Below are 125,763 nucleotides of genomic sequence, written 5' to 3'. Positions count from 1 at the left end.
ACACACACTCCTCCCACCCACACACACACTCTCCCACACACACACCACACACACTCTCCCACACACACACACACACACTCACACACACACACACTCACACACACACACACTCACACACACACCCTCCCACACACACACCCTCCCACACACACACACCCTCCCACACCACACCCTCCCACACACACACCCTCCCACACCACACCCTCCCACACACACCCTCCCACACACACACCCTCCCACACACACACCCTCCCACACACACACCCTCCCACACACACACCCTCCCACACACACACCCTCCCACACACACACCCTCCCACACACACCCTCCCACACACACACCCTCCCACACACACACCCTCCCACACACACACCCTCCCACACACACACCCTCCCACACACACACCCTCCCACACACACCCTCCCACACACACACCCTCCCACACACACACCCTCCCACACACACACCCTCCCACACACACACCCTCCCACACACACACCCTCCCACACACACACCCTCCCACACACACACCCTCCCACACACACACCCTCCCACACACACACCCTCCCACACACACACCCTCCCACACACACACCCTCCCACACACACCCTCCCACACACACACCCTCCCACACACACACCCTCCCACACACACACCCTCCCACACACACACCCTCCCACACACACACCCTCCCACACACACACCCTCCCACACACACACCCTCCATCACACACACCCTCCATCACACACACCCTCCATCACACACACCCTCCCACACACACACCCTCCCACACACACACCCTCCCACACACACACCCTCCCACACACACACCCTCCCACACACACACCCTCCCACACACACACCCTCCCACACACACACCCTCCCACACACACACCCTCCATCACACACACCCTCCATCACACACACACACTCCCACACACACCCCACACACACACACCCACACACACACACTCCATCACACACACACTCCCACACACACACACACTCCACACACACACACACTCCCACACACACACACTCCCACACACACACACTCCCACACACACACACACTCCCACACACACACACACTCCCACACACACACACTCCCACACACACACACTCCCACACACACACACCACACACTCCCACACACTCCCACACACACACACTCTCCCACACACACACACTCTCCCACACACACACACTCTCCCACACACACACACTCTCCCACACACACACACTCTCCCACACACACACACACTCTCCACACACACACACACTCTCCCACACACACACACACTCTCCCACACACACACACACTCTCCACACACACACACACTCTCCCACACACACACACACTCTCCCACACACACACACACTCTCCCACACACACACACACTCTCCCACACACACACACTCTCCCACACACACACACTCTCCCACACACACACACTCTCCCACACACACACACTCTCCCACACACACTCACTCTCCCACACTCACTCTCCCACACTCACTCTCCCACACACACACACACTCTCCCACACACACACACACACACTCTCTCACACACACACACACACACACACACACACACACACACACACCACTCCCACACACACACACACACACACTCCCACACACACCCTCCCGCACTCCCCTCATAACCCCGTGCCAACTTGTGCCCCCGCGTCCCATGGCCCATTATAGCTCTTAGTACCAATTCATGCCAACTCGTGCCCATTAGTCTTTGCCCTTACTTCACCCATGCCAGCTCACTTAGTATCTACCATGGCCAGACCTCAGGACCCATGCTGAGATTAAATATAGCTCTTAAGTGTCTATTGATGAATTAATTCGAAAACCACACACTCATTGATTTAAAAAAAATAAGTACATTTAACTTCCCTTAACCCCCTTTTGAAAATGAGCATCTGTGTTCCAGAGATTTGGCTGAGCGCCAAGTTCTCCATCCTCGTTTACAGCAGCAGCAGGACGTGAGCGATATATCAATTGCCAAAATCAGATCTGACTGTGGCAGCTGCAGTTTAATATGTGCAGTAGTTTCTATGCAACATGCATATAGAACCTGCCCCCACCCTTCACACCTTGAACATGGCAGAGGCTGGGTTTGGGGTCAGGACTTCTGGATCTGGGCCTCCATCACCATTTTTGTTAAGATGGAGAGGCTCTCACCTGCACAAAAATTTGGATCTATGACAGTGAAGTGAAGATGTCAGCCATGGCTCAGTTGGTAGCACTTTTGCCTCTTGAGTCACAAGATTCCTTGTGCAAGTCCCATTCCCAGGGCTTGAGCATACAATTCTAAGCTGAAAGTCCAGTGCAGTCCTGAAGGAGTGCTGCAACGCCAGAGGTACTGTATTTGCATGAGGTTTTAAACCAAGGCCCATTCTGCCTACTGAAGTGGATGTAAACAATCCCATGGCACTATTTCAATTATGCAGCTGGGGAGTTTTTCCATTGTCCTGGCCAATATTTAACCCCCAGTCAATACCACAGAAACAGATTATCTGGTCATTATCACATGTCGGTTGGTGGGACTTTGCTTTGTGTAAATTGTTTGCTGCATATCCTACTTTACAATCATAGCTACGCTTCCAAATTACCTCGTTGGCTGGAAGCACTTTGAGAGATCCAGTGGTCATGAAAAGTGCTAAATAAATGCAAGTCTTTCCTCATTTTTTTGTGAACATAAACAGAACATTAAAATGTAATGGGCATAAAACAACTGTTTTTTTTTCAATGTTAATTTTTTCACAAAATAGTGCAATTGAAATCACTATTTTGTGGAAGTAAGCCTGTGACAGAATGAGAGAATCAGTCATAGTCATTATTGCAGAGAAGGAGGCCATCTGGTTCATTGAATCTCTCCTGACATTCTGTAGAGCAATCCAATCACTCCAATTTTCCTGTTGTATTCCAGTAGTGCTGGAAGTTTATTTCCATCAAGTGCCAATCCAATTTCCTTTTGAAATCGTCCATCATATCTGCTGGTACCCCCAACCTCGTGAGCAGCGGGTCCCAGGTCATCATGTGATTCAAACAGAAATGGGATTGGCCTGGATTCAGTGGCCAACAGCAAAAGACCAGCAGCAACCATTTGATACGCATACATTTGTCCACAAACCTTTCATAGGCTTTTGCACTGGAACTTGCAATGATTAGAAATCTATTTCAGTGCACTGCCCATCTCAGAGAATCGAGAACCCATGTGAACAGGACCAGCAACTGCATATCTATACAGATTAAAGAACCCTTGCGGTGGCATGCCGAGTCTGAACCGGAAACTTAAGTTAAAATATTTAACGTTGAATCAAGTAGAGAAAGCAAAATATCAAGGGAAAGAAACACAAGATTGAGAGAAAGAGAGGGATAAAGGAGCCAAGAAGAAAATGTTTTAAAAATTGATTAATTAAAATCTGAAGGAATAAGACTTCACATTTAGAAAAGTAAAATTTAAATTCTAGAGAGATTTTTGGCAGCAGTTAAAACCTAACACACCATTTAAATTGGACAAACCCAGAACTTTTTCTGGTGAGTCTACCACAACCTCACATCCTAATTTAATGTGAATATTGAGATTCTGGTATAGCAACGTTTCCAGAGGAATCGGTTAACTTGGGCAGCAGCCTCCTGATTTTTGTGTTTGCGTGCGGTCATCAGAATTTGCAGTCCGTTCACTCTTTAGCCATAATTTTTACAGCAAAATCTGAGCCGTTATGTTTAATAGCTTCAAGCATTTTTTTTTGTTTCCCTTCCTGATTGCAGCATCAGAAATAAAAACAGGAAATGGTGAAATCACATCAATTATCTGCAGTTTCCACTGGAGCTGAAGAGACTACTGTGATTTAGTAAAAGTTTATAAGATTTTGTGAGAATGGACATAGAAAGACTATTTTATCAAGAAAGGCTATTTATCAAGAGTCAGTGAGTAGGAATCATCGTTGTCAAATTACACTGTATTTCCTGTCACCACACTGGAACAGGAAGTAAGTGCTACCAATGTTTCACTATCCCCTTGCTGCACAACTCACTGTCCCCTCGCTGCCCAGCTCACTGCACACCCCACCGCTGCTGCTACTTGCTGCCTCTTGTCGGCTCTCTGGCTGCCACTTTGCATCCACACCACCTGCTCACTGCCATGCTCCAAGAGCTAAACAGCCAGCAAAAGTGGAAACTGTGCGGCAAGCATGTCTGTGAGGTTAGGGGAGAGGCAGCAGGTGAGGTGGCAAGGAGGCGGACATTGATCAGGAGGCATCCCTAACTGTTCTTTAATGCCGGTGTCACTGGCCGTGACGTCACGGGCACTGCAACTATGGCCGGAATTCTCCAGTCTTGCATGACCCACTACTGCTGCCAGTGAGAACGGAGTATATGGCGCTCAGCCAAATTTCCGTTCACAGCAGCGGGATCGGAGAATCCCAGTCGTGGGCAAGATTGGAGAATTCCGGCTTGAATGTGTGATGAGTGCACCCTCTGTTATTGCAGTGACAGCAAGTGCAACCATTAAGTTACCGCATAAGAAAGTTGGAGAGATGTTTAGGTGAAATTTCTTCATAGGAAGGGTTGTTTAAGCATGGAATTCTTCACCACAGGCATGATTGAAACTGAGAACTTTGAATATATCCAAGGGAAATTGCATAAGTATGTAAATAGAAGAAAATACAAGATATTGGGAAGGGAGGAAGGCTTGAGCATTCATTTAAGATTGCAAAGAGCCAGCACAGACACAATAGGCCAAATGTCCTATCCTGTGTGAACTTCTATGTTTTGATGGAACATTGAATAGCAATCAAATTCATTTAAAACTTATAAGCGAAACCCCAGATTAGATAAATATTCAGCTTAAGATAGCCACAGGGACACAGAAGACACAAGAGATTAGATAAACGCAGACTTGAGGAATCATGAAATGCAGTAAATCTACAATAAACTATATATTCATGAATATTGAAAATATCAGAAATGATATACTGGAAGTTATTGTAGCAAATTGTAAGATGGGAAGGAATGTAACATTTGAATGTATAGAGCATTTAAAAACACCACGATTAACAGAAAGAAAATGGAAATAAATTACTCTAGTTCGTTACATCTGATTTTTAAAAAATCCAAACTATCATTAGGATACATTAAAGATCAACAAGTCAACCAGAAAAGATCTAACAGAAAACAAGAATGTTGTGTAACATTGGGAAAGTAATTGGAATAGTAGCCCTCAACCAAATAAATATAAAGCACTTTAAAGCCCAAATTGATAAGTGCAATTGGCCTCATAACCCAAGTGCATCAGGATCATTGAGAGGTAATGCTCACCTAATATCTATCAATGACTGAGATAATATCGAGGAAGTAGAAGTCATCGTAGCCCGAAGATCAGCAGCCACAGGGTGATTATTTTTAGAATGATCTGTGATTCAGATGTAACCAAGGTAGGAGCAAGGCATATAACTTGAAAACACTAAATTAAGGGATCTAAAGCAATTGGATTGAAGGGGAATGTTAAACAACACTTAAGAATACTAAAGATACTGAACAAATATACATCTAATAGTCTCAGATTAAGAAAATATGAACCAAAAATAATTAACAAATTAAAAGTGAGATTAAAAGAAAACATTCTTGTACTAATCATGAAAGGAGAGCAAAAGAGGCTTACTGGGATCATTACAGGTAAGGTAGGAATTCAGCAAGATAGCTTCAGCATAACTGCGGAGACAAATTTTCCACGTTGCCAGTGTTGTAGCTTTGCTGGAACAGCTTGGCTAGGGATGAAGCTAGTTCTGAGCAGTAATATTGCCAGAATATTGTCTGGGCCCATAGCTTTTGCAGTATCTAGTGTCTTCAGCTGTTTTTTGATATCACATGGAATTAGTTAAATTGTCTGAAGGCTGCCATCTGTGATGCTGAGGACCTCAAGAGGGGGCCGGGATGGATCATCCATTTTGTGCTTCTGGCTGAAGATGGTTGCAAATGCTTCAGCCTTATCTTTCACGCTTGGGTGCTGGGCTTTCCATCATTGAGGATGGTGATTTTTGTGGAGGCATCTGCTCCTGTTCATTGTTTGATTGTCCACCACCATTCACGACTGGATGTGGCAGGTCTGCAGAGCTCAGATCTGATGATCTGTTGGTTGCGGGATCACCTAGCTATCCTGCGCCAATAAGTCATACAGGGTTCAAAATGTTAACTGTGTTTCTCTCTCCAACGACACTACCTGACCATCTGAATTTTTCTAACATTTTCTGTTTTTATTTCTGATCTCCAACATCTGCAGTGTTTTGTTTAAATATCTACCACGTGCTGCTACAACTGTTTGGCACCTAAGTATTTCTGGGTTGTAGCCTCAACAGGTTGGCACCTCATTTTTTTGGTATGTCTGGTGCTTCAGTTAAAATCAAAGATGCTCAAGAGGGTAGAATTGGAAGAGCACAGCTATCTTAGGGGGTTGTAGTTTTGGAGAAGATTACAGAGTCAGGGTGGAGCATTCAGCTCTGCCACTGCCCATCACACCAGATTCCTCCTAAGGTATCCCCTGGGCAGAACTCGCATTGTTCTCTCATTTCTCTTCTATTTCCTGTCATGTTCTTCAAGCTCATCTTGTTTATGAGATCCATCCCCATCTCCCTGGATCCTATTTCCCACCAATCTGCTAACCACCCAACTTTCTTTCCTGGTCTCCGTGTATGTTGATATTGTTAATGGTTTCCTTTCCTCAGATCTTTTCCACTCTCCTTCAAATCTCCAGTCATTAACCATCCTCATAAAACCACCCTTGACCACCCTCGCCGCTAGTGACTTTGCAAAATACCACTCCATTTCCAACCTCCTCCTTCTCTCCAAAGTAATTGAATGGTTCAATTGAGCACTCTTGTCTCTGAATCATTAAGTTGTTGGTTCAGGTCCCACTACTGGACTTGAGGACAAAAATCACTTAAGGTCACTCCAATGCAGTATTAACGTAGTATAGCATTTTAGTGGTGCCATCTAAGTGGAGGAATCATCCGCATTTTTTTTTTCTGACCTGGCACTCTTACCTGTGGTATCCCCCAAGGATCTATCCTTGCCTCTCTTTTTTGTTTCTTATCTACTTCATCCCCCTTAGCAAAATTACCCAAGCAATCTTTGTCAGTTTTCCCACACCTGTGGACAACACCCACTCTACTTCACCACCACCTTTCTTGACTCCTCCACTGTTTCTCAATTGGCACATTGCTTGTTTGACCAGCGTCCAGAAACAAAATGTTTTTCAGCACTATGGAACTGCAAGTTATTCTTGAATTATGTCAGCGTGGGAAGAAGTGGAATAGAGCATTTCGGGGCTTGATCTTGGGATCATGACTGTTTGTAAATTGCCTTGATTTCAAATCTCAGTACAAAACTGTTGGATTTGTAGATGATACAAAACTAGGAGAGCAATGAGGAAGGCTGAAAAAGAGAAATGTCCATTGTTGCCCAGATTTTGTGGACGAGGACTTCCTGCACATGGTCATCAACCGGTGAGGGTTCTCACTCAGTTTGACCTCCATTTCACAGAAATGTTGCAGTAAATATCCCTCGGCCTTCTGTCTCCAACGTTCTTTTTTATCCTTAGCTGAGTCAATTTAAATGCTGCTCAAGTGTCTAATTGGCCTCTGTGCTCCATTTGCAAGCCTGCTATAATAACACAGCATCCATGTGCTGCTGAAATAAAGAATTAAAAGGATTAATGAGAAGGCAGGAATTTTCCCAGAAACCTTCCGTAATCCACAATTAACTCCAAATGTGTGTCAGAAGTAATTTCTAGCTCGTGGTTTCATAATCATCAGTGAAAATGTCCCATTGTTCCTCAATTCCACAGCAAGCACAAAGCACTCCACATTCTTGCATCACTCATGTATTGCACATCAACTTGATTATATTTGCATGGCTTACAAATGGATTTCATTACACTGCTTAGTATTTGTCAAAGAATGTCATTAAGAAGCCAAAAATATTTTATTAAGTTTAGGCCATAACGAGCAGCATTTAAAATAAAGAGTCTGTCAGCTCCACATTTTGCTGCACTAAAGGGGACGGAATAATTATTTGACAAGGAAAAATGTAAAAGTACACAGAAAAGATCAGAAAAATCTAAAATATTCGTAAAATAGGCAGCTTCAGACAAAGAGCTAGAATTGGGTGCAATGGGCACAATCCTTTCTTCCTGTGATGTCATTTATTATTTTAAATATTTAGCAAAATATTGCATTAAAAACTCTTGCAATTAAAAACAAGATAATCCAAAAAACATAAATTATATTTGAAAAATGCACAGTGGAGACTTATTGTCGCAAAAAAAGGCCTTAGCGGTGCAGAAGTTCACTGATTTGATTATATTGTACAGGATTATATTGTACATTGATTAACCTAAATTTAAATAACATTATTATTCCACAACAGTGGTTAAAATGGTTACGTGGTTTTCAGAAGTTTTATAGATAACACAACAATTTTGGATTAAAATTGGTGTGCTTTAATTTATGTGAAGTAAACAATAATGAGGACAGAAAATTTGCCCATGACGTTGAGCAGAATCTTCCATGGAGTGGTCGCATTGCCATTCCACTCATTTTTACTTAACCAAGTCTGAAGTTGCACAAAACTCTCTGGACTTCTGATCCGGGCCTACTGAGGAATGTCCAGCATAGCTACTTCTGGAGTCCTTTCTGTGTAGTGCAGCAGAGTTAGAGAAATGAAGCTATGCCCCTTTACTACCCTTTTAACAACACCAGCTACCATAAACCAGTAAGTGGGGCTATCGGGTGTTTAGTGTGAGTAGGATGTAGGCAGTGGGATGAAGAGGGTAGTGGGGGGTGGGAGTGGAGAGGGTACTTGGGGGGGGGGGGGGGGGGGGGGGTAGGGGATATGCTGCTATAAATCAGTAAACGGTGGTATTGTGTGGTTAGTGGGGGGGTAAGTGGGTTAGTTTGGGGGGGTGAAGGAAGTTTAGTCAGAGAATGGGGGTTTATTCGGGGTGGAGGGTAGTCGGGGCTGGGAGAGTTGGATGGGGAATCATGGGGTGGGGGTGGTGGAAGTTAGCTGCAGGTATGGGGGATCAGGAGAGATCACGGAGGATGTGGGTAGTTAGTGGCTGAGGTAGTGGGGGTAGTCGGCGTAAGGGATGGTGGGGTTTAGTCAAGAGTTCAGGAGGGTAGTCGAGTGTTGTGGGATTAGGGGCTTGGGAGAGTAGTCAGGAAGTCGGAGGGTGATCGAGTTGGGTGTTGAGAGGTTTTGGTGAAAAGGGGGTGGGGGTAGTTTGGAGGTGGAAGATGGGGTTAATCAGGGATGTAGGGGCATGAATCGTCAGGAAGGGATGAGGAAGAGTCAGGGGTTGGAATGTTGGGTAGTCAGAGTTTGAAGTGTGGATGCTAGTCAGGGTTTGAGGTGTGAGGGGTAGCCGGGTTTTGAAAAAGTTGGGAATAGTCGGGTGTATGGTGGGGGGGATTGTGTGGAAATGGGTGGCCCAGAGGGGGCTGGGGGAGTGGGTGGGATGAACAGTAGTACAGTTATCCAGTAATTGGAAGTGGTTTTAGCCTTTCTAACGTTTTCTGGGTTACTATTCTGATGAGAATGTAGGAACCATCCAAAGTCTCCGATTTAAAAAGTACTTTTGAAATGTTCCAGATGTAGGCTAATTGCCCAACAGAAACTAAAACTTCCCGGGCGATTTCCATGTCGTCCTTGCGTAGAGATTACCAGTGGGTTCCCCCAGTGTATTTTATGGGGTACAACCTCCTGGGGAACCGGAGATATCGGCTATTGTTTTGATGCATTATGAATGATCGATACAAGACAAAAATGGCAAAATTATGTTTTTGTATTACTTTTTATAATGATAAAGGATTATAATCTCTCATTAAATGCCCAGGGCAAGATCTCATCCATTGCTGTCCCATTGCCAACGACAATGGAGAATTTGGTGCTCAGCCAAGACTCCATTCGCTGCACTGGTACCGGAGAATCCCAGCCTCGGACGAGTTCGGAGGTTTCGGCACTAATGTTTACAAGTGTTGAACAGCTGCCCTTTACAGATGAGGGAACCAGTGATGCATGCAGCTGTTTCTTAGCATCTTTTTTGTGTTCTCTGTACATTCTGTATATTATTTTAAAAAATATTTTATCTATCAAGGTTTCAGAGCAACTGACTTCTTGGGTTCCATGTATATGAACAACACAACAGATGTGGAAGTGGCTGCCATTGACTGTGATAAGGCAATCACCGTAGAATTCAAGCATGATGATAAACTCAATGAAGAGAATGGAGCCTTAATCCAGGTATAGTGCATCAATACAACTGAACTCTCCACAAAATACAAAAAGAGTTTCCAAAACACAACACTTGTCGGATTGTTTTACAAAATGGCAGTCAACTCTGCGAAGTTACATTTAGGTTAAAAGTTGATAGCGGCCAGGAATGCAGTGGTAAAAGAGGCAGTGGCATGGAATGGTAGGACACAATGAGCAAAAGAATACCCCCTGAGTCCTTCAACCAGCATTGCCAATAACAGTTTAATTAGTCATGCATCTTGCTGTCATATGCAGCACCTTACTGTATAAATTGATTGTGCATAACAACTACACTTCAAAAATAATAATTTGATAAAGGTCAAGAGAGACACTACAAAATAGTCAGTTTTCCGGCCATTCCCGCCAGCGGACTCTCCTGGTTTTGCTGATGGCAACCTCCTACCACGGGTTCCCCAACACGGAGCATCAGAACAATGGAAAAACCGATTGACAGCAACAGGGTCAGAAGATCCCATCGCTAGTCAATGGCAGACTGCTAAGGCCACTATAAAACACGCCTGGGGATGGGGAATGGATACATGCTAGTTCTTTCTTTCCTCTTTCTTTCTATTTGTCTTTCTTTCGCTCCTTTTTCCCCTTGGTTCAGGATGGTAGGCTTTCAATATTAACCATTCTGTCATTGAGTGTGATCAAGATGCTGCTCAAATGAAGAATGCAATAAGCTACAGAAAAATGCCATCTTTAACCCTCTAATATGTCAACTCACCTCCTGTCTCACTAAAGCTGTTCACAAGCCACAAGTCAGGAGTGTGATGGAATACTCTCCACTTGCTTAGATGTGGTCAGCTCCAACAACATTGAAAAAGCTCAATAGCTTCTAGGGCAAAGCAGCCTGCTTGCTTGGCATCCCATCCACTACCAGTGTAGATCAGCAGTCTGTACCATCTACAAGATGCACTGCAACAAATTGCCAAGGCTCCTTTGACAGCACTTTCCAAACCCATGGTCTCAGCCCTCTAGAAGGACAAGAGCAGCAGACACATGGGAATACATCCATTTCTAAGTCATGCACCACCCTGACTTGGAAGTATATTGTTATTTTTTCAATGTCACTGGGTCAAAATCTTGGAAAGTCCTCACTAACACCACTGTGGGTCTACCCACATCAGATGAACTGCAGCGGTTCAAGAAGTGGCTTATGATCAGTGCTCAAGGGTAATTAAGAATTAGCAATAAATACTAAAATAGCATTAATGGTAGAAACTTCAGAGCAAATAGCTTTCTCATAATCTTATTTGGTTGGCTTGGAGCCAAAGGAATGGAGGAGAAGAAAATAATGAGTTTTTTAAAAGGTACTTGCACTTATTTGGCATTTATCATGACTTCAGGACTTCATAAAGTACGTAAACAGCCAATTAAGTACCTTTTGAAGTGCAGTCACCATTGAAGTGTCAGCCTAGATTATGCTTTGAACCTCTGGTGTGGGACTTGAATCCACAATGTTCTGACTCGGAGGTGACAGTGTTAACACTGAGGCAAGGCTGACACCTTAATAATAATAAATAATATTTTAAATGTTAAGGCAAAGTACTTAATCATATTCCACTGGAGTATTACAGATAAAGTTACACAATACCAAAAGTGTGCAAACAAGCTACCCAATGGTGCTGCAGTTTCTGTATAAGTGAACACATCACTTCTGTATAAACTGAAACATTTCAATCTTATAATATTACACTCAGATTCCACCTTAACTTTTAAACTAATAGAAGTGTGGAAAGTTTGAAGACTTCAGGACAAACGATGCAATGGAAAACGGAAAGTAAAATTCTCTTTTGGACTAAATTTAGCACTTATTAAACAAAAGCAGAACAAGATTTAGAGCATGTTTGTATTACATTTTTCTTTCAGATTTATAGTTATTTCTTTCTTAACATAACTGAAACCATCCAATTTACCTAAGAATCAATTAACCAGCTCACGATGAAACTGATAATTTTGTAAGCAACTCCTAAACAAAACAAGTTGCAGTAAAGTAGTGTTGAGATCAGCCATGATCTTATTGAATGGTGGGGCAGGCTCGAGGGGCTAGATGGCCTACTCCTGCTCCTATTTCTTATGTTCTTAACAGGGAACAACGTCAAAAGAACATCACAGTGAATGATGCTGCACTACTTAGAGTTACAGGAATACTTTGACAGTAGGTGACCATATATGGATTGTCATGTTGCTGCGATGGATTGTTTGATGCTGATAGGGAGTGCAATCCATAGTGTTGCAGTGAAAAATTTTACCCCAGCTTTATTGGAAAGAAGGCAATTCAAGATGCAGGTGTAGCTCCTAAAGTCTAAGTGGTTCAAGTTTGTACTCCTCGTACTTGGCTGCACATGGCAGGAATTGAAGATGCCGTGGGAAGCAGGAATTTCTAACTGTATCCATAACAGGTGAAAATTTTGCAGGGCAAAATTCTTTAAGTTCCCAATTTGCATGGTCTGCACATGAAACTCCATATTAGGCATGCAAGTTCATAATCTTTATCCTAAAGACGTCACCAGGTCACTCTATTCACAAGTATTACCGTGCCAAAATTTTCTAATCATTGTTCGTCTTTCTTGATTGTTATTCGTTTCTTGCATTAATGCAGTATATTTTTCATATTTAACTAAGTAGGTGGTTGAAATGGATTAAAAGCTATAGCTTATGAACTAGAAGCACAAGGAATACATATCATGTGCTTTGTTTTTTTTTCCCCCAGTGTGCCTTGCTGTATACTAATGTTGCTGGTCACAGGCGTCTGCGCATCCACAATCTGGCTCTGAACTGCAGTTCCCAGCATGCTGATTTGTACAAGAGCTGTGAGACAGATGCACTTATCAATTTCTTTGCCAAGTCAGGTAAGTAATTTGTCATTTAAAATGGTTTTAATTCCCCTCAGTTCTTCCCTTGGTTTTTCCCTCCCTCCATCCCACTTAGAGTCATAGAGGTTTACAGCATGGAAACAGGCCCTTCGGCCCAACTTGTCCATGCCGCGTTTTTTTTTAAACCCCTAAACTAATCTCAGTTGCCCGCATTTGGCCCATATCCCTCTATACCCATCGTACCCATGTAACTATCTAAATGCTTTTTAAAAGATAAAATTGTACCCGCCTCTACTGCTACCTCTGGCAGCTTGTTCCAGACACTCACCACCCTCTGTGTGAAAAAATTGCCCCTCTGGACACTTTTGTATCTCTCCCCTCTCACCTTAAACCTATGCCCTCTAGTTTTAGACTCCCCTACCTTTGGGAAAAGATATTGACTATCTAGCTGATCTGTGCCCCTCATTATTTTATAGACCTCTATAAGATCACCCCTCAGTCTCCTACGCTCCAGAGAAAAAAGTCCCAGTCTATTCAGCCTCTCCTTATAACTCAATCCATCAGGTCCCGGTAGCATCCTAGTGAATCACTTCTGCACTCTTTCAAGTTTAATGATATCTTTTCTATAATAGGGTGACCAGAATTGCACACAGTATTCCAAGTGTGGCCTTACCAATGTCTTGTACAACTTCAACAAGACATCCCAACTCCTGTATTCAATGTTCTGACCGATGAAACCAAGCATGCCGAATGCCTTCTTCACCACTCTGTTCACCTGTGACTCCACTTTCAAGGAGCTATGAACTTGTACCTCCAGATCTCTTTGTTCTGTAACTCTCCCCAGTGCCCTACCATTAACTGAGTAAGTCCTGCCCTGGTTCAATCTATCAAAATGCATTACCTCACATTTGTCTAAATTAAACTCCATCTGCCATTCGTCAGCCCACTGGTCCAATTGATCAAGATCCCGCTGCAATTGGAGATAACCTTCCTCACTGTCCACCATGCCACCAATCTTGGTGTCATCTGCAAACTTACTAACCATGCCCCCTATATTCTCATCCAAATCATTAATATAAATGACAAATAACAGTGGGCCCAGCACTGATCCCTGAGGCACACCGCTGGTCACAGGCCTCCAGTTTGAAAAACCCTCTGGCTTCTGTCAAGAAGCCAATTTTGTATCCATTTAGATACCTCAACCTGGATCCTGAGAGATTTAACTTTATGCAGCAACCTACCATGCGGTACCTTGTCAAAGACCTTGCTAAAATCCATGTAGACAACATCAACTGCACTGCCCTCCTCTACTTTCTTGGTTACCCCTTCAAAAAACTCAATCAAATTTGTGAGACATGATTTTCCACACACAAAGCCATGCTGACTGTCCCTAATCAGTCCTTGCATCACTAAATGCCTGTAGATCCTGTCTCTCAAAATACCTTCCAACAATTTACCCATCACAGATGTGAGGCTAACTGGCCTGTAGTTCCCAGGCTTTTCCCTGCAGCCCTTTTTAAACAAAGGCACAACATTTGCCACTCTCCAATCTTCAGGCACCTCACCCGTGACTATCGATGATTCAAATATCTCGGCTCGGGGACCCGCAATTTCCTCCCTAGCCTCCCACAACGTCCTGGGATATACCTCATCAGGTCCCGCAGATTTATCTACCTTGATGCGCTTTAAGACTTCCAGCACCTCCTTCTCTGTAATATGTACACTCCTCAAGACATCAATATTTAATTCCCCAAGTTCCCTAACATCCATGCTTTTCTCAACAGTAAATACTGATGAGAAATATTCATTTGGGATCTCACCCATCTCTTGTGGATCCGCACATAGATTACCTTGCGCTATCTTGCCTCAGTTGACCATCTAGGGATAGACTGCGAGAATATGCAACGGGACCGTCCAGACAAATGTTCCTCCTTCCACATAATTAATCTGTTTGTAATAAGAGAACTTGGCTTTGGCTTCAGCCTGACATGGAATAGTATATATAGCAAATGCTGACTGAATTGCTGCCTGTTTTGGGCACTAGTTGAATTTACCCACCTTGTGCTCTAACATGCAGCCCACAGCAGCATTTATAATTTCTCTGACAGTCCAGTGTGTCCTATTCATTTGGTACACATGACGTCCTCCCTCTACTGAGTTAGTGTTTGGATATACAGGTATTAACACTGCTCCTGACTTGCCACATATGTCCAATGAATTTCTATCATCGCCAATATTTTATTTGAAAAATCAACAACATTCTATATCACGAATAAATTGGATACCCCATTTGATAAAGACAGCAATATAAAACTTTAACGTTGAATAATTAACAGTTCTTATTTTAACGTGTTTTGATTTTTTAGATCAACAAACTTTAAACTGCTTTATAGCAGTGAATTTATACAGTATAGCAAAGCTCTCCCAAACTTGGAGCAAGGTCTGCACTCATTCAATAGCATTGGAATGTGCCTGCTTGACTGAGCTTTGTTCTGCTGCTATAAATACGCAAAGTACATTATCAGCTTGGGAACACTTTTTTAAGTGCCACAGCTGACATTATGAAGGATTATTACAGTTCGAATGTTTGTGTTTGTGAATATACAGAGAAGCCTTTGCACTGTAGGTGAACTGCAACTCCGTTAAGTTAGTCTTGTATTAGCTGGCCTGATTTTTATCTACCTACAAAAAGAAACCCTTTTTCGTTCAGTGTAAAATGTGTGCCTTAATAAATATAAGTGACTCATTTCCCAATGATTAATCCAAATAGAATTCTAGTCATATTGATATCACATGTCATCAGGCAGTCAAAGCAGTTGTTTTCTTTGCAAACGGCTGTAATTATGGCACTATATCACCATAATCTCAAAATGGTACATTACATCAGCATGTTCCTTTGTGAATACTATATTTGTTCATTTAAGATTATATTTCTAACTGTTGTATTAGGGCAGCAATAATAGAATCTCAATCCATGATTTTAGTATTGGTATAAAGGTGAAACAAGTTTGCTCCAGTGCTAACTTGGAACATGCCAACAGTCAGCCCCCTCCCCCCCACCACACGCACACAAACACACACACCACCTTCCCCCCCCGCCCCCCCCCCACCCCAAACCCCAGTATTATCTTTACTCTCTCACCTAGTTGCAATTGGACATTTTCCATCTCAAACCAGATGATTCTCTGTACGTGAAGGCATCATTCCTGTGCATCACAACAGAGTCTAGCATTAATGGCCTCTGGCAGTGGCTATCCTATGGAGGCATGTGGGTATTTTGGCTAAGATTGACTCAGAGGGATTGAAGGCCCTGCTTAGCAAGCCAGGACGATGATCCCTGGGGCTGAAGGCCATCCCCCAGTAAAAGCACAATGGAACAGTTGAAGTCACCAACCAGTCAATGTAGTCAGAAAATTCCCTTGTATCTGAATCCAGTTGAAGAAGTGCTTTGCTGGTATTAGGAGAAAGCTGAAGATGGGTGCTAAATACCACTTATTTTTCAATTTCTGATGAGACATGTGTTATGGTTCAGGTTAGAAACTCCAAAGTGTTTTATAAAGCCTGCCTGAATCATAAGATTTGCATTTTGAATTTGGCTAGGATAAGCATGAAATGTTTCACTTCAGGAATGATTCAAAACATCCACTATGGAGCTTTTATCAAACAAAGTTTATTTAAGAATAAAGTTAACAGGTATGGAAAGAAAATTAGCAAGAACTTTTATCAATACAAACAAGAAACAAAACAACCACTATAATTTATAGCCCTTAATGAATATACATAAGTTGTCCCAATCAAAACCAAAACCTCCCATAGACAATAGACCCTTTTCACAGGTTTAATGCTCAGACTAATGCTCCAATGACTAATGGAATTTGAGTCTGTTGGTTGAAGTCTGCAGTTCTCTGGATTCTCTCAATGGTTTGAAGACAAGACAGCTTCCCAAAGCACCAGAGAGGCTCCGGTCCAGCCCCCAACAACAACAGATTTTCACCCTTCAGCCAACAGAATTTTCAAAACAACAGGGAGGGAGGGAGCTTGCTGTCCCTTCTAAAACTCAACTCCAACCTGCAGCTCCAAACTGAAACTGAAAATGAAATCCCTGTCACCTGAACACAGGCTTTTTTCTTTCCCAACAATGACATCACTTAACACTGTGAGCATGAATTTTTAAAAAACTCTTAAAGGTACACTAACATCACACATGGCATAAATCTCAGTTGGGAATTACCTCAGTATCTGGGAACTGCCATCTGAAGTATTGTGCACACATTCTTTCATCATTCTAAGCTTTATATGGCACAGCAGAAGATGAAATTGGGAGGTCAGGAACATTAAAACAATCCAAGGTGAAATTACCTATGTTGATGGGGGATTTTTAGTGGAAGCAGCAACTACAGATGCTCATTCCTAATAACATTTTCTAACAACAATCCAGTTATCATAGATGGCATAATGACTACTTCATTCCACTATTTTTCATATTCTTAATATTGATTATTGAAATCTGGCAAAATTAATTGCATTGGTCAGTGTAAATTTGGTTCTGCTGGTAGCATTTTTGTCTGAGTCAGAAGCTTATGGGTACAAAACATGTTCAATTGCCAAACAGTTTTTTTAGAAATTAACTTCTTTATTTCCCTGCATGGGTCAAAACATGCTCTTATCAAGATGCAGGGACTGCTGGGGCTGGAAACATTTCTTCACTTCTGATGTTACACCTCATAAAAAATACAAAATGGAAGGACAGTGTGCACCAAATTATTGTGACATATTAAATTCTCTGTTAAAGTGAAAGAGTTCTGTACTTGGCATCAAGTATTCCTTAAGCATCACACTTCATTTGCAATTATCCATAACCTTATGACAATAAGTACATTCCTTACTTGAGGAGTGCAAACATTTTGATTAACAAGTGCTCGTCAGAGGATCCAAGAATTAAGAAGATAAGAACTAGGAGCAGGAGTAGGCCATCTGGTCCCTTGAGCCTGCTCCTCCATTCAATAAGATCATGGCTGATCTTTTTGTGGACTCAGCGCCACTTACCTGTCCACTCACCATAACCCTTAATTCTTTACTGTTCAAAAATGTATCTATCCCTGCCTCAAAAACACTCAATGAGGTAACCTCAACTGCTTCACTGGAATTCCACGGATTCACAGCCTTTGTGTGAAGAAGTTCCTCCTCAACTCAGTCCTAAATCTGCTCCCCCTAGTTCATAAAAACATAAGAACATAAGAAATAGGAGCAGGAGTAGGCCATCTAGCCCCTCAAGCCTACTCCGCCATTCAATAAGATCATGGCTGATCTGACAGTGGGTTCAGTTCCACTTACCCGCCCGCTCGCCATAACCCTTAATTCCCTTAATGGTTAAAAATCTATCTATCTGTGACTTAAACACATTTAACGAGGTAGCCTCTACTGCTTCATTGGGCAGAGAATTCCAAAGATTCACTACCCTCTGGGAGAAGAAGTTCCTCCTCAACTCTGGTTTCACCTGCCAGTGGAAACAACTTCCCTGCTTTGATCTTATCTATTCCCTTCATAATCTTTTATGTTTCTATCAGATCTCCCCTCATTCTTCTGAATTCCAATGAGTATAGCTCCAGCCTACTCAGTCTCTCCACATAAGCCAACCCTCTCAACTCCGGAATCACCTAGTGAATCTTCTCTGCACCCCCTCCAGTGCCAGTATATCCTTTCTCAAGTAAGGAGACCAAAACTGTACACAATACTCCAGGTGTGGCTTCACCAGCACATTATACAGCTGCAACATAACCTCGCTGTTTTTAAATTCCATCCCTCTATCAACAAAGGACAACATTCCATTTGCCTTCTTAATTACCTGCTGCACCTGAAAACCAACTCCTTGTGATTCTTGCACAAGGACACCCAGGTTCCTCTGTACGGCAGCATGCTGCAATTTTTTACCATTTAAATAATGGTCCATTTTGCTGTTATTCCTACCAAAATGGATGACCTCACATTTACCAACATTGTACTCCATCTGCCAGACCCTTGCCCACTTACTTAGACTATCTATATCCCTTTGCAGACTTTCAGCATCCTCTGCACACTTTGCTATGCCACTCTTCTTAGTGTCATGTGTACACTTGGTCCCCAACTCCAAATCATCTATGTAAATCGTAAACAATTGTGGTCCCAACACTGATCTCTGAGGCACATCACTAGTCACTGATCGCCAACCAGAAAAACACCCACTTACCCCCACTCTTTGCTTTCTGTTAGTTAACAAATCCTCTATCCATGCTAATACATTTCTGTAACATCGTGCACCTTTATCTTATGTAGCAGTGTTTGGTGCGGCACCTTGTCAAATGCCTTCTGAAAATCCAGATACACCACATCCACAGGTTCCCCATTGTCCACTGCGCATGTAATGTTCTCAAAGAATTCCACCAAATTCGTCAAACCTGACCTGCTCTTCATGAACCTATGCTGCGTCTTACCAATGGGACAATTTATATCCAGGTGTCTCGCTATTTCTTCCTTGATGATAGATTCAAGCATTTTCCCTACTACAGAAGTTAAGCTAACCAGCCTATAGTTACCCGCCTTTTTGTCTACCTCCTTTTTGAAACAGTGGCGTCACATTTGCTATTTTCCAATCTTCGGGAACCACCCCAGAGTCCAGTGAATTTTCGTAAATTACCACTAGTGCGTTTGCTATTTCCCCCGCCAACTCTTTTAGTACCCTGGGATACATTTCATCAGGGCCAGGAGACTTGTCTACCTTTAGTCCCATTAGCTTGCCCAACATTACTTCTTCCGTGATAATGATAGTTTCTAGGTCCTCACCTGCCATAGCCTTCCTGTCAATTTTTGGCATGTTATTTGTGTCTTCCACTGTGAAGACCGACACAAAATACCTGTTCAATGCTTCAGCTATTTTCTCATTTCCAGTTATTACATCCCCTTCTCATCCTCTAAAGGACCAATGTTTACTTTAGCCAATCTTTTTCATTTTATATATTTGAAGAAACTTTTGCTATCTGTTTTTATATTCTGAGTTAGTTTACTCTCATAATCCATCTTTCTTTTATTTATAGCTTTTCTCGTGGCTTTCTGTTAACCTTTAAAGATTTCCCAATTTTCTAGATTCCTACTAATCTTTGCCACTTTGTATGCATTTTCTTTCAATTTGGTACCCTTCTTTAGTTCCTTAGATATCCATGGTTATCCCTTTTTCTACAGTCCTTCCTTATCACTGGTATATACTTTTGCTGAGCACTGTGAACAATCACTTTAAAAGTCCTCTGCTGTTTCCCAATTGCAGCACTTCATAGGCAGATTGAAAAATACAATTTTTCTGAACTTCCCTTCAGCAATCTTTTAAAATTTACTTAAGTTATTCTCAATCTATTTAAATATAATTAATGTTTTCCATAATGATGCTGGTTATTTTACTTGGCCACATTAGGCCAGGATTTCCTTGCATAGGGAGCAGGTCTTAAATTTTTTATTTTGCTTATTCTATACAGCATACAGAGCCATTCTAAACCAGCCACTGAAGACTGTTAGAGAGATACTGGTTAACCAAACTGCCCACATATTGGCTTGTTACAGGAAGAATTGTGCCAGCCCCTCATCAGCTGGCCAGGTGAGTACATTAACCATCCTCAAACCAAATCAGAAGTGTATAATACAATACATTTATCTATTATCTAAGAAATGATGGATAGTTTTATTTTTAATTTTTTGCCAATTATAGTGGTACCTTTCCTAAATTTAAATTAAACAATGCCATTATTACTTTTTTCTCTGGTTTACTTTGGTTGCAGTGTAAATTATGATTGCAATTTGTCACAAAAACATTAACAAACAGTGTGAATATAAATATTGCAACCCAATGTGGCCATCAGATTAGCTTTGTCTGAAACCTGAGTATTTTTTTCAAGGGAAGATTTGATTTCATCCTAGAAATTCAAACCATGTTTTGTTCAGTTTAATTACTTGGAAAACCTAAATATCATGGACCTGAACCTCCACGGATAACAACTCCACTTCATCACTTCCGGAATGGTTATAGAGAGTCTGGGACCTTCCTTTTGATAACCTTACATCTTGCAACAGTTAAAGCCAATGTCAACAAAGTGAATGCAACCTCCTTTTATTTAGGTTTCTGGAAGTCTGCTGGAAATGATGCCCAAGAAGTGGGTGAGCGTCCGGTTCTTGACATGATCAGGGAGCAGAGAGGAAAGAAGCTAGTCAAATTTAAATCTAGTCTGGGAGTTAAAATATACCAGTCGTGAAATCTGGAGTAACACGTGTGACTTGCAATTTTGCCTGCTGGCTTTAAATCAACATCCACATGTCTCTTTGATTTTTGAGGAAGCACAAACTTTGCTGTCAGAATGAAGCTTGCTTATCTCCATCTGATCTGAAATCTAAAATATTCCATTCTTACACAAGTAGATCAACGGGCTTCTGACTGATGTTGAACGCCAAACTTAATTTTTGTTGAAGCTTAGAGCCAGATCTTCCTCTTTGAGCTGGGAATCACACGTTGGGAGGTTTTCCAATGTTGCAATCATACCTCCTGTAGAGTTGTCAAGCCCACACTATTTTCATCACAGGATATTGGAGACAGCCCAAACTCCAGACTATCACCACCCAAAGCAGCCCTGATGTCAGTAGGAGTTGGACAGATGCTAAGGTAGGCAGGTTAAAAGACCCACCTCCATTTACTGGAGCAATGGCCCAGTGCCATACATAAATGTTAGAGACCTTAGCCCATTTCCCTTGCACACCACTGCCCCCCTCCCCCAAAAATCCAGCCACCCCCATCAACCTGCATGCCTCATCAAGACCCCCATGCTTTCCTCCATAATCTCCTTGGCCCTTCAAAGCCCCCCATCCATTCACTTGAGTATACACTGTGTACAAAACTTATGAGCCCTATAATAACACTAGAAAACCTTTTAGATGCGCATGAAACTGTCAAAATAAATGAACGACCATTCAACAATTACTTCAAAAAACCTTTATTCATGAACAATTAATGAAACACACAGCATTTCAAACTCCACTTTAAAAAGCATTAATTTTTTTATAAGACTATCAAAATAAATAAATGGGCACTCAAAAACGTCTTCAGAAAAATATAATCCTCTTAGAAGCTCATAACTGTCAACCAAAACAAAGCCCACAGTCCCCTTGGTAGTTATATCTACAAATACTGCTGACCTCAGTCCATTATTTGTGTTTGGAGCTCAACAAGCATTCCTAATGAGCACGATTATTCCACCCTGCTGTGCTGGTCAATTAGAGTAGCGGGGCGGGAAATTTAAACGGGAGGCCAAAAACTCTCATTGTGCCCAGTGTTGGGCCATTTGCAATCCTCCCAGCCAACATTTGACGACATAATCAACTTTTTGCCTGGGAAGAGCACGAGGCTGATTTAAATATGCATTAGTTAATTTTAATATCATTGGTGAGCCTGGGACGTAATAGTCTGGGCTCACTTACCTTTCCGACCTCGCCGGTGGAGGTCCTCACCAGTGAGGATCACAGTTGGTCCCCACCAACGCGGACTGGATGTAATGGCCTTGCCAGTGGGACCGGAGGCCATTGAAACCCCCCGGGTGGGCAGTGATAACCTGGCACTGCCAGCCTGGCATCCTGGTACTGCCAGCCTTGCACTCTGGCAGTGCCCAGCAGGCACCCTTGTACTGCCCACCAGGTAGTGCCTGAGGGGGCAGGGCCTCACGTTGGAGGGATCTGATGGGGGCAGAGCCAGATGGAGGTGGAGCCAGACAAGGAGGAGGGGGGAGGTCAGTAGGAGGGAAGGCTAGGAGGGAACCCTGCATTGGGGGTGGGGGCTGGTGGTGGGGCCGTCGATCGGGGGTTGAGGCCGCTGGTTGGGAGAGGGTTTTGTGGGGAACGTGGCGACTGAGGGGGGGCCTGTGGGGCGGGTGGCGATTGGGGAAGGGGAGTCCATAGGGTGGAGTTGATGGGGGCAATGTCCGGGGGACAGGGATGGAATTGACCGATCTCCCATATACTTTGTACGTGGTATATAGGAGATCAGGACATGTGCCTAACCATCTGCAGCTGGCTTCCCCAGCAAGCTTAGGCTCAGCCCCCCCACCCCTTTACTGGTGTGAAACTCTTGACTGCCAAAAGATTTGACTGAGTGTGGGAAAATTGCCTGTGGTAACTCACTGGAAAAACCAAAGTGAAACACTCCGGTTTTCAGACTTTTGTGACACTTAGAATTTTTGGGGGAAAATTCCGCCAAATGTGTTTGCATTGCATAACCATGTCAACAAAACCCCAGAGCTGAATACATATAAGCCTTTAAAAGAATGGAACAGACTGCCATCTTTTCCCCTTTTTCAAAAGCTGAAAACGTGGCTGACCTGTCAATCAAAGATAAAAATCCAGGCACAAGGTTGAATTGACCCATAAAATTGAATCTCAATGCTATTCAATGCAGAAAAGCATTTTGTCCATGAGATAAATTACTCTAATGCATTTGAATACTTTCACAATGCTGATCAAGTTAATCGTTACCTATGATTTAATATCAAAGCCAGATCATCAATCTCTGCATTTCTGATTTATGTAGTCTATCAAAGTGCAAATGTCATACCTTAAGCAGTGTGTGCGTAAGGATGCCCAATAACCAAAAACAAAATACTGCAGATGCTGAAAATCATAGAATCCCTACAGTGCAGAAGGAGGCCGTTTGGTCAATCAGGTTTGCACTGACTCTTACCCAGGTCCTATCCCCATAACCCCACACATTTACCATGGCTAATCCCCCTAACATACACATATTGGGACACTAAGAGGCAATTTAGCATGGCCAACCTACCTAACCTGCACATCTTTGGACTGTGGGAGGAAACCGGAGCACCCAGAGGAAACCCACACAGACATAGGGAGGACGTGCAAACTCCACACACACAGTGACCCAAGGCCAGAATTAACCTGGATCCCTGGCACTGTGAGGCAGTAATGCTAACCACTGTGCCACCCATAAAATCTGAAATAAAAGCATAACTGGTCAAACAGCATGTAATTATCACATGAGAAATTGTCAACAATTTTTAAAACTTGCCCTGGATGATGTCCACCTTTTGGTCGGGATGGTAATTGGAACTTCCTCTAGCAGCTATTCCAACTGCTTAAAACACTTAACCACTTGCATTTAGCACAGAAGTTTTCATGTAACTTATTTGACGGGGGAAACATTATGAATTCAACTTCCTTATTAAGCATAAAAGCAGACAATGCTGAAAATATTCAGCAGGTCTGGCAGTCACTGCAGACATAAAACGTTGGGCTGGATTTTACATACCCCTGTAAGGTATGTTTTTGGTGTTGGAGATGGGGTGGGTGAAGCATTGCAGTAAAATAGATTGGGTTCCTACACCACCAAGTTGGCATTCAACCAAATGCTCACCTCCATATCGTGATATGTGGGCAGGTGCCCAAATTAGCAGCCTGCCCGCCATGTTTACAAAAAATAATAAAGGTCAATTGAGCTTGCCCATTGACCCCAATAATAGGTTGCCCACACCATAATACAGTCTGCATGGGCAAGTGGGTGGGAGTAAGCAGATCTTTTTTTTTCAGAGATTTTTAAAATGGCAGGAAGGAAATGGGGACTACCTTTGGGAGGTGCTCTTTTTGCATCGGGGCAATGCCCAAAGATATACATTCCTTCCTTCCTACCTGCTTGCTCTCCAAACTTAAACCCCCCTCACCTCCATCATCTAAAATGCAGCCTGTTAACTCTGTTTCTCTCTCACTCTCTCTCGATACTGCCCAACTTGCCCAACTCTCGATACTGCCCAACTTTAATATTTGCAACATCTTCTGTTTTTTATTTCAGATTTTGCTTTTGGTTATCCTTATGCACACAATGCTCATGGGACTTTGATAGCGTACATAAAACAGAAGAGTTGTCAATGACAGGCAGGTCTTTCCCTATGCAACTCAATCCTGTTCCGAAGAAGAATCATATTGAACTCAAAACTTTAACTCTGTTCCTCCCTCCACAGATGCTGCCAGGCCTGCTGAGGTTTTCTAAGAATTTCTACCTGTATTATTTTAGCACTTAAATAGACGGAGGTTACAGAATTTTTAAGGAATGATCCACATACCAAATGTTTTTATCTTGGATCTTGGAATAAGATTTTCTTTGGTTGTACTCACCCTGTTGCATCAACTTGCAAACAAATGTGGTTCATGCAAAATTATGGTAATGGCAAATGTGAAGATGAGAAACAGCTGAGAAACTGTAACTGCAGCAAATGGATTTAATTATTTTTGTTTGTAAAATAATCTTGTAGTCTACCAAAGTAAACTTAACTCATTTGTCTTGTTTTTCATCTGCAAAAAAAATGCTGTGATGATTTTAGGTGAACCCTTGCAAAGCTCTATCCTTATAAGGGCACATAATTGGTAACTTATGCAGGGTGTTGGAACTGCAGTTGTCCTGTTCCATATACAGAATGATTAGTTTAACATTGGAAGGAAGATGAATATGGACCGTAGAAATATGATCTTAAAACTAACATGCTTACGTCAGCTGAAATAATCAAAAGGGACAACCTTGCGCATTCCACTATTGATGAGCTTTGATTGAAATGTTATATTACATTGGATTAATCTTTACTGATTGCTTAAGGAGTTTATAAGAACAAAGCTTTACAAAATAATGTTTTAAATCCTATTGAACAAGGCAGAATAAATGTCATCTTGGGAGTTGGCTTGCTGCCAACATATTTACTTGCTAAAGTAATGTGTAATATAACTGATTTTAATCAGCAGATAAGATAATCCATAGGATATTATAAATAAACCCAGGGCTGTATTTTCATTCAGAACCCCGGCACCTGGGTGAATTTCAGATCTTGACCCCGTGCTGCATCTTTAAATGCAGATGGCCTAATTGTCCAGGAAGCAAGCAGGAGGCGGGACTTGTCTGCCTGGTGCCAGTGGAAAAGGCAGGTGGGAGACATTCTGGGGGCTTCCGCTGCCTTTCTGATTTGACCAGGCATCTGCTCAGAGGTGAAGAATGAGGTGAACAGTGGTCCTGCACGACAACATAAGAGCCAGTGCTTTTCTGGCACTTGTAGGATCCATGGATTCCTCTCAAAACCATCTCCAAAGCACGACAGCTGTGCAGTGATGTGCACAAGCCAGTTTGGGCTCACCAGGAAAAATTGTCAAAATTTAATTCCATTTTGGGCAGATTCCTTAACCAGCTCCTCTTGGAGCTTAAAGGGTTGTTAATTGGAAGCAAGGGGCTTCCATGCTCTTTCCTCACTGGTTGCCTATTGAAAATTTAGAACTGTCCTAGAGGCCAAGCAAGACCTCAGGGAGCACAATTTTCAAAGCCCGCCTGCACCTTGACCATGTGCCCGTTGAAAATCCAAGCCCAGTTTTTAGCATTTATATACACTTAACAAATCAACAGATTCTACATAGGCTATCAAAAGCAATGGCTGGGATTTTGTCAAGGACAGCAGTGGTCCCAATGACAGACCAAAAAACTGGGAGTAACCCCACTTCAGCCATTTAAGGCATCCATGACTAGATGTTAAGTCCTTCTTGAGCTGCTTTGGGGCTCCCATCCCTGTAAGTGATATTGAGGTCCTCCTCCAAGAACTGCCAGCCTATCAGAGGACTGGCAGCTCTTCAAAGAACAAAGAACAATACAGCACAGGAACAGGCCCTTCGGCCCTCCAAGCCCGCGCCGCTCCCCGGTCCAGGATTGAATCCTGAATCCAGGATCCCCGCCCAATTTTCCAGCCTATCTACATCCTAATATCCTATCCACCGAGCTGTCCCTCACAGCTACGATGCTTTGTTCATCACAACCTATTAACTCACCCCCACCCCCCCATTCCAGACCATGTGATCTCCAGGGAGAGGCGAAAACCCAGAGTGAAAACCCCAGGGCCAATATGGGGAAAAAGAAAATCTGGGAAATTCCTCTCCGACCCCCTGAGGCGATCGAAACGAGTCCAGGAGATCACACTGGCCCTGATCAGAAAATGCTTCCCAACCCTAGTCATTTCCACTTCTGCTTTACGAACACCATCTGAATTCCCTGCCCCCGAGACAGGTTCCCAACTATCCGCAGTCTCGCTCTGTACTGGCACCAGCAAGATGATCATAGAATGAAGCCTTGAAACGAGAAACAAAGAACAATTAGCCCGCGCCGCTCCCTGGTCCAAACTAGACCACTCTTTTGTATCCCTCCATTCCCACTCCGTTCATATAGCTGTCTAGATAAGTCTTAAACGTTCCCAGTGTGTCCGCCTCCACCACCTTGCCCGGCAACACATTCCAGGCCCCCACCACCCTCTGTGTAAAATATGTCCTTCTGATATCTGTGTTAAACCTCCCCCCCCTTCACCTTGAACCTATGACCCCTCGTGAACGTCACCACCGACCCGGGGAAAAGCTTCCCACCGTTCACCCTATCTATGCCTTTCATAATTTTATACACCTCTATTAAGTCTCCCCTCATCCTCCATCTTTCCAAGGAGAACAACCCCAGTTTCCCCAATCTCTCCTCATAACCAAGCCCCTCCATACCAGGCAACATCCTGGTAAACCTCTTCTGTACTCTCTCCAAAGCCTCCACGTCCTTCTGGTAGTGTGGCGACCAGAACTGGACGCAGTATTCCAAATGCGGCCGAACCAACGTTCTATACATCTGCAACATCAGACCCCAACTTTTATACTCTATGCCCCGTCCTATAAAGGCAAGCATGCCATATGCCTTCTTCACCACCTTCTCCACCTGTGACGTCACCTTCAAAGATCTGTGGACTTGCACACCCAGGTCCCTCTGCGTCTCTACACCCTTTATGGTTCTTCCATTTATCGTGTAGCTCCTCCCTACATTATTCCCACCAAAATGCATCACTTCGCATTTATCAGGATTGAACTCCATCTGCCATTTCTTTGCCCAAATTTCCAGCCTATCTATATCCTTCTGTAGCCTCTGACAATGTTCCTCACTATCTGCAAGTCCTGCCAGTTTTGTGTCGTCCGCAAACTTACTGATCACCCCAGTTACTCCTTCTTCCAGATCATTTATATAAATCACTAAATCAGTCCCAGCAATGCCACTGGGGGCACTGGGGGGTGGGGGTGGGGGGGTAGCTGGGGAACCCTCTGTGGCCTACAGAGAGCCCGATCAGGGGCAACCCCACTCCTCCCCACCAAGTCCGAGCCTGCAGAAAGACCGAAAGGCCCACAAGCCACTGTGGGGAGAGGCTTTTACTTAGCTGCTTAAGTGAATCAATTGACCTTTGGGCTGGAGTGCCGATTATGGCCACCTTCACTGTTGGTAAAACGCCATGGCAGCAAGAAGGTGACAGACCTGTCCTACCTCCCTATTTTTCACACTCCCACCACCCCCTGACACACCCCACCATCTTCGATCCCATTCTTGCAAACCACATAAATCCAGTCAGTGTTTCACAATTACACTGAAGTACTCATTAAAATCTTGCAACAAGAAATTACATTTTCTACTTAAGACTCTTTTAACACAAAAGCACTACTAACCAATAATTACTGTATGCAATTTAATTGTTTTTTGTCAATTACCTGTAAACTTCCAAGTATGTTATTGAGCTGAGTTACTTCTCCAATTTTTCTAGAGAATTCAATTCATTTGGAATTTATAGTAGTTTCAGTTAACTAATTTAAAGCTGAAACATGCTAATCACCATGTGAACGCACCCTTGACATTTCAAAATGATGTATTTTTGCATAAAGTAAAATGATAGAGTAGCAGGCACTGCAAACATTTGCCAAGTTAATCTACTGCAGCTTTAATCTCAGGGCAAAAATGCCAAAACCAGAAAAAGTTAAGCTTGGACATCTAATAAGTTTCTTGGTACCACTCTGTAATGTGGCTGTCCATAGATAAGGATATTTTGTAATTGGTAGTGATGACTCAAATTGCAACACCAGTCACAACAATGTTCTTAAATGTGTAGCTCAAAAATGCAAGTACACACACGCACATCATTCAGTACGCTTAGTGAAAATCAGCTTTAGAGGAATTTGCATGTACTATATTCTAGAATCTGTTTTTATCAATTTGAAGAAGTTCCCACCTTAACTGAGAGATGATTTTTAGAGCTAGCAGGTAGAGAGGACCAAAGAACCAATTCCACTTAGCTTACTGTTTTTAAGAAGGGAATGACGCGCTGGGTGTTTTGCCAGCTGTACTGTTACAAAAGTGTTTCAGGGAATCAGTCGCCATTTTTTAGGTGTGTAAGAGGGATAGTTGAAATCACAAACAAAAGTAGCCACCAGGAATCCAAATTCATCTGAACTGCAGTCTTCAGCTTGAACTGGATCTGGGCCAATTAAATGTTCTGGGAATGGTTGAGTTCAGAATGTTCCAAGCTCGTGCCTGATTCAACAGAGCCAGCAGCCAAAATCCAAAGCTCATTTTTCACTTGAAACAGAGTATAACTGAATCCTCATAATGAACCTGCTAATTTTTCTGTAGCTCAAGCAGAGCAGAATGAATTAGTAATTAGCATCTACCCATAGATGGCTTGTTAGCTTAAACAACAGGCTGATTAGCAAATATTAATGCACCTCAACAAGAGTAACAGAATTTTTTGCCAATTGCAAACATGCTAATTAATACTTCATCTACTTTGCAGAGTGTCTCCAGCAACTCAGAACACCATTGCAGATAGTTTTAGTAAATTTATTAAAATGAGACCAGTATTTCTTTTTGGACAGCAGTGGCAATTGTTATAACTCTTGTTTTTTATCAGCTGACTTTGCTGGTGAATTTGGCTTTGTTGACCTCCAGAAATCATCTTCTAATATCCGAGAAGATCCTAGCCAAATAGGCAAAGTCATGAATGCAGCTGTACACTAACTGAATTCGTCAATCTGACACATATGTAGTTATCCATTGTTACTGAAATCAACATTGGAGTTTTAAGAACAGAAATATGGTATTCAGCACTTCAAGCCAGCTCCATCATCCAGTTAGATCATGGCTGATCTGCTCAGTATCCTTTGATACCCTTATCTAACAAAGAACCTCGCTTTCACAGTCTTAAAAGCTGCAGTTGTCCTAACGTCCAAGCTTTATATGGGGGAGAGCATTCTACACACTGCCTTTTTTGTGAAGGAGTGCTTCCTGAGTTTACTTCTGTGAACTAGCTCTGATATCGCTCTTGATGTCCCCACCAAAGGAAATAGTTTCTCCGTCTACCACAGAAGGTTTAGAACAGTAAGGACAAGGAACAGTCACACATAAAAATACCTAAATAGAGGAGGGCTAACTCCAGTATGTTGAAAAGGGATCTGGCCTAAAAACAGAAAATGCTGGATAAACTCAGCAGGTCTGGCAGCATCAGTGGAGAGAAACAGAATTAACATTTGGATCCAAGTGATCCTTGATTGAAGAAAAGCAGAAATTCCAAAATTATATATTTGGAAAGGGAACAGAGAAGATGGGACAAAATATAAGACCAGAGTCTATTCATTCATTAGAATAGATGAAGACAGCACTATTATGGAGTTTAAATGAATTTCTTTCATTGAACAGAACATAAAATGCAATCATTATGAAAGCGAAAAGCTAGAGCGAGAGATCACTTCTGCCAGTCCTGTACTGATCAAAACAGAACTCAAAAACAATGTTGAACTGAAAACATAGAGCTGAAACTACAATATATGTGATTTGTTATCTTGTTATCGAAATTGTTTGGCACATGCTGTCTCTGACTTGGAGAAACCAGCCTCGCAGATGTAGTTTATGAAAAACTTTGTTTGGCTTATGAAAAGCCTGTTTTGCTTGCATTGTACTTTTCAAAAATGCAGTCAATTTCTAGCTAACCCAGCACGCCTTCTGAGTTTTAAAATGTAGTCAAGTAGAGTTGGTTAACCCCTACAATATAGCATATAAATGTAATCACATAGGCAGAAATATCTTGAAATGAAGTCTTTGCGCAAATGAAGCAAACCACACACAGACTCAACAGATAGCTTGGGGAAAAAGGAGATATTGACAGATTTGTCACGGACATGAGACAAAGGAGAGTGTTAATAGTGCCATTGAGGGATGAAGCATGCTAATAGTGGTAAACAGTACGATAGCAGAATGTTTTAATGGGAGCAACTGAACAGCCAGGGCAGGTGACCAAGTAAGAGGGAGGGGAGTGGGACTGTTTTGGGGCAGGCCAGGGAGCTGAATAACAACTGACAGCAAGCTACAAAAAGCGTGGTGGGGTCGGGTTAAGATGGAAGGGAATATTTACTATCTAGAATTGTTGAACTCTATGTTGAAACCAGAAGGTTGTAACATACCTAATCGGAATATGAGATATTGTTCTTCCAGTTTGCGTTGGGTATCACTGGAGCATTGCAGCAGGCCTAGGACAAACATGTGGGCATGTGAACTAGGCAGATTGGAATCAGAAATTGGTAGGCAAAAAATTAAATCAATGGTCTTTAAAGAAGGGGTGGTTCAGCTATAGAGTATATACTACAGGGTGACATAGTGGCACTGTGGTTAGCACTGCTGCCTCACAGCGCCAGGGACCCAGATTCGATACCCAGCTTGGGTCACTGTCTGTGCGGAGTCAGTAAGTTCTCCCCGTATCTGTGTGGGTTTCCTCCGGGTGCTCCAGTTTCCTCCCACAGTCCGAAAGATGTGTTGGTTAGGTGCATTGGCCATGCTAAATTCTCTCAGTATACCCGAACAGGCGCTGAAGTGTGGCGACTAGGGCATTTTTACAGTAACTTCATTGCAGTGTTAATGTAAGCCTACTTGTGACTAATAAATAAACTTCATATACTTTTCCACCTGGAGGAAAGGAAGGTCTTGCAAAGCTACAGTTCCCTGAATATCAAATAATTCAGAAATCAAAATGAGACAGGAAAAGGAGGTTAATGTCAATGTAAGGTACCTAATGGAGGAAAGAACCAAGCTGAATAGAGAAAGTAGAGAGTAGGTTGAAGGAAGGACAAAAAGAGAGAATGAGAATAGATTAGCACCAACAGTTAGCATGCAGGTACAGCAATTGATCCGGAATGTGGTTGTTTACTGAAAGGGGAATGGAATATAAAAGTTGGGATATTTTGCTACAGTTATATATGGAATTGGTGAGACCACATGTAGAATACGGTGTAGAAGTTGGTCTCCTTAAAAGGACAAAATTGAAATTGAAGCAGTTCAGAGAAGGTTGACTTGACTGATTCCTGGGAGGAGGGAGTTATCTTATGAGGAAAGGTTGGATTTGTATCTATTGGAGTTCAGAAGAACGAGTGTTATCTTATTGAAACATATAAAATCCCGAACTCAACAGGGTGGATGCTGAGGAGATATTTCCTCTTGTAGTAGAGTCTTGAACAAGGGGACATAGTTTAGAAATAAGGGATCTCCCATGTATAACAGAGATGAGGAAATTTTTTTTTGTCTGAGGAAGATCGTGAGTTTATAAAATTATTTTCGCTGGAGAGTGGTGGAGGCAGGGTCATTGAATATTTTTTAAGGCGAGGGTAGATAAGTTCTTAATTGACAAAAGAGTCGAATGGTATAGAGGTAGGAAGGAAAGTGGAGTTGAGGCCACAATCAGATCAGCTATGATCTTATTAAATGAATTGTGGTTATGGATTTGCATGAAGGCTATGAGGAGCTATTGGGGGTGGGTGCGGGACATGCATTGGGATATTTGGGCTTGGGAATTGGGTTGGAGGTGTGAGGGCCAGAAGGGTCCATGTTTAAGAAAACAACTAGAATGAAGTCCCAGGCAATTGAGGCAGGCCTTTTAAATTGCCTGCCTCAGCATTCGACAGCCACTGTGGGTGCCTCCAATCTGTTTCCAGCTCCACCACTCCGCACTCACCCCCAGGAATGATGATCCTGTCATTCGGGGTACTTTTTCCTGAGGTGAGTACACAAGCCAGGTAATTTTCCGGCATCTGCTACCCAACTTGGGAGCAAAAAAAGTCCAGGCTGACAATTCTGCTGAGGCCAAAACAATGTTCATAAATGTTTAGTTTAACTTCCTCACTCATGTACTTTATGCATCCATTATTAAAGCAAGGGATTGCATATCACCTCATAACAGCCTTCCCAATCTGTGCTACCACTTTGAAAGATTTGTGTATTTGTACCCCCAAGTCTCTCTCTTCCTGAACCCACCTTAAAATTGTATCATTTAGTTTATCAGTGGTACTGCTGACATTGAAGAGCTGGCAGTTCTTGGGGCTAGGACACCTGCCATGCAGGATCCTGACACTGACTAGCTAGGTGCCTAGCTAAAAACCTGAAGCAGAGAGAAAAAATAATAAAGGTGATCGGCAAAGAGCAGGGAAGGTGGAACTAGTCTAATACTTAGTCTCCCAAAGAATGAGCACAGGTATAATGGGCCAAGAGACAGCCTGTGTTGTATTATTCTCTAGTTCTCTGATGGCAGTGCAAGCCATGTTTATGAAACCTGTTCCCATAATTTAACCCTCTAAACCCAGGGAATCATTCCAGTGAATCTGCACTGCACCCCTTGGAAGGCTAATACATTTTTCCTGAGGTGCAGCACCCAAAACTGAATGCAGTACTCCACATGGGGTCTGATAAAGGCTTTTACAAATGAGGCATCGCTTCATTCCCTTTGTATTTCAGCCCTAATAAGATAAAGACCAGCGGAGCCTTTTTGCTTTATTTTGCAGTGTAGAACAGTCAGAACCAAAGTATGGAAACAGGATTATTTATTCTATTAGAAGTGGTTCTGTAACTTAAACATTACAGCAGACCAACATTGAGGCATTTGAAAATGAGTAACAAAATACTGTATCCAACAAGTGTGTAGCCCCGCAGCACTCTTAAATCTAAAACTTCTCTACAGCCAACAATTCACTCCAACTGAATTATTGATGACCAGTGGGGGGGGAAAGGATCATACAGCAAAATGTTCTGCAGCTGGGAGGAGGAATCTGTGAACTCAACATTCCCGTTACCAGCAGCAGTGCCAATTTTGTCTAATACATAGGATGTGTGGCTCATGGACAAATTGAACAGTATCAAATGCCAGGGAAAGTTTCCTATCTACTGAACTGGCTGTAAAATGTCAAAACTCACTCAAATTTCAGTTGTGATGAGGAAGGTTTTTAATGAATGTTTACTGAATTATTAGCACATCAGCTACTAAAATTAGTGGTAGTTTTAAAAAAAAATGTTTCATAGGCTCCTCCTGCGGCCTACTGGGCTAGGCCACTGAGCGGGTAAGCCACAAGCCTACAGTAATGCTCTAGGATCTCCAGCTCGAATCCCACCATGGTAGATGGTAAAACAACCATGAAGAGTTTTAAGACTATAATCCAGTCAAGTGGTTTCATTTAATGTCCTAAATCGTGAAAGAAACTCAAGTGGCTTAGAAACATTTTTCAAACATCTCGTTTGGATTCCAACTTTGCAAACTCAGCCAAGAAGCTCAGAAAGTTTGGAAATGTTTTTGGAACACCCAGCTCGGATTCAATTCCTTTTGACATGCATTATTATTTGCAATAAAGTGTACACTGTTTATGATGGTTCGCTGAGTCTATTTGAAGTGCACCATTTCAAATGGAGCAGAATTGCTGCCAGTTAATTACATTCTATTGAGCTGAGCACAGCCGATACATCTTAGTGTCACATCACAAGTTAAAGTCTTCACAAGTGCTGACAGATTATGCTGCTGCTTAACTGATTGACCAGGTTGCATTTCACCAGATATTTTGTACCACCAAATGGCACGGTGGCACAGTGGTTAGCACTGTCGCCTTACAGTGCCAGGGACCCGGGTTCTATTCTCGGTTTGGGTCACTGTCAGTGTGGAATTTGCACCTTCTCCCTGTGTCTGCGTGGTTTCCTCTGGGTGCTCCGGTTCCCTCCCACAGTCCAAAGATGTGTGGGTTAGGTGGATTGTCCATGCTAAATTACCCCTTAGTGTCAGGGGTACTAGCTAAGGTAACCGCATGGGGTTATGGGGGTAGGGCGTGGGCAGGATTGTGGTCAGTGGAGACTTGATGGGCTGAATGGCCTCCTTCTGCAGTGTCAGATTCCATGATTCCATAAGAAGTGCATTTACAACTGTAATTCATTAGCATTAGTGTAGCGATTGACTTTATTTCAGAATTTCCTTCATCTATTTCATAATGTAATTTCAATCATTCACAGAATGTGAGTGTTGTTGGCATTGCCAACATTCATTGCCCTTTCCTAACTGCCCTTGAGAAGCTGGTGATGAGCTGCCTTCCAGAGTCACTGTAGTCTGTGTGCTGTAGGTGCTCTCGCAACACTGTTAGCTAGGGAGCCTTGGGATATGGACCCAGTTACCAGTTGATGGTAATACTATTGAATGTCGAGATTAGGTGGTTAGATTGGTGGAGATGCTAATTACCTTGTACTTCAGTGGCACTAAGGTTACTTGCCACCTATCAGTCCTAGCCTAATGGTTGTCCAGGCCTTGCTACATACAGGCACAGACTGCTTCATTATCTGAGGAGTTGCAAATGATACTGAATACTGTGCAATCATCAAACATCCCTGCATCTTATCTTATGCTGGAAGGAAAGTCAAAGTTTAAAGTTAAAGTTTTAAAGTTAGACTTTATTTATTAGTGTCACAAGTAAGGCTTACATTAACACTTCAATGACGTTGCTGTGAAATTCCCCTGACAAAGCAAATGAAAATGATTGGGCCTAGGGCATTTTAAAAGAATTCCAGTAGTGATGTCCTAGAGCTGAGATGATTGGCCTCCAACAACCACAGCTTTCTTCTTTTGTGCTAGACATGACTCTATGTGATGAATTTTACTCCTGCTTACCACTGCCTTCAATTGTACCATGGCTGCTTGATGTCACGCTCAGTCAAATTGTACCTTGCCAGTAAGGGCAGTCACTCTCACTTCACCCCTGAAATCCAGCTGCAATTCCTATCTTTGAACAAAAGCTGTTAGAAATGGTTCTGGCTGAAACAAAACTGGACATCAGTGACCAAATTATTGATAAATGCTGTTTGAAAGCACTACCAATGACCCCCTTCCATCAGTTTCCTGATGGGAGTATGACCGGGCAACTGGCTTGACTCGATTTGTTCTTTGTGATCAGGGCATATCTGGATCATTTTCTATTTTCAGGCTACATGCCAGTGTTGTCACTGTATTTAAATGGCTTGGACAGAGCAACAGCAAGTTCTGGAGCACAAGTCTTCAGAGTTACATTCAGGATGTTGTCTGGGCCCATAGCCTTTGCTGTATCAAGTGCACTCTGGAGTTTCTTGATATGATGTGGAGTGAATTGAGTCAGCTATATTGGCATTTGTGATGGTGAGGACCTCGGAAGGAGATTTAAGTAGATCATCCACTTGGCACATCTGGTCGGAGGTGATTGAAAACGCTTCAGTCTTGCATTTTGCGTTCACATGCTGCACTTGGCTGTCATTGAGGATGGAAATGTTCATGGAGCTTCCTCCTCATCCTTTAAGTTAGTAAATTGCCCACTATCATACATGACTGGATGTGAAGAGACAACAATGATTGATTGTGATATGTTTATTGTGGAATTGCTTAGTTGTGACGATTTAATTGCTGCTTTTGCTGTTCAGCATGCATGTTTTAGTTTCTGCAGCCTGCCAGCTCATTTTTTTAGATATGCCTCACACCCCTATTCCTAGTATTATGCCCTTAGGCACTCCTCATTGAGCCAGAGTTTGTCTCTGGCTTGATGGTAATGGTAGGGTGAGTGAAGTGCCAGACCATGACATTACATAGTGTGGTAGAATACAATTCTGCTGCTGCTTTGACCCAAAGTGCCTCATGAATGCCCAGTTTTGAGCTGTCAGATCTGTTCTGAATTTATTCCATTTTAAGTGTTTACATAGTATTCTGGCTGCCCCCTGATAACTGAGAAAATAAATCTATATTTTGATGGTTGCTGGCAATGGTTTTTGTCCAGTTTCATTGAAATAACTTATCATCTCCATTATTGGACAGATAGATTGAAACCTGTCTCCTCAATTTGAAGATTGTCTCCACCAGGACTGTCTCATAACTGCCATGGACAGATCCATTTGTGACAGGTAGATTGGTGAGGGCGAGGTCAAGTCGAGTTTTCCTTCTTGTTGGTTCTCTCACTACCCACCCCAGTCTGGCAGATCCTCCAGGATTTAGCCAGATCTGTCCGTAGTGGTGCTACTGAACCACACCTAATAATGGACACCCAAAGTAATTCTGTGTCCTTACTACCTTCAATGTTTCTCTCAAGTAGTATTTAACGTGATAGTGTACCAAAACATCAGTTGAGGGAAGGCCGTGGGTGATAATCAGTAGCAGGTTCCTTGCCCATGGTTGGCCTGATACCATGAGTTTCATGGACTCTGAAGTCAGAGCTGTGGACTCTCGGGCCTCTCCCTTTGTTTATACCCCACCATGCCGGCACCTCTAATGGTTCTGACCTACTGGTAAAACAGGACATTTCCAAGGATGGTTGTGACAGAGTTTGGGACATTGGCTGTAACATGTAGTTCTGAGAGTGCGACTGAGTCAGACTGTTGCTTGATTTGTCTGAGGGACGACTCCCCCAATTTTGGCACAAATCCCCACATGTTAGTGAGGAGGACTTTGCAGATTTGACTAGGAGTGTGTGTTCCTTTGACATAGAATCAGATAATCCCTACAGTGCAGAAGGAGGCCATTTGGCCCATTGAGTCTGCACCGACCACAATCCCACGTAGCCCTACATATTTATCCTGCTAGTCCCCCTAACACCAAGGGGCAATTTACCATGGTCAATCAACATCTTTGGACTGTGGGAGGAAACCGGAGTACCTGGAGGAAACCCATGCAGGCACGGTGAGAATGTGCAAACTCCACACAGACAGTCACTCGAGGCTGGAATTGAACCCGTGTCCCTGGCGCTGTGAGGCAGTAGTGCTAACCACTGTGTCGCCGTGCCATGTCTGCGGTGTCTCATGTCCACTGGTTTTATTCTTCTTGTGGTTTGACACAACTTAGTGGTTTACTCGGCAATTTCAGAGAGCAGCTAACGGTCAACTACATTGTTGTGCATCTGATGTCACCTGTAGGGATAAGATCAGCAAGTTTCCTTCTAAGAGGCATTAGTGAACAGGATGGGTTTTTCCAATTGGTGGGTAGTTTCATAATCACTATTACTGATACCAGCTTTTATTCCAGATTGATTCCAGCTGCCCAGGTGAAATTTGAATTCATGGGCAAGATTTTAATTCTGTCAAAACCCACCCAGTTGCAGAGAGTTAAAATCAGACCGATGTCTCTGGCCTCCGGAGCACTAGTTCAGTCACATGACCACTCGGCTACTGTAGTTAATTTTCTTAGGCCCAGTGTTATACAAATGTAATACGTTTGTTTATGCCTATGTTTTATTGCATGCAACACATGTAGGGTCTTAACCTTTGTGCATTTTATTGTTAGAAGCGCTGTTTGTCTAGTTATACAACACAACAGAATGTTGAAATTTTATATTGAAAAACGGCATCCGTAAACAGTATGGTATTGTTGAGCGTTTATGTTGTATTCTGGCTGACACCTCTGCATTTGAGAAAATATATCTATACTTTGGTAGCCCAAAATGAACATTGGATTTTGTTCAGCTTCATTAAAACAATCTATCATCTCCCCTAATGGACAGATAGATTGAAACCTTAAATGGGGATAGCCAGACATGAAGGCGCTTTTCAGATTTCCTGCCCTTGATCCACAGTATGTCAGCTGACTGCTTTGAAATCATGTACTGGATTGTGTTGGACAGACTTCAAAACACTATCATTACTAATGCAGAACATTTAAAAACACAATTGGCAAGCAGAGATCATGTTATTTCTCATATAGAATGTACAGATACATTAATCTCACACTGTGAGGCAATTTTCACTTGATTAAGCAGAAATAAAAGCCTGTCCTGTTGTGTGTATAGGATGCTTGTTATTAGTGAAGCATGTTTTTGCTTTGTCCGCCAGCTCATCCTGCCGGAGGCCATGAAGTTGCTGCCAGTCTACATGAACTGTCTCTTGAAGAGTTACGTTTTACTGGGGAGCCCTGACCTTCCTACGGATGAGAGAGCTTTCCAACGGCTCCTGGTCACATTTATGGATGTGGTTGGCACACAATCCTTCTTCTACCCACGGCTTTTACCCATCGTAAGTGAAAGAGGTGCCTTTCGGTCTTCCATTTGGGGGTTTTCCGGGAAGTTTCTGAACAACATAGAGGCTGTGTTAAATTTCTAGATCTTTTTTCTCTGCCTTCCACTGAGAGCTGAGAGTTCCCTAGATGTAAATCTGTGGAACATTGCCCATCAAGAGAGCTTTAAAATAGCAATTATGATATTGGTGTCCATGGAGGCCAGAGAAATCTTCCATCATTTTTGTGATGTTAGGCACTTTTAATTAGATCGACAGGGATAAAATAAGACTATTTCCTTACTATATCAAATTATTTCAGCTGCTAAAGAAATGCTCTTTCTTATTAAATTATGTCTCCGTTTCCTCAGCTTTTGTTTTCTGACTGCACATAACAAGGTTGAAACCGGTTAAACTGCAGTTGTCATTTTTTAATTCTTGAAGGATTTGAAGTAAGGCAGAAGCCCTGTCAAAATACACTAGTTCTCACATTAAGTCATCCAATAATAGCGCTAGGAGGATCTTACTAAAAAGAATGGCAGGGTGCTGTTTCTGACGGGAAAACTAGTGTTTTGCTCCAGAGAAACATGGCGGTTTTCCTCTCCAGATCTTACAACGCACTGCCTAGAAAAAAATCAAGGGGGCACATTTCATGCTGTCGTGAAATATGGGTGCGGGGCCTCAAAAAACTGGCAAATCCCAGCTACACACCCGCATGGGCATGTCCCTCTCCCCTGGGGGCTATACTAACCTTATTGCCTCCCCGGGGAGATCCCCATGACCGGTTCATGTCAAGGTGAATCTGTTATAAATGGCGCTGGCGAGACGTCACGCTGGTGCTCGCTGAATATCCAATGAGTGGAGAAGTCCTGGAGAGAGTGCTTGCTAATGTAATCAAATTAGTTTTCTGTGGTCCCATGGTGTGTTTCACGCCACTCTGCTGGGGAGGACCGGGAAGATCGGAACTCAGAAACTTGCCAGCGCGAATCTCGCTTTCTGGATTTCGACTGTGCGCTGCCATTCCCGCAGACAGAGAGTGTGGGCTCAAAATCCTCCCCATTATTTCTGTTTCAATTCTATTACATCCAAGTTCCTGCATTATGGTTGATTCATTAATGTGTCCAAAGATTAAATCTGTGCGACTCCTAGAGGAATCACATGCTGTTGGCGATGTTGTTAATCATCAGTTAATATTTGAATATACGAATTGCATCAATGTTGCTAGGTCAAGTAAAAATTTCAAAGATGAGATTGATAGATTTTGTTTGTTAGACGATAGCATTATGGAATATCGAAACAACATGGGTATAGGTACAGATCAACTATTATCTAATTGAACCGTGGAACAGCCTCGAGAGGGTAAAACACCTGTTCCTGTTCCCACATTTCTTGGATAATACGTACCCTTCAACTACTGACACAGCTGAACACTTATCTGTTTTACAACAGCACAAGATGGATGTAAACAGCGAGGAACTTCCTGCTGCTGTCCGTTGCTCAGAGGAACGTTTAGCTGACGGAGGAATATTTTTGTTGGAGAATGGAATAAATATGTTCCTGTGGCTTGGACTGAACTCTCAGCCTGAGCTAATTCAAGGCATCTTTAATGTCCCCTCCTTTGCACATATCAACACAGACCTGGTGAGTCAAGTGTGAAAACTTTTTAATCATTCAAATTTGAAATTGCTATAAGTAATCTTGCTCCCCTCCCCCATAAACTAACTTAAATTATATTCTTGGGGCAAGGGGGGTTACAAGAGTATTGATATGCAAAGTGCAATAAATTATTTGTAGCAATTGACCAAAATGTTTGTATTCACTACCTAATTTATAATTTTATTCACATCGAACAAGATAGCTCAGAATTTCCTCAGAGCTGCTTTTTCCCCACTGCCAAATCCTCATCAAGAAATGTATGGAAACTCCATTTACCTGCGTAAACATGATTTTCTGATGCATTTCCAGTAGCCTTATGGTGAGAGAGTAGGAGCAGTTCTGAGAAAATTGCGTTCTAAAGAACAAGTTCCTTTGCTGATTTTATTGTTCATCTGACCCGCAGTTTGATATTGTGTGGGAATCTCCAGAGATCATTGCTGAGAAGTAGAGCTCCCGCTAATCACTGTGTGTGAAACCTCTCCCCTCAACTATTCCTGCAGTGGAATGCAGCATTGCTGATGATTCACAACTTGAATATAGTGATTTTAACATGCAGAATGTTCCAAAGTACTTGACAGAATATGAACGATGAGGAATGGAAACACAGAGTTAGGGAAAGTGATTGAAAGCTTGGGAGGAAAGCTGAGTTTTAAGAATATTTTTTTGAAGGGGTAGGGGTAAGAGAGGTGGATTATTGCATTATGGATTATTGCTAAAATATTGAGAGATGAATGCATTCTGAAATGGGTAGAGAGAGGCTTTAATTTCAAGTTGGCCAATTCTGATTGGCCTCTGACAATCGGCCTTATTAGGCCTTTAACTGTCCTTAATTCAGTGGATAGTCCTGCCACCCAACCCTCATATCTCTGGAAAAATGGCCTAGGCCAAGATGGTGCCAACAAACTAACAGGTCTGCAAGTAGTGTAACATTCCGCACCAGCCCATCTGCGCACACATCCCCATTGGGGCCTAAAATTCCGGCCCCAGTATTCAGATATTTAGCACTTAAAGCAATGCCAGTGTGCTAGGAAATCTGTGCAAGTGACAAATTTATACCATTTTTCTGTCACAGAGACACAGTGGGGAACCCATCCTAATACTGAAACTTGAGGACAGTTCTTTGAAAAAATACAAACGTTCAAAGTACTGTCCGTATCTGAAAACAGAAGTCCAGGTATTTGAGATTCTGGAGAGGTGTAAGAAGAAGCTACGAGTTGCCCTTAACATTGCTTTTTTTTTCAAATTGGAAAATTGGAATCAGATTATGATTATTGCCAGTCCTCTCATTATTTATGTAAAACGTACATAAATTACATTAGCACTTTTGAGAGGTGACAGGTGCACCTGATAAAATTATACACTGGACTTAAGCCTAATATGACAAACAAGTGGGAGGTAATCACTAGAGAATACGACTCAACACTTTGACCTTTGAATAAGGCACTGTTATTTCACACTGTTACAGACATCATTACCTGAACTGGACAACCCGTATTCAAAGAAGATTCGGTCCATCATTGCCAACGTAAGAAACCAGAGCCCTTATTCCATGAAGGTAAGCAGAAGTGTTAACAATTATCAGGTTTCATTTTGAGAGGTCTTGTCCTATTACGTTCTTTATTTAATTGCGGATTTAGTTGCCGTGTCGTAACAACAGATGTCATTTGAGATTTATTAATTGGCTGTATTAAACATGAGCCTACTTGATGATCTCTTAGTTTATGTCTGCACTCTGTCCTAGAAACATAAGATAGTAAGATATAGGATCACAATTACAGTTTGCAATACCAGGTGGTGAAACTTCCCCTCCAAAACCAGCGGAGTCCTACTTTAACCAAGGAACTTGGATCCGACTGGGCCCCAATTGCAATTTTAAATCATCCCTGAGTAGGGAAGCTGCTGTGTCTTTCCCACCAGGTTAACATCTGTTATTAGAGGATTGGATGCAGGAGAGGCTGCTCAAGATATGTTTTTTGCGTTCTTTTTTGGGGCCTTGAGAAACAGGAATATAGTTTAGATCGTCTCTGCACTAGCCCACTTAATTGTCCGCAGGCAACAAAGGGCTGCCTGATTTTCCACAAACCAGCAGCAACCCTCCCCTGCCCCCCAATAACCTCTGCAATTCAATCAGGAGCATTCTAATAAGGTGAGTAAATTGCTGGGGTTGCAGGGGTGGGAAATTAACTGTTTTCCCTTGGTTTCCCTTGCTGGAAACCTGCTGAGAGTTAAAATCAGGCCCACAAAAGTTATGGGCAGGATTTTCCGCCACTCCCTCACGGCATGTTTTGTGGCAGTGGAGGCGGTTTGCCATTGGGAGATCCTGCCACCATCGACGGGTTTTCCCAATAGCAACAAATTTTCAGCCTACTTTCCATGAGTGAAACATGCCCAGAAATGCGGAGCATTATTTGCCTCCACTGAATGGCTGTCTCTTTCTGCAATGTCCCCATATTAACCTCTTCCTTTGAACAGTTATACCCACAGGACAGCATCCTGTTTTAAATATGCAGATCAGATTCTGTTTACCTTAGGCCTTAACAGAGATCAGTGTTTGCTTCTCTGGTAAAATCTGAGGGGAGCTGATTCCTGGGCCAAAAGAGACCCAAAAGTGTTAAATTAACTTTTCAGATTGCCTTGTGAGCTGGGAGGAGCAGGCATGCTCCTCCTGACCATACAAGGAAGAGTTGTACCTCCCTTGCACGGGCTAATTGTGGTCAGACATCCCCCCACTCAATCACAGTCCTTATCTCGCAACCTGTTACGCCACTCACCTTCCATGTGTGGCATTGAGCCTTCCTTCCCACTAACTACCATGAGTCCCCTGCTGCATATTTGTATTCCCACCCACAAGCTAAGCTGTCAGTCTGACTGGTTATCGGGCAGGAAGACTACAGTAGGATATTTAATGCTTCCCCAATATCCCTAGCTTTCATAGGTTTTCCCTGCATTATACCATGCTCCCCAGGTCCCTATTAATTTCTGGGCTCAGATATTTCTTGCCCCCCATTCAGCTTTATATTTATTCTCTAATGGTGAGTATGTGCCTTTGGTAATATACCCTTGTGCCCTTTTATTTTGCTATCTGGACTATTGGTGGAAAGTGACTTTATATAACTGTAGAATTTGAGGGGTAATTTCCACATAACTCTTCCTAACAGATAACATAAATCACATTAGGAGCACGTCAGCCATATGTAAATGTAAGGATCTCAGAAAGTGTGGCCGCCTCTGCACTGAAAACATGAAAGTCACTGGCAATGGCCTTGTGGTATCATCACTAGACTATTAATCCAGAAACTCAGCTAATGTTCTGGGGACCCAGGTTCAAATTCTACCAGATGTTGGAATTTGATTTTAATAAAAAATATCTGGAATTAAGAATCTACTGATGACCATGAAACCATTAGTGATTGTCAGAAAAATCCATCTGGTTCACTAATGTCCTTTAGGGAAGGAAATCTGCCGTCCTTTCCTGGTCTGGCCCACATGTGACTCCAGAGCCACAGCAATGTGGTTGACTCTCAACTACCTTCCAAGTGCAACTAGGAATGAGCAATAAATGCTGGCCAGCCAGCACTGCCTATGTCCCACAAATGAATTTTTTAAAAGTGCTTCAGTAAGTCAAGAGGCTCATATTCCACCTAATGTGTTAAATTGTGATCATCACTGTTTCACTGATTAATTCAAAACCTGGTGCTAAGCTTGGTAAGTAAAGGACATCATGGAAATGTTGAAAGAAAACTCCAGTTACATTCACCCAGTTTATAAACTCATTTTACAATGTGCAGAAAATGTCCCCAAGGCTGGAAGATGGTATCACAGCATATGAATTGAGCAGAGAACAGCGCATGTCCCGTTGAATCATTTGTACGATAATAGAAGAGAAATGGCGTGAGAAAGGAGTTCCAATAAAGTGAAGGATATTTTCGTACTCAAAGTAAAGCATGAATGCTGTAACTGAATATTTACAGCTGCTGGGTTGTGGACATTCTTTCTACTTGTGACCCCTATCCCCCCCCCTCAGCCCCCACCCCCACGCCTTGCCTCCACTGCTGGGTTATTGATTTCAGCTGCACACTGTTGGAGAGACGCTGAGACAACACTTGGCACTTTCCCATAGCAGAGGAGGAAAAATTGGCAGGAATGTCATATGGACTTTTTATACAGTTCCGAGCAGCCTGCTTGAGCATCTTTGATGGGAGCCTGTGGTCACAATTAAGTTGAATTTGAATTGGTCAGCATTCAAAATTGTCCATATCTGGCTCAAATGTTGCATATTTCAAAATCTTGCTGAAATGCTGACCTGAATTTTTACAGATTCAGGATGATTTGCGAGCCCTTTAAAAATGGTGGGCAGGTCCCGATTTCGGATTCCCTAATCCCATTACCAGGGTTTCTGATATTGAGGAATGCCTTTTAAGGGTGAGGGCTGGTTTGGGTCAAAAGCCCGTAGACTGCACTCCCAATTCGGTTCCATCGCGGGGATAGACATGTCTTAGTCCTCCACAATTTTCATGCAGTCTAGCCAGCATTTCTAGGAGTCATGTTTCATGGCACTTCAGAGGTTCTATGAACTATAGTCTGCATGAGGGACCTTTTTTGAAAGACATGTTTGGAAGGTAAGGTCCTCCTCATGTACCCAATGCCAAGCCATGCCCCCAAAATAACTCGTATGGCTCCCCCATACCAAGCTGTTACTCTCCAAAACAACACCTAAGCCCCCCCCCCCCGCCTCCACTCATGCCAAGCTATGGTACTTCCATCCCTATTCAGCCACGATAAACTATATAGAACCAATGAAGAGTATAGTGACTGCAGAGCAGTAAGAAAAGCTTTAAAGAAATAGGTCATTATTCTAAAATAGCTTTTACTGCTGCCCCATAAAACAGGCTAATGGATTTCTGGGCTCTCTGCCATGCTTCATTATGTATTCTTATTTGAGAGCCCAGAAATCCATTAGAGTACTAAAACACCTGAGTCCTAGTGTCATAGAAATTTACATCACATAAAAGAGGCCCTTTGGCCCATCGTGTCTGTGTCAGTTATCAAGCACCAATCTCTCTATTCTAATCCCATTTCCAGTACTTTGTCTGAAGCCTTGTATGCTATGGATTTCAAGTGCGCATCTAAATGTCTCTTAAATGTTGTGAGGGTTCCTGCTTCTATCACACTTTCAAGCAGTGAATTCCAGATTCCCACCATCCTTTGAGTGAAAAAGCTTTTCCTCAAATCCCCTCTAAATTTCCTGCCCCTTAAATCTATGCCCCCTGGTTATTGATCCCTGTACTAAAAATAAATGTTCCTTCCTATATACCGTATCTATGTCACTCGTAATTTTGGACACTTTGATCAGGGCCCCCCTCAGCCTTCTCTGCTCTAAACTAAACAACCCCAACCTAACCTACCTGTCTTCATTTTGATATGATTTGATTTATTATTGTCACATGTATTAACATACAGTGAAAAGTATTGTTTCTTGCACGCTATACAGACAAAACATACCGTTCATAGAGAAGGAAACGAGACAGTGCAGAATGTAGTGTTACAGTCATAGCTAGGGTGTAGAGAAAGATCAACTTAATTCAAGGTAAGTCCATTCAAAGGTCTGACAACAGCAGGGAAGAAGCTGTTCTTGAGTCGATTGGTACGTGACCTCAGACTTTTCCATCTTTTTCCCGAAGAAAGAAGATGGAAGAGAGAATGTCCAGGGTGCGTGGGGTCCTTAATTATGCTGGCTGCTTTGCCGTGGCAGCGGGAAGTGTAGACAGAGTCAATGGATGGGAGGCTGGTTTGTGTGATGGATTGGGCTACATTCACGACCTTTTGTAGTTCCTTGCAGTCTTGGGCAGAGCAGGAGCCATACCAAGCTGTGATACAACCAGAAAGAATGCTTTCTATGGTGCATCTGTAAAGGTTGGTGAGAGTCGTAGCTGACATGCCAAATTTCCTTAGTCTCCTGAGAAAGTAGAGGCGTTGGTGGGCTTTCTTAACTATAGTGTCAGCATGGAGGGACCAGGACAGGTTGTTGGTGATTTGGACGCCTAAAATCTTGAAGCTCTCGACCCTTTCTACTTCGTCCCCATTGATGTAGACAGAGGCATGTTCTCCTTTCGACTTCCTGAAGTCGATGACAATCTCCTTCGTTTTGTTGACATTGAGGGAGAGATTATTGTTGCCGCACCAGTTTACCGGATTCTCTATCTCATTCCTGTACTCTGTCTCGTCATTGTTTGAGATCCAACCCACTATGGTGGTGTCATCAGCAAACCTGAAAATTGAATTGAAGGGGAATTTGGCCACGCAGTCATAAATGTATAAGGAGTATAGTAGGGGGCTGAGAACACAGCCTTGTGGGGCACTGGTGTTGAGGATGATCGTGGAGGAGGTGTTTTTGCCTATCCTTACTGATTGTGATCTGTGAGTTAGGAAGTTCAGGATCCAGTCACAGAGGGAGGTGCCGAGGCCCAGGCCACGGAGTTTGGAGATGAGTTTCGTGAGAATAATAGTGTTGAAGGCTGAACTGTAGTCAATAAATAGGAGTCTGACATAAGGTGTCCTTGTTATCTAGGTGTTCCAGGGTTGAGTGCAGGGCCAGGGAAATGGCGTCTACTGTGGACTTGTTGCGACGGTAGGCAAACTGTAGTGGATTCAGATAGCCCGGGAGGCTGGAATTGATTCGTGCCATGACTAACGTTTCGAAGCACTTCGTAATGATGGATGTCAGAGCCACCGGCCGATAATCATTAAGGCACGCTGCTTGGTTTTTCTTTGGTATTGGGATGATGGTCATCTTCTTGAAGCAGATAGGGACCTCAGATAGTTGTAAAGAGAGGTTGAAGATGTCTGTGAATACCTCCGCCAGCTGATCCGCGCAGGATCTGAGTGCACGTCCGAGTACCCCATCCAGGCCAGTTGCTTTCTGTGGGTTGACCTTCAAGAAAGCTGCTCTGACATCTGGAATGGTGACCCCAGATACAGGTTTTTCCAAGGTGGAGGGCATGCTCTCGCTGACCTCTTGCTCAAAACGGACGTAGAATGCATTGAGCTCATCAGCGAGGGGTGCGTTGGAGCCGGCGATTTTACATTCCTTCATCTTGTAACCTGTTATGTCTTGCGGACCTTGCCATAGTCGGTGGGGGTCAGTGTGGCTAGCTTGATCCGGTATTGTCTTTTGGCATCTTTGATGGACCTCCTTAGATTGTATCTTAAATCATAGCTGAAATGCTCCAGCCCAGGCAACAGAGAAACATTGCTTGATTGACATCTTTGTCTCTCTGATCACTTTGTGAATTTCGCGTATTTATTTACACAAGATAAAGTGGTTTCAAGTGCTTGCAGTTTGTGCTATTAAAACTTTAAAGGGTCTGGATGATTGACACATATATTGGCCTGTAGTAATAGCTATTTTAATGAATAACATAATTTAAAGCTTTGTTTCTTACAGATCCCAATGTCACTGTAGGGTTCATAGGGTTCGTACAGTGGGCGAATAGGCATGGGACTATATCTTGGCATGGGGATTGTGGAGATTGGGGGAGGCATGAGCAGCCATATGGGTTGTTTGAGAGGCGACATAGCTTCAATGAGGGACCATAGAGGGTGGGTGGGGGGGGTATGAGTGGATGAGGGCTGGAAGTCCTTTCCAGTTCTGGTTTAATTGCGTGCAGGTCCCACAGCACCAAGGTGCGCTTTTTAAACAGCTTGCCTTGACACCTGCAATCCCTAGGGCTGCCTCCAATTTTTTTCCTGTGTCAGCTGGTCCAACTGCAGCTCAGACTCATCCCCGCGTTCCCCACCGCAACACCCCATGTTGAAGTTCACACGCTTAAGAGCATTTTCCTAACTCCTGCTGCCCACTTTGAGGATCAACATCTATTGAAATTTCTTTTCCGTTTCTGGCGATTCTGAGTTATATGTTGAAAATTAAATTTATTTTGAGTTTGTAAACCCAACGACACATAATCCTTCATTGTAAGGGGAAAAATGTGCTGTTTAAACCAGGAAAATGCTGTTAGAATGAAGTATTCAAGCACGATCACCAGGAATTCTTTCAAACTGAAGGAGTGTTTGCAACAAATTGTGTGACCTGGAGTTTAACCCTGACTATCTTTTCTTTCTATCTGCAGCTGATAATATTAAAGCAAAAAGATAAATCAGAGGGAATCTTCAGGCAGTTCCTGGTGGAAGACAAAGGCTTGCATGGAGGAGCTTCTTATGTGGATTTCCTCTGCCATGTACACAAAGAGATCCGCCAACTCCTCACCTAAAGCCCTCAATCCGTTACAAGAACATCTTTTTATTCAGCCTCGCAGGAAAAAGGGACAGTGCAAACTACACCCGTTTAAAATTTACACCATTGTATTTTTTTCATGACTTTTGTTGTCAGGTCTTGACTTTTCTTAAGGAGAAACCTGTTTTGAACTTGCCAGCAACCTAGTATTTACTATTTTATAACAAATCAATTGTCAGAATCAAAATTCACTATAAAAACATAGTTGATGTTAATACATATATATGAGATATATATGCACACGTGTACAATTGACGGTATCAGTACTCTCATCTGTGTATGTAGTTATGCCTTGGTTGATTTAAAACTGTGACTCCTTCATTGCGTTGTCAGAACAATTGGCAGTAACAAGTTTGCCACATGGTGATCAATCTGTCAGGTAATTTTTATTTTAAACAGTCCACCCTGTAGCTGAGTGTTTGGTTCTGATCAGCTGGATGTTCGGGGAAGAGAAAGAGGAGCAGTTTGGTCATTTGCACACCAAAGCAAAACTACAGTGAAATAGGACAAAGTTTTTATATGATGCCAGTTGCCAGCAGTTGTTGCAGATGTTCTTCATGATGTATGAAACCTGCAATTGCAAGGTGGTGAAGTTAAGGGCAACTAAAGGAAACTAACCTAGAACTGAGCATTAGCTGCAAGTCTTAATTTCAGGTGGGTTATTTTTGAAAATAATGGGTCAAATCCATCACCTCTCTAGCCATTCCTACAAGCGATTAAGAAATAATTAAGTTGCATTCTTCTAGTCGTTGATCCCTAATATCAAATCCCCTGAGGTTGTTGCTGCAATAGAACATTAATAGGATAGAGTACTGAAAAACCTTGTCATGTCAGGGTACACACACTTTTTCTATTATGTATCATTCGCTAAAATGATTTTCTGTATTTTTTTTAATAATATGTTTATCCGAGTAGAGTTAGAACAATGTGCAAAGCTATAACCTATTCCTTTCTTTCATATTATTGAGTAATTCAACTAAAATGATCTTGTATTTTTTGTGCAAAGGCCAAAAGTCTTAGTCCTCTTCTCCTTGTGCATTTTTCTCTTTACAGGATCCTTATGCTGCATTTCTTAAGCATCGATAATGCAGAGTGTACTGAGTTTACTTCACAGCATTGTGTGCTGTTGTTATTCGCAGTCACACTCGTTTTATACATTGTGTTTCCATTCCTAATTGTCATTGCTGCTTTTCTTACGGGACAACACTATCTTGTCATGTGGCACAGTGTTTGACCTTTCCTAAGCACAGTATTAAGTGATAAGGAACAACATTCCAAATAATCTCTCATCAAAGTATAAAATTAGCATTTGTTATGACAACATCATCTGCTTGCAGGGATGATAGTACTGCACAGATGACTTTCAAAATCTACAATCATTGCAACTTTCAAAGTATAATCAAAGGGGCGGTCAACTGTGTTGGGGGGGGGGTCAATGTTGATGGTGGGGTTTGTGGTGAAAAGCGATTAGCTTAGAACTAATCATTAGCAAGAAGTGTGTCATGAGGGCTCAATTACAATACAGTTGAAAGAAAGGGTGAAAGGAGTGGTCATGATCCTAACACTTGCTTTAGGTTTGTGTTCTCTGGAGTATGTGGGGTCAGCAGGAAGGAACCTAATCTATGTGGGACTGGCAGGTACCTCTGCTAATAAAGGCACACCTCTATCCCAGTGCAGAAAAAAGGTCTAGTACCTGCCTACTTGGCTGTTTGCTTAAAATCTGATTGCATGCCACATTTGTTTGGATGCATGTTGTGGCCAGTCTTGATCTAATTTTGGGACGGTGCTTGAAACGGGTCTGATTGTTTAGGCAGTAGATTCAACGCCCATTTCAAGTTGGCACCCTGAATCACTCCATTGCACCTTAGCAAATGTGATGTGCTGTGCATGGTAATATGAAATGAAAGCAAATAGCATGCACATATTGGATGCTTCAGCTCGCATTTGTCACCCAAAACCAATACTGCCTGATCCAATTTCAAGGCTTTTGTCTCAGTACACCCCACCCTCCCCCACCCCTTCTAAAATTTGCTCTGTCCAAGGAGCAAACAGAAAAGTCAGAGAATCGGCTCCAGCAGTCTCCATCATTTATGTGGGAGTTCCACCAGTCTCTCACTGGAGTTACAACAGGAGATCAATGGAATCCCCAAGGAATTTCATCGCCAACTAACATAATACATGAAAATAGCTACTCACAGATTTAAACAAATTGTTAAAAATGTTTTGTAAAAACAAGTAGGACAGAGGAACCTCGCAAGTGCAGAGTTCAGCATTGACACTCTTGTGCAGCCTTATCTCCCGCCCATGCTTGGTTTTAATGAACAGAGAACCTTCTCATTTTTGCCGTAAGAATTTTGCACACTTAAACCTGTACATTTCTCTCAATACATCGGGAAACATTAACTTAGTTAAATATATGTAACAAATGCAAACTACAATGAAAGGTTGAAACATGAAAGTCACCAAAGTCCCAGAGCCTGCTCTCTCCCTTTTTTGCAAGAGAGAGAGCTGGCTGGTGATGATTTAAAATGTGGATCACCACACCTCGGGCGAGGAACAAGGTCGAGAAGGCAGGGCCTTCATGAATAACCTCAGCCGGTATGGGAATTGAACCCACGTTATTGGTGTCACGCTGTATCACAAGCCAACTGCCCAGCCAACAAAGCTAACCAAGCCTCAAGACACGCCTGGACAGGAACGTTGAATAGCTAAATTAAGGATGCTCTATTTTTCATGTTTAGTACGTAAAAAGCAATGTAATAATTACATTTATTTTGGGGAGTGTTGGATTAGAGCAAGCAAGTACAAAAATGGATGCCAAGCCTGCAACTTTGAAAATCTGTCACCAGGTTAAACAACCTTTGATGGTGTGTAGTTGGCAGAGAGGGAAATGAAGGCAAATGGTTCATCTAATTCACTGACCAATACTTTTATTTATCTGAGTGATTGTTTCAATCAGGTTTATGCTGTTAAAGGCAATTTGCCCTATGATGGTACACAGCACAGAAAACATGTGGATTAATATGGACGCTTAGTCATTTTTCATGTAATTTGTGAAAAGGTTAGGCACTCAAATGAAATATCATGCTTCTAATTCTTAGCGACCAGCACATATTCATTTCACAACCACCATTAAAGTGGCCAATGATTTAAAATATTGTTATATAAAATGACAGTGGAAGCCTTTAATACATTTAATATATTCAACTTGTGTCATTTTGAGTTATCATATGCATATACATTCAGTTATGAAATCCTTAGATAGGGAGATGTCAGCTTTTATTTTGCTGATTTAGTTGCAGTCATCTAGAATCATAAGGGTTACATTTCCCATTTACACACACAAGACAAATTATACAATCTAAATAAAATCAATTTTTAGCTTTGTTAATCTATTTAATAAATAGTGTTTACTCTTCAGTGTCCTGCAAATGTCCATCATTAAAGAAGCCCTGAAGATAACGGTATTTTTACAACCAGGAGCAAAATGAGGTATGCGTGAAACAATAAAGTACTTGTAATTCAAACAATAACGTGACTTTTCTGTCATGTTTTTTATTATGCAATTTTTTACCCTGTTCTTAATTGTTAATAGAAAAATTGCAAATAAAAGTGAGTGCCTTGTACTGAAACAGTGTTCACCTGGTTTTGTCATAAACGCAATAACAAAATATTTTGTATTAATGCAATGCCTTCCTCAGATGACCCAAAGCAGTTTATGGATAGTGGGTTGAATTTTATTGGGACAGAATTCTCACTGCTAGGCCATAAGTGGGAAACAACTCCAGTTCAACTGGCAGTGGGACCCCCTGGAGAATGACTTTTTTATTCATTCGTGGGACATGGGCATCGCTGGCTGACCAGCATTTGTTGCCCATCCCTAGTTGCCAAGGGCAGTTGAGAGTCAACCACATTGCTGTGGCTCTGGAGTCACATGTAGGCCAGACCAGGTAAGGACTTCAGATTTCCTCCACTAAAGGATATCAGTGAACCAGATGGGTTTTTCCAACAATCGACAATTGCTTCATGGTCAACAGTAGACTTAATTCCAGATATTTTCACTGAATTCAAATTCCACCGTTTGCCATGGCAGGATTTGAACCCGGGTCCCTAGAGCATTAACTGATTTTCTAGATTAATAGTCTAGCGATAATACCACTAGGCCATTGCCTCCCCTACCTACCACATATACCTGACATACCTGGCAGGGGCCTATTAAGTGATCTGGGATGCTGTCCAACAAAGGATGGCAATTCCCCCTCAGGAGCTGTTGACCCAATGTGAGGGCCGGCAGTCTCAGCAGTGCTATGGAGTGCCCAAAAAGGATGGCCACCACCCTACACAACTACCACCTCTCTCCCATCACTAACACCAGCACCAGAACACTTCGGGAATCTGCTAGTTTTCACCAAGCGGTCTCCCCACATGGCAGTGGGCTACCCTGACTTGGACAGAATGCCCATAAAGGTGGATTGTGACCATGTTTCTATTAATTAGCCATTTAAGTGGCTCAGTTGTGCTCCCAGCAGTGGCAAATCTTGTCAACTTACCTGCCGCTGGTAAAGTGGCTTGGCGACAGGAAGGTGGCAGGTGGCCCTCCTATGACACTTTCCCACTTCCCCAAAGGGTTGTTAAAATTAGGACTAATGAATTACCTTGGCGTATGATCATAGTTGAAGTTTAGATAACCATAAGTCAATTTTCACACAGAAAGATCCCAGAAGCAACAATGTGATGAATTAAAGGTTCATCTGTTAGGGGAGTGCTAAATATCAGGAAGAATAACAGGAGAACGCCCATGTTTCCCTGACTAGTAGCAGGGGTCTTTTCTGTGTACCCAAGTGGGTGCATAGGCCTTTAGTTTAACATCTCATCTGAAAAAAGCACCTGCAATGGTTTAGCCTATGGGGAGGCAGGGGGCTGTACACTCTACATCAGGGATTGGCCAGGGTACAATCGGTTGGGGCAGGGGGGTATCGGGTGGCAATTGGCTGGGGAGGTCAGCAATCGGGGGGGTAATAACTGGGGGGGGGGGGGGTGATATCCAGGGGGGTGGGGGACTGACAGATCTTCAGTGTTCTATGTGTGCTTTATATAGAATACTGAGAGATTGGCGCATGTGCAGAGCAGCCAGCTTTTCAGCTTGATACACTCTGTCCAATCCCCTACTGGCATGAATCACACTTTGCCTCTCTTTTTGCGCTCAGTGGCATCGTATCTGAAAGCTTGCCAAAAAAATGGGTATAATTCTCTTCCGTTTTCACGCTTGTTCGCCACTTGGAACTTTTTGGTAAGATTGCTCCCAAAATCTCTCGAGGCTTCAAGACTATCTGCACCCCTTAGAGCAAGTATATTAATGGTTGCCAACTGTATTTAAAATGAAATTTTAAGTATGTCAGAGAATGTTGCCGATGTGGAACTGAAACAGTGATAAGTTAGAAATTATAGTTGTTTCCTTTCATTTATTTTAACTATTGTTCAACTGTTAAGAGTTAAGCCGTTTCATTTTGTTAGAGTTCTACTTAAAATGTGTTATTAAATAAAGTTTGGCTGACTATAAGAGATCCCTAATTTGTCAGCAGAATTACTCCTGGAGTGAACCATCATACCCTCACCTTTATGTCAAAATAGAAAAATTGTTAGGGTCTAGTCTGGCTTCATAATATTATTTGGGATTCTGGTCCAGGACCATAACAGTATTGCAGTTGACCACTTTTCTGGAAGGTTCTGATTTGGCATACAATTCAGGAGGTGGGTCACAGCAGGTCCTTCTCTGGTATTTCACACCTCAGAATGTCATGAACTACTTCAAAAGGATTTACTGAAAAATGTTCTGGATTTACGTTTGTATTCCTGTAAGGCTACCTCTGGCAGATACAGAGGGCAGTATTTTATCATTTTTTTGTCTAAGTGCTGGGCGGACTTGAAACTGGGAGAGTTTCGGATCTGTCTTTTGGGCGTGTTTTCAGGCCCCCGCCCGTACACACTCTGGCTGCAAAATTCTGCCTGTTGGTCGCTGCAGAAGTCTGTGGGCGGGGCTTAACATGCCTGAAAGCCTGCAGAAGGAGGTAGTGCGCATATGCAGGCCTCTGATGCTGCATATGTCTTTAACAGTAGCAAGAGCCTGACAGACAAAGAGAGAGCTGTCAGGCCTCTGCTAGGGCGGGCAGCCTGAAGCAGCTCCCCCTCCACTGCAACTGTGGGGGCCTGCGGCCATAAATGCAGCCATCGCTGATCGATTGCAGATGCCCTCCCTCCCCCATTGATCATGGCCCTACTGCCCTCCCTCCACTGATCACTGCAGAGTGGCAGCGGGCCTCCTCTCCCTCCTTCCCCCCTCCAATTGCTGCAGAGGGGCAGTGGGCCCCCTCCTCCTACTGGCCCCTCCCAATTAGCCCCACCCCCTGGCACTGCCCAGTGGGCATTGCCCAGGTGCCAGTGTGGCTCAGAGTCTGGCACTGCCCAAGGGGCACCCCCCCCCCCTTGCCCTAGGCCTCCTTGAGGGGCCTCAATGGCCTCCGGTTCCACTGGTGAAGCCAAGTCGACTGCTCCCCATTCATGAGGAGAATGTCTATTCCTTGCCAGCGAGAACATTTCCCGGCGAGGTCATAAAGGCAGGCGAGCCCGGGACGATTGAGTGCTGGATTCGCTAATGACATGTAAATGCTTACTTAAATACATTTCAATAAATTAACCTGCTTCTCACCCATTTCCAGCAAGAGGCTGACCGCGCCGGAAATAAAATGCCGCCAATCGCTTTATTCCCCAGTTTATGACTGCATCGAATGGGTGCAACGCGATGGTAAAATCCTGGCTAGAATGTCTACAAGGGCAGTGCTTGCATGGAAATATATCTTCCTAACTCATCAAGGTCTATAATGACCATTCAGGGATTAACGACTGAGAAATTGCATAATCTAATAATCTCTGACCCTGAAACAAACCGTTGGTTTGGGCATCTGATAAACAAACCCCTTCTGAAAACATAATGGGGGGAGAGAGAGGTCATGTAACTGGAGTAACCATTTTGGGATTGCTTGAACACAGCAGGAAAGCTGTTAAGTGAAGTTGTGTGGAAAAGCTGCCAATGGAGCAGTAAAGAGCTCCGTTCTCTTTTGAAAAAAATTGATTACATTTTCAAAATGAAATTATCTCTGGTAATTGTAAGTGTTTTACTTGAACTTCAACACAACACCGAAGTTCAAGCTCTGATTTTTTTTTATTGGTGTCACAAGTAGGCTTACATTAACACTGCAATGAAGTTACTGTGAAAACCCCCTAGTCGCCACACTCCAGCGCCTGTTCGGGTACACTGAGGGAGAATTTAACATAGCCAATGCACCTAACCAGCACCTCTTTCGGACTGTGGGAGGAACCCGGAGGAAACCCACACAGACATGTGGAGAACATGCAAACTCCACATAGACCGTTACCCAAGCTAGGAATCGAACCCTGGTGCTGTGAGGCAGCAGTGCTAACCACTGTGTTAACCATATTGGAATCTAAAGAAGAACCTGGAAAACTTACTGCTGCCACCAGACTCATAAACAAAACAAAAACAAAGAACAAAACAAAGAACAGTACAGCACAGGAACAGGCCCTTCGGCCTTCCAAGCCCGTGCCGCTCCCTGGTCCAAACTAGACCATTCTTTTGTATCCCTCCATTCTCACTCCGTTCATATGGCTGTCTAGATAAGTCTTAAACGTTCCCAGTGTGTCCGCCTCCACCACCTTGCCTGGCAGCGCATTCCAGGCCCCCACCACCCTCTGTGTAAAATATGTCCTTCTGATATCTGTGTTAAACCTCCCCCCCACTTCACCTTGAACCTATGACCCCTCGTGAACGTCACCACCGACCTGGGGAAAAGCTTCCCACCGTTCACCCTATCTATGCCTTTCATAATTTTATACTCCTCTATTAAGTCTCCCCTCATCCTCCGTCTTTCCAGGGAGAACAACCCCAGTTTACCCAATCTCTCCTCATAACTAAGCCCCTCCATACCAGGCAACATCCTGGTAAACCTCCTCTGTACTCTCTCCAAAGCCTCCACGTCATTCTGGTAGTGTGGCGACCAGAACTGGACGCAGTATTCCAAATGCGGCCGAACCAACGTTCTATACATCTGCAACATCAGACCCCAACTTTTATACTCTATGCCCCGTCCTATAAAGACAAGCATGCCATATGCCTTCTTCACCACCTTCTCCACCTGTGACATCACCTTCAAGGATCTGTGGACTTGCACACCCAGGTCCTTCTGCGTATCTGCACCCTTTATGGTTCTGCCATTTATCGTATAGCTCCTCCCTACATTATTTCTACCAAAATGCATCACTTCGCATTTATCAGGATTGAACTCCATCTGCCATTTCTTTGCCCAAATTTCCAGCCTATCTATATCCTTCTGTAGCCTCTGACAATGCTCCTCACTATCTGCAAGTCCTGCCAATTTTGTGTCGTCCGCAAACTTACTGATCACCCCAGTTACACCTTCTTTCAGATCGTTTATATAAATCACAAACAGCAGAGGTCCCAATACAGAGCCCTGCGGAACACCACTAGTCACAGGCATCCAGCCGGAAAAAGACCCTTCCACTACCACCCTCTGTCTTCTGTGACCAAGCCAGTTCTCCACCCATCTAGCCACCTCCCCCTTTATCCCATGAGATCCAACCTTTTTCACATTTTTTTACTTTCCAGCATTGAACTCGAATTTGGCTAATGTAGAAACTACCAGCAGTGTAAGGTGTAAATTTTGCATGCTTATGTGTGTTAATGTGATTGCAAAAATTTGAGAAATGCAGGTTTACCCATTTAATTTAAAAAAAATCTTTATCTGGGAGTTTTTTTTTAACTCAATAAAAAATGAACTCCTTTTTGCTCTAAAACTCAAGAAAGTTTGTCAGACTTGTTTCTTTGCAACCTCTGCAATAAAAGGTCGAGCCCAAATTTTGAGCTAAATTTTTTCACCCGTCCAAATCCTTCAACAAAACCTGTTATTGTCAGACTTTTTTTTGAAAGTGTGAATGCAGACCCCCACTACCACAAATTCTGCAGTCCAGTATCCCGCATCTGGGGACATTGCCAGTGTCAGCACATCTGGAGTGCAATGGGATACCAATCCACCTGACCATTGACTCTTCCCTACCAAGAGGTACAATAGGAGAATCAATGTTTCCCCTCTTCACATGGCTGTAAAACAGCCTATTGCCTTTTTCTACAATAGCGCTCTCAGCAGTGGAACACTTGCAATGACACTTCATCTTGCAATATGCAAGACTGCTGAATCTCAGTGCCCATAAATAGAACTGGGATAATTTTTTTTTGTAAAAAAGAATCTTGCCATAGAAATAGAACATAGAACATAAGAACATAAGAACATAAGAAATAGGAGCAGGAGTAGGCCATCTAGCCCCTCGAGCCTGCCCCGCCATTCAATAAGATCATGGCTGATCTGACGTGGATCAGTACCACTTACCCGCCTGATCCCCATAACCCTTAATTCCCTTACCGATCAGGAATCCATCCATCCGCGCTTTAAACATATTCAGCGAGGTAGCCTCCACCACCTCAGTGGGCAGAGAATTCCAGAGATTCACCACCCTCTGGGAGAAGAAGTTCCTCCTCAACTCTGTCTTAAACCGACCCCCCTTTATTTTGAGGCTGTGCCCTCTAGTTTTAACTTCCTTACTAAGTGGAAAGAATCTCTCCGCCTCCACCCTATCCAGCCCCCGCATTATCTTATAAGTCTCCATAAGATCCCCCCTCATCCTTCTAAACTCCAACGAGTACAAACCCAATCTCCTCAGCCTCTCCTCATAATCCAAACCCCTCATCTCCGGTATCAACCTGGTGAACCTTCTCTGCACTCCCTCCAATGCCAATATATCCTTCCTCATATAAGGGGACCAATACTGCACACAGTATTCCAGCTGCGGCCTCACCAATGCCCTGTACAGGTGCATCAAGACATCCCTGCTTTTATATTCTATCCCCTTCGCAATATAGGCCAACATCCCATTTGCCTTCTTGATCACCTGTTGTACCTGCAGACTGGGCTTTTGCGTCTCATGCACAAGGACCCCCAGGTCCCTTTGCACGGTAGCATGTTTTAATTTGTTTCCATTGAGATAGTAATCCCATTTGTTATTATTTCCTCCAAAGTGTATAACCTCGCATTTCTCAACGTTATACTCCATTTGCCATATCCTCGCCCACTCACTCAGCCTGTCCAAATCTCTCTGCAGATCTTCTCCGTCCTCCACACGATTCACTTTTCCACTTATCTTTGTGTCGTCTGCAAACTTCGTTACCCTACACTCCGTCCCCTCCTCCAGATCATCTATATAAATGGTAAATAGTTGCGGCCCAAGTACCGATCCCTGCGGCACGCCACTAGTTACCTTCCTCCAACCGGAAAAACACCCATTTATTCCGACTCTTTGCTTCCTGTCGGATAGCCAGTCCCCAATCCACTTTAACACACTACCCCCAACTCCGTGTGCCCTAATCTTCTTCAGTAGCCTTTTATGGGGCACCTTATCAAACGCCTTTTGGAAATCCAAAAACACCGCATCCACCGGTTCTCCTCCATGGAGTTTAAGAGCCGTGGGGTTATGCTGCAACTGTACAGGACCTTGGTGAGACCACATTTGGAATATTGTGTGCAGTTCTGGTCACCTCACTATAAGAAGGATGTGAAAGCGCTGGAAGGTGACTAGAACATAGAACAGTACAGCACAGAACAGGCCCTTCGGCCCACGATGTTGTGCCGAGCTTTATCTGAAACCAAGATCAAGCTATCCCACTCCCTATCATCCTGGTGTGCTCCATGTGCCTATCCAATAACCGCTTAAATGTTTCTAAAGTGTCTGACTCCACTATCACTGCAGGCAGTCCATTCCACACCCCAACCACTCTCTGCGTAAAGAACCTACCTCTGATATCCGTCCTGTATCTCCCACCACGAACCCTATAGTTATGCCCCCTTGTAATAGCTCCATCCACCCGAGGAAATAGTCTTTGAACGTTCACTCTATCTATCCCCTTCATCATTTTATACACCTCTATTAAGTCTCCCCTCAGCCTCCTCCGCTCCAGAGAGAACAGCCCTAGCTCCCTCAACCTTTCCTCATATGACCTACCCTCCAAACCAGGCAGCATCCTGGTAAATCTCCTCTGCACTCTTTCCAGCGCTTCCACATCCTTCTTATAGTGAGGTGACCAGAACTGCACACAATATTCCAAATGCGGTCTCACCAAGGTCCTGTACAGTTGCAGCATAACCCCACGGCTCTTAAACTCCAACCCCCTGTTAATAAAAGCTAACACACTATAGGCCTTCTTCACAGCTCTATCCACTTGACTGGCAACCTTTAGAGATCTGTGGATATGGACCCCAAGATCTCTCTGTTCCTCCACAGTCTTCAGAACCCTACCTTTGACCCTGTAATCCACATTTAAATTTGTCCTACCAAAATGAATCACCTCACATTTATCAGGGTTAAACTCCATTTGCCATTTTTCAGCCCAGCTTTGCATCCTATCTATGTCTCTTTGCAGCCTACAACAGCCCTCCACCTCATCCACTACTCCACCAATCTTGGTGTCATCAGCAAATTTACTGATCCACCCTTCAGCCCCCTCCTCTAAGTCATTAATAAAAATCACAAAGAGCAGAGGACCAAGCACCGATCCCTGCGGCACACCGCTAGCAACCTGCCTCCAATCCGAAAATTTTCCATCGACCACCACCCTCTGTCTTCGGTCAGACAGCCAGTTACCTATCCAATCGGCCAACTTTCCCTCTATCCCACACCTCCTCACTTTCATCATAAGCCGACCATGGGGGACCTTATCAAACGCCTTACTAAAATCCATGTATATGACATCAACTGCCCTACCTTCATCAACACACTTAGTTACCTCCTCAAAAAATTCTATCAAATTTGTGAGGCACGACTTGCCCTTCACGAATCCGTGCTGACTATCTCGGATTAATCCGCATCTTTCTAAATGGTCGTAAATCCCATCCCTAAGGACCCTTTCCATCAATTTACCAACCACCGAAGTAAGACTAACCGGTCTATAATTACCAGGGTCATTTCTATTCCCTTTCTTAAACAGAGGAACAACATTCGCCATTCTCCAGTCCTCTGGCACCATCCCCGTGGACAGCGAGGACCCAAAGATCAACGCCAAATAATGAATATTTAAAGAGAAAAATGTATATAATTAAACTCAGAAAATTATTTCAAAATCCATTCAATCCACATAAGACAAACTTTTTTGTTTAAAATGATTTGTTAGTAAATTTTTGTGCACATTATTAAGTCCAATCATTCATTGTTACAAAATGTACCAGTTGTATTATTGCTGCAACCAGAAATGATAAACAATGATTTGCTCTGATTAGATTGAAGAGTAAAAGCTCCCTTCAGATCAGCCTACCACTGTGAGCCAGGAGATTCATATCAAGCCAGTACAGCTAGCTCATATGGTTCCTTCTGCAAACTTCCAGCTGTAAATCACAAGTCATCTTAAACATAATTGAGTTTCATCTGTTATGTGCATTCTCAAGGCACCCCTCAGTGCAAATTCTGTGGTGACTTCATTCAACTTAGGCCACAATGACCCACGTTGAATGGAAATTGGCTTAAGTTGTGATTTATCACAGGAACCATATCCAAAAATCACAAAGCAGTTGCTGATGATATCATTAAAGGACAGCACTACACCAAGTGAAAGTTAAATTATTATTTACTTAGCAAAAGAAAACAGAAAAGTTGTTTGAAACATTCGCTATATCCAAAGGAAAGGTATGCGTTGACTCTCAATAGCATTCACTACTGAAAGGATTCCTATTATAGAAAGGGTAGTATTAAACTAGAAAGAGTGCAGAAGAGATTTACTAGGATGCTACCGGGACTTGATGCTTTGAGTTATAAGGAGAGCTGGATAGACTGGGATTCTTTTCTCTGGAGCGTAGAAGGCTGAGGGGGTGATCTAATAGAGGTCTATAAAATAATGAGGGGCATAGATCAGCTGGATAGTCGATATCTTTTCCCAAAGGTAGGGGAGTCTAAAACTAGAGGGCATAGGTTTAAGGGGAGAGATACAAAAGTGTCCAGAAAGGCAATTTTTTCACACAGAGGGTGGTTGAGTGTCTGGAACAAGCTGCTAGAGGTAGTAGTAGAGGCGGGTTCAATTTTGTCTTTTAAAAAGACTTTAGACAATTACATGGGTACGATGGGTATAGAAGGATATGGACTAAATGCGGGCAATTGGGATTAGCTTAGGGATTTTAAAAAAAGGGCGGCATAGACAAGTTTGGCCAAAGGGCCTGTTTCCATGCTGTAAATCTCTATGACTCCATGACTCTAAGTGCCATGGCTAGACAAGTGAGCACAAAAAGTGCCTTTCTCTCTCATTGCCGCTTGTTGCTGCAGAATATAAAGGCCAGTTGACTGCATTGGAAGCATTCATGACTCTGGAGGGTTTTGATACAGGAGCTATAATGATGATATGGTCCAAAACTGGATAAGGCTAGAATCAGCATATTCCTGGTTATGACATTTCCAGAAGAGAAAGTAAGTGGAAAGAAGGACGGATTGCATTGTCAGTGAAGGATATGATAACAGCACTAGAATTTATGGATGTCCTTGGGAATGGAGTTAGACAGAGTCCTTATGGATTGTAGAATATAAGTAGAAAGCAAAATTGTACAATTCTCAGTGCACATTGAGGATGGAGATGAACATAGAACATAGAACATTACAGCGCAGAACAGGCCCTTCGGCCCACGATGTTGCACCGACCAGTTAAAAAAAAAAACTGTGACCCTCCAACCTAAACCAATTTCTTTTCGTCCATGAACCTATCTACGGATCTCTTAAACGCCCCCAAACTAGGCGCATTTACTACTGATGCTGGCAGGGCATTCCAATCCCTCACCACCCTCTGGGTAAAGAACCTACCCCTGACATCGGTTCTATAACTACCCCCCCTCAATTTAAAGCCATGCCCCCTCGTGCTGGATTTCTCCATCAGAGGAAAAAGGCTATCACTATCCACCCTATCTAAACCTCTAATCATCTTATATGTTTCAATAAGATCCCCTCTTAGCCGCCGCCTTTCCAGCGAAAACAATCCCAAATCCCTCAGCCTCTCCTCATAGGATCTCCCCTCCATACCAGGCAACATCCTGGTAAACCTCCTCTGCACCCTCTCCAAAGCCTCCACATCCTTCCTGTAATGTGGGGACCAGAACTGCACACAGTACTCCAAGTGCGGCCGCACCAGAGTTGTGTACAGTTGCAACATAACGCTACGACTCCTAAATTCAATCCCCCTACCAATAAACGCCAAGACACCATATGCCTTCTTAACAACCTTATCTACTTGATTCCCAACTTTCAGGGATCTATGCACACATACACCTAGATCCCTCTGCTCCTCCACACTATTCAAAGTCCTCCCGTTAGCCCTATACTCAACACATCTGTTATTCCTACCAAAGTGAATTACCTCACACTTCTCCGCATTAAACTCCATCCGCCACCTCTCGGCCCAACTTTGCAACCTGTCTAAGTCTTCCTGCAAACTACGACACCCTGAGGTAGAATTAGAAATTTGCAGACTGTTCAGAGACGTGTCTAAGTATAATAAGGTGATAATATTGAGTGAGTTCAATTATTCCTTTAAAAGCTGTAAGAAAGATAATGCGCATAATCAAAGCATGGAACACTTGTTAGAATAATTCGAGGGTTACATTCTAACTCATTTTTTTCTATTCCAGGGAAAGAAGCAATCTTTCATTCAACTCTGGAATATGAAGTGAGGCTAATAACTGATGAGAAAGTAAGAGTACAATTGAGAAATAGAGAGCATTGTAGTTAGGTTCAATGTAAAAGCAGAAAGGGATTATGTAGAGTCAGGGTTCAAGGGTACTGGATTAGAAAGAAGCTAAATTCAGTGAGATAAAGAGGGATCTGTTCCACGTTGATTGTGCCAAGACATCCGCAAATGGGCCGACAGATTAGGAATGAAAAGTCTTCAAACAAGAGTTGAATGGTGTAGAGCATAAATCTAATCTTATAAAAGTTAAAAGAGTTCCATAGATAAATAGATTAAATAGTAAAGGGAGAGATGTAATAAAATTACTGTTAATATATCAGAGAATTATGACAAAAATAGAAAATCTAGTGGGGAAGTGGAAAGAAAGAGTGGGGCGGCATGGTGGCACAGTGGTTAGCATTACTGCCTCACAGCACCAGGGACCCGGGTTCGATTCCCGGCTTGGGTCACTGTCTGTGTGGAGTTTGCACATTCTCCCCATGTCTGCTTGCGTTTCCTCCTTGTGCTCCGGTTTCCTACCACAGTCCAAAGATGTGTGCATTGGGTGGGTTGGCTATGCTAAATTGTTCCTTAGTGCCAGGGGGACAAGCTGGGTAAATGCATGGGGTTGTGGGGATAGGGCCTGGGTGGGATTGTGGTCAGTGCAGACTCAATGGGCCGAATGGCCTCCTCCTGCACTGTAGGATTCTATGATTCTCAATTAGAAGGGCTAACCATGAGTTTATAAATAGGCTATATCAGTTAAAAAGAGACTAAGACCTCTCAAAGATGGAGGAAGTTTAATTGTAGATAATGATGATATGACAAGTGTTAAATCTGGCTTTACAAATCACATAATGAGAACATAGATTCACTGGAAAAGGATCTGCAACAATTGCTGAAAGGTAACCACAGGAACGAATTGATTCTAATTACAATTAGCAGAGATCACGGTGGAATGATCACAAAACCCTGTATCAGATTTTTAAGAATTTGAACTTGATAGCAGTTGGTAACAAAAGATCCTCTATCGGTTACAGGAGAGATCATTGCAAAGTAGTACAACATGGCAAGAGTTTACAGTTCTGTAAACCCTGGACAGAATAGCACATGTTCTCTTGTTCTCTTATTCTTCAGCGAGGTGAGTCTTATTCTTCCTCAGCCAGTATTCGCAGCCACTCTGCATGCAGGGCGGCACAGTAGCACAGTGCTTAGCACTGCTGCCTCACAGCACCAGGGACCAAGGTTCAATTCCAGCTTTGGTGACTGTCTGTCTGGAGTTTGCACATTCTCCCTGTGTCCGTGTGGATTTCCTCTGAGCGCTCCAGTTTCCTCCCACAGTCCAATGATGAGCAGGTTGGGTGGAATATCCATGGTAAATGAGCAGGGATATGGAGATAGGGCAGAGGCGGAGGGGAGGGCCTGGGTTGTATCTTCTTTTGGAGAGTCAGTGTAGATGTGATGGTCCGAATGGCCACTTTCTGCACAGTAGAGATTCCATGGTTGACTATGCAGGTTTTTGACTCCTTCAGCCAGAATTCATGTCCACTTTATCAAGCCAGAGGTCTTTGCTTTTGTATATCTGACTTTTCATAATCCTTTTAAGCCTCAAAATGCTGGTCATTTGGTTCAGTAGGTACAGTCAGTTATGTTCATGCCAGCAGCTTAAGCTCTGGTTAACTGTATGCCTAGCAAGTTTATACATCCTGAGTTCATGGACATTTTCAGCCCCTATCAACCATCTTGCAGAGATATCCCCTTTGGTCTGGATCATTAGAGGCCCTTTGTTACATTTATGAGCAGAATTCATTGGTGCTTATAAAACAGCGGGGGTAGAGTGGGATGTAAACAACACAAAAGGGGGCGGAGCCAGCCTCCTTGTCTTCTGCATCTTCAAGGTCTTCTGCCACGTGCGATTCCAGGACGTCGCCATTCCGAACGACGGAGTCGCAAGACACGTGCGACCTGCAGGGGCCGCTGGTTTTGGCGCCATCGTCCACGTGCGACCTATGGGGGCAGCCATGTTGGTCGGCACCGTCCGCGAATGACCAGCAGGGGTCGTCATCAACCATCTCAGCTGCATGCAGTTGCGCCCATGAACCAACGGTGGCGTCGATCATCCTGGACCAGGCCAAGCCTCACAGACTCGACAAGTCCATGATAGACATACAGGTAAACAAACGCCCGATTTATTGTCTGTTTGACAGCGGGATCACGGACAGCTTCATTCATCCAGACACCGTGAAGCGGTGTGGTCTCCAGATTCGGACTATCAAGCAGACAATTTCGATGGCGTCAAGGTCCCGGTCTGTCACCATGCTAGGGAGTTGCGTGGTCAATCTGACACTGCAGGACACAGTCTACGAGAACTTCAAGCTCCTTGTGTTACCGCACCTTTGCGCGCCAATACTCCTAGGACTAGATTTTATGGTCCACTTGAAGAGTGTAACCCTGCAGTATGGTGAGCCACTCCCTCTGCTTTCAGTGGGAGACCCGCAGCCTCTAAGTTGCCCAACGCGCTCCACATGTAGCCTCTCAACGCTTAGGATTACCACACCCTCCCTATTCCAGAATCTCGTGCCAGGCTGCAAGCCCATCGCAACAAAGAGCAGGCGTTACAGCGCTGAAGATCGGATCTTCATTCGATCTGAAGTTCAGCGGCTCCTCAAGGAAGGGATCATCCAACCTAGCGCTAGTCCCTGGAGAGCGCAAGTCATGGTGGTTAAGAATGGGAACAAACCCCGGATGGTCATAGACTATAGTCAGACCATCAACAGATACACGCAGCTGGATGCGTATCCCCTCCCGTGCATATCTGACATGGTCAATCAGATTGCGCAGTACCGGGTGTTCTCCACCATCGACTTAAAATCTGCTTGCCACCAACTCCCCATTCGCCCAGAGGACCGACAATACACGGCCTTTGAGGCGGATGGTCGCCTGTACCATTTTTTAAGGGTTCCTTTTGGTGTCACGAATGGGGTCTCGGTCTTCCAGCGTGCTATGGACCGAATGGTGGACCAGAACGGGCTGCGGGCTACCTTCCCGTACCTGGATAACGTCACCATCTGCGGCCATGACCAGCAGGACCACAATGCCAACCTTTTTAGATTCTTACGCACTGCATCTCACCTAAATCTGACCTCCAACAGGGAGAAGTGTGTATTTCGCACGCGCCGCCTAGCTATCCTCGGATACGTGGTGGAAAACGGGGTCCTTGGCCCTGATCCAGACTGTATGCGTCCTCTCCTCGAACTTCCCCAGCCCACTAGCGTCAAAGCACTGAGAAGATGCTTAGGCTTCTTCTCATACTACGCACAGTGGGTTCCCAATTACGCGGACAAAGCCCGTCCGCTCATCAAGTCTACCTCTTTTCCCCTAGCAACAGAGGCTCGCTTAGCCTTTGCAAGAATAAAAGCCGACATCGCGAAAGCCACGATGCACGCTATCGACGAGTCCATCCCCTTCCAGGTGGTGAGTGATGCATCTGATTTCGCCCTGGCCGCCACACTTAACCAGGCGGGCAGGCCCATCGCCTTTTTCTCTCGCACCCTCCAAGGCCCTGAAATTCGACATTCAGCGGTGGAAAAGGAGGCCCAGGCCATTGTGGAGGCCGTTCGGCATTGGTGCCATTACTTGGCGGGCAAACGATTCACTCTGCTCATGGACCAACGGTCCGTGGCGTTCATGTTCAACAACACGTTACGGGGTAAGATCAAGAATGATAAGATCTTGAGGTGGAGAATCGAACTCTCCACCTACAATTATGATATAATGTATCGTCCAGGGAAGCTCAACGAGCCCTCGGATGCCCTGTCGCGTGGAACATGCGCTAGTATGCAGGAGAATCGATTGCAGTTTCTCCACAATGACCTCTGCCATCCGGGGGTCACTCGGCTCTACCACTTCATAAAAGCCCGGAATCTACCCTACTCGGTGGAGGATGTCAGGTCCATAACCAGAAGCTGCCGGGTATGCGCGGAATGCAAACCGCACTTTTACCGACCTGACAGGGCACAACTCGTTAAGGCCACTCGTCCCTTCGAAAGACTGAGTGTGGATTTTAAGGCCCCCTTCCCTCGACAGATCGGAACATGTACTTCCTCAATGTGGTTGATGAGTACTCACGATTCCCTTTTGTCATTCCCTGTTCTGATATGACCGCTGCCACGGTTATCAAGGCATTTCGTGATCTTATCACCCTTTTCGGTTACCCTGTTACATCCACAGCGATAGGGGCTCGTCGTTCATGAGCGATGACTTGAGGCAATACCTGCTCTCATATGGGATTGCCTCTAGTAGAACCACGAGCTACAACCCAAGGGGTAACGGACAGGTCGAACGAGAGAATGCTACAGTCTGGAAGGCTGTCTTACTTGAGTTGAAGTCTAAAGGTCTTCCAGTCTCCCGTTGGCAAGAGGTACTCCCTGATGCGCTCCACTCCATACGCCCACTCCTGTGTATGGCAACCAACGCTACTCCTCATGAGAGAATGTTTTAATTCCCTGGGAAGTCTTCCTCCGGGACCTCATTACCATCTTGGTTGACGTACTCAGGACCTGTCCTCCTGCGGCGACATGTTAGGACCCGCAAGTCCGACCCTTTGGTTGAACAGGTCCATCTCCTCCACGCCAACCCTCAGTATGCCTATGTGGCATATCCTGACGGGCGAGAGGACACGGTCTCGATTCGAGATCTGGCGCCAGCAGGGGGCTTGGAAACCCCTGTCGCTCCCACACCTACTGTTAGGGACCCCCCAACCATTTTTTCCCCTCCTGACACGGCGCGGGCAGTATCGGGACCATCACTTAACCCTCTTACACCCGTGTACAGCTTGCCTGAGTCCAGGAGATGGTCGCCACTTCAAGGCGTGCCCGAGTTCAGCGGATTGTCACCACCTCGGGGTCTACCGGCCCGTGAGGCACTGGAGGAGTCGCTGGACATCGCCTTGGAGAGAACGCAACCGCGATTGCCTGAACCGGTGTCATCGCCGGTGTTGAGGAGGTCACAGCGACGGTGCGGTCCCCCAGACTGCTTGAACTTATAGACAAACGAACAATTATTCTGTGTTTTGTACCCCGCCGGCCTTTGTTTTCAAAGGAGGGGTGAATGTGGTGAACCATTGTTGGTTCCCACCAGGTAGTGCTGAGCCATGGTCTGGCCAGTACTATGAGTCTGTATATATGTTACTGTTGGGGTTAGGGTTGGGCTGTTCTACCTGTTAATATAGTTGTTATGGTACACCCCAGTCGGCTCCACCTCCTGGGAGAGGTATAAAGGTCACTGCTCTGCCTGGTGACCCTTTAGTCTGGGATCGTGTACTGTGTATGGTAGCTCTGTTATTGTTGGCAATAAAAGTCTTTATTTCCCGAGTACATCACGCCTCTCGTGTGTTATATCGCGCATCACACCTCAACAATTTGCTCTATCTCCTCCCCCAATTTGAAATCTCCCTTTGCAATCTTCAGACCTTTCCGAGATCCAATGTTTCAACTCCTGAATCTTTCTCCCACTTCTTGCAATTTTCAAACCCCTTCACCTCCTCAGTTTTTCCCCACTGAGATCACCCTTTCCCCGAGATCTTTCAATCCCTCGCTCCCCACAGTCACAATCCCTCCCTCCCTCCTCTTCGCTCTCTGGCTGTGTCCTTACACAACAGAATTTCCCACCTGGCGACCTGCCTGTCAGTCTAGCTGGCTGTCAGGCGGGAAACAGAGTAAAAACCATTCAAATGAGGGCTAGCCATTAAATTCCACAGAACCCCACCCTTTCCCATATGTCCGATTATCTCAGCTGCTGATTGCTCCAGACCACCTCCCTGAATAAGGAGAGCACTTTTGAACTGCAGTGAGATAAGGGGGAAAGAGAGTGAAGAGTGACTATTGAAACAAAGAGAAGAACGGGGGACCATCAACAAGGTAGACAGCATCTGTGGAGAGAGAAGCTGAGTCAAACAGTCCGTCGATATGCACAGATGTCACTTAATGTTCTGAGATGGTTCTTAATCTTAAAAATAAATTTTGAATTAAAATTAACCACGAGGTAAAAAAATAAAACAAACCTTGGGATCATGCCACTTAGTCACCCTTAGATACGTATGCACCAAAGATACAGGGGAATGGGAGTGGGAACTTTATAAAGTGCGTACTTCCCAATTTGGTGCCTGCATATCTCCCTTGTTATAGATTCGGAGAAAACCTGGTTACTTTCAGCCTTTCTTCAGTTTTTCATCTGTGAAAACTGATGCTAAATTACTTTTTCATACCTGATATTGTCTGATCCTCTAACACTTTGCTCAATCTAACCCCTCTTTAACATGCTGGTACTTTGATAAATTTTTTAAAAGTCTTTGTTGTTATCTACAATCCACTTATCCATTTCTCTTTAATCTCCCAATCCTCCTTTTACTCATCCTGAACAAACTTGGTTCAGTTAGTGTGACCATCTTTCTCAAATACAGGGGTTTCCTGCCAACTCCTTTATCATAACCTGACTTGGTAAAGGAGCATACAGATGAAACCTCGAAAGATAAGAGTGCTTTAAAGAGTGGACGCAAACTTGAATGGCTCCAAACAAAATGTCCCAATGCTAGCAAGGGAATTCAGGGCCAATCTCAACCAGGAATCTTTCACCTCAAACATTCTTCTGTTCACACACAAACACAAAGTCCAGAAATACTTATCAAAGATTTTAGTGGGGCCAGCAGCAGAAAGCTGCTTTTTCTGGCAACACAAATATATATTGTGGCCCACTGCTGGCCTGTGCTGGCACCTCTCTGGGATCAGCTCTTGTCCTTCCCCACATGTCCAATCTGCTGGCCAGACGGGCTGTAGAGCTGAGTGATTTCCCACCCACCCTCAAACAACAAGTTGCAAACTAATGTCTATTCATGGCACCTGCAGCTCCCCACAGAAATGCCTCAGGCCTCAATAATGGCTCCAGCCAGGCGAAGGTGCAATCCTGATGACATTGTGCCTGATGTTGAAATATCATTGACGATCTATACTGAAAGGAACACCAACAGAGTTTGAAGACCAAAAGTAGCAAGAGATGATTTAAATCGGGTTTTATGGATACATTCCACATCCTGCCATTGTTCTAGATCATTGGAATGTAATATGGAGCCCCAATTCTGAAGGACATGTAGTCAGTCTCTTACCCCTAATCTGTTAAGAAGCCCAGTACCAAATGTTTGTACTGGTGACCTGCACATCAGACAATTTGGGGACCTAACGTACCTTCTCTTCTCTGCAGGAATGTGCCTATCACATCCCTTACAATTCACCATAATTGTCCATTCATTAGTATAGAAACTTTATTGTGGCAACTTAGCGAAGACCTGACATGGATTCTATGTGCTGCAGTGATCTTCACACATACTGTTAGATTTCTAATAAGCGTGGATGGGGATTTTCCTCATTCACAGCCAGGACTTAAGGCCATACCAACCATCTCTACACCAGACCACCCACCCCTCACCCCGCCCCCCAACCCCCACTGTGACACTACTTATTTTATCTAAAAAATAAAGTAGTGAAGGGTACTAGAAGTTGAACTCCCTCAGTGCAAATTCAAGGATTATAGCACACAAAAAAAAACAAACCAGGTAAATACCACACAACCCTCATGTCATACAACCAACTCAATCTACTCCTCAGTGGAAAGAAGGAGACACAAAAACAATTAAACAACAACCTCCCTCGTTCCACCACCACAGCACATTGGTGGACGAAAACCATCAAAAAAACAAAATAGATAATCTTGATTTTCACATTTTAACAGTGTGACAAGCAACAAATGTCTCTGTGTTCACGTCTCATATACCCTTGGCAGGACAAAAGACAGAATCATACAATCAGATTTATAATCTCAAGGGACCAAAGTTCGGGATTATTGATGAACTTCAGGATAATATGATCACTCATGGAGTGTGGAAAGGCTAAAGCCATGACAGCATCATCAAGCAACATCCAGGATCCATCCAGAGCTTCACAATGCCTCTGCACCTCCGCCATGTTGTCATCCCAAAGCCTCAGTAAAGAAAAGCCTAGGCCCTGGCGGGTGGCAAGGACCCGACATGTCGAGCCATCTCCAAACATTTTCGATGAACACCGAGGACAAGACAACGTAATACCAGTAGTTAGAGTCTTCGGTCGAACCCAAGCATTGGAAGACCAGATACAATGTGCTTCACCAAGCTCATGATACCCAGCTTTCAAATGGAGATTGTGAAGGCCTGGCAGCCAATTTGGCCGTGAATTCATCCCCAGTACCCCTCGGGAAACTGGGCAAATGCATATCCCTTCTCCAGCCCCATCTCCCCGAGTCAGCCAGAATGTACAACACTGCGCAGCAGGATTTCCAAGAACTGAAGGTGAGCCCCCACTACCCTCTCCATTGACAGGCTTCTCTTCCCCGCTTCAACCATTCTCTTTAAGATATCTCACAGTTCATCAAAATGAGAACCAACAATCTGTGCTGGGGAACTGAGACCATCATCCACACCTTTGCTCATAATGCCGGCCATCATCTTGATGCCAACAGCATCACCGAAGCAGAACTCTACTCACCAGCGAAATCGCCACTGTGAACTGAACCCCACCCCAGCCATCTCCAACTGTCACAATTAGACAAGGATTTTGTTGACTTAACCCGGCTCCCTTTCACCAAACTTTATCCAGGATCCTCCAGGATCATAATACAGATTATACACATCAGCATCAGATAATTATGGGTTGTGCATCAGGATGAAAAATTGATCAAACTATCAGTAGCATCAGAACTCGCAAGAATGTAGCCGCTCCTGTGCTTACATTATGTGACTCCGCCCCGATTCCCTTTTTAACGATTATAGAAACATAGACATAGAAACATAGAAAACTACAGCACAAAACAGGCCCTTCGGCCCCACAAGTTGTGCCGAACATATCCCTACCTTTTAGGCCTACCTATAACCCTCCATCCTATTAAGTCCCATGTACTCATCCAGGAGTCTCTTAAAAGACCCAATTGAGTTTGCCTCCACCACCACTGACGGCAGCCGATTCCACTCGCCCACCACCCTCTGTGTGAAAAACTTCCCCCTAACATCTCCCCTGTACCTACCCCCCAGCACCTTAAACCTGTGTCCTCTCGTAGCAGCCATTTCCACCCTGGGAAAAAGCCTCTGAGAGTCCACCCGATCTATGCCTCTCAACATCTTATATACCTCTATCAGGTCTCCTCTCATCCTACGTCTCTCCAAGGAGAAAAGACCGAGCTCCCTCAGCCTATCCTCATAAGGCATGCCACTCATTCCAGGCAACATCCTTGTAAATCTCCTCTGCACCCTTTCAATCTTTTCCACATCCTTCCTGTAATGAGGCGACCAGAACTGAGCACAGTACTCCAAATTTTTAACAAAGGGAAAAGTGATTTGAAGAATCTTTGCTTGCACATCCGAGGCAGAAATCTAATTCCAATGAACTTTCAGCATAGTTTTCTTTGAATTACTATACTGGATGGAGCTCCTAATTTTGCTGCATCTGCAACTTTTACATTATATACAGTATGGCTTTTAGCCAACGTCTACATCTCTATGAAAGGTTGGTCCTAATGAGGGAAATTCAGTATAAGCCCATTTCTATGTGTCATTTCTCTGATCAAACTGTTTCCAAATGTCCAAACCCTTGCTCAATAAGGTTCAGCCAAATGTCAGTGGATTAGGGATATGTAACAATATGCTAAAAAAACCTTCCTGTTTAAGAAAGTTGGAGATAGTTGTTGGCTGTTCAAATGATCTTTGCTTTTTCCTGTGGCCTTCCAAACACGTTTTCAAATTTCATGACAGAATGTTGAACCAAACATCTGTAAACCCATCGGGATGCTTTGTGCCAGACCTAAAATACCTCACCAGAATATTTTAAAAAGCTATATTTAGTTAAAGAGTCCTGTAGGCCAACCTATTATTTACCTTTTTGATATACAGTCACTTGTCAACTATGTAATTGTTTCTTTATTTCTTCTATATTAATGAATGAAGACAGGCTGCGGTGTAACTCTTTGTGTAGTAACATGGAATATCAAGGTAAAAGGAAAATCCTGTTCAAAGGTATGTAATGAAATTTAGTCACATGAAAGCCTAGCTAGAATGAGCGATTTCTGCTAAATGACTTGAACTGTGGAAGGGCTGGTACCAGGGAAGATAAGCAGACTGAGCTTTATTAAGGGTCAATAAATGTGCCACCTTCCCCAGCTCAGGAGACTGATAACAATCTTGGAGATCACAAAGCAGAGTCAAGCTGGCTATAGTACCTCAATGTGACCTCCAGGAAACATCTGGAGAAAGCATGGAGATATATGGTGATGTAATTAAAAATCAATTAAATGGGCAGCACAGTGGTTAGCACTGCTGCCTCACAGTGCCAGGGATCCGAGATCAATTCCGGCCTCAGATAACTGTCTGTGTGGAGTTTGCACGTTCTCCCTGTGTCTGCGTGGGTTTCCTTCGGGTGCTCCGGTTTCCTCCCACAGTCCAAAGATGTGCGTGTTAGGTTGATTGGCCATGTTAAATTGTCATTTAGTGGCAGGGTAAATACGTGGGGTTGCATGAATGGGGCCTGAGTGGGTTGTTGTCGGTGCAGGTTCAATGGGCCGAATGGCCTCTTTCTGCACTGTAGGCATTCTATGATTCTACAAAATGGACTAAAAGCAGGCTTTATCTTCCATGGCACAGGACCATGGCAAAGAGAGATACAAAATAAGAATCCACAGAATCATCTTGACTACAGTGGTTTACAGTTATTTGGTCAGTCCCTCAGAAGGACATTCGTCACTGGATTGACCACTGAGATGGAATCCAACTGAGGGAGAAGCTATGCAACTGGTATTACTGTGAGTATATAATAAAGGATAAAGGTTAAGTCGCCATAGTCCCAGATACCGCAGGCTGCTCTCCCATTTGAGGGGGAGAGTTGAGTGATGGTGATTTAACCTGGGGATCGTCACACCTCAGGTTAGGGGCAAGGTTGAGAAGGTGGGGCCTTCATGAGTAACTATTGGTTGAATAACTAATATACTCGTGGTTAGTGGTTTGATAAAAACGTATTAGCTTTGGTGAAACTTTTTGATATCAAGATTAAAGACAAAAGAATCTAGATGAGGTAAACAGTCTTACTGCCCCTATCCCTAGTTCAGCCCACTGACAAAGAAATGGGCAGATGTTTTACCCCTCACAAGGTATGTCAGAACCTCACAAAAATGGCAGGGTCCCTGCCAGAGTTATGTGACCAACAGGATCTCTGGAGATTCTTCAGGCTCTTTACCCATCCCAAGTACTGCTTTTGCTTCAAATGAAACCTTCTATTCAAACGTCAGGATATTACAATTTTCCTAACATCAGCAGCCATATACTAACCAACAAATGCACCTCCTCAATTTAAAATAAACTGTTCTTCAACACATCCCACTCTGATCAACACTAGAATCCTAATGTGGGTAAGGATAAGGGCATGTACCAAACAAGGAAATTCAGTAAATGTGTAAAATGCACTTCAAGTTAAGTTTAAAATACCTGCATGATATCATCATTTCTAACTCCAATGATGCACTGCTTTCTCTTGCCTTTGTAATACTTCCTTTGACACTTGTAACGTCAACTCCATGTGCTATTTTTCCATTGTGCATTTACAATGAGCAGAGCCCTTTTTGCATCTATCGTATTCACACTTCTAAAACGCGGAGTGAGATAGTTCGATCCCTCACAACGTTAGGAAAATAACTCAGTCAGTGGATACATGAGCACTGAATGTTCTCCATTGTTTGACAATTCATTCTGTTTACCCACTGATTTGTACCCTTCTGGGGATATAACATTTATGAATTTGGTTTTGTCTGTCGTCCTCATTTTAGATAGCACTTTCTTCTAATCAAAAAACATGTTTTATCGTTCACAACTCCAATATTTAGATAATAATTCTGTCTCCAATATAAGCAGGTAGATCAAAGAAAACTAGAACCATGGTTAGCATTGCTGCCTCACAGCGTCAAGTACCCAGGTTTGATTCCTGGCTTGGGTGACTGTGTGGAGTCTGCGCGTTCTCCCCGTGTCTGCGTGGGTTTCCTCTGGATGCTTCAGTTTCCTCCCACATTCCGAAAGATGTGCTGGTTAGGTGCAATGGCCATGCTAAATTCTCCCTCAGTGTACCCGAACAGGCGCCAGAGTGTGGTGACTAGGGGATTTTCACAGTACTTCATTGCAGTGTTAATGTAAGCTTGCTTGTGACACTAATAAATAAACTATAGTAGGGATACTTCAGAATACTTACCATTTTTTTTGGCCCAAGGAATATTACTTTGTTAAAAGCAAATTACTGCGGATGCTGGAATCTAAATAGAAAACAGAAAATGCTGGAAAACCTCAGCAGGGCTAACAGCATCTGTGGGGAGAGAACAGAGCCAACATTTTGAGTCTGGGAGACTCTTCGTCAGAGCTATTGCTATGTATCTATTCAGCCAGATAATGTTATTTCATCCCAATGTTTCATGTTGTTATAGACACTACAGCCCCCCTCTCCATAGACCCTCTGCCTAGCCTGAATTATGTCAATGATCTTCACTTACTTAATATTTTCCACATGATGTTTTCTTTTTCTTTTTATTATAGCCTTCAATCTTTTGGCTGTGTCTCACATTCTTAGAAAATACTTTTCACCCTGAAGTAGTTCCTTCTGCAATTACCTGGCAGAAGCAGATATGTCCTAACATCCACTTAGTCCAACACGTTTGCTCCAAACAGCTCCGAGACACTTACAGTCATCTAACCATTTATTTGTTTATTTGTTTCTTATCTAGTTCCATATTTTGCTTTAGTTTCTGTGATGTTTGAATTTAATGAAGACTTTTACGTAAAACTTTGTCCAAAGCTTAATTATCCAATAATCTGCATCATCCTCAAAAAATTAGCATGCTCGCCTCCCTCTTGTAATTTGTACTGGTGGTTTCTTATTAATTTATCACTGTTCAACCCTTTGGAATAGATTCCTTTACTTTATTTCTCATTACCGTTAGGTTAAAGGGTCTGTAGATGCTTAGATCTTTAGCTATCATAGACTGATCATAGAAACCCTACAGTGCAGAAGGAGGCCATTCGGCCCATCGTGTCTGCACTGACAACAATCTCACTTAGGCCCTATCCCCGTGACCCCACATATTTACCCCACTGATCCCTCTAATTTACGCATCCCGGGACACTTAAGTTTTCTAAGCCTCTCTTTAAGTACTGACTTTGGTTCTAATTTAGCACTACTGATTCGGAGGTAGAAAACTGCGGATTCAATCCCCAATCCAGAGACTTGAAACATAACTGAGAGAGTTCTGCATAGTTAGAAAAACCATGTTTGAGATGAGATATTAAACTGTGAATCTGTCTGCCCTTTACAAGTAGATGTAAAATATTCCATAGTATTATTTAAAAAGTACCTGGAGATCATCCAATGTCCTTGTCAATATTTATCTAAAAATTAACAAATGTTTTGGGATGTTCTGAGATTGTGAAGGGTGCTATAAATGACCTTTATAATATCTCTTTTAATCTGTTTTGTAAAGTCCTGTACAATTCTCACTTCATTTTTTCGGTAAGTTTACTTTGATTGTAATTATTTTTCATTGTCATTTTAATAGATCTAAGTTTATTTAGCAGAGTCACAAGTAGGCTTACATTAACATTGCAATGAAGTTACTGTGGAAAATCCCCTGGAAAGGGTGGAAAACCGCAGTCAGCAGTGGCACCAAAAGTGAAGATATCCTTAGTGAGGTGAGAAATGGATTCAACCACAAATAAAACAAGATTCAGAAGAGGAAATCAATTGGCAAAGATTGAAGCAGGTTGTGGGGGTAACCATTCCCCTGAATCCTGCAGGTTTAAAGAGATTGAGGATGGGATTATCTGGCCGCACTCACCCCAAAGATGGAAATTCCCGCCCGAGGTCAATGTCCATGGTCCACGTCCCACCTGCTATGATTCCTGTGACGAATGGGATGGGAAAATTCTGCCCTGAATGGTTTTTTTTGTCACAGGAAAGACCCATTTAAGGTATCAGTGCAAAAGTAAGCCAAACCTACCCAGCAGCCTACTGTTTTGAAATAGCCAATTAACAAGCTGTGGAGTTTGTTAAAGAGACACGTGTATGCAAATTTCTGTTGCCCGCTACACTCTTCGGTTGCCAGACGGGAAAAAGTTTGGGAGTGCTTTATTGCAGGTGTGATGGGGCAACACAAGGGTGAAAGAAGAAGCCTGCTACCTGGCCTGCAGATTTATAGATTCTGCTGGTAGGAATGGCAACATATGAATCTCTTTGGACTTCACTTATTTGAACGTGCCATAAGAAAGAAAGATTGAGAGAGAAGGGGGCCTTTGAATTTGTAGTTGTGAATTTTCCATTCACGGTATAAACCTTCTCGAATATGATGTCCAAGTCTAGACTCTGACTTCATTCCACTAATTGGCCAGCTTCCTGTCGGGCAGACACTAATTGACCATCCAACACTTGACTTGCTGAGCTGGGATATGGGTGGAAGAAGCGAACATTCACTTTCTGTTCCACCTCCTTCGCCTCACGAAGGAAGATCCAACCCCCGCCTTCCCATCCTTCAGTCACGATGAATGTTGATGCTGTTTTCTAATCTGCATTTAGTTATTGGGATTTGACTCCAGAGATTTCAGCTGTTGCAACTTTTCCTCCTTGGAGACGGTGGGCAGTTCGGGTGGACCACTGGGGAGCTGCATTTCAGCCCAAGCTCGGGAGTTTAGCTTACAGGCAGCTCATCAGCAAAAATCAACTGACTGGGATTCCTGTGGAGTGATGAGTCTCCAATGTGCACATTGGAATTTCTGGCCTCAGAAGACATGCGCACGTTCCAGCATTGCAACCACTCTGACCAGGGAGTTTAATCTGCATTCGAGCACCAGAGTTACTGTTGACATTGTTTTATGTCTACAAGTGCATGACCACCTTCCTCAGTTGAATGTCTAGGCTGGAGGAGTGTCCCTGCTTAGGGAGTTGTGTATTCCACCCAAAATGCATGAGTCTCTGCAAGATCTGTGCCCATTCCTTCACTTGATGTGTTGCACTAATCCAGTTAGAAGCTCTGATTGATCGGACTCCATGTGTTTTGTTCAATGGCCTTTACAGCAACCTCAGCTTTGCTATTGAACTGCAGTTAGTGAGACAATGGCATCACATCTCTGTTTCCTCCTCTCTTGGCAAGCGCTGTAAATTCCATTGATACAAACTATGGACCATTATCTATTGTTAGGAATGTCAAGTATCCCAAATCTTACAGTGTGCTATTGGAACAGTGCATGTAATTACAGAGATGAGGCCAGTTCCTTTGATAGTTACTGTAATAGTCCCACATAAACTGCCACGAAGATCAGCCCCAACCTTTGACCAAGGTCTAACTGCCATTTTACGTTGAAATTTTTTGCTTGGAGCATCCCAAGAAAACAAAAAGATATTAAATTTTGCAATGTATTGTTGAAGCTCTGTTGCCATCCTGGGCCAATAGAAGTTGCTGTGAATTCTATAAGTACAACCTTCTTTGCCAATATGTGTTGAATTAGCTACTGACGTCACCTCCATTATGTAATAAAGCTCCTAGACGACGCGTGAATATCAAATCCTCAAGGATAGTTAAGTTCATCTCAAAAGTCAAAATGTCGAGGCACTCACGTGTCTCTGACTTGATTCCAAATTGGTATTGCCAAATAATAACACGGTTTCTTCCGAACTGAATCATATAATACTTTAAAAAGTACCTGGATGAGTACTTGGCACGATATAACATTCAAGGCTATGGGCCAAGTGCTGGCAAGTGGGATTAAGTGGGCAGGTCAGGACATTTCATGCGTCGGTGCGGACTTGATGGGCCGTAGGGTCTCTTCTGCTCTGTAGTATTCTGTAATTCTATGAATTATCTGCCGTAGCCAGTGTGAGCCTCCAGTTGGAAGTGATTCATGATGATCAATTTCTTCCAGTTCACATGTAAAATTACAAGCGTTGCCATCTGGAAAATATGTCCTGCTGTGTGCAGCTGCTAGGAACATCTTTCCTCCTTTTAGATGAACTATTTTCAGACAAGATATTTGGAATCTTAGTTACTCTTTGACATTTTTCAGGTGCATTGCTTATCAGCATAAGAAATAATGATGATCCCTTTCAATGTTCACCACATGTGGCTGTAAATGCAAGCTTAAATTTTATCACAGGTAAACATGAACTTCTTTCTCAATTTGTGCATATCTCATCGCTCCTGCTGCTCATGTTACATGGGATATTTGACACAGAAACAGGCCATTCGGCCCAACCAATCCATGATGGAATTCATGCTCCATTCAAGCCTCTTCCCATCTTGCCTTGCATCACAATCCTCTAATTCCATCACTATCAAATGCTTGTTTCGATTTTCCTGGAGCGGGGGAGGCAGTGGCATAGTGGCATTGTCATTGGAGGAGTAATCCAGAGACCCAGGGTAATAATGCTCTGGGGACTCAGGTTCGAATCCCACCATGGCAGATGGTGAAATTTGAATTTAATAAAAATCTGGAATTAAAAATTTAATGGTGACCAGGAAACCATTGTCGATTGTCGTAAAAACCCATCTGGTTCACTAATGTTCTTTAGGGAAGGAAATCTGTGATCCTTACCCGATCTGGTCTACATGTGACTCCAGACCCACAGCAATGTGGTTGACTTTCAAATGCTGTCTGAAATGGAGGGCAGTTAGGGATGGGCAATAAATGTTGACCCAGCCAGCAATGCTCACTTCCTACAAAATAAATTAAAAAGAAATAGCCTGTCACCAGAGGCCATAGTTTAAGGGATGCCACACCACATTAAGTACGAATGATTATAGAATCATAGAATCCCGACAGTGTAGAAGGAGGCCATTCGGTCCATTGAGTCTGCACTAACTTTCCGACAGAGCATCTTGCCAAAGCTCTATCCCTGTAACCCCACATATTTACCCCACTAATTCCCTAGTATCTTGGGACTCACACGGACACAGGGAGAATGTGCAAACTCCATACAGCCAGTCACCTGAGGCTGGATTGAACTTGGGTCCCTGGCGGTGTGAGGCAGCAGTCATTGTGCCACTGTGCCAATCAGGAAACTATCCTGCTCTTATGATCTGCCAAAGGGATGTTGGAATGATATGCAGATGGACAATCAATCTGGTCGGTCAAGTTATGAATACACCTTCTACGGCCATCATATACCATCATATGTGGGCAGCACAGTGGTTAGCACTGCTGCCTCACAGCACCAGGGACCTGGGTTCAATTCCCGGCTTGGGTCACTGCCTGTGTGGAGTTTGCACGTTCTCCCCGTGTCTGCGTGGGTTTCCTCCGGGTGCTCCGGTTTCCTCCCACAGTCTGAAAGACGTGCTGGTTCGGTGCATTGACCCGAACAGGCGCTGGAGTGTAGTGACTAGGGGAATTTCACAGTAACTTCATTGCAGTGTTAATGTAAGCCTTACTTGTGACTAATAAGTAAACTTTTAACTTTATCAAGTCCTGGAGTGAAACTCAAACCCTGAGCTTCCAGCTCAGAGGGAAGGACGCTATCCATACTGCACCTCCCAAATGTTTATCTAACTTCCTCTTAAATGATCCAGACTATTGGCTTCAACCATTCCCTATGGTTCCCAGTGTGTCCCTGAGTTCCACATTCTCACTATTCTGCATAAAGAAGTTTCTTCTGAATTCTCTGTTGAATTTCTTGGTGGCTATCTTATATTAATGGCCTCTAGTTATGCTGTTGCCACAAAAGGAAGCATTCTCTCTGTATCCACTCTAGAAAATCCTTTCAAAACTCGGAAGATCTCGGTTGGAACTCTCTTAGCTTTTTTCAGAGAAAGACCAATCTGTCAATCCTTTCCTGATATGTATATCTACACTTCATAGAACATAGAACATAGAACATTACAGCGCAGAACAGGCCCTTCGGCCCACGATGTTGCACCGACCAGTTAAAAAAAAAAAACTGTGACCCTCCAACCTAAACCAATTTCTTTTCGTCCATGAACCTATCTACGGATCTCTTAAACGCCCCCAAACTAGGCGCATTTACTACTGATGCTGGCAGGGCATTCCAATCCCTCACCACCCTCTGGGTAAAGAACCTACCCCTGACATCGGTTCTATAACTACCCCCCCTCAATTTAAAGCCATGCCCCCTCGTGCTGGATTTCTCCATCAGAGGAAAAAGGCTATCACTATCCACCCTATCTAAACCTCTAATCATCTTATATGTTTCAATAAGATCCCCTCTTAGCCGCCGCCTTTCCAGCGAAAACAATCCCAAATCCCTCAGCCTCTCCTCATAGGATCTCCCCTCCATACCAGGCAACATCCTGGTAAACCTCCTCTGCACCCTCTCCAAAGCCTCCACATCCTTCCTGTAATGTGGGGACCAGAACTGCACACAGTACTCCAAGTGCGGCCGCACCAGAGTTGTGTACAGTTGCAACATAACGCTACGACTCCTAAATTCAATCCCCCTACCAATAAACGCCAAGACACCATATGCCTTCTTAACAACCTTATCTACTTGATTCCCAACTTTCAGGGATCTATGCACACATACACCTAGATCCCTCTGCTCCTCCACACTATTCAAAGTCCTCCCGTTAGCCCTATACTCAACACATCTGTTATTCCTACCAAAGTGAATTACCTCACACTTCTCCGCATTAAACTCCATCCGCCACCTCTCGGCCCAACTTTGCAACCTGTCTAAGTCTTCCTGCAAACTACGACACCCTTCCTCACTGTCTACCACACCACCGACTTTGGTGTCATCAGCAAATTTGCTAATCCACCCAACTATACCCTCATCCAGATCATTAATAAATATTACAAACAGCAGTGGCCCCAAAACAGATCCCTGAGGTACACCACTTGTAACCGCACTCCATGATGAATATTTACTATCAACCACCACCCTCTGTTTCCTATCCGCTAGCCAATTCCTGATCCAATTTCCTAGATCACCCCCAATCCCATACATCTGCATTTTCTGCAGAAGCCTACCATGGTGAACCTTATCAAACGCCTTACTAAAATCCATATATATATCCATATATATTCATAGAATCATAAAATCCCTACAGTGAAGAAGGAGGCCATTCGGCCCATCAAGTCTGCATCGACAACAACCCCACCCAGGTCCTATCCTTGTAACCCCAGACTTGTTCCCCGTAACCCCAAGTATTTACCCTGCTAATCCCCCTAACCTACACATTTTCAGACACCAAGGGGCAATTTAGCATGGCCAATCCACCTAAACTGTGGGAGGAAACTGGAGCACCCGGAGGAAACCCACGCAGGCAGGGAGAACATGCAAACTCCACACAGATAGTCACCCGAGGCTGGAATTGAATCCATTTCCCTGGCGCTGTGAGGCAGCAGTGCTAACTACCGTGCCATCATGCTGCCTGGTATCTGGTATCTTCCTTGTAAATCTTCACAACACTTTCTCCAATGCCTCTTTATCCTACACCATGTCAAGCCCCTTCAGGACCTTGTATGTTTGATAGCAATCACCTCTCATTCTTTTCAACATCAGATAATCTAGGGCCAGGTTATTAGTCCTCTCATGATAGGACAGCCCTCCTATCCTAGGGACCAATCGTGTGAACCTCTATTGTACCATTTCCAATTCACGCATATCCTTCTTCAAGTATGGAGCCTAAAACTATACACTGGGCGGAATTTTCCATACTCTGCACGGATTGGAAAATGGAGGCAAGAAAACCGGTGTGCAGCTCTCCAGCTGTACAGCCACTTTTCTCTCCAGATAAACCAGCACTCTGTGCAGAACATATCTGGATGTTCGACCCACGTGTCATGCTGGTAGTGCAGGATAAAGCCGGCAGCCAGGCAACCTGAGACCGGGATGCAAATTTTTAAAGGACACACTGATCTCCGATAGGCAGTGCAGGAACCCCTCCCACACGCATATGGAGACTCCCTCACCATGGACCTGGGGGACCCCCCTCACAGACATGGGGACACCCCCCCCCACACACACATAAGGGGAACCCCACCCCCAACCGATAAGGAGAACCTCCTCCAATACAGCTCCCCGGAACTGTCCCTGGTATGGCCCCCCTCTGCACAGCCTCCTGGCAGGGGGCAGCACCATGGGGCAGTGCCAGAAGAAGAGCCAAGGTGTCAGGGAATGCCAGGGGGCAGTGCCAGGATGCTGAGGACAACGCCAGGGTGCCAGGGAAGAGACAGGGCACAGTGCCAAAGAACTGCCCGGGAATGTCTGTCTACCCCCTCTCCCCACCCGGGGACATTCCCGGGCAGACTGACCGAGTACTATACTTACCTGCGCGCCCCTGGGGAGTTCCTTAGGACTGGGGGGTTCACGTTTTTGAAAAGCAGAGTGCAATCATCCTGCACTCAGTCACTTTTTGGGAGATTGGTGAGTTGTGTGCACTGAGAGACCTCCTCCTTCTTTCACGGACATCGGGACCCCCTCTCCCCTTTGGTGACATGCTTCCCCACCCCCTCCCTGACGTAGATCACCAGTGTCGAGGTATTGGGGCACTCCCAATGGGTCCCCCATTATAGCCCCGACATGCCCCCACTTATGCTCCACTCCTGCATGAACCCCCCTCAGCATGACCCCCCCTGCATGACACCCCAACACAGCCCCCCTTGCATAGCCCCCGGTCATAGCCTCCCATCTTCATAGCCTCCACTAAGGCTCCACCCTCACTCAGGCTCCACTCCTTTGGCACTGCCCCTGGCACACTGCCAATGTCCACCTGGCACTGTGCCACTTGGGCACTGGCAGGTGGGCACTGCCTGTGTGCCAGATGGGCTCTGCCCAGCCATGTCGCCAGCCACCCAGGGGCTTCAATGGCCTCCAAGCCCTCTCCACCCCCGGGGCCATCGTGGCAGGTCTCCGCTAGTGGAGACCAGCAGTGATTCTCTCCGGAAGATTCTGGGAGCTGTGAGTATTCAGTGTCGAATGGGCTGCGAGTATTAAATGCTACTCTCAATATGCTAATCGGCCTCGCGCCCTTTCTGGTTGCAACCCAGTTTGCGCCATTAGAAAGGTACCGGGACAATTGCAAATCGTTTGGTGCTGAGTGCAACACCGAATTTTAGGCCCCACCCTATTTTCCGGGATCGATACGATCTGCGCCAGACGTGGTGAGGAAGGAAAAATCGCCTCCCAAACATTGGTTTACAGTTGCAAGTTGTTGGCATTTTGCTCTCACAGATCCAGAAGTGATATAATGTAAAGCACCAAACAAATGTTTAGCATCATTCATACGGGGGAATGAAAAGTTTCAGGTAACTTTATACTTAAGTCCCAGTTCATGACTATCTTGAACAAGGAAAATCCCCCATGACCTTTATTGACACTGTCATTGATAAATCGCCATCATCAACATCATGGTATCCACTACTGATCAGCAGCTGAACTAAATCAGCTTCATCTACACTGTGCCTACAAAATCAGGACAGAGCCTAGCTGTCCTAACTCATCTTCTGGCATCTGAAAGCCTCTCCATCATTTGCAAGGCCCAATTAAGAGTGCAACGAATAATCACCATGCCTGGATGGTTGCATCCACAACAATACTTAAGAAGGTCTACACCATCCAGGACAGAACAATCCATTTAATTACTGAACTCAACATTTACCCCATCCATCACCTGTACTTTTTGGCTCTCAGGTGCCCTGTAGCAAGTCCCTCAAGTTACCTTAACAGAATCTTCCTCATGGGCAACTCCTCCCACTGAGAAGGACAAGAACAGAAATGTCACTGCCAAGTGAACCTCTAATTCACGCAATGTCCTGATGTAAACATATATTGCAATTCCTACTTGTTAAAGTTGTGAAGTTCAGCATTTTCTAGGGACAAATAAAAGGGGCTAATCAAAGGGGTCCAACATCTCAATATTGCATTCAATGGCATTACCCATTACTGAATCCCCCACTAAACTGGACCAGCCATATAAATATCATGGCGACAAGAGCAGATCAAAGGCTGGGAATTCTGTAGAGAGTAACTCACCTCTTGACTCCCCAAAGTCTGTCCACTATCTACAAGGCACATGTCAGGAGTGCGATGGGATACTCTCTATTTCCCTGGGTGAATGCAGCTCCAACAATACTCAAGAAGCTCTAAAAAGCAGTCCACTTGATTGGCACCCCATCCATCACCTTCAACATCCACCCCCTCCACCATCTCTGCAAAATGGCAGCAGTGTCTACCATCTACCAGATGCACTGAAGGAATTCACCAAGGTTCCTTTGACAACGCCTTCCAAATCCTTGAGCTCTACCACCCAGAAGGACAGGGGCAGCAGATGTATGGGAATACCACCACATGCAAGTTCCCCAACAAGACACACAGTATCCTGACTTGGAAGTAGATCGCTGCTCACTTACAGTCACTGGGTCAAAATCCTGGAACTCCCTCTCTAACAGCATTGTGGGTGCACTACATCACATAGACTACAGCAGTTGAAGAAGGCAACTCACCACCACCTTGGCAAGGGCAATTAGGGCTGTGTAATAAATGGTAGCCTAGCAAGTGATGCCCACATATCTTATGAAAGAACTAAAAACCTATGTTCGAATCTGCTTGGCATTTTTACTGAAGAGGATGTACAACATATTTACGCATGACAATGGCAGCAACTTCTGTCTCTACTTCTAAGATGGAAAGAATTTGGGATCATAGATAACTGATGAGTATCTCCACTTAGATAAGTACTAATGTGTTTCCCATTGTCATGGGGAAGGGGATAGCGGAATTCAATCTGAGATCAGGTTACAGGCTCATGAACCCAGGAATATCAAAAACAGACAGAAGTTGCAGTTTTGTCTTGTGTGGTTTGCAGCCATTTGAGAGGCAGAAAGAAAACGATAGCACCAGCTAGGCTAACACCTTAAGCAGAGTAAATGCTGACTCTATTCACCATGCAAAACATGGGTAGGAGCTTGCACTGATGTTGAAAACTACGTTCGGTTAAGGAGACTGGAGGATTTGCTTAGCTTAGATCTGGAAGGAGAAATCTACAGTGTAACTCTCAGAGTGAGAGAAAGTTCCGGAGTTAGAGCTACCTGCTGTGAAAGTAAAAAGGAAACAACCCATTGGAAGCTGGGAACACCGGTCAACTGTTTGCACTAAGAACTGTAGTTTAGTGAAGAGTGTACCATGTGATAATTAAAAAGAAACCATTTTATGTTTATAGTTTAAAGTATGAATTGCCTACAAAAGAAAATTGTGTTTAGTCAACAGTGTTTTAAGTAATTTGATGCGGTTAAAGTTTTAAGTTGTGAAATCTTGATGTGTTATACTCTTAGTCGTTAACTGGAAGTTCAAATTTCGCTTTAAGAATTGTCAGTCACTACTGAGATCATAACACTACCTTATTGCAGGGTTATAATCCTAGAATTAGAATGAGATACATACAAAACTCAATTTTAATCCACCAGCAAAGCACTTGATATTTATTTCTTTGTCACTCAGCTAAGCTAGTCAAGCCAGAGTTTGCAGTCAGTCTATCATCTCCAGGAATGTCTACCATCCAGAAGCTGTTTGTATTGAGTTAGCTCCTGCACTGCATGATGTCTGCAGGCACATTCAGAATTCTAGCAAGCTTTCCACTGCCTTAAGGTATCCTATGTCTTCTAGCTTATCCAAGGCTCAGCTGTCCATTTGTTTCAGCTTTCAGAGTATTCTACATTTAGCTGACTGGTAATTTTACTCCAGGGCTTCACTCTATTGGCTAGAGGTCCCATTTGTTAAAATTTGTTTTGGAATGGCCAGAATCCAGCCACGAAGAGGATGTGTTCCCAGCAGAACACTGGGGCTATTTCTGTTGCAATAACCTCGTCATTCACAGGAAAGGGGGTCATCTTTCTTCATTTAGCTTTTGGTTGTGGGTGAAGATGACAAGACCAATCTGATTGCACATTCATCGGTACCCTAAGAATGTGACTGTAGGTCTGCTCTGTGCCATGATGGTGTTCCAACAACAGTGCTAGTTAGAGAAATCTTAAAACGTACTATTTAAAACAAATTAAAACACCCACTCCTCAAATCCATCGATGTTAAGTAATACACATGGAATAGTCTCCTTTTGCCACTAATAGGAAAAGCAAGGACAGTAAGATGAATGTTTAACTGACTTCATTTTAATTCCAGATGTTGCCTTTCAAAGAGTTATCCTACACTTCAGTATGCACACTTTCAGAGTCCTGTGGATCTGCAGGAAACCATGAGATGTTCCCAAATGCGACAGGCCTTGATTCATCCAAGCCTCCCAAACCACAAACACTATCACTAGTCATGTGTGCTGCCGGCTGCAGAAACTTGAGCTCTGGATTTCAGAGCTCGATCGGCAGCTGGAATCACTGTAGTGAGGGGGCTGAGAGCTCCATGGATAGTCTGTTCAGAGAGGTGGTCACATCGCAGCGTAAGGGCCTATAGGCAGAGAGGGAATGGGTGACCACAAACTGTCCAAGAGAGATGGACAGGTACTGCTGGAGTTCCCTGGGATCCTACTCAGAAATTGGTTTTCCATTTTGGAAGCTGGTGAGGGCATTGGTTCCTCAGTGGAGTGCAGTCAGAGCCAGGTTTGTGGCACCATGAGCGACTTGGTCGTACAGGATGGGAGGAAGAAGAAAGGAAGAGCAATAGTGATAAGGGATTCATTAGTTGAGGAAACAGACAGGCATTTCTGAGGCTGTTGAGGTGACTCCAGGATGGTTTGTTGCCTCTCTGGTGCCAGAGTAAAGGATGTCACAGAGCAGTTGCAGGACATTCTTCTGAGGGAAGGTGAACAGCCAGAGTTTGTGCTCCACATTGGTACCAATGGCTTAGGTAGGAAGGAGGATGGGGTCCTGCAATTAGAATTTAGGGAGATAAGTAAATATTGGTAAGCAAGATCTCAAATGTAATAACCGTTGGATTACATCCAGTGTCACATGCAAGTGAGTACAGAAAATAGAGTATAAGGCAGATGATCGCATGGCTGGAAAGATGGTGCAGGAGGGAAGGCTTTAGATTCCTGGGACACTGGGACTGACTCTGGAGGGTAAGGCACCTGTAAAAGCTGGATAAATTGCACCTGAACACATCGGGGGCTGAGTTTCTTGCGGGGCATTTTGCTAGCACTGTTAGAAGGGCTTTAAACTAACTCAGCAGGTGTGTGGGAAAACAAAAGGAAATATTAAAGAGGAATATCAGGATGCATACAACACTAGAGGGACAGAAAACACAAGGATAGAGAATAATAAGTTAATAGGTGAAGTCGGAGTAAGGGAGAAAGTAATGCCATCAAAATCAGTGTTACTGTGCATGTATATGACTGCACAGTATAGTAAATAAGATTGGGGAGTTAGAGGCACAGATTGCCTTGTGAAAACATGATGTTGTGGCGATAACCGTGACCTGGATCAAGGAAGGGCAGGACTGGGTGTTAAATATTCCTGAATACAAGGTGTCCAGAAGAGATAGGAAAGGAAGGGAAAGAGGAAGGATGGTAATATTGGTCAAGGAGAGCATTGCAGTGCTGGAGAAAGAGGATGTCCCAGAGGGTATAAGGACAGAATCAGTTTGGCTGGAGCTAAGGAACCGAAAGGGTACAATTACAGCTCGGTGCAGGCTATAGACCACCAACTAGTGAGAAGGATGTAGTGGATCAAATCTGCAGGGAATTTACAGAGAGGCGCAAACATTATAATGGGGATTTTAATTACCCGAATATAGACTGGGACAGTGGCCGTGTAAAGGGTGGAGTAGGGCAAACGTTCCTAGATAGTGTGCAGGAAAATTTTCTACAGCAATATGTGTCAACTCCAACAAGAAGGGATGCATTGTTGGACCTGACTCTTGGCAATGAGATGCCCTAAGTAGATCAAGTGTCAGTGGGAGAACATGTAGGAGATAGCAATCATTGTACTGTAAGGCTTAGGATGATGATAGAAAAGGGTAATAGGCAATCGAGAGTAAGAATAATTAACTGGGGGAGAGCTGACTTCAATGGGGCAAGAACGGAGCTGGGCCTGTTAGACTGGAATGAAAGGTTGTCAAGAAAAACTGTAGCTGAACAATGGGCTACCTTCAAAAAAGAAATGGTCCAGACACGGCTAAGGTAGGAAAAATAAAGAAAGTTAGGGCAAACAAATCCAGAGTTCACTGGATGAAAAGGGTGGCAGAAATTAAGATAAGGAAGAAAAAGTGTGCTTATGACAGGTGTCTGGTAGAAAACACAGTTTAGAACCAAGAAGAATACAGAAGATTCAGAGCAGAAATAAAAAAGCACATTAGAGGAGCAACAAGGGATTATATGAAAAGACTGGCAGCTAATATAATGGAGAATCCTAAAGTCTCCTATCAGCATATAAACAGTAAAAGGGTGGCAAAAGGAGGAGGAGGACTGATTAGAGACCTAAAAGGGAATTTACACATGGAGGCTGGGGACATGCTGAGGTATTAAATGAATACTTTGTACCCCTCTTTATCAAGGAGGTAGATGCCACCCAAGCATGGCAACAGATGTGGAAACTATTCCTGGATGGATTCAAAATTGATAAGGAGGAAGTGTTGAATAAATTGTCCGGGACCAAATGAGATGCATCCAAGAATATTGAAGCAAGAATAGCTGGGCAGCTGGCCATAATCTTTCAGTCTTCTCCAGGGGAAGGTGCCAGAGGACTGGAGAATTGCAAATGTTACACCCTTGTTCACAAAAGGTTGTAAGGTTAGCCCCAGCAATTACAGACCAGTCAGTTTAACATCAGTGTTGGTCAGACTTCTAGAAACAATTATCCGGCATAGAATTAGCAGTCACATAGAAAAATCTGGGTTGATTAGGAAGAGCCAGCATGGATTTCTGAAGGGGAAATTATGTTTAACTAACTTGCTGGAGTTTTTTGAAGAGGTAACAGAAAGATTCTGCACTCCCTCTTTTCCTTCTCTATGAACGGTCTGCTTTGTCTGTATAACGTGTAAGAAATAATATTTTTTACTGAATACTAATACATGTGACAATAATAAATCAAATCAAATCAAATACAATTCCCCTCCTTTTGGTGCACTTTGTTAACTGGCGTTAATCCTTTTAATATTTTATCAATCTGCACTCGTAGAACTGTTGGGAATAAGAGAGTTTGCACTTTGCTATTCCTTAATGTAGGGCGATCTATACTTTGTCCTCACCTTTCTGTGGGCCTCAACTGGCCAATTCTTCAATGAAGACCTTATGCAGGCCTAGACTATCATTTGGCTTCACTAACTGCCAAGAAGCTGTGACTTAAAGAGATGAGGTCAGCTGTATTGGTCACAGGTTCACAGCAATCCCAGTGGACTGATAGCAAAGTAATTCTCCTCACTGCCATATATTTCCATAAAACATTGTTCAGTACATCTCACTGCAAGTCTGAAAGTATCCAGAACCCACCCACTTATATTGCCAAGTCCTCCCCAAGATGAAAATGAGTTGGCATTAAATCCCTGAAAATTGAATTAAAATAAATTCCCACGAGGAAATTTTACTGCATTGACCCAATTTCCTTATTACTGCTAACTAATTACTGCATACTTCCAGTGGCATGGTGGCACAGTGGTTAGCACTGCTGCCTCACAGTGCCAGGGACCTGGATTCGATTCCCAGCTCAAGTCACTGTCTGTGTGGAGTTTGCACGTTCTCTCTGTGTCTGTATGGGTTTCCTCTGGGTGCTCCAGTTTCCTCCCACAGTCCAAAAGACATGCTGGTTAGGTGCATTGGCCATGCTAAATTCTCCCTCAGTGTTCCCAAACAGGCGTTGGAGTGTGGTGACGAGAGGATTTTCACAGTAACTTCATTGCTTTACTGTTCAAATTAAGCCTACTCGTGACATTAATAACATAAAAATAAATTTAAAAACTATTGATGAACTTGAACTGTAAGAGAAAGCAGAATCCATGAGAACAGCCCAGGTCACCTAATATTTATTCTTCTGTTCCTCAAAAGTATAAATGCTCAGTCATCTAATCCACATACAAATCTTAAATAAACATGTTTTAATAAAATCCTTTTACTTTTAATTGTTTTCATCCACAGCTTCATCTTGTTAAAATAAAATCTACACTTCATGCAAGGTTGAAATTTGATGCTGTGCATCTCCTTTGTGCCACCAGGAGGGGGTGTTACTCCATAAATCTAAATCTGGCAGCACCTGTGAAGAGAGAATCAGAGTTAACATTTCAGGTTGTTAATCTTTTATCGGAACTGGAAATGTTACAGATGTAGCAGCTCTTAAGCAAGTACAGAGACAGCAAAAGCAAAGAAAGGAAAATTGAAAGATCTATGATAGCGTGGAAGGCAGGAGAGATGAAATGACAAAAGGGATGATATAAGAACATAAGAACTAGAAGCAGGAGTAGGCCAGATGGTCCCTCGAGCCTGCTCCACCATTCAATAAGAACATGGCTGATCTTTTTGTGGACTCAGCTCCACTTACCCACCTGCTCACCATAACCCTTAATTCCTTTACTGTTCAAAACTTTATCTATCCTTGCCTTAAAAACATTCAATGAGGTAGCCTCAACTGCTTCACTGGGCAGGGAATTCCACAGATTCACAACCCTTTGTGTGAAGAAGTTCCTCCTCAACTCAGTCCTAAATCTGCTCCCCCTTATTTTGAGGCCATGCCACCTAGTTCTAGTTTCACCTGCCTGTGGAAACAACCTCCCTGCTTCTATCTTATCTATTCCCTTCATAATCTTATATGTTTCTATAAGATCTCCCCTCATTCTTCTGAATTCCAATGCGTGTAGTCCCAGTCTACTCAGTCTCTCCTCATAAACTAACCTTCTCAACTCTGGAATCCGGATTGATGGTGCAAAATAAAAAGAGATCTGAAAAAAAATCAAGCAGTAGTCATGATCTATAATTGTTGAGCTAAATGTTTAGGGATAAATTCAATCATATATAGCGCTGCTGCTGCATAGACTTGTCTTGGTTCATTGGGGCCGCATTGCAATGGGCTGCTACCTGCTAGATTCAGTCATAACAATGTTAGACACAATCCTCCGTGAATGAGTTTCTCCCTTGTTGAGTCCAAAAGTGCTTTGTGTAAATGTGGGGTGCTGTTCCTTGAGCTTCTATTGAGTTTCATGCGATCAGTGTGGGAGACCGTGACCAGAGGTAAGAATGGCAATGGGATAGATCTGTGAACTGCAGAGGTACAAAACTGCAAACTCCATCAGAAAACTCTCAGGAAAAAATGAAATATATGAAGCAAGCAAACAAAGTTATTGATAAACTCCAGGAAACATCTACAAAAGATTTCACACATGCAAATCTGAATATTTATTTTTTAGAAAGAAAATTACGATAAAAGTGACTGAACGGATTGCACCTCCATACAAGTCTTTCACTAAGTGATGGGGAATTTGTCAGAACAGTGATTTTTGTATCAGTAAAATTAACTTGAAGCCAAATATATTCACGAAAATACTGCTGTGTGCACTCATACTCTCATATTTCTGCATATTGTGCACTAGTATCCAAAATGGGAAACAGACTCTATTAAGGTCGCAATATTGCTTCCCTTCCCACACCTAATGGTGCACCAAGGCAGGAAAAGTAGCTCTGGTATTATCTGGTCTGTCCCCAGAGGCTTATAGCTTGAGGGGCATCACTCCACATGGCCAGAATTGGAGGAGAACAGAGATTTTGAAAGGAGGTAGGGATGGAGGTGATTATAGAGATAGGGATGGCTTGAATACAAGCATGAGGACTTCCATGAAAATTGTGGCTGGTAAGTGTTTTGGTGCATCCTATGGTTGTAAAAAGCATTATATAAATGTGAGTCTATTTTCCTTTGCAAAGGTCAATTTTCAAATTCCATTCCTGCTTCAAAATAGTTGCCAAATACAGAAAATAGGATACTTATTTAAATACATGGCACAGAACTTGTTCAATGTTCCAGTTTAACAGACATAAATGATCCTCCACACAACTTCAAATTTTAGATTCACCTTTGGGAGAAAGTACTGAGGCGACATTTCTGACATCCCTATAGAATTTGAAGGAAATCTGATGACAAATGACCCTAAAGATACTCTTGCATGGTAGACAGCTCAGTTGTAGTTTCTAAAATTCATTTACGGGATGTGGCTAGGTCAGCATTTATTGCCATTCCTAGTTGCCATTGAGAAGGTAGTGGTGAGCTGCCTTCTTGAACCACTGCAGTCCATGTGGGGTAATGCATCTTGTACATGGTGCACATGACTGCCACTGTGTGTCATGTTGGTGATGGAGGGAATAAATGTTTGTGGACGGGATGCCTGGATGGTGTCAAGTTTCTTGAGTGTTACTGGAGCTGCACCCATCCAGGCAAGTGGAGAGTGTCCCATTATAGTAAAGACTTGTGCCTTGTAGATGGTGGACAGACTTTGTGCAGTGAGGAGATGAGGTACTTATTACAAGATTCCCAGCATCTGACTTGCTCTGGTCGCCACAGTATTTATATGGCTAACCCAGTTCAATTTCTGGTCAATGGTAACCCTCAGGATGTTGATAGTGGGTGATTTGGTGATGGTATTGCCACTGAATGTAAATGGGTGATTCTCTCTTGTTGGAGATGGTCATTGCCTGGCCCTTGTGTGGTGCAAATGTTATTAGCCCAAGCATACCAGAGATAGAAGGATGGATGGGTATGCAGGAGAAATGAGTATGAGGAATGGAGTTGATTTTGGAAAGCAGAGTGAGGAGCTGTGGTGGATTGGGCCGAAGGTTGGTGGTGAATGTAAAACTGTACTCACTTTCCCTAGCTTTCTTCACTGGATCATGAGTATGACACTATCTTGCTGCTGAACTCTTCATCGAGCCATGCCTCCTTGGAGTCAGTAGTAGATTTCTGTCTCTCATTGCTGGGGAGCATTGCTTCTCTCCAACTCTTCACTGCCCCGAGCATCCCATCAAGGTGAAAGCAGGGCCCAGTCTTTGTGTGTCTTTATTCCATACTGAAGTTTTTTCCTCTTATTGCTTCTAACTCCAAGCTCCTCCCAATGTCACCTTTGGATTGTCTCTTTAAAGACCAGAGTTGGGATCGTGGTGTCTGGGTCCACATAATGTGATGCTGCTGGGTGGTCAAGAAATACACAAGTGAAATGATAATGAAGTGGCCTGAGGTCAGGTGACCCCTGACCTCCAGCATTGTTACAGAAATATTGATATTTTTCATGAGCATCAATAAAAGCTGAAAATGTGGAAGCCAAGTTTAAATCTAGCCGGACTCTGCAATTTGCAAACCGCAGAGCTGGAACAGGCAGTATTCATGCAGCCAGGCCTTGGACAATCAACTTCTCACCGAAAGCAGAGAGGCCTGGAACTGCCTGGTCAGGTGCGAACGGACACATTGTTTCAGAATTAACCATTATTTACACCTCCAGCGAACGTGCTTTGTTCGAAGAATGCAAAGCAGACTTGGTGGCACCCAGTTCAGTAGGAGGTCAGATGTATAGCGTGACAAGGACAGCACTTGACAATTGAAGGTTCAAAACCATGTCTGTGACCTCCAAGTATGGAGGTCATTAGACATCATTGGATCTTCCTGCCCCATCCAATGCTAGTATTGGACACAGGCTAGAGAATCTTTAACAAGGGGCAACCTGGAGTTCCAGCTGTCTCTGCTTTTTGCATCTTCTTCAATGGTATCTCCAGAGTGCACCTTTGACTGGCAGCCGAGCACCTCCACACCATCTCCAGCTCCTTGTACCTCATGGCGGGCATCACCAGTCTGACCAGATCCAGAAAACCTCTCAGTGAGATGACCTGAAGACCAGAACAGCCCTAGATGAGAGAGGAAGCCCAAATCGATGAGTGCAGATCCTGAAATATCAGCCAACACTCAAAGACAGAGGAGCAGCGTGTCCCAGCCTTATTGAATGGGTATTACCAGCCTTTCCAGACAAACAGTTCAAATACAGTGATGGGGACCTGTGGATAGGGTGTAGCGAATCCTCAGAAGTGTGTGTCAGAAGTAGATAGCTTGTGTTGATTTGAGACTATTTACTTATAGATTTAAGACTGTTTACTGAAGAATCCTGTGAAGAGATTGATAGAGTTTAATTAAAGTACAATAGTAGAGTCTGATAAACGTTGTATTTCCTGGATAAAGTGTTCAATAAAGTTGTGTTGGGCTTTCACCTGATTCTTGTCTATCTCACTGTGTAACACTTCTGAGTTTAAAAGGGTTGCTGCAAACTGGTCAAGGTTAGTCAGGGTACATTTACCCACCTTTCACTTTACAACAGGCTCCATTTGAAAGGCACTGACACATGTGCTGAACTTACTCCATCATTGCTCAACTCCCAGTGTGTCTCCCAATTCATATCAGGGCCAGTTTTCAAATTGAGTACAATGTGAAAGGTATAATGTATAATATGAAATGTTTTATAGCAGATGTTTACATATATTCTTGATCCCACCCAGATGTGGTGGCCAATAACCCTCTACATTTTCTTTATTGTGCTCAGTCTGTTTCTTTCAATGTATGCTACCTTTATACTTGACTGCACCTATGCAATATCTCAAAGGGAACTGCTTGTGAATGTCCTGTGCTTCACCTTCACAATTGCTGCCAGTCCATGTATGGCGCTTAGAGGGAACATTGGCGCTTTCTGCTGTGGCATTTAACACCGGAGTGCACATGGCTTTGCCAATCATCCCCAGTCCTTAGGCAGTCCATCTATTACCAGCTGATTGAAGTTGTAGGCCAAATTCAATCAAGTGGAGATGATGAACTGGATTGGATGTAATTGAATCTGAAGGAAAGAGCCTAAGCATTATTTTTGTCACTTGTGTAATGCAATGGCAACACACTCAAGTGATCTAAAGACTCTGTTATGACATTATAATAGTCTGGATTGGAAAGCCTAACATGACTGCACATTTGCAAACATTATAACCTCAATTTCTAATGGTCATGATACCCCTTTAAGAGAGTTTAAGTAATAATATATATATATTATTTTTTTAAACAGTAAAGTTGAATTTCAGTGTGGCTTGTCACAGTTCCTCCTGTAATTAATTTGTGCTTATTCCTTAAAATCCACCATTGTGGATTGCAGATTAAGCCTCGGAAAACTTGTCACCTGCTTCAGAGACATGAATCGAAAGGTCAGTCTGCTGAGAAACGGTTACATTCTACCATTGAACTGATTTGTTTGCAGGTCTAAGGTTATCAAGAACAAACCAGACACATCAATTAGGATTGTGCAGTTTCGCTGCAGGCATGACCTCTGACCTTTCAGCGCTAAATATTGTGATCGACTTTAGAATTATTGAAGACGTCAGCTTCAAGTAGAGGCCTGCAGTACTCAACAAGATCCATTTGTTAAAACTGGCTACATTTAGAATGATTCAGTCACCTACCACCAAATAGATTAAATTGCATCCTATGATCAGATGTGTTGTACAAAATTTAGACTTGATCCATTTATATTCTTATTTCATTAACTATTAGAAACTACAAGTTACTTCTCGGGCCTAAATCTTCTGGTCCCACCAGCTGCGGAAATTGTCATGGGTGGGACAGATAATTTAACAGACCAGCAAATGGTCCGTTAATCTCTGGTGAGAAATTTCAGCCCTGCCTGCCCCTGCACTGGAAAATCCCACCCTTATCACCAAACCAATGTTTCTTCGTGTTGCTACGGAAAGTGTATATTGAATTATCAGTGTTCACAGTTTAAGTAATATATAGCAATCCCTCATAATTAATGCCTCATTCTGGGCATTCCTCATCATGTAAATATGCCCCCCTTGCTTCTTTTAAGTGCAGCAGCCCCAATTCCCAGTCCACACGTCTCACTTGATCATATGTCCAACTATACAAAAATTATCTACCTATTTATTTCTCAACAAAAAGTATGTTCATTCACAAGCAAGGACATAAATTATCAGGAATTTTACCGCCACGCCCACCCTGAATTCTCCGTTGGCCTTGGACGGGATTTTATGAACCTCGCCCAAGTGGGTTTGTAAAATACCAGCCATTATCTTTTTAGAGTTATGGAATCCTACAGTGCAGGGAGAGGCCATTCGGCCTGCCGGGTCTGCACCAACTCTCTGATAGAGCATCTTACTCAGGTCCTATCCCCGTAACCCCATGTATTTGCCTCATTAATCCCCCTAACCTACACATTGTGGGACACTAAGGGGCAATTTAGCACGGCCAATCAACCTAACCTGAGCAAAGGAGAGTTCACGTTTTGGGCTGTGGAAAATCTAAATATGTTTATCATTAGTGTTCTTCTGCCTTGCTTACTTCATTTATAATTATCTCAAATTTAACTGTGTTTGTTTTGATGTTTCAATAAAGTCATAGAGTAATAGAGATTTCCAGCATGGAAACAGGCCCTTTGGCCCAACTTGTCCATGCCACCCTTTTTTTAAACCCCTAAGCTAATCCCAATTGCTCGCGTTTGGCCCATATCCCTCTATACCCATCTTACGCATGTAATTGTCTAAATGCTTTTTAAAAGACAAAATTGTACCCGTCTCTATTACTACCTCTGGCAGCTTGTTCCAGACACTCACCACCTTGTGTGCCCCTCTGGACACTTTTGTATCTCTTCCCTCTCACCTTAAACCTATGCCCTCTAGTCTTAGACTTAGATTGATTATCTAGCTGATCTGTGCCTCTCATTATTTCATAGATCTCTATAAGATCACCCCTTAGCCTCCTACACTCCAGAGAAAAAAGTCCCAGTCTATCCAGCCTCTCCTTATAACTCAAACCATCAAGTCCTGGTAGCATCCTAGTAAATCTTTTCTGCGCTCTTTCTAGTTTAATAATGTCCTTTCTATAATAGGGTGACCAGAACTGTACACAGTATTCCAAGTGTGGCCTTACCAGTATCTTGTACAACTTCAACAAGACGTCCCAACTCCTGTATTCAATGTTCTGACCAATGAAACCAAGCATGCTGAATGCCTTCTTCACCACTCTGTCTACCTGTGATTCTGCTTTCAAGGAGCTATGAACATGTACCCCTAGATCTCTTTATTCTGTAACTCTCCCCAACGCCCTACCATTAACTAAGTAAGTCCTGCCCTGATTCAATCTACCAAAATGCATCACCTCGCATTTATCTAAATTAAATTCCATCTGCCATTCGTCAGCCCACTAGCCCAATTGATCAAGATCCCCGTTGCGATCGGAGATAACTTTCTTCACTGTCCACTATGCCACCAATTTTGGTGTCATCTGCAAACTTACTAACCATGCCTCCTATATTCTCATCCAAATCATTAATATAAATGACAAATAACAGTAGACCCAGCACTGATCCCTAAGGCACACCGCTGGTCACAGGCCTCCAGTTCGAAAAACAACCCTCTACAATCACCCTCTAGCTTCTGTAGCCAGAGGTTGATTGTAGAGGGTTGTTAAGAAGCCAGTTTTGTATCCATTTAGATACCTCACCCTGGATCTCGTGAGATTTAACCTTATGCAACAACCTACCATGCAGTACCTTGTCAAAGGCCTTGCTAAAAAGTCCATGTAGACAATGTCAACTGCACTGTCCTCATCTACCTTCTTGGTTACCCCCTCAAAAAACTCAATCAAATCAAAAGCATTAATAGAATTTTGTAAAGCTTAATGAAAAACATTTATTAACAAAAATAATGCTTTAAATACAAATCTTTGGTACCTTGTTAACATTTAATTAAACATTTTACTTTAGCAGCTGCACTATAACATTTTGTTTAATTGCCTCATCTTTCTGAATTTCTTACAAAATATATATTTTCTCTTTAACACAATAATTAAAGTATATTTATACATTAACACAATAGTTCTGCTGTCTCTACATAAGGAGGTAAAGGAGGGAGGGATATGATGTAGGTGGGGAGAGGGAGGGAGTGGGAGGGAGGACATAGGGGATGGAGAGAGGCAGTGGGAGGGGAAGGGGAGAGAGCGGGAGGAAAGGAGGGCGGAGGGAAGGGTTCGGACATAAAAATTATACATTTTACATGTAGCCTGATTCTTCTGCGCCTACATTGAAGCCTCAAAAGAACTTCAGTTAAGAAGGCAAGCTAAAAGTGTGATGTTGTGGAACGTGACTCCAGATATTCAATCTACACTGGATTCTGCAATACCTATCAGACAGTGAGTTCACATCAGCTTACAGGAGACTTGTATATTTAGGAATGCTTTCCTAAAGCATTTGAACCAGCCAAGTTGCAAACTTCCCACTGTAAATGTAGAACTCATTTCACCAAGAGGCTCCTAAGGATCAACATTGCATCAGGCAGACTCTTAAAATTGGGATAAACGCTGTTTAAAATACATAGCAAAATCTAAATGGACCTTAGCTGAAACTTATTCCAGATACTAGCATCCACCTTGTCATACATGAACGTACTTTTTACTGAAATTACTGTCATGACAAACTTGTAATCATTTTTTAAATTTTTCTTTCACTTTTCTGTGTATTTTATATATATGTTAAACATCTTTTTAAACCATTTAGTAAAAAAATTAATCCACCCAAAGAATGTCTGCTGCCTCTAATCGCTGCAGCTGGACCAAACAAAAGCAAATAAGTAAGTGTAAATACTCACCTATCATCAGTGCAAGTGACAGAGGTCAGCGAGAGGTTGCAGCGCAGAACTTCAATGTCGCCAGCTTTACAAAACCAAATCAGACGTTTCAACTTGGCATGCTTCCAGCGCGTATGTCCATGCATTGGGACTTCCACGTTGTCCCAACACGCATGTGTGATGCACAATCAACTTTAGTCGCGATTCGGGCCGGAAGTTATGGGCCATCATGGCTTCAAACTTTTTAGACACATTGCCAGTCTCGGTGAAGCAGGTCAGGAACTGGGCCAATCGAGATTCACCTCTTTCTATAGAGAGGGACAAAATGAGTAAATGAGCCAGTTTCTGAGGAAATGAAACCTTTCTTCACCTGCAAGAATAAGGCATCATACTCTGGGGAGAAAGAGCAGTCATTCCTATACCGGGCAGAGAACTGTTCCTAACTGAATTACACAGCGCTCATCCTGGTGTCTCTGTGATGTGGAGATGCCAGCGTTGGGGTGGGCACAGTAAGAAGTCTCACAACACCAGGTTAAAGGCCAACAGGTTTATTTGGAATCACGAGCTTTCGGAGCGCTGCCCCCCTTCATCAGGTGAGCGGAGAGTTGGGTTCACAAACAGGGCATGTATAGACAAAGACTCAACTGCAAGATAATGGTTGAAATGTGAGTCTTTACAGGTAATCAAGTCTTTACAGGTACAGACAATGCGAGTGGAAAGAGGGATAAACACAGGTTAAAGGGGTGTGAATTGTCTCAATTCTCCACTCACCTGATGAAGGAGCAGTGCTCCGAAAGCTCATGATTCCAAATAAACCTGTTGGACTTTAACCTGGTGTTGTGAGACTTCTTACTATGGTATCTCTGTGATGAAGATGTTGGCCAGGAGTTATGTGTGGTGGTTTGGTATTGATGCTGATATTGAGAAAATAGCCAAGCACTGTCAACCGTGCCAACTGCAACAAGGTTTGCCTGCTACAGCCGCACTGCACGCTTGGGACTAACCTGGCCGGCCATGATATCGATTATGTTGGTTCATTTCTGGGCACAATGTTTTTACTCGTGATTGATGCACACTCTAAATTTAGACATGTGAGACATTTCGACATGCCTTTGGGCGGCACGGTAGCACAGTGGTTAGCACTGCTGCTTCACAACTCCAGGGACCTGGGTTCGAATCCTGGCTCGGGTCACTGTCTGTGTGGAGTTTGCACATTCTCCCTGTGTCTGCGTGGGTTTCCTCCGGGTGCTCCGGTTTCCTCCCACAGTCCAAAGATGTGCGGGCTAGGTTGATTGGCCATTCTAAAATTGCCCCTTAGTGTCCCGGGATGCATAGGTTAGAGGGATTAGTGGGTAAATATGTGGGAATAGGGCCTGGGTGAGATTGTGGTTGGTGCAGACTTGATGGGCCGAATGGCCTCTTTCTGCACTGTAGGATTCTATGTTTGAGGTGAAGTCACCTACATCATATGCTACCATTGAAAGATTACGCCAATGCTTTTCAACTCACAGATTACCTGAAAACATGGTATCAGACTATGGAACCATATTCACAAGAGATGAGTTTCAGAACTTCACCACTCTTAATGGTATTAAACACATTAGAACTATGCTTTACCACAAAGCATCAAATAAACTTTCATGTCTGGCCTAAATAAACTGTCAGCCGGAACCTTGGAGACCAAAATCTCATGATTCCTCTTTAACTATCGTACAACTCCACATGCAACAACGTGAACTCCACCAGCACAACTGTTAATGAAACATTGTCTCAGATCAAGACTGAGCACCGAGATCCAAATTTGCCAGGGAGGGTAGAAACCAGAAAAGTAATCAGAAAGCAAGCCATGATTCAGATAGTACAGCATTGATCACTTATAGTAAATGAAGCCATATACATGAGAAACTTCAGTAGTGGACCAAGTTGGATCCCCAGAATTATTGTCTCTAAGACCCCTTTATAGGATCATAGGAATTAGGAGCAGAAGTAGGCAAATTCAGCCCTTTGACCCCATGCTGTCATTCAATCAGATCATGGCTGATCTCTCCCTGGTCTCAAATCCACCTCCCCACCTGTTGCCCATATCCCTCTTTCTCTTTTTTTATTAGAAATATGCCTATCTCCCTCTTGAAACCATTCAACGATTCAGACTCCACCGTGCTATGGGGCAGCGAGTTCCACAAATTTACCACCCTATGCAAGAAGTAGTTCCTCCTCATCTCAGTTTTAAGTTAAGTTTATACATGTGGAAATAGGGGGACAGATTGTTCATAAACACATGAACCACTTGAGGAGTAAAGAGACATTCCAGGAGTCAGTGTTGCCATCAAGAAATGCTTTGAACCCATAAGCACTGAAGTCCTGCTCAACTGTTATCAACATAGAAATAGCGATGAATCATCTGTGCCAGAAGAGGTACCAGTTATTGTAGTTCCTGTTAATGTTGATCCTGTGGAAACATCACAGCAACAGAATTACACCGCTTTACAAGAAACAGAAAAATCCCTCAAAGAATCGACCTATAATTGCCCAACTCATGTACCTAATGTTTAGTTAGTATTTAGGATGGAGTGAGTTAGTTATTGAAGATTGTATAAAAGGACTAAAGGGGGAGAGATGTGGTGATGGTCATTTTAAGAGAAACACAGCAGAGTAAGAGTAACTTGGCCTGGGTCACTAATGAGACACAGGGTTTGGAATCACCCTATGGTGAGAAAGGCTTCGAGACAGAGAGCTAGATACAGCCAGTTCATAACGCAGTCTGTGTAAATACATCTTTACAATCCATGGCCATCTGTCCCGCTCTCTCGCACCTGCAGGGAAGAGTATTCTGTGGCTGGTAGTGTACCAGTGATGGTGCCAGAAGGGATCGGCCGCGGACAGGCAGTGGAACCCCCCCGACCAGAGGATGAGATGTCACACCCCCTCTCCTCCCCCCCCCCCCCCCCCGGGATACTACGTCACACCCCCTCTCCTCCCACCCCCCCAGGGGATGATTGGTCACACCCCCTCTCCTCCCCCCCTCGACAGGGGATGAGACGTCACACCCCCTCTCCTCCTCCCACCCCACTCCTGCCCCGACCAGAGATTGACCTGGGTCAGAGAGCCGTTGCAGTCTCTGACCCCGCTCTTTGGAGGCTGCAGCGGCGGCTTCAGACTTTTATTTTGTGGGTTGGCAACAGCGCGGACGCAGATCGGGCCAGAAGACGGTAAAGTGGGATTTGGTGGTAGAGTTGGGCGCGCGGTTCATTAAGTCGATTTAAATGCATGCAAATGCATTTAAATCGTCAGGCCGCCCGATTCGGGCGTGGGCCGGACCCGCACCCAAATCGGGTGTAGGTAAAGCCGTGATCTGCTCGGAATCGGGTGCGGATCGCGGTATAGGCCCGACGCCCAACTTTACCGCGATTTCGCGCCCGAAAACGGACGCAAAGTTTTGGTAAAATCAGGCCCATTGTTTTGGTTCTAGGTTTTTGATGTATGTATCCATGTTTTAAGTAATAAGTTAGTGAGATTAGAAAATAAATACGAAAATACTAATGAAGTTTATAATATTTATAGATTCAAGCAACGTGAACTTGTCATCTTTTGTCAACCTTGCTACAGCAGAGTAAAAGTCATACAGTTAATTGGAATTGAAAACCTCCTTAAGCATTTACACTATTAATTCTTCTCTGTTTACAGCATCAACAATGAGCCTCTATCTTTTTGTTGTTTGTTGCACTGTTACTACATTCTTCTGCCATCAAAGAGCTCAGCGTGAAAACAGAAACAGTAATGACTCTGCAGATTAAAGAAATCAGAAAAAGAAACCAAATCTTTTGACTTCAAAGCAAATAAGATCAAACTGCTAAACCATTAAAGCAAAGCTTTGGTCTGCACATCGTGAGTTTTATGATTTATGTGTAAGTTGGTGACAGAAGTCTTTGTAGAACACTTTGTAGAAATAAAGGTACCAATTAGTTATCCATAAACTACAATAAGATGTACAAGGGCAGTAGATACTGGTAGGGTAGAATAAGGTAGGGGCAATTTGTCAGGAAGACGAACAATAAAGCTCAGTTATGTTGAAGATGGTACTAATAGTATGATAGTACTCATTATATGTGATTGGCGTATCTAAAAAACACATTAAAAGTACCAGAGGAATAGTGGCTGCACAATAGGGAGCTATGGAAACAATGTATTAAAGTGACAAAATAAGCAAGTCATAATGAGTGGGAAAAAATTCTATATTATGTCCTCGTTGAGTACACTAACAACAAACAACTATGTTGAAAAATGTGTTTAATTGAAAGCATATTTTATCCAGATACAATAATGGAAATTAGAAGGATAAAGGATGTTAACATTTCTCTGCAGATCATGTGATCTCTGTCCTACATTACGGGCAGGAATTTCTGCACAGCCTGCCAATGTTTAGCAGCGGCAGAGACAACCTGCCATTGGCTGTTGAAAGGATCTTCTGGTCCCACTGTTGCCAACAGGATTTCCTGTTGAATACACCCCTTGCCACCACTCGCAGCAGGGATGTGTCGTCGGCAAGACCGGAAGATCCCACCAGCATGAGTGGCTGTAACTTTAAGGCCTACGTGTTTGAATTCTCTTCAAAACTAAGTGACTGCCACATGGAAAAAGACATGAACCAGGGATGGAATATGAAATTAATGGAAATGTCCTGGTCTGATATCGAATATGGCATAACAGTGAGTCTTGGAGTTCAATGAGGACTTATCTCAATAAGACATCTAAAATTTCAAACATCATCTTGGCTCCACGATCCATCCTATTTTAGGCTATGACACTCTTGTGAACTTTAATTTTTCATCTATCTGGGAAGATCTTTCAAAATAATGCTGTTAAATATCTTGCATGACTATTGTAAACTCTTCATAAATAGCTTGTGTTGTGGGGATGTTTCACGTGCATTAGTTTACAGTATATGGAGTAAATAAATGGAATAGAAATTGGGTGGCATGGTGGCACAGTGGTTAGCACTGCTGCCTCACAGCACCAGGAACTTGGGTTCAATTCCGACCTCGGGTTACTGTCTGTGTGGAGTTTACACATTATCCCCGTGTTTGTGTGGGTTTCCTCCGGGTGCTCCGGTTTCCTACCACAGTCCAAAGATGTGTGGATTAGGTTGATTGACCATGCTAAATTGCCTCTTAATGTCAGGGGGACCACTAGAGTTAATACATGGATCTACAGCGATAGGGCCTGGGTGGGATTGTTGTCGATGCAGGCTCGATGGGCCAAATGGCCTCTTCTGCAGTGTAGGGATTCTATGATTCTATGAAAATTGGTGTTTCGGTGTGCTGGGGAAGGGATGTTCTATAATGTCTCACATTTCAAACACAAGAGCAAATTTCATTTATGTAGTGCATTCACTGAGAAAGATTTCCAAGGTGTTACTCAGAGGTGTAATCAGACAAAACTGGATCCTGAGCCAAAGGAATGGCATCGTAGCAGCAGTAAGAAGTGGGCTTTGAGGAAGATCCTAAAGGGAAAGAGGGAGCTGGATCAGCAGAGATGTTAGGGAAGAAATTCTAAAACATAGGCTCTAGATAGCTGAAGGCACAACTGCCAAGGGTTGGGAGCAAAAGGATGAGGTAAAGATTAAATCTCATCATTGGGCATAATTAAAAAGAGGAGGATAGAAAGGAAGTTTGAAAACACAAGTGGGCGTGGGCAGAATTCTCCCCCCAAAAATTCTAAGAGTTATAAAAGTTTAAAAACCGAAGTATTTCACACTGGTTTTTTTCAGCGAGCTACCCCACGCAATTTTCCCACACTTTGTCAATTTTTTTGGTCGTCAAGAGTTTCACACTGGTGGGTCGAGGGGAGGGGGGTGAAGCCTAAGCTCGCCGGGGAAGCCAGCTGCAGACTGCTAGACATGCACCCTGATCTCCCATATACTGTGTACAAGTACACACAATATATGGGAGATCTGTCAACATCCTCCCATCCCATGGACATTGCCCCCCCCCCCCCCCACCCACACCCCTCCCCCAATCACCAACCCCTCCACAGACCTCCCCAGTCGCCACCCCACCGACAGATCTCCCGTTCGCCACCCCCTGAGAGATCCCCCTGATCGCCATGCCCCCCAAGAGATCCCCCCAATCGCCACACCCCCAACAGATCCCCCCGATTGCCACCTACCCCACAGACCCCAAAATTACCACCCCCCCCACAGATCTCCCCGATCACCATCCCCTCGACAGAACCGCCCAATCACCAATCCCCACAGGTCCCCCCCATTGCCACCTAACCTACAGAACCCAAAATTACCACCCTCCCCACCAATCCTCTGGATCACCACCTCCTGCACAGAACCCCCCCCCCCCCATCACTACCACTCCCACCCACACCCACACACCCTCGCTGATCGCTGGCCCCCTGATTGCTGGCCCCGACTCCTGGTTACTGATTATGTCAGTAAACATGGCCTGGGAGGATTGCGACCGGCCCAACGCTGGGTGCGATTGACGTTTTTAGCCTCCTGCTTAAATTTCCTGCATTGATACATTAATCAACCAGCGCAGCGGGGCGGAAAGATCACTCCCAGAGCCTTTAAGTTCAGATCTAATACTGCATTCTTATGTTAATGCAACAAGTGCCTAAGGACGTAGAGTTTCAATGGTTTTAAAACTAAATGATTACGATTTTGCGGAGAAGATCGTAAACTAACCTTTGCAGTTCCATATTAAAAACAAAAGACTCCGGAAGCTAGAAATCGGAAATAAAAACAGAAAATGCTGGCATAACTCAAGAGGTCTGGCAGCGTCTGTGGAGAAAGAAACAGAGTTAACGGCCAGAATTCTCTGGCTGATCTCGGCAGTGGGATTCTTTGGTCCCACCTGCAGAGCACCCCGCCCTCCAAACGGGTTTCACAGCGGCACGGGATGACATCAATGGAAAATCCATCAGGACCAGGGAATCCTGCCACAAGTGAACAACCCACCACTTCCACCACTGGGAAACATGTGGCTGGAAGGCTGGAAAAGCTCATCCATATGACTACTCTTCAGAGCGGTTACATGCTTCACCCACCTTAATATGCATCAATGGAAAATCCATCAGGACCAGGGAATCCTGCCTGCATAATTTAAAGCATTCACTAAAGCAGATTGCAGTACTCAATAGTACGAAACAGAACCTAACGCTGTATATTCTTTAAAAAAACCCTTTATCCTTATTGCTATTTCTATTTTTAAACTGGACTTTTCCACTGAAGAAAGACTTGACAAGGTGACTGGCCCTCTGTCTCTGAATCCCCAGAATGCAGCGTGGGAAGTTGCAGACACTCCTTTTTTTTGATTGGGTAAAAATAAAATAAACTCCTGAGTTAATCCTAACTCAAGTTTGCTGTGGGATTATTAATAATAAATGGATCACATTAAAACTGAGGGGTTCCAAAAAGAACGATTCAAAACAACTTCTGTTTTAGGGGAAGGTTGTAAGAGGAAAGATCAGTGCTGTTCGCATTAACCCCCCATTTGCAGCGTGATTTCTGCTTTCAATGTTTTTGGAAGTTAAAAATAGTCAACCCAATTTTAGTACATTAGGGTTTATACCCTTATTTACCAGTGCTAATTTTTACGTGTCAGCATCATAACATTCTTGTTTTGCTAACTCAGAAGACTGTGGGTTTTAATCCTACTTGAGCACATCTACATTGACACTTTTGTGCAGTACTGACACCTTCCAACAGTTTATAAGAATAGTTAGTCCACTTCAGTGGGTCGTTAAAAGACAAGCATTTTTTGCTGGAGTTATGTATAGGCCAGACCTAGTGATGATGACTAATTTTCTTCCTTAAAGTGACCCAGTTAATTTTTACGATTTAAAAGTCACTTTTCATAACTGTTACCTTTTATTTCTAGATTTAAAAAAAATAATTGAATTCAAATGAATATGAATTTGCCGTCTCTGGATTATTGGTCTAGTTTTGTGGACTACTAGTCCAGTATCTTAAGTACAATATCATATCCACTGGTTTTCACTGGTGCTGCATAGTACCTTTGCATAGTAAAATTAAAATTGTTTCTGTTCATTAAAGATTAAGCAGCACTATTTGAAGAGCAGTAGAGTTCATTTCTCAACCATTACCATCAAATCAGATTGACAGGTTAACCATTCTTTGCTGTTGGTGAAAATTAGCTGCTGTGTTTGCATTCACAGCAATCTTCTGTTTGGTAAAACAATTAAACTAAATTAAACAAACTAAGGGACAATGCAAGAAGGGCATCCCCAAAAAGGGGGGAACCACCCGAAACAAAAAACAAAGTGGAAAGGAAATTAAAACATTAAACCAAAAAGTGATTCAAAGGGTCAGTACCATACCCCAGCCCCTGTGGTGCCCAATGAGCATGGAAGGCCTTGAAGATGCCCTCAGACACCACATGCTCCCTCTCCAGGGACACCTCGCTACAAATATAGCATTCACACCAATACAATTCAAAAACAAATTTAGTGTGAAGTGCTTGATGAAGCTCGTAATAATTGCAAGCTTTCCTTGACTGATTGTTGAAATTCCTGAGAGCTGTTAGCTGAAGATGAATAAGGTGCACCTTTTCGTATTGCTGGTGCTTGGTGGTTGGAAGGAATGTGACAAACAATACAAAGTGTTGTTTATTCACAGCGAAATCCAGAAACTGCACAGCTACCTCGCAATTTGAAATGTTAAAAGGGTGCAGCGCTAGTTCCTAATATCTCATTCTCTACATTATAGCAGGAACTATTCTTCAAAAGCATTCTTTCTTTCACAACTTTGTCAGGCGTTCAGCAAGCAGACAAATCCAGTAAATTAAGCATATTTGCCTCTGCTTGTTAATTTTAATGAGAATTTTGATATGATTATGAAATGATCAGTTGTATAATTGCATTAATTTTTTTCACACAAATGAGCAATCAAAAGAAAATAGGACAAGACCTTCTGTTTCCTAGGCAACATAACCAATCAGTGAAGGTGTTAATTGGCCAGGATCATAAAGGAAGAAATGAATGTTTGTTGTGAATTACAAAAATGCACATCTTTCAGATTTAACTCAATCGACATAAATTCATTGGCTCATAAGAATTTGTTTCATAACTCACTAACAGGTGAAATTAAAAACAATGTGCCAAATCTTGTCACTTCACTCCTGTATTTTTACACAGTGCTGGAACTTTGCATTTTTGGCCCACACTTGTGAACTGGGCCTCTTCAGAATTGTATTTTCTCAAAGTCCTTCTTCCGAGGGCAGGATGGTAGGAGGAAGACAAATCACTTCCCCCTTTTTTATGGCATTAACTGCTGTATTTTGGTAAGTCTTTATTCACTAACTCAATGGCCTGAATTTTGTGTATGACAGGCAGGACCGGAAGCGGTTGCAATATCCCCCCCTACCCTCGATTTCAGCCTGACCCCGATTTCACACTGGCTGGACAATTAAGGGCCTGCCATCACGAATCACACCTGGACAAGGCAGGCTACCAGTGTTGGTGAGCACACAGCCCCAAACTTTATTGATGCCAGCCTGTGGGCACTGGTACAGGTTGTCAGCGTCCAGCATGATGTACAGATACAATGGAGGCAGTCACCCCACCACACCACAAGGACATGGACAGAGATGGCGGCACTGGTGAACGGGTGCGGCATGGTGTGCTAAACCCGGAAACAATGCTGGAAAAATTTCAGTGATCATCTGCGCTCCGCAAGGATGAGTTTCAACCTGGCATGGAAGGTATGGAGGGTGCCCAGGTGTTATAAGTGCATGTTGCCAAAGGGCACATTTCACTGTGAATGCCATGGATGGGAAATAGGGCCATGCACCTTCCGACTATGGATGGGAGAAGAATCACAGTCCCTGCATGCTTAAGGCTGGGCATTCGGGTGGGAAGCCCATCAGGCCGGAATATTGTTGCTGGAAAATGCTTCACGAAATGGATCACTTATCCATGTTCAAGAGAAGAGAAACCATAATGCACAGGACCTCACGTGTATGGGTGGTGGAGTGCCAAACTCACCATACTCTTCCCAATTCGAGATAGACCCACCTGGACCTCAAGGGCAGAGAGGAACACAGTTTTCAGGAGTCGGTGAGGCAGGGATGTGGGAGATTAATAAGAATTCAGTAGGCAGAGGAATGAGGAATGTCACCACTGAGAAGGCCACACCCAGAGATCCCACAGATTGGCCTCTCTGAAAGCCTAATTGAGGCACATGGCTGCTGAGGAAAGATACTGACGTGCTTGCATAGGCTGAGGATGTCCTTAATGGCACTTTTTTTTTGTATCACACAGAAGCACCATCCTCTAGATGCACCACTGAACCAGACACCACCACCACTATCCCCCCGCCTCCCTCTCGACACACCTGAACACAGGAGGTGTTGAAGTACGCACCAATGCCATATCTGCTCTCAGCACCAAGCACGAGCGCAGATACCAACAGTTCAGTGAGTCATAGCATGTCGTCTCAGTTGGAATTGCACTGTGGTTAGGGCTCATCACACACAATAAAGAAAGGACACCTATAAACAAACAGGACTATAAGGATCTAAGACAGTTGTGTATAAAAAACTACTTATAAGCCCTACACAGTTTAAGTAGGAATTACCCTTTTGAGCCAAAGTACACTTACAAGATCTGAATTCTTTCAGGATTTCCCTCCTCCCAAACAACATCCAATTCAATAGATCTATAAGTAAAGGTTATCTTATAGTTACAACACTGTATACAATTAAATAGTTACTCTCGGGAAAATCTTTTCTCTTCTTCTCAGTGAAGATATGGATTTTAACTGCTTCCACGAAGGTTTTCTGCACTCTTGCTTTTGGTCTGTTCGCTCGAACCAGTTTACAGGCTGCAAGATGGAATCTACCCAGTGTGTCCATGTCAAAGTTGCCAATTATGCCATTGTTTCCCTTTGAAAATTCTCTCTGTATATCTGGCATCCGTTCCCTCAGTTTCTGTTAGTTCTAAAAGATTAACAGATGTATGTTTTCTCTGAATGGTGAAATTGCCTACTCAAAGTGTTTCCAATTAGCAGGATGGTGTATTTATTTTGGCCTGTCTATAACTGCTTATTTCACTATTACCTTTTGAAATACTGGTGGCTTTGAACCTGCTGGCATCTTCATGACAAGTGCCATAGCTTGGCATGGGGGGAATGAGGAGCCATCCAGGTTTCATATTGCTGGCTGCTTTAAATGCAGTGATATCAGCTTTCCTAAAGCATGAGCTTGTTTAATTCAGTTTGGTTGCAGGATCACTGACTTCCCCGAGTTTTACCAGGTACTGACGTGAATAGTGATCAGTGACCACGCACATTTTCTAATCCAGAGGCAACACTATACAACGATGATGCAAAGCTGACCAACTGCTGTAAACCTTCATCCCAGCAGCAACAAAACTGTCTCTGGTATATTCCACATCCACAGCAACAAGTAGGTACTCAACATCTCCTTGATTTGCAAGAGAGTGAATCGCGAACAATGTCCCATTTATTTTGGTGTTAACCTTGACCGAGCACTGACATACAAAAAATGTCTAAGCAAGACAACAACAAAGATTAAAATGTAAAATGACATTCTCAGCAAACTTGCTGGCTTTTCATGGGATGCAGATGCTCAAATCTTAAGGACCTCAGCTCTTGCCATTATCTACTCAACTGCGGAGTACTGTGCACCAAGATGGCACAATTCATCCCATACCAGTCTTGTAGATGCCCAGCTCAACACAACAATGTGTATCATCTCAGATACCCTTCGATCAACTCAACTCCCCTGGCTCCCAGTCCTCAGCAACATCCTGCTACCTCACATAGGGAGGGGGATTGCAACAAGAAGGATCCTGGAAAAGGTTTACATCAACACAAGGCTGCCACTACACAAGGACCTTACCAATCCACCTATTGCTTGCCTTCCATCATGCCAGACTGTATGGCTCAGACCACAGTGCAGAAGCCCTATGGCAGCTGGAATGGAACCAACACACCACCATTAAGAATCACTTCCTCATCACAGTTCCCACAACCCACCCAGCTTCAACCTGCCACACCAACACTGGGCACTCCTCAACCATTTCCATACTGGCCAAGGTCTTTCTGCAGCAAATTGGCACAAGTCGGGCCTTGCAGGGAACCTGGAAGTAGCTGTGGCAATCATAGAATCATAGAATCCTACAGTGCAGAAAGAGGCCATTCGGCCCATCGAGTCTGCACCAACCACAATCCCACCCAGGTCCTATCCACATATCCCTACATATTTACCCACTAACCCCTCTAATCTATGCATCCCGGGATACTAAGGGGCAATTTAGAATGGCCAATCAACCTAACCCGCACATCTTTGGACTGTGGGAGGAAACCGGAGCACCCGGAGGAAACCCACGCAGACACGGGGAGAATGTGCAAACTCCACACAGACAGCGACCCGAGCTGGGATTCGAACCCAGGTCCCTGGAGCTGTGAAGCAGCAGTGCTAACCACTGTGCTACCGTGCCGCCAAATCTCCACATCACTGAAGACTGCCCCTTGACAAAATTCAATGGACAGCCCCAGTTACTCACTGTCGAATCTATTGCCTGAATTGGTGATTACTGAAAATGTTAAACAAAGGGTTGATTGGGGGCATAGCTTGGCATGAGGCACTGAAAGAGTCTTAGAGGTTATCTGGGGAGCATACCTTAGTATGGGGGGGAATAATGCATAGTATTTATTAATTCAATGCATGACTAACCTGTGTCTCTAATCCCTTGAGTTTCTAGAAGCAATTTGCTTGAATAATGCTGTATAAAGTTATGTAAGTTGCAATTATGGTTTATTTTGATCATAGCTTTCTCAGGCATTGCGAGTTGTGTGACAATTCCCCCTCGAATACGATTCTTACATCAAAAAATAAAATTACATGTATAAAATGAAAAACAAACTGCAAGTGCTGGCATCTTAAACACTATTGTTTGCACCTCTTCTAGCATTTGGTTTCCATTTGTATTTGTGAGTTATTTTGGAATAAAATAAATGATTTAAGATTCAGAATTCTCAACTCAATTTTAACAGGTTGAGGAAACAAAGTAAAGAGCCCAGAGTTAATTAACTCGCTTTAGGGAAATGCATTCTGTGACAACAAGACAAGAGGCAATCAAAGGTTTAAGCTGATTCTGGGAAATGAGGTCTCGCAAGTGTACAACATTTTGAGCTATATCTGCCAGGATCAAATCCTGTTACAATTCACCACTTTTTAAAGCATTCTAACCTACAACTCCTTCATCTGCATAAGGCATGCAATAACATAGGGACCAATGGCTAAAGTTAAACTATTGATTGACACTGGTGAGATGACTTTATCTCATAATGTTACTTCTCTTGGCTTATCTTCCACATTCAAGGTTACTTGACCCACTATGTTAAGTCTCATGCGGAACATGTGTGGGTTCTTTTCATATTGGACAAGATAAGCATGCAGCTGGTTATCTTTTCTTGAAGCTGAGAATTTGCATTCCAGTAGGGAAAATAAAAGCATAAAATCCTGTGTTCAAATTTTGCAAGTGCATTTTAATCCTTTTTCTGCACATGTCTACAAAGAAACTCATAATGTGGACCATCGGCAAAACTGCAAAGTGTAGGAGAGAAACAAAAAGAATGAGGAAATGTGAAGTGATCGGGCACTTCCAGCAAAATGAATAGATAGAAAATTGCTGCTGCCAGTCAGTGATTTCATGAGATGTGTCTCCTGTGAGTGCTGCTTCTTGCTGAATTATTTTTATTTGTTTAAGGGATTCCTGGCAAGGCCATTATTTATTGTTCACCCCTTATTCCCCTTGAGAAGGTTGTGGCGAGCTGCCTTCTTGAACGACTGGAGTCCATGTAGGTACACACTCAGTGCTGTTAAGAAGGGTGTTTCAGGTTTTTGACTAAGTGACAGTAAAGGAATGATATATTTCCAAGGGCGGGGGAGGGGGGGGGAGGCAATGGCCCAATGGTATTATTAATGCAGAAACTCAGCTAATGTTCTGGGGACCATGGTTCAAATCCCACCACGTCAGATGGTGAAATTTGAATTCAATAAAAAAATCTGGAATTAAGAATCTACTGATGACCATGAAACCATTGTCAATTGTCTGAAAAATCGATCTGGTTCACTAATGTCCTTGAGGGAAAGAAATCTGCCGTCCTTATCTGGTCTGGCCTACGTATGACTCCAGAGCCACAGCAATGTGGTTGACTCTTAACTGCTCTTTGAAATGGCCTAGCAAGCCATTCAGTTTCAAGGGCAACTGGGGATGGGCAATAAATGATGGACAGCCAGTGATACCCATGTCCCATGAATGAATAAAAAAGTCAGGATGGTGTGTGGCTTGGAGTAGAATGTGCAAGTGGTGGTGTTCACATGCATCTGATGTCCTTGCCCTCCTAGGAGGTAAAGGTCACAGGTTTCGAAGGTACTGTCAAAGGAGCCTTGATGAATTGATGCAGTGCATCCTTTAAATGGTACACAATTTGGTGGTGGAGAGAAGGTGTATCACATGTTATGTCCTGAACATTGTTGAGCTTCTCAAATGCTGTTGCAGTTGCATTCATCTAGGCAAGTGGAAAGTATTCCATCATACCCCTGACTTGTGCCCTATAGATGGTGGACTGGCTTTGGGGAGCCAAGAGGTGAGTTACTAACCACATAATATCCAGCCTCTGACCTGCTCTATAGTATTTATATGGCTAGTCCAGTTAAGTTTATCATCAATTGTAACCCCAGGATGTTGATGGTGGGGGAGTCGGTGATGGTAATATAGTTAAATGTGCTCGTAGAAATACCCCAAGTAACTATCATTAATAAAACTGTAAAAGAACAGTAATCACTTGTTAGAAAGGCCACACAGTTGGGTAATATGGGCATCACAAAGGTCACAGTGGTGTATTAGAGATTTTTTGAAAATTATGTTCTCTGCAGCTCTGATTGTTGCCGGGCCATCTGCAGAAGTCCTCTTATTGCTACTTCAATGGCTTAAATGGGGTTCTTTATTTTTACTCTGGGATTTTTATGACCCTGCATTGTTAGGAGGAAGACTGGTTGGCAGGTCATGTGTTTTGGACAGTTTTATTTCTTTCCTAATGGATTTAAGGTTTCCTTTTCTGTTTTGGCTGGCTGCAGTTTTAGTGTAGAAGGGACATCAAGCTGAAAAGAAATGTTTCTCTTTCTCCCCGGTTTTGGAAATTCTGCTGGCTAGCTGAAAGAAAGGCTTCTTGTTTGCCTGGAGTAAAAAATCTGCTTAGCTTGGCTAGCGTCTCTCTCCCTGGTGTTCTGGGAAGCTGTTCTGATTTCAAACTGTTCTGGGTCTATCCAGAGGGCTGCTAGAAGTTACTAAGCTGAGAAGTCAGGGTTTAACTTCTCCAATCAAAAGATTCAGTTCCAGTATCACGTGAGCATTCGCCTTTGCTGTGTTAAACCTGTGGAAAGGGTTTTTGTCTATGGGAAGTTCTGTTTGATTGGAACATTTTTGATATATTTGTTAAGGGTTATACATTAACGTGGTTGTTTTGTTTTTGTTTGTAATTGATAAAAGTTTTTGCTAATTTTCGTTCAATACATATTAACTATATTCTTAAATAAACTTCATTTGATAAAAGCTCCCTAGTGGGTCATTTGAATCATACTTGAGGGGAAACATGTCATGCTTATCCTAGCCAAATTCGAAGAGCAAAACTTATGATCCAGGTGGGCTTCATAAAACACTTTGGAGTTTCTGACTTGAATTATAACAGTGTTCTTTTAAAATTAAACCTAATTGTTATGGCTGAATAAAAGGAGCTTTACCTTAACTGTGCCACACCACTCAGAGACATATTGGATCTGATACTTTTTCTCCTATAGGCTAGCACTCTGCTGGAGAGCTGACCATTGAAAACAATTAACTTGTTTCACTTCAAACTTAGTTAAAAATTCCAATTGGTCAAATTATCTCAGCTTTTGGGGAGACACACTTCCAGTTTCCACTACCCTAGGTGTTAAAAGTGCTTCCAGATTTCATTCCAAATGATTTGGTTCTAATTTTAAGATTATCCCGCCACCTGGCATCCGGCACAGATCATGTCAGAGTGGAGCCGGAGAATCGCGGTGAGGGATTTAGCACATTCAGCGCTGGCGCCAAACCCCATTGCGATCTTCCTAGCCATCACTCCCGGATGTAATCTGCTTCCCGCACACACACATCCACCACATCTTTGCCCCCCCGCCACCCCCACAACCCCGCCCACCCACCCCCCCACAACCCCGCCCACCCCTCCCCCTCACAACCCCCCCCCCCCCCCCTCCCACCCCTATCCTCAAGTGTTCTGTGCTGTCTGTGAAAACAGGGAATAAAAGAATCAAAAACAGAAAATGTTGCAAACATTCAGTGGGTCAAATAGATTCTATGGAAAGGGAATCAAAATTAATGTTGCAACTGAAAGACCTGTTGTAAGAACACTTTTGCTTTTTAACCAAAATAATTTAGATGTGCTTGTAGGAATTTGATGATATGTGGAGGTAAATTTGTAAGCAAGTCAGTTAATTGGCATTTATTACAGCATTACTCAGTACAGGAAAGAACTCTTAATTTGGATAGCTTCAAGTAAGGAGCTAGTTCATTCTCTTCACGAATATATGTTCTGAATACTCAAATTTCTCCGTTTCCTTTTTTTTATCCTTTTGAGGAAACTAAGGGTATCATTTTGACATTAAATATGAAAATAAAATTGGGAGAGATGAAAATAAAATCAGGAGAGATGTGTAACAGGCAACTGCTCCATTTGCGTCTTCTTCACAGTTTTGCCCAAAGGCCAAATAACCCCCCCAACACTCCAGCTGGGTATGGCTCCTTGGGGACAGAGATACACTGCCACAGGCAAACCAACTTTCACAAGATAACTACAATAGCATTTGCAAAAGTGTCAATTGTCACATGATTAATTATCGCATGATTAATCCGCTAACAAACCGTCCAACTACACTTGGCAATCCTATTCAGAATCCACCAATAGTGAGTGCATCTGGGAGTTTTCCAAAGCACCGGTCTGAAAGCAGGATTGATGGACTCCATGGAACTTTCAGCGAGACATTGCCTTCTGTTCCAGCTGTGGCATTGATACTACAATAGGGTGCCTTTGGACCTCATCAGCTTTCTCTACGGGATGTATGAAGGATAGTCTATGTAAATAGATCTTAACCATTAAAACTAAACCTTGTCTTAGCGCTGTCAGCAATAGCAAAGAAAAAAATCATCAATAGCCAGGATATGACAAGTCAGTGGAGGCATGATAATCTCCTCATGGCGTATAAGGCAATCTACAAAAATGTAATCTATAATATTATTACATTGCTGTTTGTGGCACAATGCTGTGTGCAAACTGGTACACATTTCCTCCATTATAATAGTGACTACACTTCATTTGTTGTAATGCATTCTGGGATGTCCTGAAACTGTAAAGGTGCTATATAAATGCAAGTATGTTTGTCTGTCTTTTGTTTATAATGATATAGAAACATTTATGGTGGTAATTAATAAAATTGGAGAATGATTAGAATTTAGTATTTGGAGTTATGTAATATTATAATTTGTTACATACATTTAGGGCAAAATTGTACATGAAAACTATTTTGAATATCATATATAAACATCTGAGAATGAAGTAGTTTGATATGAAAGTGACATTTTTCGAATAAGGGCCCCCTCTGCGGGCCCCAATTATTCTACTGAATTGGATATGTGGGGAATGGTGGCATAGTGGTAGCATTACTGGACTACTAATCTAGAAACCAAGGTTAATCCTTTTAGGTTCAAATCCTAACATGGCAACTGCTGGAATTTTGTTTCAATTAATAAAGTCTGAAATTGAAAGCTACTCTTACTAATGGTTACCATAAAACTATCATCAGTTGTTGTGAAAACCTGTCTGATTCACCAATGTCCTTTCGGGAAAGAAATGCTGTCTTTACCTGATCTGGCCTATACGTGACTCCAGACCCACAGCAATGTGGTTGACTCTTAACGGCCTTCTAAACTGGTGTGATAAGGGCAATCAAGGATGGGCAGCAAATGCTAGTCTTGCCAATGATGCCTTACATCCCATGAATGAATAAAAATACAACTGTTAACACAGAGCAGTGCTACTAATTGCAACAGTTGTTAACAGGATATTAGGAATAATGTACATGACATCAATCTATGTTATCACTGCTTTGAAATATAGATGTAAATCTAATTCAATTGCCTCACACTTTTATCCTAAGATTATTTTAACAGGAAGGAGCAGTATTATGTTTCCACATTGAACTCTTAATACATTGGGTTCTCAAACATGAGAGTGTTGAAGACAGAAACAAGAATAAAGTTTTATTTAGAATTAACTTTTGCATGTTTTTGATTGCAAGTATGATTAGAATATTGTTATCTATGTTGTTAAATAGGAACTATGTAACAGTAATCAAAATCCTACTCTGATTCATTAATGTGTGCTCTATAGGACCTTGGCTCATGGCCCTCTGATGTCTTACCGTGAGTTGTTTCCTTGGCAGCGTTGTTAGTGGTGGCTGGCCATTGCCTTGCATTTTCAGGGACAGGTCTTAAGTCTATCTCAACCAGAATGTGAATCGAGCCCATGCTGTTGGTATTATCCTGAACCACAAGTTAGTCACCTAAGTTAACCTTATTAAATCCTTAGTAAAGGTACTTTATCTAGACAGCCCCTGGATCTTGACTCCAAATATTTGTATGTTCATTTTTATGCAGTGCTGGGTAACACTTTTGTAGCAACCAGTTTACAATGCAAAATTCTCCAAATTATTATGTTTTTCTTTTCTGGGATGTGGGTATCATATTATTTGTTACCCATCCCTAATTACCTTTGAACTGAGGGCAGTTCAGACCCAACCACATAGCTGTGAGTCTAAAGTCAGATGTAAGCCAGACATGTGAACCAGATAGGCTTTTACAACAATCAATGTCCTTGTTACTGATGCTGGCTTTATATTCCAGATTTATTAATTGAAATTAAATTCCAAAAACTATCATCACTTCTTAGTGGTATTGCTATGGAGTTATAAGGAAGACAAGATCACATTGATACTGCAAAGAAAATGTTTGTTTAGAGCCAGTGGTGTTGAGAGTGGGAAAAGGTTCATGAAAGCTTCAAAAATATGTTAACATGGAGACTGAATGAAACAAACAATGTGAGATGTCATTACAACCCTTGTTATTAATGGTGGCAACTCTCTAGTTGCACTTAAGAGGTTTATTTAAGGGTATATACATAAGCATTTTTGTACCAAATATACTTCTTCCTTTTGAAGAAGTAGCATTTAATTTATGTACTTTATATTTTCCCCCTCTGAGATACCCAATATGTCAGTTCCACCTCCCCTTTTTTGATGACTGCCAAATAAGTGGCCAACCTGTACCATGGAGCAGCCTTGGTTCCAATAAAGGCCAGCAGTTCTGAGCCTCTCAGATTTAACCTGGAGATATCCCTGGTAGTTGTACATACCTGGGATATGAAACACTGATTCTGCTACTAATAACCAAACCTACAAAGATAATCAGCAATGAAAATGGTAGTCAATCTTTATTTTATTTTTATGTGACATAATTTGATCTTTTCATCATAGAATTCTAAAATAAAAATATTTTTCATCATTTTTGTAATCAGCCCCTTTTCTTTGTTACTGGGAGACAGGTTATATTTTTGACAATTTTAGATGGCAGAGTTACAAGATGGTCCTTTGGATTCTTATTGTATGTATACAAAAGTTGGTGTCACATGTGGCTGGTAATTGTTAAATGCAGTTAAGACTTTTAATATATCGCTAATTTGTTACTAATCTTTTTAAGAACAGAAGAAGTCTTAGGGACAGCAGTATGCCATTAGCTCCAAATGAGCCTCTGTGTTTCTTAACACAAAGGGGCGTGGGGCCCTTAACACCAGGGGGCAGCACAGTGGCACAGTGGTTAGCACTGCTGCTTCACAGTGCCAGGGACGCAGGTTCAATTCTGGCCTTGGGTCACTGGCTGTGTGGAGTTTGCACTTTGTCCCCATGTCTGCGTGGGTTTCCTCTGGGTGCTCCTGTTTCCTCCCACAGTCCAAAGATGTGAGGGTTTGGTTGATTGGCCATGCTAAATTAACTCTAGTATCAGGGGGAGTGGCAAGGTAAATATGAGGGGTTATGGGAATAGGGCCTAGATGGGATTGTGGTCAGTCTCAACCACAATCGAGACTCGGTGGGCTGAATGGCCTCCTTCTGCACTGTAGATTCTATGATTCTAAACTCACTCCCCTTTTTACACTAATATTCTCCTTGCTGGAAGACAGTTCATTTGGTACCTGCTACCCTCTGGCTTTTCACTCAAGTGTACATTCTTCACAGTTTAGACTGTGAGTTTAGTAGGACATGTGTAAGCATCACAACCAATCTAATTTTTGTTTTCATCAATGTCCATGCATTTCAGAAGATTTTCCTTTCATAGCCCACAATATTACAACCAGTTCCCTCCACTACCTAGGTTGAGATTAGTTAACTCGACTGTTATGACCAGTGGCACAGTGGTTAGCATTGCTGCCTTACAGCGCCAGGGACTCAGGTTCAATTCCTACCTCTGGTCACCGTCTGTGTGGAGTTTGCACATTCTCCCCGTGTCTGTGCGGGTTTCCTCTGGGTGCTCCGGTTTCCTCCCATCGTCCAAAAATGTGTGGGTTAGGTTGAATGGCCATGCTAAATTGACCCTTAGTGTTGGGGGAATTAGCAGGGTAATTATGTGGGTTTATGGTGATAGAGCCTGGGTGGGATTGTTGTTGGTGCAGGTTCGATGGGCCAAATGGCCTCCTTCTGCTCTGTAGGGATTCTATTATAATTTTTCAATGATTCCATGATAAGCTGATCAAGTGTCTGTAAAGTGAAAATGGAGAACTAAAAACTAAAAGAGTCAAGGTCTCTTTGTAGGTGGAGGGAAGTGGAAACAAAAGGAGATGTGAAAGGAAAGCCACCAGGGGGAAGTTAATGTCCTGTAATCAGAGGAAAAGCAGAAACGGGTTAAATGATACGAAAACCACTTCATCAGATGGTGAAAACAAGAGAAAGGTCTGCAATTCAGGTAGGAATTACTGAAAACAAAATGTGGGTCCACTATTCTCAAATGGGCATGGGAAGAAAAACCTTGTTCAAAGCTCTTTGTTATGATGTAGAGAGCATGGGCTGGCGGGGGGGTGGGGGGGGGGAGGGGGGGGGAGAGGGGGGGGGGGGCGGGGGCGATAACTATAATTAAAGATAATAATGCCAATTTTGAAATCAGAGAGTTAGAAGGCACCCAGAAGAAAGATAGGCATTGAGTTTGACAGGAGCGGTGCAGCAAGGAGGCTGACGATAGAGCTGCCAAAGGAAGAAAGGGAGAAGGAGTTTAGGTGATCAATCAAAGTGAGATCAGGGTCATACTTGCAGGCACAGCAGAACTATTCAGCAAAGTAATAATTTGTGTCTGATTTGTGTTTGATCTCTCTCATTATAAAGGAGGCACCAGTAAGGGCAGTAGAGACAGCTTACTAGAATGGATAAAGTACATGTAAAGGCTGTGTCACTTGAAAGGTATGTTTGGGACTCTGGACAGTTGGAAATGTGCTGAAACAAGTGTTACACCTGGTGGTACTGCCTGGGAAAGTGCAGCAGTTGGGAGCTGGGCTGACAGATGTATGAATAAGGCTATCCTGCAGGTGATAGCTGGACCTAAAGGGGTGGTGGTAGTGGGGTAGTTTGTGGGGTGAGGGGGGGAGTGAGGGGGGGGTGAGGGGGGGGGTGAGGGGGGGGGTGAGGGGGGGGGTGAGGGGGGGGGTGAGGGGAGCGGTGCAGGTGGTGCTGCTGGGAGGCATAAGCTGGTATTGGGCCATTGTTGATCCATCCAATCAATTTGATAATCAGCACCATATGAAACAAATATTTTGCATCCAAAAACCTTTAGTGTTGAAGTCTCACCCTAATAAAAGCTCGAGATAGCCCAATGATCAGTAGCCAATGATAACTGTTCCTTTTTCAACATGTTTCAGTTCTAAAATATTAACGGTTTGTTATATAGAGAAAAAAAGGTCAGGATTTTTTAAATAAATTGCTACCCTTCAGCTCAGAGGCTCAAATAATAAACATCAAGCTGCAGCTCTAATAGCTTATTCCAGTCAAACACCCTACAGAGCTGAAAATGCAGATTGAAAGCAGCTGTAGCTTTCAGTGCAAGGACTGAAATATTCACATTCAAACCATGCACATTTCTTTGTATTATTTAACATAACACAACAGTCTGTTTAAAGCAAATCTGAAAGAGGATTATCCTGTACTTTATCAGGACTAACAAATGGTTTCTTGTCCCATTGAGTTGGATAAGATGACAATAGTTCCTCTCAGTATGCTTCAGTTACTCAGCTACTTGTGTCTGCCTCGATAGTACAGCTGTGCCGAACACATGCAAACAATCATCCTTCAAAATGTTTATTCTAAGCTATATTTAACTCTTTAAGTGCAACTTCTATCCATACGAGTCTTTCCCCACCACCCTACAGTGAATTTTGTTCAAATATGTTGCCAAATTCATCGTGCTGCACTTTCTTACAATCAAATGCTAATTCTCAGCACAAATCTTTTAGGCATTTTTCACCAGTGGACTACCAGTCAGTGAACAAAGACTGCTTTGTGTTACTCAGATATTTCGAACAAAAATATGCTTAAATGTCATAGGTACAAAAAATTCAAGGATAGGCTGGAGAAGGCACACATTGTAATCAGACATCTTAGCAAAGATATAGAAACATAGGAACTAAAAGCAGGAGTAGGCCTTTTGGCCTTTCAAGCCTGCTCCGTCATTCATTTGATCATGGCTGATAATCAAATTTGATGATCCCGCCTTCCGCCCCCCCCCCCCCCCCCCCCCCCCCACCCCAATGCCCTGTGGAAAAATAGAAACTAGAAATGTAAATGGCTAAAAGTATTTAATAAAATTAGCTAAGTTAAAAGAATTGCCGATACATTTTTCTCTATATATACATATTGTAGATATATATTTGATTTGATTTGATTTATTATTGTCACATGTATTCGTATACAGTGAAAAGTATTGTTTCTTGCATACAGACAAAGCATACCGTTCATAGAGAAGGAAATGAGAGAGTGCAAAATGTAGTATTACAGTCATAGCTAGGGTGTAGAGAAAGATCAACTTAGTGTGAGGTAGGTCCATTCAAAAGTCTGATGGCAGCAGGGAAGAAGCTGTTCTTGAGTCGGTTGATATATGACCTCAGACATTTATATCTTTTCCCCGACAGAAGAAGGTGGAAAAGAGTATGTCCGGGGTGCATGGGGTTCTTAATTATGCTGGCTGCTTTTTCGAGGCAGCAGGAAATGTAGACAGAGTCAATGGATGGGAAGCTGGTTTGTGTGAAGAACTGGGCTTCATTCACGACCCTTTGTAGTTTCTTGCAGTCTTGGTCGGAGCAGGAGCCATACCAAGCTGTGATACAACCAGAAAGAATGCTTTCTATGGTTCATCTGTAAAAGTTGGTGAGAGTCATAGCAGACATGCTAAATTTCCTTAGTGTTCTGAGAAAGTAGAGGCGTTGGTGAGCTTTTTTAACTATAGTGTCGGCATGGAGGGACCAGGACAGGTTGTTGGTGATCTGGGCACCTAAAAACATGAAGCTCTCGATCATTTCTACTTCATCCCCATTGATGTAGACAGGGGCATGTCCTCCACTACACTTCCTGAACTCAATGACTATCTCCTTCGTTTTGTTGACATATGTTTGTGATGTAAGCGAAATGCAAAATTAAATGAAATTAAGTTGAGGGCCAATTCCCTAATCTAGGAGAAAATAGACCCAAAGTCATGCTGTTCAACATCATGTATTCCCAATCTACTTTCGAGCTTTAGTTTCAGCTTGATTAGCAATAAAGCGCAGGTTTCAATTGCTGGTGCATGTATTGTCACTCGGTCCATTGCAGGATCTACGGCCATTCCTTCACAAAGTGGATATGTAGGCAGCCATTCAGGGCAAGATACGAAAAACTGTTTTTAAAGATTTTGTTCACAACATGAGAGAACTTCCTGAGGAAGTTGTGAAGTTTTATATAGGCAGGTGATATTACAGGAATGTCTCGGCCTCGTGAGCACCTCCTTCCCTTTTCCCCACCTTTGACCACTGTACTATTAGGTATCTGGGCCTCACACTTTGAAATTCCTTCCTTATGATTGTCTGCATCCCTCCACTTCTCTCCTCCTTTTCAGGGTCTAAAGATCACCTTTGAACAAAACTTTCGATCGCCCCCTCGAGTATCTCCTTTTTTTGAGCTGGTGCTCATTTGTGTTTTATTGCGTCTCTGTGAAGCACAATGGGGCTTTTTCCTACATCAAAGGTGCTATATACCTACAAGCTGCTTTTGTCATTTTAGAGGTTGAAAAACAAGAGACTCGGTCCTGGGGCTTTGATAATCGCTTTGCATAAAAATCACAAGTGTAATATGAGGTTAACACATGTTCCCAGCACGACCTCCAATAAACAACAACATTTTATGTTGAGGTATTTTGAGCGGAGCAATGCCGAAATTCCAGCCTCCCTGCCTGATTTGGAAGTGAGTGCGCACATACCCAGGACTATTCCTTCAGTACACCATCGGAGAATTGGTCCTGAGTCCAAGAATAATTGGGATTTTACATGCTGATACTTTGGGTGGCTGATTCCAGAAGTGAAAGGTTCAAACCACACTTCAAGACTGCTTTAGTGTGTGGAAGCTACTAAATACTGGGTTGACATCCAGTGAGATGCTTATCCAGAGAGACTGACCACTGGCTCAGTTGGGAGTCCCATCTTTGTGTCAGATTGGTGTGGTTTTAGTCCCATTTCAGCGAGTGATGCTCTTTAGCTTTGGTTAGAGCCCGCCTAGAAGGCACTCCAACTGTGACGAAGGTAAAATGAGGGTCTTAAGAATTTTAACTCTGGGGAAATGTGGATTCAGACCTGCTATGGGGCAGGACACAGCAAACACAT

General features: G+C 43.2%; 1 protein-coding gene across 1 annotated transcript; it reads left to right on the top strand.

Annotated features, from left to right (window-relative positions):
- Window positions 1-5,660: 5,660 nt before the first annotated feature.
- On the top strand, window positions 5,661-52,893 carry LOC144507866 (protein transport protein Sec24D-like). Its single transcript, XM_078235330.1, has 8 exons — window positions 5,661-5,700; window positions 10,178-10,323; window positions 13,052-13,190; window positions 20,657-20,775; window positions 39,166-39,345; window positions 40,774-40,965; window positions 42,446-42,535; window positions 49,107-52,893. The coding sequence occupies exons 1-8, from the start codon at window positions 5,661-5,663 to the stop codon at window positions 49,245-49,247; spliced, it is 1,047 nt and encodes a 348-aa protein (XP_078091456.1). The 3' UTR covers window positions 49,248-52,893.
- Window positions 52,894-125,763: the final 72,870 nt, after the last annotated feature.

Source organism: Mustelus asterias, chromosome 1 (genome assembly GCF_964213995.1).
Source record: "Mustelus asterias chromosome 1, sMusAst1.hap1.1, whole genome shotgun sequence".
Lineage (NCBI taxonomy): Eukaryota > Metazoa > Chordata > Chondrichthyes > Carcharhiniformes > Triakidae > Mustelus > Mustelus asterias.
Note: the sequence above shows the minus strand (reverse complement) of the source record. Positions and strands in the feature narration are given on the sequence as shown.

Bases quoted from the DNA above. Each gene is read 5' to 3' on its own strand.
- LOC144507866 (XM_078235330.1), top strand. From the start codon at position 5,661: ATGAAAGGAGAGCAAAAGAGGCTTACTGGGATCATTACAG. The intron at 13,191-20,656 runs GTAAGTAATTTG...TATTCTATACAG, and splicing joins CAATTTCTTTGCCAAGTCAG to CATACAGAGCCATTCTAAAC. The intron at 42,536-49,106 runs GTAAGCAGAAGT...TTCTATCTGCAG, and splicing joins AGAGCCCTTATTCCATGAAG to CTGATAATATTAAAGCAAAA.